Source organism: Abramis brama (genome assembly GCF_963993115.1).
Source record: "Abramis brama genome assembly, chromosome: 25".
NCBI lineage: Eukaryota > Metazoa > Chordata > Actinopteri > Cypriniformes > Leuciscidae > Abramis > Abramis brama.
The window spans coordinates 5,453,694-5,571,555 of NC_139987.1; the positions used below are offsets into that span (position 1 = coordinate 5,453,694).

Here is a 117,862-nt window from a genome sequence, read left to right on the forward strand (position 1 = left end):
TAAATATGACACTTAATCATGATTAACATAAGTGTTTTTATATGTAACTAACAATCAGAAACTGTATTTGAAACGAATTAATGAAGTTATATGCTTGCATGTTAAACTCCTGCATCTCCTCTAGTAAAGATCTATGTTGTTAAACGAATCTTTGCCTTGCCGCTCGTCACATACCTACCAACCTTGCAGTTTGGAAGACGACACACATGCATTATATAATTGCATTGCATATAATGTGTGCTGGTCAACTAGTCTAAAATTAAGAAACCCCTAGAACAAAGTAAAAAAAAAAAAAAAAAAGAAAAGATAAAAACATAGGAACATTGTGTACAATTAAGATTAGGAAAAGGGCTTCTATTTGTAACGTGCTGTCTTTGCATTTGAACATTGCACATTTTAAACAGGACACGCATTAGCAGGATAAATGTTAGCCAATACAAACATATTTATAGAAAACAGTTGACAATGAATAGACAGGAGTCCAATAATAGCATAACGAATCACTTATTCTAAAAATAATATAAAGTATAAGTTCCGAATCCGACATATAATGAAATGAGGGCTGTGTTAACAGTAAAACGTCCGTCATTTAACTAATTTTAAAAGCAGGGATGGATAATACAAAATGCTTTTTGACAAAAAAAACAAGCAAGAACAAAATTTAAACTTAGCCCGTCAATGTTCATTTTACAATTATCTTCTCTCTCTGTGTGCGCGCGTCCGTGTTTGTGAGAGAGCTCGCGCAGCACTGAGACAACGGTACTTTTTAATCCATAAGTAACTAAAGCAATAGTTTTCATACAAAATAAATATGTAACATAATTAGCTAATTAACACAATAACGTAACACATACGTTTCTCAACACTGAGAATGAATGAATAAATAAACGCCTGTTTCTCCAGACTCGCGCTTATCAGTTGAATGTTAAATAAGTTAATAATGATAAGACGACACGGCGATCATGGTTTTATCATGGTGATTTGTACAGAGGCTTCGTGGATTTGCACTTAAGCCTAAACAGACAGTGAATGAGAGAGATCGACTGAGCGCGTGCGATTATCTGCGTCTGTCTTTGAGGTCAAGTCATATTCGTGAAAAGGTTGCCGTGTCCAAGGAAAGTTAAATATTTGTCCTGTCATCCTTTTAACGTTTAAAATAAAGGGTATTTACCATGAATGGCATCAGCGACAGCGCTGGTCAGCATTCACAGCGCGAGGAACTAGCAGTCGCGGGAAACAAAACTCAGTGAGTCACGCATTGAATCAATGCCATTTGTCTCTATTAAGTGAAGCTTCAGCGTTACCCATGCGGCGCATTGCTGGTCAGCTGAGCCTTGAAAAGTGGAGCTCAAAGTTAAAAATAATTAACCTTGTTTCATTACTATCTTTTAATGAATCAATCAGCATTTTTGAACGTGTTGTTGAATGAATTTAATGACTCAGTCCGTTGCCGTAACAACTGCGTGCTGAGTGACAGGCTTTCAATGCGGAGAGACACTGTTTAGTTTCGGTTTATTGGTTACTGAAAATGTACTCGTTTTTGTGCATGCTGACCACATCGTGACACTTATTTATATAGCAACAAATAAATATAAATAAATCAAAATAAATTAATAAATGCGGTAAAACCGCATATCGCGCTATTGAGCCACTCAAAATTACTGCAAAGGAAAATCCTTCACCGCGACAGCCCTACCGCTTGCTATTTGGGGAATGAACCCAGCGCTATGATTGGTCGAACTCTTCTTCTTTTGCTGTAGCTTGATTTGAGGACAGCGCGTGAACAGAGGCGACACTAGGTTTTTGCGTAGTTTTAGAGTGACAAATCGTACCAGCGTACTTTGAAGTCAAAATGCGTATCCGCTACGCAAAATGCGTACAGGTTGGCAGGTCTGTCGTCATTCAACAGTTACAAATAAAAACACTTATGTTATTCATTATTAAGTGTCGCATTTAATGGAAACATATTTTTACTGTTAGTTAAGTGAGGCAAAAGAAGTTAGAATGAAGGATAAACTAAAATTCACAGCATTTAAACAACTTCTGCTCGCGTATTTGAAGGCTGCTATTGGATCATCGAGGCTAAACGTCATATTATGTGACTACGCTTTACTTTACAGAGAGCTTACGACCTACTAGCTAGGTTCGGCCTTAAAGGAACACTCCACTTTTTTTGGAAATAGGCTCATTTTACAACTCCCCCAGAGTTAAACAGTTGAGTTTTACCATTTTCAAATCCATTCAGCCGATCTCCGGGTCTGGCGGTACCACTTTTAGCATAGCTTAACATAGATCATTGAATCTGATTAGACCGTTAGCATCTCTCTCAAAAAATGACCAAAGAGTTTCGATATTTTTCCTATTTAAAACTTGACTCTTCTGTAGTTATTAATTAGTGTACTAAGACCTGCGGAAAATTAAAAGTTGCGGTTTTCTAGGCCGATATGGCTAGGAACTATACTCTCATTCCTGCGTAATAATCAAGGAACTTTGCTGCCGTACCATGGGTGCAGCAGGCGCAATGATATAACGCAGCGTCACGTTGGAAGTTACCTAGTTGGGGACTATTTTCAGGCGCAATATCATAATCTATTTGGGGAATGAACCCAGCGCTATGATTGGTCGAACTCTTCTTCTTTTGCTGTTGCTTGATTTGAGGACTGCGCGTGAACAGAGGCGTCACAAGGTTTTTGTGTAGTTTAGAGTGACAAATCGTACCAGCGTACTTTGAAGTCAAAATGCGTATCCGCTACGCAAAATGCGTACAGGTTGGCAGGTCTGCTGTATTTATAACTAGCATTATGTAGCTCCAGTCCCTGCATTGTAAAACGTAACACGATGTAACTACAGAAGAGTCAAGTTTTAAATAGGAAAAATATCGAAACTCTTTGGTCATTTTTTTGTTCTAACAGTCTAATCAGATTCAATGATCTATGCTAAGCTATGCTAAAAGTGCTACGCCAGACTCGGAGATCGGCTGAATGGAATCGAAAACGGTAAAAGTTTAACTCTAGGGCAGTTGGAAAATAAGCCTATTTCCAAAAAAAGTGGAGTGTTCCTTTAAGAACAAATTGTGCAACGGAATAAAGTACAGGGTTAGTTACAAACTAGCTAGTAGTTACTAAGCCTTTAGTGTGGACTTTACGTTCCAATTTAAGAAAGAAATTACGAACGGCTGGTGCAACCCTACCCAGGTCCCGAATCAGCGCCATGTTGGACTTTGGACTTCACTTTTCACCAATGGAAAACAGTGAAGGGACGTCATCCATCTTTTTTTACAGTCTAGACCAGGGGTCGGCAACCTAAGGCACTCTGGCACGCGGAGGGTTAATCGCTGGCACACAAGCAAATGCGAGAGAAGTGTATGTATTTCATTCAGATAAAGTAGTCTAGTTTTATGCCGGTCAAATGCACTCGGGCTCCCCATGATTAACATCGCACAACATCAGCATCACATGTGCACACGGAACGAACATGTAGGAAACCTCGTGAATTACGGCCGTTTCACGCATATTTTTTTCGCCGTGCATGTTAATCAATGAGTGCATTCACACCGGGAGCAGGAGCAGGAGCAACAGGAGCGTCGCGTGAGCAGCAGTGTAGCGGGGTTTTTTGCCGCCGAGTCTATTTTGTCTGCGCTGCTCACGCTCAATTTAAAGCCCCTTTCACACAGAGATTCCGGAAAATGCACGGATAAAGTGACCCGAGATTTGACCCGGGTTCGTTTGATTTTGGTTCATTCACACTGCCAGTGACTTTCCTGAATCAGAGAGTGCGTTCACACACAAGCCGTACAAATCCCGTAAAGACACGTGACATCGATGTAACTTAAAATGTCTCAGCACCGTCTTAAGTTTGCTTATGAGCTGCGATCTCTCTCTCAAGAAACCACGCTTGTGCATTTTTTTCTCTGATTCGATCATAAACTTGCGCATTACGTACCATTTCACTAGCTGGCCAACGATCCCGCGCTTCAGCGTCATCACTACTACACGGCATTATTACGGCTTTTGTTCACACAGCGCGCGTTCCGGTACTGAACACGGCAATGTAGGTCCCCAACCCGGCATCAATCCCAGGTCGTGTTTGCGTTCACACAGAAGGCACTCTGGCAATTTGCCGGCAATTTCCCGGGTTCAAAGCGCTGTGTGAAAGGGGCTAAAGTGAAAGCACACTTTTGATGGACAAAATAAATATGATTCCAAACAAAAGTGCTCAAAATGCACAGAATGTGCATGTCTAGTGTGTTTTAACAAGAACTGGATTAGGTTATGTCAGAAAAGAAAATTAAGACTCAAAAATATTTATATAAAATTTACCCATTTAAACTTGTTTTTATTATTCAGTTTGGGTAAAAGGATATGGTATTTTATATAAAAAAAAAATATATATATATATAATAAATATTTGTGTGTGTTGTAGAAAAAATGAAATCAGAATCGGCTAAAAAAATCGGTATCAGCAGGTCAAACTCAATGAAAAATCGGAAATCAAAATCGGCCTAGAAAATTGTAATCGGTGCATCTCTAGTTAGGAGTAATAAATACTATTAAATTGTCTATCTAAATCTAAAGCAAATTTCAAGAGAAATATTTAAATTTCTGTACTATTTCTGTGTAAGCCATTATGAAAATGTAAAATGTTTGTGTATTTATATGAGTGTGTGTGTGTGTATATATATATATATATATATATATATATATATATATATATATAGGCTATGTGTGTGTTGTGGCACAGTGATGAACTCAGAAACTTAAAAATGGCACTTTTATGACAAAAAGGTTGCCGACCCCTGGTCTAGACTATGATACATAATAATATGAGTGCACGGTCTTTGTATATTTAGGTTTTAGAACAGTCCTTAACGTTTTAGAAGTACTAAATCATTTAAAAGTAATTCAAGTGTAACGTTAATTAACCGGTCTCTGTTACCTGGCTTGTCCACCGTAACGTGCTGGTTCTCTTTCGGCGGGGGAACTGCTAACGTAACTTCGGCCGCTGCCCTTCGTTTCACAACCTGCCCATAAACAAACAATTCACATTTCTGACAACATATTTTAACATCCAATGTAATTATATTCAGTGTCTTTAGGAAAAGAAGTTATTTGTATGCAAGGGATTAGGCGTTTCCATCACGCGAAAAGGCCGATGCGACAGTCGTTTAGGTGACTGACGTTCCTAATGTTGCTTCGCATAAAATAAAACGATTAACAACACACTACCGATTTTATAGATTTAATAAAACATACACACACCAGTGTTTTACCGAAGAAATGGATCAATTCGGCGGAAATGAGAACTGCTCTCTGAGGAGGATGAAAAAAGCCCGTACGCAGAAACTGCAACCGTTGAGTTACGTCAGAAGATCGTGGGGGAGGGGCGCGCTTGTGGCCTTCACGCTAGTCGGAAATTTCCTACTTCCCACTTCTGAAGTCGTGATTACGAGTTCGTCGCATTCGAGTGCTTTGTTGTCGGAAAGAACAGGATTATGGAGGACCATTTTTTACAGTCTATGTGGAGGACACCAGGATTATTCTTGCCTATTTATTGAGAAAATCTTTTTAAAGCCTAAATTATATTTAGCGTCTCATTCATTGAAAACCATAAACATTCACTACGATCACTCACTATAGTCAGATTGCTAACGATTATTGAATTTCAGTCAAATACCCAGGGCTATTTTTGCTGAGTATAATACATACAATATTATATATTTATCATTGCAGTACTTTAAGGACAAGACAAGGTGATGTAGCTGTTGTGGAAAAAAATTGTAAAGAACAGCAGTCACAGCAGCAATCGTTCAACTTCTCCCCAATGATGTTTGCCCATCTCGGGAACATTGGGTATACCAGGGGTAAATACGACTTGAGAGGGCGTTCATGGCCAATTTTTAACTAGGAAACTCGTATTATTTATTATTGTGCTATTTACAAAGCCACTAAATTTTTGGTTTTGTTTTTTAGAGTAGAGCTCGCACCGCTGAGTGTCAATTCTTAAATTCTATCCACAATTGGTGATGTGAAATCCAAAGCTTTATTTCGCATATGCATAGTAGCCTACTAATTTCATATGATTAATAAACTATCATCGAATAAGCAGCACCGTAACAAAATTATAGGCCAATGGGGTGGAAAGAGCACATAATGCAGAATCATTCCTAATGAACCTTTCCCTTATTTATGATATAAAAACATGACAAATAAGTAAGAAAGAAACTTCAGTTTAGTTTAAAAATAAATTAGCCTATTAAAAACATTCTAAAAAAGGATATGTTGAAGGAAATTCAGATAGTTCTTCAGGTAAATGCAAGATTATTCTGTGAACTCCAAATAGTAACAACCATAAATGTATGCTTTTTTTTTCTGAGACTATAAATTCGTATTATTTGATATAATAGTTGTGTATTATTAGCCATAGACTATTAGCCCAGTAAATCATTGCACCGTCACATGGTCACCACGCGGCGTCGCTGCAAACTAAGCAACTATTCCCTATCAGCGTTCAAATATCCAACGGTGCTAGTAAATGCACATGAAACACCAGTCCTTTTCTTCCGAACACTAGACTTTATTTATTATATTATATTTGTTATATTATAGATATAGATAATGATAATAATATGCATGTATTTATTTTGGATTTAATGTCTCCGTGTGCCACTGTTGTATTAAAGGCTATGTCTGGAAAAAGAAGACACCTGCACTTCAGTTAATCATGATTTTGTTTTTATTGTCATTCATTGGGAATTAAACATCACGATTATAGCTACATAAAAACAACCTCGACGATCAAAAATGAACCAGGCTTGACTTTACAAAACTAACCCACATTAGAATAGGCTATAGTGTCAGTAACATTTGTGTGTGAATTTGAAATGTGGTTAATTGTAGGGCCTAATTTATTGTGAAAATAATGTCGTAATGCAAAATAAATAAATAAATGAATAACATATTACTCCGATTCGGAATTTGACTTAAATTTGTTATATTCCTCCGACGTGTTCTTGATAGGTTTGAATGTTAAGCATAATGATTAGAAAAGTTCTCGTGCACTATATTCACCTGACTATCCGAATGAGCGCGCGCGCACCGGGCAGGCACATCTGCAGTGACGTCAGTCGAACCTCCCAGTCTCCGTCCTCGCGCTGCCAGTGTGTGAGTTTGAGTTTGAGTTTGAGTGCTGGCTCAGATCCGCGCACAGTATTAAAGACTGCAAGTCTCCTGCATGCGCACCGGTCCAATGTGCATTACTGTTATTATTCATCTCTGGTGAATCAAAGATCACGAGACCAAACAATAAGCCATCACACACGCTGGAAACTTGAACAGCTAAACATTTGCTGAGTTACACAAACTTATTCAACAACTTTTTCATATTTTGGAGATGAGTGCATGGAGTTTTTTTTCATTGCATTGCTGATGCAGTGAGTTCATGAAGAGCTTTTTTTTGTGCTGTACAAGGACACAACTACATTTGTTGGCATGAGAGGTAGAGAATGGCTTGAAGCGAAACGAGAGATTTGCAGAAGAATGCACTGAAGTGGATTCAAGTGAAGATTTCTACTGTCTGCATGTGTTCAACAACACACACAAAAAGATGAAGACGGTAACTATCATTTCTTACGGTCTTTCAGACAGGAAGGATAGTCTGGGCATTCCCAGTGGAGTTTGCATAGAAAATGTCAATATAACGGAGTCTGTTTTTAATAGTAACCCTTTGTAACTGCTTTATCTCAAGCGACGACATTAATGACTACTTTATCAAGCAATAAAAAAGAAACCAAATAGAGTCCCTTGGTGCACATTTGTAGTCCTCTGACTGGGCTTGTGTGTTTTTATTTCAGCGGTCAGTGTAATAGTGTTGGGCAGTTGCCAGCTGTCTGGGTCAGACACGTTTTAGACTCGAGCTGCTGTCTGAAGGAAGCCGCTTTATTAAACTCATGAATGTTCGTCTGCACAGTAACTGCCGCTTCTGCTGCGATAGTAAGAAATACACGCAAAAGGAGGTGATATACAGGATATATCTGTTGGAACTGGACGACTCTTCTGCTGGATGTTCGAGAGAAAAGCCGGCATTTGATGTTCACCCGGTGAGTTACTTCTTGAGCTGCTTTACTATTATCACATAGAGCTATAAAACATTGAGTCTAGCAATGGTACTGTACTACAGTCATGCTTGTGCTTATTATGATAGATTGATAGATAGATAGACAGACAGACAGACAGACAGATAGACATAGATAGATAGATTGATAGACTGACAGACAGACTCATGTCGTTCCAAAACTGAATGAGTTTCTTTCTTCTGTGGAACATACATTTTTTTTTTGGAAATGTCTCATTCTTTGTTCTGTTGGTAAACTGTTTGGTTAACATTCTTCAATATATCTTATAAAAAATGCATACAGGTTTGGAACGACATGAGTGTTAGCAAATGTTGACAGAATATAATTTTTTTTGGGTGAACTATCCCTTTAAGTCACACTTTGAAAAAGTGTAATTTTGTGTCAGAAATAACAATTTAAGAAATAAAATAAATAATACAATAGAAATACGCTGTTCAAAATGAAAATATTTTGGCACTTTCTGGATGTCAGTAGTTAGCGGATCATGTTCCGCACCTGTGGTTTCTCTGATAGGATGCCTGTGTGAACTTGAGAACTGGCTTCATACATCCACTAAATCAGCTTGAGACCAGATGATAGTACTGCAACAAAAAAAAACAAAAAAAATAAAAAACCCTCAGAAAACTTAAATTAGTTCTGTTAAAAGCTCTAACAGCATTCGGGTATACAGATGACACTTTATTTCATACTTTGTACATTAAATAAATACTTGTGGGTCCCATTTACACATCAACAAATGTTGCAAAGTTCAAACCGGCTGGTGAAACTTCAGTCTGATCATCCAGTCATGTTATTTGTAACAGGTTTTCATGCCTTAAATCGGAAACAGGCAGGGTAGCTAATAGTCAAGTGCAGGTGTGAAAATGATAACCTGAAGTTACGGCATCCCACTCAACACCTATGAGCTCACCATTATGTGTGTGTGTGTGTGTGTGTGTGTGTGTGTGTGTGTGTGATCAAACCTGTTCAAGTCCAGATGTTACAGCTGCGGAATTGCAATCTGCTCTTGATGTTTGATGAGACACAGTTGAAACTTTTCTTCATTTTGTAAGATTAGAAACTGGCAATTTTCCACTGACAAGGTTTTTTCCACTCTCATTCATTTCCAGGCAAACAAATGGATCGTTCGGGACAAGCTCCTAATATAGATCTGCTGCTCTGGAATAACATGAAGAGAGTTCTTATGGACTCTTGCCCTGCTCATGGCTGACAAAAGTGCAGGCACAAGTCCTTCCTAGAGACTTCACCTTTAGGAAGACTTTTAAACCTGGGATTAAGTGTGAACTGAGATTCGAATGTGTCGAGGATGCTTGTCACGGATATGTTATGGTGCGAAGCTGGATTGATCATATCGCTTTAATCCACTTGTAGCCTGCCCTGACCCCCCTACCCCCACACCCATGTCAGATCTTCCCTAAATTATGGAACTTTTTTGGAAGACGCTGACTTGGATATTTAGCCTGGTCTTGGCCGCTGCTGAAGCTCAGATCCTTTCATACAACTCTCAAGGTAAGTTTAACAGAAAGTGATGACTGTAGCTGTAACAGCTGATATCATACCAGTTCTGAAAATTCACCAGACAAGCCATAACTCATTTCTGCTTACAATGATGTCATTAGGACACTTTAAGCTCTACCCAGAGGAAACTTTTATTGCTCACTTATGTTTCATGGAAAGTATCAAGCTTGTCTCAGGTGATTCTCCTAAACTTCCTGAAGAGAAATGAGACAATCATTGACATACAGCAAACGTGTGGGTAGAATAACTCAGATGATTTGATCTTTGAAGAAGTTCATGAGAAATATTTGAGTTCATTTTGAACACGGTGTGAGACATTTTTGAGATCTCCCCAAAAACTCTGCAGGAGAAAAATCAGAGAAGCCGAGATGCCTAGAAACACATAAGACATTAAAAAGATCTCATTTGTTTCTTTATTATATGAACAGATTAGTAAAATATCTCTTTAATATGTCATTTGTTTCTCTAGAGCAAATGGAGTAATCCATTTGGAGTAAACCCCTCAGTAATCTCACTGTTCTTCTTGAGTATCAAAAGAGATCTCAACAATGTCTCAGACTGTGCTCAGATTTGCCAGTCCAGAGGGAAATTGTATTGCTCTTGCATAGCATCAGGAGATGTAACTAGCACCTTAACACCTTTATCTCAGGTGTTGCTCCTGAAAAACATTTACTCCCGGTTTCACAGGCAAGGCTTAAGCCTAGTTTGAGACTAAAATGCATATTTGAGCTGTTTTAACTAAAAGCAACTTGCACTGATAGATCTTAAAATATGTCAATGCCATTGTTTTGTCTTAAGATGCACACCAGTAATGTTTTTAATTTTTATAAAAGCTACTTAAATGTCCTAATTATGTCCTAATTAAACTAAGGCTTAATCCTGACTTAATCTAAGCCCCATCTATGAAACCAGGTCTTAGAAAAATGTCATAAAAACGAGTTGAGACATCTGACTTTCAGCTAATCAAATCTTACCCTAGTTTGAGACAATGTTGTTCTACTCTTAAATGACAAGAGACGACATGTGAAACGAGACACATGTGAGATTACTGGGAGAGAAATCTAAACACAAAAGTCTCCATTTGGTCTCTTTGAATATCACTGCTGTGAACGAGAAACAACTGAGACATTAAAGAGATGTCTGCAATCAAATTTCAGAGATTCAGACATTTCTCATCAAATTCTTCAAAGACCAAATTACTTTAGCTATAATATACACATTCATTTATGTCTATTTTTATTTCTCTAAAGCAGTGGTTCTCAACTGGTTTGGCCTTGGGATCCACATTTTCCCATGGCCATTATGGCACGACCCAAATTTTTAGGAATTTGAACCAAGCTAATTTATTTCTCAGTAAATGGGTGACATACACACAAGTGCTGTCCCACTTTACTCAACATAGGCTATGTTTCACTAACACTGATGAATAAACAGTATTATAAGGTAAGGCAGCAGCCCCAAACCCCAAAGTTGGTATGAGCCACCACAGTCATCAAAAATATTGAATTTTGGGTTAAGGTTACAGAAACTGCAGTTACCATGGTAAAAACACAATTCTAACACATACTGTTAATAAAACATATGGACACTGATTCTAATGAATAGAATGAACACCATACCTGGAGACAAATCCTTCCCAGCTTACAAACGATGTACCACCCACCGTAATTAATTGGTACTTTTTGGTTATTTTGGTAGTTGACAGTTTAACTACGACACTGTATGCTCTTAATTTTGACCGCAAAAACTCATTCTGTGTGAACTGGCCCTGACAAGTTACAAAAATAACATTAGAATACAGACACTGACATATAGCCTGACATATTTCAGATAGTAAAACAGGACAATGCAAGAAGTCTGTCAGTGGAACGGAAAAGAACCTGCAAGGTCTAGAGACTTTTTTTGACTTTTTCAGACAATGACAGAATTTGCATTTAGGAGATATAAGCATTCAAAACTTACAGTCTCTCACTTCAGCTAAAATGGATCACAGATTTTTATGACATCATTGCAGACTTCAGCTTCTCGTCACATCTTCTGTCCAATCAAATGCTCTAGGTAAACTAAACGCTATTGGCTATTTTAAAAGGGGGAGGAGCCATTCAATATGTCCCGCCTTAGCTTCCTGTTTAAGTGGAAATTACGTCAACGCACTTCAGTGGGCCTTTAAGGTTGAACTTTTTTCTTAACTTGAGCACCTTGTTTTGAGTACACCGTGTCATGCACGAGACACTGCAAAAGACACAAGCACAACGGTCAAACGCCCCCGTCTAGTGCGGAACAATGGAACAGTAGCACAGTCAAATGGAAAACCGTGTTCAGTCTGACAGAAAATCAAAGCCTTTGCAGAAGAGTCAACAGCATTCACGCACACCTTTCAAAATAAAAGTACGGTTTGTTGTTGTTTCTTTGACTACACACTCGGCGACCCACCCAAAACGGTCTTGCGACCCACTTAGCAGTTGAGAAACACTGCTCTAGAAGATTTTTAGGAGAAACATCAAAAACAAATTTGTTACACTTAGAAACTCACAGAAGCTGTGAAAGATCAACCTCTGAGTAATTAAACCTTCCTCTGAACACACCTGCCACTTACAGTGCTGAAATTGCTTGTTGATTTTTGGTTTCCCATGATTACCCTCCTTTGTTTTGCTCACTGTTATCTGCTTCACTTTATTACCCAAAACCAAAAGCGGAATTTCTGTCTACGCTGGAGCACTATCAGCTGACAGTCCCAGTGCGGGTGGATGAGAGGGGCCAGTTCATGAGTTACACTGTGAAGCATTACAGGCCTGGTCGGCGGAGACGTGGACTGGACCAGGCTGAGCTGGACCACACTGAGACCAGGCTTTTTTACAAACTCTCCGCCTACGGCAAGCACTTTCACCTGAATCTGACTCTCAACCCCAATCTGGTTTCTAAACATTTCACAGTAGAGTACTGGGGCAAAGACGGAGTAGACTGGCAGCATTCAGTGGTCGATAACTGCCACTATGTTGGATATCTACTGGATCAATATAGCACTACAAAAGTGGCATTGAGCAACTGCAAAGGCTTGGTGAGTACAGCAGATTTTGAAAATCTTCATGCTTTTGGCTGTATGAGAAGGTAAGTATGCTGTTTTTCTCCAAAATACCTCAGGAAAAGGCACACTGTTTTCTGCATAAAAGAACAGATTGGAAATTGTACATTCACACAGGGATATGAAAGCATGCTGGCCAGTGACATGTGGAATATGCATTGCATTTTATTGCCCACATATCTAAAGATCTTCAGCTGAAGTGTTTACTTCCTCAAAGGGCCCCATATTTGCTGACTTAGCCTTTTTTTGATGTGACTGATATGCTGTCCTTACTGTGAATGGTTATTTCTAAACCCACGAGAATATGTGCTATTACTTTTAGTGATCGAACTTATGAGCTTCATCTGACAAATGCTTTATTTTGCACTCAGAACACCTAGAAAAAGTAACCGCATTGCAATGAATCAGAATACCTTAATAACTGCGTAGCATATAGTTATAGCCGAAGTGTGTAATTTCTGCAAAAGTAAAGGTTGTTGTCAACCAGGTTTCCTGAACACTCTGCTGTTTGTTGGACAAATCGATAATCCCGCCCAACCCTCACGGCATTGGTTCAGTTGATATACAGGGAAGCTGATTCCCCTTCTTGGGAATCAACCTACAAATGGCTTCTTTGTTGTCTATTAAGCCTATTAAGCTCAGATAGGAGACAGGATTTTAACATTGAAAAATGTAGTTCATTGTCCCTGTCAATGTCTTGCTCAGCAGTTTAACTCCAGAGCTTCAGGCCAGCGTCCAAAGTGAGTCAGCGTGTCTATATCACATTAATAAAGCTTAGGCAGCTTCAAGAAACTCATGCCTCATGTTTGACTAACACAAGAGAGAGAGAGAGAGCTTAAAGCACGTTGTCTGTGTTGCTGCCAGAGTTCTTATCTATGTCCCTGTCTCTGTGTACACGGCTGCTTCTGCTCACTGTTAAAGTGACTGCTGAGTGACAGCAAAATATTAGCTTAGCTGTCTCTCTGCATCGGGCTTGAATCTCTCTTGCACCTGCAAGCCTATTGCCAGCTGATTCCTATCTCACGCTGAGCATTTCATCTGGAGGGGACTTTGACGTCGCTTGACTAAACCACACTCTACACGGTTGCTGTGAAACGTGGCTTCCTGTGATGCAATGTGATTATTAAAATGTTAGATCATGGCTCTGACTAATATAAACTAGTGTGACATTTCAAATTGCCCCAACAACTAACTTCTGTAGGAAACTAAAATACTTGTAATGCTACACAGCTTAACAGCTTAGCATGTTATAATAATAAAAATAATAAAAAGACAGGCAATAAAAAAAAAAAAGAGGCGAAAAAAAAAAAATTGGGGATTCTGAATGGTCACTTCGAAAAGAAAATGATTAATTCATTGTGTCATTTATTGAGTCTTCATGAGTCTACAGTGAAATTAGCTGACTCTCATTTTCTCGAAGTAGAAATATTTCAACATTTTGAAAAAATATTGAACCCCATTGACCTCTATTGTATGGACAAATAAAAAAACATTCAGAGATTTTTCAAAAGATCATCTTTTTCCAAAGAAAGTCATGATATAGGTTTGGAACAACATGAGTAAAATGTGAACTTTAGCTTTAACACAGCTACCTTAAAGGACAAGTTCGGTATTTTACACTTAAAGCCCTGTTTACAGATCGTATCTGATGAAATAGAACGGTTAAGATTAAATTTTGGACAAATGCTGCTGTCCCGAGAATTTTAGGTTTATTTCACTTTCCCCCCCACCCCCACAATGGTTGTCTAGGTGCACTGGAACATTCCTTCCTAAAACACATTAAACTTTCGTTTACAAAGACGTGAAACTCACCGAGTGGTCAGGGGTGTTCACTGGTATGCTCACTCAAAAATCGCTGAAAAAGATGCATTCCAACAGGTTTTATCGTAGTTTTTGTCCAACTCCATTGAGTTGTATTGGATTCGCTGTGAGGTACGGTATTACTCCGCCGCTTCTTCTTCTGCTTCTTCTGTGTATTCAATGAAATGCCAGTGGTTTGCTTGCAATTGACAAAGGTGCATTATCGCCACCAACTGGGCTGGAGTGTCTATTATTCAAGCTCTCAACGGAAGAATCTACGGGTGTGACGCGTTTGGAAAAATAGGTCCACAGTTTTACAACTAATGGTAAAACACCTGTTGGAATGCATCTTTTTCAGCGATTTTTGAGTGAGCATACCAGTGAACACCCCTGACCACTCGGTGAGTTTCACGTCTTTGTAAACGAAAGTTTAATGTGTTTTAGTAAGGAATGTTCCAGTGCACCTAGACAACCATTGTGGGGGTGGGGGGGAAAGCGAAATAAACCTAAAATTGTCGGGACAGGAGCATGTGTCCAAATTTTAATCTTAACCGTTCTATTTCATCAGATACGATCTGTAAACAGGGCTTTAAGTGTAAAATACCGAACTTGTCCTTTAACGCAGTTACCTTTATCTACTTTTCCAAAATGGTAGCTTGACTGTAGTTTAAATACTTTAAATTCTGAGTAGCTTGTATCTTGGCAGGCTTCAGTTTTAAAGTAGCTTCCCCAACATTGGAACTTAGATATTTGTGCATGTTGTGTCTTAAACTTGACAAGAGACTGAGGGGAAAATTCCCAAGCGAGCCGGCCCTGTGCAATTACCTTAAACTGGTGTGTTCATGTGGGAGGACAGGCCTCGATATTGGATTCCACCCTGGTATCAGCAGCACCCTCGCATAAATCTATGAGAATTTAGAGTGGCTCTGCTGGTCCTGAGGCATTTCCTGCAGTCACTGTGTCTGCGTGCAAACACAAAACCTTCTCCCTAAACCACTCTGCAGACCTATAGTTTCAGGAGTTCAGTACATAGCCAAGCCTGTAGAGAGTTTTACCTGAACCCCTGAGTCACAAGAGATAAAAAAAAATGATGATTTAAACAAGTTTCAATTCACCTCAGGATCTCTCGGCAGCATTTGTGACGTAGGGTTGAGTACCACAGCAAATCATTTTCTGTTCCTTAGTTTGCTAAAAACATCTCAATGGCAGTGGTTTGGCTGCCACACGACCCCCGGGAAGCATCTGACCTGTTTGCTGCTCATGGGCATTCAGTTTTGGTCCAATTTTGTGGGCAAATCACTTATAGCTTTTGACTACTAAAGAACAAGCGGAGGCTTTCAGGAGTAACTGATCTGACCTAGAAATTGAAGTCGGTTTTACGCTTTAAAGGTAGGGTAGGCTATTTTTTATGAAGACTTTTCGTTATACTGGTTGAAACTCTTCACATCCTAAATATAAAAGAAATTACATACGTATTCTGTGGAAGTCTCAGGACCAAAAAATGTTGGTCCAATGTATTTCCATTCACACGTCATCAGCGCTTTCAGTAAGGCTGTGCAGAGTTGTAGACAAACGTCAGTCACAGAGCGCCGCAAACGTACAGCAGCCGTGTTTATAGTTCCTCCTGAACCAAAACGATGAGCTTATGCTGTGTTCACGCCATGTCATAACCGTAATTACAAGATGGCAACCCTTGACGTTTTACCCGGAGCTGTTCATGTCCTCGGACTCGGATTTATGTGTTTCTATGTCAACACTATCAATGCTGAAATTAATCTGCAGCAGTCAGATGGTACAAATCAGAGATCTAAGATGTTTACATTCATTATTGTAATGTTATGTGCTTTGAGACATGAGGTAATTTAACACCGTCTCTCGTCTCGTGAGGCTTTGCAGACGCTGATGTTTGTTCATGTGTTTTGAAGGAGGCGTGGCTTTGGAGACGCTCTGAAGGGAGGGTGTGATCTCATACATCTCATGCATCTTAAAGCTAGCTGGCTATTGCTAGCCTTTCCTACATTGCCTACCCTACCTTTAAGAGACCAAAAAAAGGGTACTGGTTAAACGTCTGCTAAATTGACTTGCAAAAGCAAAGCACATTTTGTCAAAAAGGAGTTATGACCAAAATCGGGCCTCTTAGATTATGATCTGTCCTGTGACCGACTGTTTTGGCTCATTTACACTTAGTTTGCGAGGAATCAAAAATATAAAAAAGCTATTTTTCTCATAATCAGTGTTGGTGTAGTTACTGCGTTTTGGCTCTATAGAATTTGCTCACAGAATGATGTAGTTTCAGCATCTACCAGCATTGGCTATCTGCTGACGCTAACAGGCTAACTAGTAAAAACAAGCAAAAAGTGTTCACAGTAATGCACTTACTATGAAAGCCTATGAGAAAAGACATTGCAGAGAGATGTGCTGTTAAACTTTGTTTTTCCTTTTTTCCTTTTTTATTGGTGGTCTGTTGGCTGAGTTCCCTGTGTTTGTAAAGGTTAAAACTTCTGCACTAGTCTTATGCTAACACTTTTGTTTTGTCTGTAGACAAACTTTCAAAATCGTGTATATTTTAACATTTATTCTGGTCTATTGTCTTGCCCCATAGACTTCCGTTGTAAGTCACTTGTAAACATGATGTTCATTCACATCTGCTGTCAATAGAGTTAAGAGATTGTTTTAAGACATACCAGCCATCCATCTTTCCATTTCACGTTTTTGGCCACATAAAAGAGTCCTATATGACCACAACCAGTTAATTAATCTAATATCATGCATCACATCTGATCTCATGTAAGTTTGATCTTTCCCAATGGCTGGGATCAAAACTCATTCTGAAAGTAAAAGCAAACTTAATGTTCCATTTCATTAAATCATCCACAAAAGTTTTAGCTTGTAGTCCTTGAGGAATTCCAATCATCTGTGCTTTATCAGGTTCATAATATTAGCTTTTTCCCCATAATTCCCCTTTAGTTAGAATGGAGAACGAGACAGTTGCAATGATGCTAAGATGTTAAATTATTATTGTTGCAGCCAAAAGTACTGGCTCACTTGACTTAATAAATCGAGATCTCTGCATTGCCTCAGTCATTTTATTGAAACCAAAAATGGAAAAACAATCCTTTGAATGCCTCAGCAGTTTTCGCCGTGCATCACACAGCATACGGCTTATATCAACTGTGCTTTTGTTTTGCGTGTGCAGCGTTTGCTATTTCTTTGTAAAGATTTAATTGGTCTCATTGTGGAGTTTTACAGACTTGGAGAACATGCCAGAGCTTTTTTTCTTCTTCTTTTTCTATAAACACATTTCTGAGGCACTTTTTGAATTTATGTTAAATTGGGGGTGATCAAGGGCGCAGATCTGTGTGCTTTGGTTCGAGTCCAGGTAATTACGGTGTTGTTCTTTATGTAATTGGTGGTTTTGAGTGATTTATCTCGTTGATTTGTATTGTGGCATGTTTTTGCATTTGCTTGCAATGCTGAATGATATGAAATCACTTGAAATAATACGAGTTGTAATTATCTACGTTCTGGTATAATCTAAAGAGACTATTTGTAGAGATGATAAGCATGTGATGCAGCCATTAAAATGTTTTTTTTTTTTTTTTTTTACAACCTTATCCTTGACATTGCAGATGGAATATTTCAAATCTTGTCAATGAACAGATTTCCCTGTGTGCTTTTGGTGTAACCTATCATTTTCTCTTTTCTTATCAAGCATGGTGTCATAACCACAGAGGACGAGCAATATTTAATAGAGCCATTAAAAAATATATCCAGAAATTTCAGTGATGTCAACCACGAAGGACAACCACATGTTATTTATAAAAAGACTTCCATTCCCTCTCCACAAGAGCCAAGCGAGGAGTTCAGCTGTGGTGTTTCAGGTTGGTAAACCTCCATTTGGCCACATTGTGACATAAACAGCTATTGATAGCAGTTTAGGAAATGATGGTCAGTGGTTCAGGTTTTGGCTGGAAGTCTCTGCAAACAGCCTCGTTGAGTGAAGATCTACTCTAAAGTTCAGCTGAACCTCATTTTTACTAACAACTGAACTGCTAATGAAACATTTTTTGATGAAAATGTGAGTCGTATTTGTTTTCTCCAGACCTCACAATAAGCAGGACACCCTGCTATGATACCAACCCTGAAGAAAACCCCCCGTACCCAGTCCCGGGCAGCGACAGCTCGACGGGTGGCCATCGCCAGCGCCGGTCCGTCAGTTCTGAACGCTTTGTGGAGACCCTAGTGGTGGCGGACAAAATGATGGTTGGCTACCACGGTCGCAAAGACATCGAGCACTACATCCTGTCCGTAATGAATATTGTAAGTTTGGTCCTGCTTTTCTCATGCGTGTTTGTCTCGAAAGCGTGTTCAAATGCCTTTTTAAGGGAACATCGGAAGAACTCGAACAGCATTTGGCTGACTTTGTGTCTTTTCTTCTTTTCTGGAGGTCAGGTTGCCAAACTTTACCGTGATGCCAGCCTTGGAAACGTTGTGAACATTATTGTAACCCGACTGATTGTTCTGACAGAAGATCAGGTCAGTGTTTTTAATGTGATGGAGCAGTTTTAATGCTAATGTGATTCAGAAGTCTTAAAGGGACAGTTCACCCAAAATGTCAGTTCTGTCAGTGTTTACTCAACCTCATTTTGTTCCAAACCTGTATGACTGTATTCTTTTTTGGAATACAAAAGATGATATTTTGAAGAACATTCATCTGTCTGAAAATCAATGGGGTCTAATGTTGTTTTGGACCCCATTGACTTTCATTGTATGGACAAAAAACGACAATACAATTTTCATTTTATTTTCAGAAAAACGAAAGTCATACAGGTTTGGAATAACATGAGGATGACCAAATTTTCATTTTTGGGGTGAAATATCCCTTTAACTTTTTTTGCATGGTTCTGCAAAAACAAACCATTTAAACAGTTTACAGCTGCATTTTGGTTTTGCAAAAGGTGATTGTTTTTCAGCAGCACTTCCCAAGACTAGGCTAGGTGATATTTTCTCCCTAGTCTCACGCACATGCATTACTATTCCTCGCTCTTGTCTTTTGTCTGCATTAGCATTAAATGAGTGTGAGCTCAGAGTATTTTTAGAAGCTTAGAAGCACACCTCACAGTAGTCTGCTGTTTTATTGGCCTGAACAAGACAGATGGAATCATGAATCGTCGGACCACTTTTAAACATAAAAGTTATTCGAACAGAGATGCCTAGACATTGTCCCACAGGGAAACTTTGTAAAAGATTTTGCATTAATATCTTTAATGAAAGAGCCAGGGCGTTTGACTATGTTTCCTTTTTTTGTTTTTTTTGTTCTCGGAAGAGTCAAATAACTCTTCTCAGACTGGGAAACCAACCAAAAGATCCAACTACCACAAAGATGATGTCATTAGAGCTATAATTCACATTGTACCAACCAAATAATATATATATAATATATTATATAAAATAACAACTCAACAAACTGAAGCATCCTTTGTTATATTGTGACTTCATTTCAAAATGCAGTGGGTCAGATTGTGTCGTCTTAAACAAAGTTTGATATGTTACATTGGTGTTCTATGTTGCAGCTCAACTTGGAGATAAACCACCATGCAGACAAATCTCTAGACAGCTTCTGTAAATGGCAGAAATCCATTCTTTCTCATCAGGGGGATGGAAACAGTATCCCAGAGAATGGGATCGCCCATCACGACAATGCTGTTCTCATTACAAGGTCGGTTACTATTATTTCCATCTGATTTTAGGGGTAGACTAGTTAATGATTGGGATTGGGAATATGGTTAGGCCTATGTTTGTTTGAAAGGAGTGTTCCTCCAGGGCCCAGATGGAAGACACCAACACTTCATCTGTTTAAAATCATGTTTGATGACAAACATTCATTTAGCCAATATTTGATAGATTAGGTTTGTATATCCTAAAGAATTTTACTACGTTATTTGTCTGATGAAAGTGCAAATACTTCACTTTCATACTTCACATGGTAAAATGATTACATTTGATATTCAGCCTGATTTTAGTATTTTGCTTAAGCAGAACTAGTTAAAGAAGACCTATTATGCTTTTTTACATTTTCAATGTCCATTGAATGTGTGTAATTTTGCCGTTTGAGCATGAAAAAGCTCTGCTAAGTTATAAAGCACAGTGTCTCCAAAGGCAGTTATTCTCTATATCAATGTCACTGTTTCTGAACTCCCTGAAACGCCTCATTGTAGTCTTGAGTTTTCTTCCAGAACACGTTACAATATTAACTCATTTAAATAATTACCGCCCACAGCATATGAAAAATTTAAGGGAGGAGGCCTGGTTGAGTTAGTAGTGTGTTGAAACTTGTGATGAGTAAGGGGTATGGATTTTCCCAAACATACTTGTAGCAGATGACCAATCACAACACACTGATCCAGCCGACCAATTAGAGCACATTGTGCTTTTCAGAGGAGGGGCTTCATAGAAACAGGAACTAAACTGAGCCTTTCTGACAGACTGGGAAGGGAGGTGCTGCAACAATGGAGACTATGTGAAAAATAAATGTTTTTTTGAACAGTCAAGCATGAAAATCTATTCTAGTAGAGCCCAAAAACAAAGACTTTGTAAAAGGGCATAATAGTAGGTCCCATTTAAGAACTAAATTGTCATTACAGTTGTTTCCACAAACCCCAGCCAACAAAACATGTTAACGTCTCATTGAAAATTGTTTTTACTGACTTTGTTGACTGGAGGTTGTCTTTTTTTACTTGCTCTACGGATTTTCCTTTGAGTCAGTCTATGTTGTTAAATTCATTATGTTTATCCAGAAGCCAAAAACGCCTTACAGTAGTTTGTTTCAGTGATTAGTTTGTGGGCGATCAATCTGTTAAAAGGCAGACAGCTCTGCGATTTTAACATTTTTTACTAACTTCCTCAATTTAGCTCAAATTAGAGAAGAAAGGCTTGTTTTAGGGCTAGCTGACATTTTGGCATTCAAGTTTGACAGTTTGTACTGGAAACATATATTGGGTGGGTCATTTACAACTGAGACTAAACTGGTTATTAATGTCATTGTTAATTGCTGTTCACTGGTGCATGACTGTGTGGTTTGGACAGGTGTGAGCCTTGACGCTGTCAGCTGATACTGTGGACGTCACTCCTTGAGCAGAGGTTATTGGATATTTCTATTTATACATATAATTTGTTTAACTTCGTAGTGTTTTGCTAAACACGTAGAGGCCAAACACGTTTTTGAATTGACTGAAACAGGCGGTGTGTCTGACGCTAGTCTACAGAAAGTTTCATTTTAGGTTTACTCTTCAGAACAGACAGAAATCTGCCAAAGTAAGCCGGGCGGTAAACAACTAGCCGTTGTCCTGATAATTTCTGGCAGACTGGTTTTGAGTCTGGCAAACAAATGCTACTGGTTTGCCGCTATAAATGGATTTCGTTCTGAATTAAGTGCAGCTTTAAACTTTAGTCAGATGTTTTCTTTTAGAAAAAAAGGCTTGTGTTGTCTTATACTACATGTGGTGGAGGAATTGACATTTCATACTTCAGTTAAATATAAATGACTCCAAAGTTCATATTGTATTCTTTGGATCTACAGCTATTGTTTTATGAGATCTGTTCTGATTATTTGAAGCTTTACTCAAGAAAATGAACAATAGTTGAAGTGAAACAGTGAATAGCTATTAAATCCAAAGCCGAGAATGTTCATTAGCCCATATATATAGACATGCAGATTTTTTGTTGTCTCCAACTCCAATCTATTTAGGTTTTTTTTCTAGTCTGAACAGAAAAACCACTTGTTTACAAACTCGATCCAGACCACATTGATATGTGGTTTGCAATCTGTCTGTCTGAATGTTCAAATTGGAGTTCTTTAAAGAAGAAAGAAATACATTTATTTATTTAAAATAAAGTATTTTTTCATCACTCTACATTCTTGCTGTTGTGGATTATGTGAGATTAACTTGTAGTTACATAGTGAATGAGCGACTGAGTCAGTGATTTTTGGACCCAGCTGCATACCGTTATATGCATAAATATGCATATGAGCGAAGAGTCATGATAGACATGAGAACATTTTCAGTGTCAGCTACTGTTATATTATAAAATCATTTGACATAACATCGTACATCAACTACACTGTATGAATGAACAGATCAGATTTCATCAGCTGTAAAATGACAGTGTAGTCAGTCCTAGAATGGATTTGAAAAACAAATCTGATTTCTGAGCCTTATTTACGCAAAGGCTAATGTGCTGATTCACTTGTGTGGTCAGTGTATTATTGAGTACCCCTGCAGCGATGTGATTTTATGACTATAGCAGAGCTTCATTTGGAGACATTTATATGGGGTGAATTCATATATGACTAATAATAGCCTGGAGGAGAGCTTAACAATCAGAGTGATGTTCCCTCGAAAGCCTGTTAAAGTAAACACAGGATACCATACAACGTAATGACTCTACTCATTAGCTCTCTAGCCAGTTGTGATTATTTGTTTATGTTTGGTGAAAGTCAGCATCACAACTTGTGTTCTTTGAACACTAATAGCTTACTGTAGTTCTAACTAGTCATGCAACAATAGTTTATGAATTTTACTAAAATGATTATAGTTGCAACTTACCGTACAATGTTTACTACAATTTCAAAATGTTACATGTTCTGTTTGTGTTTGTTTGGACTTCCTGTGTTCATTTGTTCTTTTCCTGCCACTCCTTAGTTGCCATGGAAACCTTAATCAGTCATTGTCTCATTAGTCTTGTCAGCTGTGTCTGGTTTCTTTGATTAGGTCCCTGTGTATTTAAGCCCTGTGTTTTGTGTTTTGTATTTTGTATTGGCCTGGTTGTTCTGTCCCGTGTGAGAGATTTCCTAGTATCTCGAGTATTTCTGTAAGTTTGAGTTTATGATTAATAAAGACTGCTGCATATAGATCCTGTTTCCTCATTGCTGCAACCAGAGCCGTAACAGAAATGTCGCAATAATTTATAAAGTTTACTAAAATTGTGGTAGTTTATGCTGCTGTAGTTTATGATTGTGATAGTAACAATAGTTTATGAAATTTACTATATTTAACTAAAATATCACTGTATGTAAACAACCACAATATCACATTTCAAGTAAACTTTGTAAACTGCTGCAACTATCAAATTGTTTTGTAACTTTGTAAGTTGTTAAAGTCCCCCTGTAGTCAATTTTATCCCTTAAACTCATCAAAATTACATATTTAAACGTTATTCCTTGGGAAAAAAAATGTCTTCATGCCTTAAAATAGCTTGAATGTAACTCTACACCCTTGCCTCATTTAGTATACGTGGTTCTATGAATATGCAAATGAGCCCCGCCTCCACTCACTCGCACCAGCTCAGAGATCCACTCGTTGACGATCACATGTTGACCAGGGGTGCGTTTCCCAAAAGCATCGTTGGCCAACTATGTTCGCAAGTTCCATCGTTATCAGCACAGTTCAACGAGTCCGTGTTTCCCGAAACCATCGTTCCAACAAACATTCGCAAACAGCATCGCAAGATTGTGTGGTTGGAACGACAGCTCTCGACCTGTGTTAGAAGCAGAGTTTCTAGTTTGCATGACATGTGGACTTATCTTGAATAAATCCTTATCTTGAGCAAAATAAGCAAGCTGATATTCAGTACAAACTGTGTCTTTAATTTAGAATACATAAAAATGTCAGACTTTTAGTTTGTCTAGAGATTTAAAGCACCGTTTTTTGAAGAGTGCGCATGTGTGAACGTGCTCGACTATGTAAGAATGAGCCTATGACTGAATCTGGAAATAAAACAAAATAACTGAGAAAAATGAGAAATAGTCCTCAAATGCCATGTCTGTAATTTATATCAAAACATCTAGCGTTAATTCGAACTCATTACACAAACATTCATTAAAATAAGTTATTACTCCACCACGTGCGTGACATCATTAACCAACGTGGTTGAACGATCAATTTGCAACAATATGGTTTCAGGAAACAGTCGTGACTAGCTAGTTGATTTCTTCAACGATGCATCACACTACGGTAGTTAAGCAGCAAGTTACGTCGTTGTTCGGGAAACACACCCCCAATTGGTTACAAGGTAGTTTGTGACGTCAGAAACACCAGCGATTTCAAACCGTGTTTGTGAGACTGTCTTTGGTTCACTGCAGTTTTAAGGAGAAAATACTCAGCAATGATGTTGACTTATGAATTTACACATGGTTTGTCTTAATTAAAATAAAATATTAAAAACATTACATAGACATATAAACAACATTAAAAGCTTTATTTTCACCACAGGGGGACTTTAAAATTATCTAAATTTTAGTATTACCGTAACTATCACACTTTTAAAAAGTTTGTTAATAAATGCAAGAATCCTATTTATAGTAAATCTCTAAAATATTGTAGCTATTACAATTTTAATAAATGTCGCAAACTATCACAATTTTAGTAAACGTTGTAAACTGTATGACTTTTGCAACAATTTTAGTTGCAACTTTCACAATTGCAGCAACAGTTTGTAGCTTGTATGAAGTTTACAAGAGAATTATAGTTTTATAGTTAATTACTAAACGTGTTCATTTCCATAGTTTACAAAGTTTCCTAAAGTTCCAGTAGTTTGTAATTTGCCACATTTGCTACAGCACCGCTGCGGGTGAACGACGAAGAAATATTAGCAGGACAAAGACCACATCATCCTGACGGACGGTCCATTCTGACCTCTCCGGCGATGTTTTTCCAGTCCTAGACTTTTGGCCGGAGCATGACGGCGAGATGCAATATTGCTTGTTTGGAACACGATCCACTGCGAGAGCTGAGGGAAATTAAAGTAACTAAATCAAAATAAATCGATGTCCAAATGAGGCCAGCTTCATGAGACAGTACCTAATGCTGGTGAGTTTGCTCTGCTCGGGGAGTCGTGGGATGAGGAGGGAGCCACTAAAATTGAATTTGCATTGTCCTCGGATTTCTAATACATTAAAAGCCTGTCTTCAAGGCAGAGACCTTGTTCATCATTCCTTGTGGATGCTGTGTATGACATTGCTTTTTTATTATTATTGAATTATCAGTACAGTATATACATCAATTAGACATCAAGCGAAACAGTGGGTCAGTCACACACACATTTAGTCTTCCATCTAATTTACTCTGATGTTTAGTATGCTGTTTTGTTTGAACTTACAGATAAGAGTTTAATAATTTAATAATGTATTGGTTATACATACAGCTTTAGCAATTTGATGTCATGCTAATGTTATGTAGTTTATTATCAGGCATGTACCACCATTACAACACTGTTATAGCGGGTTGAGTACAGGACTGAATATTCCGGGTTCAGTACAAGTTCAATCGACCATATTTGTGGCATAATGTTAGATTACCATAGAAATTTTGACTCATCTTTCATTTTCTTAAGTTTACAGTCATGCACTTACAATGGAAGTGAAAGGGGCCATTTTATGGAGGGTTTAAATGCAGAAATGTGAAGCTTATGATTGTATGAAGTCACTTACATTTAATTATTCTGTTAAAACTTGTGCATTTAAGCTTGCCAATTTAAACGGTCATTTTATAGGTTTAGATGTTAGATTGTAAGTTGTAAGATTGAATATAACTTTACACAGAAGAGGTTAATAAGAGATTTAATAAGAGATGCACATTATTGTGGCTCTACTATTGAAACACTAACAAATTGGCTCCATTCACTTCCATTGTGGTTTCCTCAAGAGGGACAAGTTGAAATTACACAGCATTATGACATAAATGATACTTCAAATCACAGAGCTTGTTGAGGAACTTACAATGATAAATGAAAAAAAACCCTATAAATTTACACTGAAGAAAGGTTCTTAGCAATATCTAGCGGCCAGACTTATCATAGAGACTTATGGGTGGGCTCTTTTGACTTGGCTAAGTAAGTTACCACCTAGCAACTGCACAGCATGGCAACTGCCACTCACAACGCCTTAGTAATTGCATAGCAACGCCCTGGCAACCACTCACAACACCTTAGTATTGTGCAAGAATGTTTTGCATGGGCAAGTACCACTCACATTTTCTTAAGAAATTGTGATCAAGTTTATATGAGCATGATCTCACAGTAAGTTTAATTTTTTTCACAATTTATAATTTGTTTAAGAAGCGTATTACTTGCTTATAAACTGTGCAAAGGAGCACAAAGAAACCTTTGTTTTGATTATTTATTTTTTTGGCTGCAATATTCCAGTATGATTTTCCAGATTCAAAGATCTTTTGGCTCCTCTGACCCTTTTCAGCTGCCACAGTAAACAGAGCACATGGATATCTTCAGATCGACACCAAAATAGAAGGCCGATAGGAACTTTCCAACTACCAGTCTGACTGAATACGTGCATAACGTCTGCGCCCCCAACCCAAGCCCCTGACGCAAAACACAAAGCTTCTAAGATAGTTTAATATGATTCAGATCAGGCACTGCGTCTTTCCTCTGCGCTGAGGACAATGTCAAACAAAGCCTGGCTGCCTGCCTTTGGCAAGACTCAGCAGCCCAAACTGCTTGTGATATTTTTCAGGAGGTGTTAAATGCCCCATTTGGGGAATAAGAAAATATTTGGCATTCTTTCATATAGGCCTGCCGTCGAAATCGTCAGCCGACTGATGACAAGTCCCATTGGGGAAAAGAAAGGGTTTGGGTTACAAAATAAACAACAACAACACACACAAAAAAGAAAACTAAGGCAAGAATCACAAACAGATGTTAAGTTATAATGGATGCTGTCAATAAAATGTGGGAAATAGATTTTGAATATTTGGCATTAAGGTGCGGTCACATTAGCGAAATTTCAACAAAAGTTTGCGGGCAAAAAATGTCCATTTTCTGTTGTCATTAGTGTAGTGATATATAAAGCACAGCACACACAGAAGACACTGTCAGATCGAGCTGCTTTCTGTTGACCAGTGTGGCATTGTGTGACCAAATTGAAATTGAGCGAAATCCTCAGGAGGACATTTTTTTTTATGCACGGATCCAATATACTGTTACACGACACGCGTTATCTTTCTCAACTATTTAGGTTCCAAAACTGACTGTGTTTAACTGAATACTGAGTGAGTGAGAGGAGGTGGGTGTGTGAGGAGAATGCTCAGCTAACGTTATTGCCTGTGCCGATGGCAACAAAACGGACCAGCTCGGAATCAGTAAGACGTGAGACTGACCGGCCGGTTATCGGGCCGATCATGTGGAAAATTGACCGATTCCGGTCCCTGGCCGTTCGATCGGTGCATCTCTAGTTACGGACATGAACCATATTCGCATAATGGGCAAATGCGTTGTGCTAATACTTATGATTTTCACAAGGCAGATGATAAAATGGGCGAAAAAATGCGTGGACTTTGTGGCATAGGAGTGTCCCGGGCCATATCTACGGGAACAGAATATCATAGAAGTCAAATCATATCACCCAGAACACCTTAGCAACCCCATTCGAACTCTCTGGCCAGCGAGTTTTGCACGGGCAAACACCATTCATGTTTTCTTCAAAAGTTACCGCATGGAGAACCAATGAATTTCTGTCATCTAAAGACCTCACTTTTGATTTCTTTTCTCTCTTAGGTATGACATCTGCACCTATAAGAACAAACCCTGCGGTACTCTCGGTAAGTACCCGAAATGAATCCTAAAACCAAATATTCTTCGATTCAAACATACGCCACTAAACGCCAAATGCTACATGCTTTGTTTTAATGGTGTAACAAATAATTCTGCGTGAGTTTTGAGAAAGACTTCACTGCCCTGTCTTTATTGAGCTGCTTGGCTCACGTTGAGCTCAAACATGGCTCAATGCCTGCCTGCCTCTACAGACACCGCTGTCTCTTGTTTCATTTCCTAACATTCCCACTTCTGTCTGCTACGGGACGGAGGTGTTTACCCCTCCCCTGTGCAAGCCAAAAAAGAAAAGGAGTGAAGAAAATTAGACTATACAATATATAACAGAGAACAACATGATAAAAGAAGAATTAACATGTTTAAAGAAGCCGGGATAACTGAGGAAAAAGCAAACACCCTAAATGGTCTGTCAAAGCCTTGTCTTATCTGAACCAGCCTCCTCCAGGGCTGAACCGTATATCTTAGAAGTAATATTGTGACTCCAGGGGTGGTTTGACAGATTGACCGCATTCGTCACATTCCCCGGGTCCCTTTAATTGCCCTGGCATCTGCTCTGCTTCCTTGCTGCCCCCCCTCCTCTTTCTCCACCTCCATCTCCACTTCAACACCCCCCACTCACCCAGAGGCATCACCATGATCTCGGGTCAACGTGTTGCCCTCTGGGGGTCATCGCAGAGTGGGGATAATACCAACGCGACCCTCGGCTTAGGAAAATAAGCCCCACCAGTGAGCTTTCGAGTCAGCCTGGGCCCACTAACCCTCTATATCCTGTATCGCTTTCCTTTTTTACCCTTCTTGCCTCCAGTCGGTGTCTTATTAGCCTTTGATTTGCATGTCCGCTCTTGTTTGGGCCTCTGGATAAGGAAGATAAAGAGGCCAGAAGTGCTTTGTTGGAGCGATGGCTCCCAAACAGTTACAAGCCTCCCTTGGTATCCCATATTAGGATTCAATATCTTTAATAATATTTTGCCCACCGGGAGGTCAGGTTTAGACCTTTTCAATACTCTTTTGTTATATAGTCAACTTTAAAGGAGTAGTTCAGCCTCATGCCATTCCAAATCTCTATTACTTTCTTTTGTTCACCTTTTCTCTGTGGAACATGGGTCAGACGTGCTTTCTTTCTTTCTTTCTTTCTTTCTTTCTTTCTTTCTTTCTTTCTTTCTTTCTTTCTTTCTTTCTTTCTTTCTTTCTTTCTTTCTTTCTTCAGTTAATACATCTTTAATATAGCATGATTTTAATTTCTGAATTAAAATTCTTTTTGATATTTACCGAGAAGCATAAAGTGAAACAAAACTGATTATTGATATTTAAACAGCCCACTTGATGCGAACAATAATGTCATGTGGTGCAACCAACTTGCAGGAAACACTATTATTAAAAAAAATACGCTAACACTTTATTTACATTTTCTTTGTTACGTTACATGTACTTACCATACTAATAACTGTAAATTATGCATAATTACATGCAACTAACCCTCAACCAAATCCTAATCCTATCCTGACCCTATATGAAGTACATGTATTTAATTAACATTACTCTGTACTTAAATGTATTATAACACTGTAACACTGACACCTTAAAATAAAGTGTAACCAAAAATAACCCTGAAGATTGTTAAATTATTACATAATTTTACCTTTTTTATGAACACTGTACAAAAAACTTGCTGTCTTAAATAAAGTACAATCAACTTGGATGTTTAAGCCATTTCATTATATTAATTATATTAAACTGACTTCAAAAATTAGTTCTGAAATCTGAAATTGTTGAATATTTTGAAATTGCAACTTATTTTGATGAGTTAAAGCAATGTAAAAACATATGTTGTTATAACGTATTGATCATATAATTTTTTACAGTGAATTATTATTTAAGGCACGGTTAGTTAAGGTTGTAAAATGTCATGTGGTTCAACTCCACAAAACCTAATGATGTTTATGAATTCATTATACTTGTAAAACATACTTTTTTGAATATCATGATTAAAATGTGTACACTTACATGTATTACAAGGTGTAAAGAATATGTTATTACTGTTTCCTCATTAAACTGAAGAAAATGGTAGAAACGTTTTTTTTATTTAAAACCATATGAAACCAACAGGATTACAAAGAATGCATGTCGAAGAACTTGGCATACATGTTTTAAACTTTTCCATATACAATGAAAACATTGTGTCAAGCCATAACACAAAAAGGACAAAAAAGCAGCACAAAAGTATCATAAGATGAGTCTATACAACTTGTGGTAAATATCCATAGTCATATATGAGGGACAGACCGGAATTTAAGTTATTCACAGATAATTTTCCAACATAGCTCTCAAATTTGAAATGAACCTATGCATTTTCAAACTTCAAGACATGTCAAGACGTGTTAAGACCCCAAACACCATTGGTTCTCTCATGTCTCGCAATGGATGTGACACAAAAATGAAAATTGACATTTACTTCTTGTTCTTTTAGTTCTTGCGCAGAACCTATTTAATATTATTAGCCCCCAAAAGTAGGCACTTTTACCTTTAAAGGATCAAGGTCTCCTTGTTGATTTCAGTTTGCAAAGATAAACTACTCGCCACATGTTTGATCCAGTCAGAGGCCAGAGCAGGCTACTTGGATCTTGGATGGTCCTCCATACATCTACCTTTAGGGTTTTTTTGTTTTTTTTTTCTCACCAATCACCAACAGATGTAATCTGGTGAGAATTGTTCTTCTCTCCCAGGCTGGGCAGAGGGGGAAAAAAGAACTAAGAGACACCTGGATTTTGCAAAAGCCCATTTCCCCACTTCATAGCTTCAAGGGAACCCCCTCCCCTTAACAGAAGCAGCTGGCTTTGAGACTTGAAGACTCAATCTTTGCTCCATCTTCTATGTCAGGAAGATCTGATGTGTTTTGTAAGACATGATGTTCAATTAAGATTTCTTTAGGACAATTAAAAGAATAATTAGTTAATTCTTATTGCTTAAAAAATATGGAATATAGTGCACAAGTCGTATGGCCTACTGTTATGATAATTTTCTGGTTGGATTCTTTTTGATGCTTGAAAGCCCCAATAATTGCACTTGCGTGGAAAAGAGCGACCAATATTTCTCAGAATTTCTACATTTTTCAATTTTGAGTGAACTAAAAGTATTTTTATTTTAAGTATTTGTAGTATTTTCATCACAATTAAGCTGCCAGATTTTTGTGGTGAAGTCAATCCCAGAACAAACACAGTGGAAAAAAATTATAGGAGAAAAAATAACTCATAAATATACTTTCAGCAAATTCATTCTTTAATATTAAATATCTAAAATTTATACAGATTAAAAATTGCTTAATCTAATTAAAATTAACTATGTTACCCAAAATTAGTTTTTGTGCATGTGTGCGTGTGCGTGTGTGTGTGTGTGTGTGTGTGTGTGTGTGTGTGTGTGCACGTGCGTGCGTGCATGTGCGTGTGTGTGTGTTTCTATGTTTACTAGAGTAATATGTTGTTTAGGTTATCAACATCTTAACCAAAACGTCTATTTAAATGAATTGTGAGTCGAGTCTCCAGTGTACTTCACATAATGTTGTTTGAATGACTTTACAGGTTGCTGTCTATGGAGAGCATTTTAAATCAGTCAATTATGATGTTACATTTCAGTTATCGTGTATGTAGTCAGTGGACAGAAAGACTTGAAAGTTTTATGAGATTAAGTGCCCTATGCCAGTGCTGCCACACAGAGGTGGCTTGCTACAAAAGTTACAACATAAAAACAGAGTAGATTTAATGTTTCCTTCATTCCATACACATTAAATAACAGGCCTGTTTATTTATGGCAAGGAAAATGACAGTGCAGCATAACATAACATAAGTACAAACCTCTTAGAAAGCCAAGTCCCTGTAGGCTGGGGACCAAAACACTGTCAGTAGTAAATTTCAGCTTATGTCAGTTTTGTGCTAATATCCAAAAATTGTCAACTAAATCTCATTTGGAACAAAACAAACTTAACAGGATTAAGAAAACAATGATTTCTTTGTCTCTTGAAACCTTGAATAATAAAAACATCTATATTTTTTGGGGGGCGCAAAGTGAAATGTTTTCTTGAATTCTGAGCTCTGGCTTGCATTACTAGGTGGTCCCTTGTTACCAGATGTAGAATTTATAAATCTAACCCCCTTGTCTAGACATTTTCCAGCTACAACATCAGTTGTTTTTTTATTTAATCGTCTAGCCGTCAGTGTTGACCCACCCCCTAGTGATTTAAAAAAACTTTCGCATAAACTTTTCGCCAGCTTCAGGTTCAGTGGTTTCGTGGTTAATGTGAAGAATCTCATTTTATGGTGGTGACTCAGTGTAGCACTTCTACACCTTGACCTGACCTCATCTCTGTGTGTTTGTGTTTGTGTGTGTGTGTGTGTGTGTGTGTGTGTGTGGCCAGGTTTGGCGTCCGTAGCCGGAATGTGTGAGCCAGAGAGGAGCTGTAGTATTAATGAAGATATAGGCCTTGGCTCTGCCTTCACTATTGCACATGAGATCGGACACAAGTAAGTATATTTTCTCTTTCTATTTGTCTCTGTGTTCTGGCTGACCATTTGTGACAGTAATATCAGCCAGACATACATTGTAATATGTTAATTGTTGTTAATTAGTGGTGTTTGCTAAGGCAAACATCCGTTTCTATTGTAAGTAATTGAACCTTAAATCGTCTTGTTTACAGTGAGTTTATACATTTGTGGACTTTTTTTGTTGTTGTTGCCGTTTTCATCCATAGAATCAAAAACCTAGGAGAGGAAATAATTGGGAGATAGAATGTTGCAAGCCAGATTGAAACTCATTTTTCCTGCATAAGCACCACGACTCAGTGTTTTAATTCAAATAATGACATTTTCTAAAAGAAAACCTAAAAAGTATTTTGATGTAATCTTCTGTTTTTATTCTTGGTAAAGAAAAGTATTCATTTAACAAAACTTTTATTTGCCAAATGAAGGTCATGTGGTGCAAACATGCAGATACATGGAGACCCTCATGACTGTGTCAAAGCCAACAAATCTCTTAAAATGTCAGATAATTTTACTTTCTATGACAAGGCACAGTTTATTCAGGCTGTAAAGGGTCATGTGGTGTGAAAAACTTTTCTTGATATTTATAAATGAATAAATGTAATGATATTTGTAAAAAAATATATACTTTTTATACTATGGATTGCAGGTTACAAGTGAATAAGCTGAGATAAAACTGTAATTGTTTAGTGAATTCAGCCCTGAATGTTTAAAGAGATGATCAGAACTCTATTAGAGTCCTTGTGGTTGAAAAATTACTCAATATTTTAAAAATGACGCTTTCAGTTCTCATAGGATATTTGTGTTTGGATTGGTTTTATTGTGGTCATTATTATGTATATTCCTCAAGCCAAAATGCAAAGCGTGTACTGCCTGCACACACATATTTATGCAAATGACAGTCTGAACAAATGAACCCTATCCTGAAAGCTTAGAAAAATAACCATGATCTATTGGTCTACGTAGCTTTTCGGCTAAGTTCAGCGAGATTGCAATTTCCTCTATTATGTCTTGCGTCTGCTTCTGTTGTGGATCAGTTGTAAAAATAGCCGCTACTTCTTGTGGGGAAGGTTTCTCCTGCGCTGATTTATATTGAGAGTAGAGTGAAATGTCATAAATGTGCGCCTTAAAAAAACACAGAGGAATTGTGTTAGAGGGGTTGTTATATGCATTAGAGACTGATTTTGGATTTTGGATAGACCCCGGCCGGCAACGAAAGCTTCGAGGTCTTGCTGTAAGGTGATCTAACTTTTTCATACAATATCCAGACAGATATGTAAGGGAACAAAATTTGCACGGCTCAAATGATGTATTTGTGGAGTTGCCGGCAAGGAATGTGGCTGAATGCTTCAGCAGTCTTGTACACCGATGGCCCGTGAGCAGATGAAAGCAGCTTGGAGGAAGGGAAATAGCAGGCCAGGTTCATTAAGAGATGACTGTCCAATTGAGGTCTGCTCAAACGTGTAATTATTGATTGACAGCCTGGGATCAGGGTGGTGATTACAACTTTCGCCCTCCTCCAGAGCTCCAGACAGCCCCTGGCCTTTGACCCATCTGTCCTCTTCTCACAGCTGTTACCGAGTCAGAAAAAGCCTCTCTTTACAGCTTAGCTGAAGGAGATGTCCTCTGCTCCTGATCTTTCAGAGCTGCCCAAGCTTGTTGCTTGTTTGCAGGGTGGGCCTTGTGATTGACATGATCCATCAAAGCTCATGATCCACTTGTCTCGCAGTTTCGGCATGAACCACGATGGGATCGGGAACTCCTGCGGGACCAAAGGTCACGAGACAGCCAAGCTGATGGCGGCCCATATCACAGCCAACACCAACCCCTTCTCCTGGTCAACCTGCAGCAAGGACTATATCACCAGCTTTTTGGAGTAAGTGAAAAGAGGATTTGAAGAATGCTTCTTTTGTCGGTAATGCTCAAGATTTTAAAATCTAAATTTTAGCGGTCTTCAAGGGTCCAATTTGAAATGGAAATTCAAAATCCTGGAAATCCTGAGAACTTGAGCGGGTTCAAAAACTTTTACAATAGGGAAGAAAAGACTATTGCAACTTCCGTTTCATTCCAACTTTAAATAAATGTGCTTTTACCGAATTGACCTGAGAAGACCCAAATTCCTTTAAAATATTCCAACTTTCCATTATTTTTTTCGTGCATTCAACAATGTTTTATTATTTCAAATAAATAAATATTACAAAATTCTATGACAATGTTATTATCCCCCTTCTTTGTTCCCTCTCAGTTTGTGCTTCTGTATGTAAATTACCAAACCCTCCTGGATAGTGGTGTATGCAGCAGCATTTCATTCAAACTGCAAATCTGCAATACCTGATGCATTTAAGAGAATGCGTGCTGGGATTTGCTTAATATTAACATCAAAGGGGACCTATTATGCCCCTTTTAACAAGATGCAATATAAGTCTCAGGTGTCCCCAGAATCTGTCTGTGAAGTTTCAGCTCAAAATACCCCACATATTAATTATTACGTCTCCTGTAAATGGCAATTTTTGAGTGGAAGGAAAAACATTCTGGTTTTCGTGCATGTATCTTTAAATGCAAATGAACTGCTGCTCCCCGCCCCACTTTCCAGAAGAGGACGAAGCCTTTACAGCTTGTGCCTCGGCTCGGACACTCTGCCAAAAACAAACCATCTGTTTAGTTTCGATTATCATCTCTATCGCTGTAATGGCCACGTGACATTGTAGTTCTTCATCTTAATGAAAGTTTATCAGTCTAAACTTCTGATATATGGTTTTCTGAGCGCACACATGCGAAGCTCATGCACAGAAACCTGGATGTCAGACGGTGCGTCCCATGAGTGTTAAACTAATTTGTCTTTCGCGTCTTATTGCACTTAAACTGTCAAATACACACAAGGTTATGTCAAAAACACACAAAGTTCACATGAACACAGTTGGTGATGTAACAGATAAACATGGCGGACTGTGTACAGATCAGTCAGGGGAGGAGCTAAGGTAATAGGGCAGATTCCGTCAGTCAATAATCGTTTTACCTTGATTATCTTTTCATAATCGTTGGGAGCCAAAATCAAAATCGAAAATCAATTATGACTAATCGCACATCCCTAGTTTAGAGTATGCAGATAGATTCTTTTGATGCTTTTACTCTTTATTTTCCCACTAATGCATTATGCCACTTTACAATTGGGAAAATTGTGAGTTTATTTTTTATAACCACATAAATGTGCTCGATTTGAAAGAGAGTCCGTTCAAGGCTAGACGAGAGCGTGGTTGATCTGTAGTAGGCAGTTATAGGCAGGACTCTGAATTGTTAGCCTAACGTAAGACGAAAGGAAAGAATAGTGGTTGCCATGGCTGTCAAAAAGTTTTCCTGGTGAATGACCTCATGGAAGAAGATTAACATCACAGCCATCAGAAGCTTTATCATCGTGTGCCAACTTCCCACACAAACACAAAGAAACGCTGCTCTGTTGGTTTGGGATGAACTCCCTGTTGTATAATCACACCGTGTCATCTGTGACCATTTCGGATTGAGGTTGAATACTTACCTTCCTTTTTTGGATTTGCTTAGCACCGAGCAATTCTATCAATAATGGGCCTTCTCTAAGATCTCAGGTTGATGTAATCTTTGGCAGTAAAACAGCTTTGCTATGATAATGCTAGTCTATTTCCGCAACATCCCCATCTAACAGATTGGGTCTTTTCTCGCCAGAAACCGGTGTGCTTGGCTGTAGATTCCGACTTGTTTCAGTGTACTTGTTTGTACATGTACAGTAGGAACTTTCAATAAAGAAAGAGGCTTTTGAAAAATGCCTACTCTTTGCAGTAGTCATTATTACTGTTAGACAGATCTATCAAACATGCTCATTTTGAGATCGGCATTGGCCAATAAACATGCTTTTTGGCCGATTGAAAATTAATCATGTCAGTTCCAAAGTATACAATAAACATAAATTTTCATTTCTCAAATATTTAAAATAATTGTAATGAAAAATGTTGATTAAAAATTGTGTCAAATAAGCATTTAATTGGATTTCTGTACTTTCTTAACCATCAGCCACCATGTTCTTGGACAAGTTAATATCGCTTATCTTAAATTAGAGGCCCCGTTTACACCTGGTATTAATGCGTTTTGGTTGATCGGATCACAAGTAGACGAGGGAGACACATTCCCATTTACACCTGGTATTTTAATCTGTCTCTCTTGTCCACTTTCAACCAATTCTGTCCTGGTTTCTTCTAGAGGAAGATCTATGGGCAGGTAAATGTATGGGCTTTTTCAGATCTTTCGATCTAATGGATGAAATAAGCTCGCACAATTTACTTATGAACGCACCTGGAGATGACAGGAAAACATACAGAGAGAAGCAGAGTGAGTGTGTGTTAGAAATCAGAAATTGTGAGAGAACATTGTGCTTGGTGTGTTTTTCATCTTCAAACCAAACTTGGGTCTCCAGCCGACAAATTTTAAATCCTGTCTGGCTAGCGCACTTCCCGTAATGTTTACTCATTAGGTCAGTAGGCGGAGAGTAGGCGTCTTTTGTGGCTGTTCGAACACATTCGACCACATGAGCTTCTACACTATGAAAGCAATCCAGTCAAATACGTTTTCAACTACCTCTGGAAGTGGCCGAAAGTGGACAAGCTCAAAACGTTTTAGACCCGTTTACACCTGTATTTAGTGTCATCCACTTGCGATCCGATCGACCAAAACGCATCTTAATACCAGGTGTAAACAGGGCCTTAGACACAACATGGCCAGTTATTTTGTCTATTTTTGCTTTGCCAAAGAAAATTATTCCAAATTAAGATAAAACAGGATCAACCATTGCGTGTCATCGAACAAGAAAAACGGACACAAACAGTCAAACTGAGCGATACAAACGGTAAAGTTTTTATACTAGATATCAGTGCTCTTGGAATGCTGCTTGTCCAATTAGATTAGAGGACCAGAACTAACTGTTATCTATCTTATCACTAGCTTAACATTTTTCGATATCGATCATACACTAGGTAAAACGATTGCCTTTTTTTTTGTGATTTCCTATTCAACTATTTGTTTTTGTGCTGAAATATTGTAAATAGATAGTCATTAAGTTTTCTTGCTGGCATATCTGCTCGCTGTAATGAGTTTACCCAAGGAAGTTTTGTTGACATGTCAAATAAACATGTCCATTTTTAAAGTGACCATTTTTGTCTTTCTCTAAAAAAAAATAAACAGTCTTTGTTTGTGTATTCCAATACAAGAGGACATATTCAGACTTGTCTTTCTCCCCAGCGAGGGGATTATTCTTCCAAAACACATGGGAAAAAATAGAAAACTAAGGGAATGAAACCAAATACAACATTGGTTACCCCCAGGCTAGAGCTCATGTGTTTCTTTCCTTTCCAATGTATTTGGTTTAGTTTTTAATTAGATTAGACTTCCAGTATTGTGGTGGGAAGCCAGATATCCCTGTTTCACCTAATGCTTCCTCTAAAAATGCACTTCAGAAACCAGATCCATGGATGTTTTTTTTAGACATCTAGATATATTTTTGACTGCCTTTTTGTCAATGTAATGTATGATTTTATTGACATTATTTAACTATTTTATTATATTAAGCTTACACTAAAGTAGGGGAAATCAGGGCTTCCATTAACCGATGTTATGCGACTAAAACATTTTTTTTTTCTCGCGCGGTAAGTCATTCCAAAAATCATGGCAATGGATGTTAGTAGGTTTACGTATATCTCAGCTACCGCACTAGCCATAAAGATGTAGGCGTGTTATCCAAGCATTAATGCCAAGGAAAGCCCCTTATACTTAGGAGCGGCACATATGAGGTGTTTCTCCCTCCTATCTGCTTCAAGGTCTTGATAAATTGTGGCATTTCTTTGTTGTTTAGAATCCAGTTTTACCATAATACTTTTGTCTGTTATGAGTTTAACGAAGAACTCTGTCTCATCTCCTGTCCAAACACACAGCACCATCTATGCCAGGTGACCTGTAAATGCACAAAAACCACCTCATGCGAGCGTAAAAACCTTTTTGCGATATATGGGAGTTTTTGCGAAATTGACGTGGTTTCATTGGCCGTATTTTCAATTTTTAATTTCAATTTGCGCAATTTGGTAATGGAAACGTGGCTAATGAAACCTGTCATTACACAACCATTAATTAAAAAATAGTTCACGAAAAAGTAAAAGTGTAAGGTATAAGGTAACAAAAATATCAAACTATTTTACCATCAAATTTAAAAAAATGACCAATACAGCATGTAAAACATGTAAATATATTTATGGTATAAATGATTAAAAAATATTTATGTTGTTGCAATTTTAGTTTAGAGAAAGCTAAATTCATAAATTATTCTGATTTAAGAACTAGGCGATTTTAATGAGCTTAAGCCCCAGTGCACACTTGCTCCGGCCCTCTATACATGAAAACAAATAGTTATAATTTAAGTTTTAAAGCCACTCCTTTCCATTTTTCCATTTTCAGACCAATAAAAGTGCGAGTTAGACACGTATTCCATGTAGAAAGTGTCTGAAAATGTAATGGCATACCGTCAGAGGGCGAGTGTGTCTTGGCTGATGCAATGTAAACTCGCTCTCCTTAGAGGCAATGTTGCTTTTAGCAGCGCACGGTGGGGTGGTTGGTTAACATGCTTTAGGTTGCGCGTTCAGTTGCAGCAATCATGCGAATGCCAGACAGGACCTAGAATAGAGCCGCCTGCTCTCCAGCATATGAAATGTTAGCGTTTATGTTGTTAGCGAGCCCACTGTTCCCTCAGAGAGAAGGAGAGCGTATTCCGCGGCATGCTGTTGGCAAAGCGAGCGGGATAATAATTGGCTGTTTTATTCCGGCGGACAGCAGCAGCGTGGGGCGGACACGTCTCTCAGCCGCTTGCACACGCCAGGGAGGGGGGAAAAGCGTCCGTAACAGGGACGCCGAGAATAAAACAAGATCCACTTCTGAACCCAGAATAAACACAGTCCAGCAAAACATGCACTGTCTGGCCTCTTCTTGGGCTTTATTTTTTTACTTTGTTCGCTGCAGACGGAGCAGTGGCCCTCTTTTTTTGAGGGTTTCTTGGGAGCGTTCATATTTCTAGCTGACTAAACAGACTAAACACAACTCTTGACTTGGACGCGTGACCTCTGGTACCTTCTGCGTTTTTTTTGCTCCTTCAGTCTCTTTCGTCATTTTATTGGCTCTTCAAAGGATTCCATAGGTGCACCGCAGTACCATATAAGTCCAAATCTCAGCCTTTTATGGCCACTGTTTGTCATTCATGTCCTCCCCTCATTTTGCTTTCTGCAGTTTCCAGGTTTCTCACTTGCTAATTCCCATTAACAATACACCTTCCCATTTCGTTTCATCTGAGTTTTTGGCATGAGACACTTTTTTTCCTCTTGTTGGTCACAAATGAAACCTCTGTAGAGGAGCCAATCCCATTGAAGGTTTGTTTTTTTGACAGCTCAGGTCGGGGAACGTGTCTGGACAATGAGCCTCTGAAACGAGACTTCCTGTACCCCACTGTGGCTCCAGGGCAGGTGTACGATGCAGATGAGCAGTGTCGTTTCCAGTACGGTGCCTCCTCCCGTCAGTGCAAATATGGGGTAAGAAGGCTGCAACACACTATCATTGAGACAATGTTGCTGTGTCGGACTGGTCTTTATACAGATGGAGCAACAAATACATTTTTTACAGACTTTTTTTCTAAACATCCGCACACATATCAACAACCAAAATTGAACTATCATCGCAGCAAGCACAATTGTTCTGTAGTTGCTTAACCCTCAAAACTATAAATGTTTCACCAATCATTATTACATATTCAGGTCTTTAACGACCCGGATCTATATGGATCTGTATAAAACTCTCCTAATATTAGAGTATCAATTACAGAACAGTGAAATAAAGTATAATTTTTTACCTTCTGAGCTTGGAAGGGTTCAGTTTGAGCAGATCCTTACCATCATCACTGTCCTCCTCAGAGCTCATTTCCCAGTACATTCAGCATCTGGCTAATATTCGCAATCTCAAACATATTCTCAAAACTATAATTTCCAACATCTTAAACATCAAAATTAATATATCACTGACAGCTTCTTCACCAGATCCACCATAAAGTGTCAGTGACACTAATATTGTTGAGCCATTTAAAGTTTTGCTGATGATCCTTCCTATTCTTTTGTTTTCTTCTAACTGTGAGTGAAACGTCACTTCATCATTGTGTATCAGACATTGCCAGCTTGTGGAGTAAAGATGAATTCCACTTATTCAGTCATCACAGATTCAATTATTGTTGTGCAGAAAAAATATACTTACACTGCTACACACCTCGGGTCGTTAGCGACCCTATACAGTTTTGTACAAAAAATGAATGGGAAAACGGGCATTCTTTTATAATTGTATTATTTTTTTCCTGTTATATTGTTTTTCCTGTTACATTGAGGAATACTAAGAAGGTTAATGTCTAACTTTAAAAAATGAATGAGGAGGAGGGTAGTGAATGACGTCCCGGGTTAAAATTCAGGAGAAAGTTGATGACATTTTTGAATTATGTACACAATGCGGTAGATGTTGGATTTTTTAAACACTGCAGAAATGTTGTTCTGACATTTTTAGAATTACTTAAAGCTGCATTCCGTAACTTTTTTGAGTTAAAAATTATCCAAAATAAATTACATAAAGTACATAACCAGCCAGTGTTCAAAACTATATGCTTGCCTTAGCTCGATTCAAAACGGTAAGCTTGTTATAATGTTTTTAATTCCAGTGGTACTGGTGGATTTCCGCGGGAAATTCGAGCATGTCTTTGCGTCATTACGTCACATCTGTACCCATAAAGAAGGTGTCCCGGCTAGTAGGCTATATTGCGTGTGAGGATGTTGGAGGTGGAGATTTATAGCCTTTTCTCACAGCACTTGATATAAACTTATCAATTTGATGGCAGATCCAGAAAGGTTCAAACGACAATCACCAGTGACAACTGGAGATTCACCCGTTGTAAAATGCAAAAGACTTCAGACTTCGGAGTGGCTACAGAAAAAAAGAGACTGCAACCGGGCCCATGCAAAAACAAGGATAAATATCGGAAGGGCATTAAATGTAGTCACGCAATGCTGATGTTGTTAACATTAACAATTTGAGAACAAAGTATAATTTGAATGGTTTGACGTGATAATGATAAGCGATCGTTATATTTAATCAGCGTGATTTACTTTTTTTTTTTCTTAGTTTGTCAGAACAAAAGTGGATGTTACTTCCAAAAAGTAGAATCTGTGATTCCGAATGACAGTATCCACACCGGCGCGTTGACTGACAGCCGCACATTCTCCTCAAAACACAACCCACGTAAAGTTGATAATTGCGTGAATAACTGCAATTGCAGATTTCTAACAGAGATGGTGACAAAGAGGAAAAACTACGGACTGCAGCTTTAAGTTAAATATTTGGTTGTTGTGGTAAATATCCCAAATCGATGCCAACAATGGGTGAAGCCTGTTTGTAAGCAGTTTATGGACTTGATGAATTTTGGTATTTTTACCGTCTTTGAAATGCTTCATTCAAATGTACAGATTGCTTTATTTTAAAAGCTGGTTTTGTTTTCATCATTAAAACACATTATATTGACATTTTGAGTCTATTTAAAGAAACTTACCAAGTAGGTGTTTTCAAAACATTCCAAAAGCATTTTGTTTGGATTACTTTTTTAGGTGCTGTTTCAAGAACATTTAAAATATGTTACTGAGACATCACCTAACTGCAACCAATGCAATGAAGCGAAAAGCACTAAATATTCAATGTAAATACGAATTTTTGTCCTAACCAAGTGTGCTTTGCTAGAAAATGCCAGGACACAGAGCAATATAATGTGAACACATCAGATATTTGCTACATTCTTGATGCTTTACCTGTGAGGTCAGAACCTGCTGCATATGTATTAAATCCAAGAGCTGATTCTAATAACACTGGACGATTCAGAAGGCGGTTTGGACATAGAGAGCAAGACAGCTACTTAAAGAGCTCTGAGGAGACATGAAGCCGGAGGTCAAGCAGTTATTTTTACCACTGACCCAGAGGAGACTAGCCAAAGGACATGATTTGTTCAGCAGGCAACATTACAAGAAGAGCTCTCTGATGTACAGAGCAGTGAGGGGGAAAACGTGCTGTGAGTGAGTGCTGTGGTGTCTCATTTGGACTTGTAAAGAATATATCGAGTTTAAGTTTTTGTAACACTTGCCCTGATTGTGGAGAACTTTTGGAAGCTTTAAGAAACACAGGTGATAGCAATCAGCTGAGATTATTTTCACTTCCTTTGAGGGCTAGAAGGGAGGCTGCCAAGTTGATACTCTCTTGTAGTATGTCACATGATGCCATTCATGTTGTCGAAATTAAAGATTGTTGTTTTATCAGCACCTGAAATGAGCTTTGCCGAGGACCGTTTGAAGTCGGGCCACATATCTTTCAGAGAAAGTCCATACTTGAGGTTTGTTTCTTTTCCTGCCGAATCCCCAGACTTTTGGAAATGATAATGATTTTACCCAAAGAATAACAAACTTAAGCAAATAAACTGACACAGGGGGGAAAAAAGAGCTTGAAGCAAGCCAGGAAAATTAATGATCAATAAGAGATGGCGCTCTGCTTAGTACAAATATGCGGCTTTGCTTTCTACACCAGAAAAGAATTAAATTACCCGAGATTACAGAGTTCTTTTGTTTCATTGAGAGATATATCCGACAGTGGATGAACGCATGCCAAAAAGAGAACCCTGTAATTTCTCTCTTAAGCTCATAACTGTGGTATAGATCAGCATGGAAGACGGTCATGTAAAGAAAAAAAGTCTTGCATTCCCTTGGCTCAAGTTTAATACAGCGTGTAGTGTTAGTGGATTCTGACAATCTTTTTTTTTCTGCCAACCATCTGTTTTATACATGCCTTTGGAGAATTATAACCACACCAGCGAACCAGAGGTTTGAATTTGGTTTGGAAAAACTGTTACGGAGAGATAAACACACACCCAGGGAGGTGGACGAAAAATTTGAAACCTAAAAATATATTAATATCAAAGACCTAATAAGGTGCACAACCACCTTTTGCCTTCAATCCTTCTTGGAATGCTGTCATACACACATCCTGAATGGTGTGAAAAAAAATAAAAAAAATAGCCTATTGTGTCTTTAGGACAAAGGCAGTGGAAATCTATTTCTTAATCAGATCAGTGGTGTTTGGATCTAGTGACTAGGGAGGATGTGGGAGGCATTAGACTTTATCCTTCTGTTTATTTAACCATCAATTAATTAGCATTGCATATGGGGAGATTATCACCATGGAATATGGGAACATCATAAAAAAATATTTAGTGGCAGTGGAGAGCACCTAGTATGGTAAAGTGGGTTCGGCAATTTTCAACGTTACTGGGTCATATTGACGCTGGAGGCTGGATATGGACAAGTAAACTTGTGACAACTTTTATGCTGATGTCACCAATGTTTTGCATATGATGTCATAACATTTCCTCACTTCAAGACATTAAATGATTGTATAGTTTTTGTGGTATGTTCACCTTCAGCTGGTTATTTGACTATTTGACCTCTTTGCATGGGTGGTTAATGAACTCAAACATCATACACCTATGTGATTAATCAGATATATGGACAACATATGCATAATATTACATTATATCTTGCACCTGACTCAGCTGTCACATACATTGATTTTAGTCAATTTTACTCTTTTAGTAGTTTTACTAGAATGCCATCTATGTCAAATTCATACCAAAAGTGGCTCTGAAAATTCTAAAAAAGTTTGATAGTAATTACTTTGGTCTTAGTGAAGTAGGCCAATTTTTATGCTACCCTGCACTCTTAGTTTAAGCCCGTCAGTGCCTGAGTCTTGCTGGTCAAGCCTACCCCTCTGACCCTCTCAGCATGAGCATCTTGAATGAGCCAGCAGGAAACCTTATTAAAACCAGCTGCAGAGGTGGAGCTTTTGCAACCTGAGAGTGGCAGTTTGCTGCTTTATTTAATCTGGATGGGCTGGCCAGCTGAGTCTTATTTACTGACCTGGGGTCAGTGGCGGTGCTCCCTATCATAAGTCTTTTTCATGGGGGCACTTCTCTGTCCTGTAAATCCTGTGAAGTTCAAGCTTTAAAGGGACTTTGTGCACTTTATTGGGAAATACAATGCAGGGTTCTACAAAGCTACACTTGTATACAGAGAGCATTATATCTTCCTATGTTCAAACTTCAGGCCCCAGCATAGTTCCTTCAGAGCACATGGAAGTTAGCTCTTTGGTACATTTGTCAGCTACTTATAAGGGAGTTCTCGCAATTCATCCTCACTATGCCAATACTTTTTTAACCCATTTCCAGCTGTGATGTGCAAAGTTCGTTATGTAAATTTTAGGGAGTCCTACTGATTTTGAAACTTAACTTGATGAGCAACAAAACGTCTTCTAAAAAAGCTTAGATACTTACATTAGCAAAACTTTGGCTAAATTTTGCATGCAAAAGAAGGTCCATTGTCCATGAAGCACCGCTTACTGATCACTTCCAAACCAAGCAGCTTTACATTGGTAAATGCTGTGAATTTGAGTCATATACAGTGAATTATGGGTAGGGCTGTCAACGTTAATGCATTAACGCATTCAATTAACTCAAAATTCTTAACGGGTTAAAAAAATGTATGCAAATAATGCATTTAACGTCAAAACATCCACCGCTGTATGGTTTTGATGGATGAGGATTGCAATCAAGGTAAAAATGATTGCGGTGACATACAGGAGTCGTACAGTAAGCATCCATGAGTCCATTATATGAATGCGCGCTCTCGATGCACTGATGGCACATTGTATTTACGCACAGACACATTTCACTACATGGTTGTTTCCATGCACATTCAGGTTAATGTTTTGATTTGTCATGTGTATGTTGCTGTGTTTAGTAATTCTGAATGCAATACATACTGTAGTAGGTATTGCAGTCAGGTTATTGGATTAGTGTTTTTGTTTTTTTTGCCATCTCCATGTGGTCCTGTTATTGACAGCTCTATTTATGGGTAAAAGCAAGTCTGTCAAGTGGTAATATTCCCTTGGCCATTATCCAAGCTTCTCTGCTCCGGGACAAGGAAAGTCCTGGCCTTTACAACCTTCCTCCCTTCCTTGCGGGCCAGGCATTAGCCACATGAGGTCTAAGAGCAGAGCACTAAGGTTAAGCTAGGTAAATTTCTTTTTATTTGACACAGCCCATAGGGAATACTTGCCTAGGGAGAACGTTTTAAGCTGCGACCTTGGCTTGGCCCACCACTACCTCCAGAGGGAGCATATACGTGAACTGCTAGAAATATTGTTTCTCACTATCCTTGACCCTAAATACTCAACCCCTTGGGAACCGCAGGGGAGCTTCAGCTCTACTATCCCAAAGCAATTGGGGAAAGTGCTCTCACCCTGCCTGGATCGTCCAGGATCCAAAGACTCCCAGTACTCGATAAGGTGCCCAGTAAAAAGAAGGGATGCTATATGGCACATGTTGGGGTGGAACGGTTCACAAAATCCTCGGTACGCTTTGTATCACGGCTCTGTGGTCACGGTTTTCGGTTAGATTCGATATACATTGTTAATGTTTTTTTTTCTTTTTACCACTTTAGAAATACCATACATCAGCATAAAATATATAGCCTTATAATCTACCATTTACAGTATTTATCATGTAATAAAAAAACTGAAAGAATGAGGCAGCTTGATTTCAGGAATAGACACATTGTTGTGACACTGACAATCATAAATTAAATCTGTGAGATTCTGATACAGCAAGGCTTTTCATTTATTTGTAAAAAAGTTTACAACTGTTGGCCTTAAACTAATTGTAGCTGAGAACAAAAACACTTAAAGAATAGGCTTTCTTGTCACTGTCAGTGCCTACATTTATTACAGTGTTGTTTAAATGCTTTGGGTAGTAGAAGTTGTTCTTTCCTACCCGACTTTCTCTTTCTTTCGCTGTCAGTTGACACACTGGGGTGATGTCTCCGCAGATGAGCTAACATATTGGAAGTGTTTCCATTAGCATAAGCAACACGTGTTGCACAGTGCTTGCAAACTGTCGCGGTTTTATCCACCATGTTCTAACCGTCGTCATATGTAGCACTAAATCCTAAATGATCCCACACAGTAGACCGAAACGACACTGTCGATGCCTCTGTGAAGTTGACCTGCTGAACTGCAGCACTCGACACTCCTAACATTGGCCTCCATGCCAAATGCTAAAAAACAAGTTACGCTGCGTGTGGCCGGACCCAAACAATACACACGTGTCTCGAATCGTGACAAGTGAATTGAACAATTCAGATTTTTTTCATGAACCATTCCACCCATAGCACATGCTTCAGACGCCATCACCAATCACGCTGATGGCGTTCCCCATAGTGTCAATCCAAGATTCAGTGTTGAGTTCCACTATGAAAGGGAACTGTTTTTGCTTGCTGTGTAACGCATAATTTGTCAAATGTCAAATCAGATTTTGTCCAATCAAATTCTTTTTAGAATAAGTATGTCTCCTCCACGAAAACCACCTGCCACTGACTAGCAAGTAGCATGTTCATGTAGCAGTGACGTAACTACAGCCTATTGGCTATTAAAAGGGGGAGTATCCTTTCAGTATGCCCCACCCAAACATTTTGTTTCAATAGGTGTGTCAACGCAAGAAAGAAGCGATTTCATTGGGTCTCTAAAAAGCCTGCTGGGGAAGCCAGCCCACTGCTCAATGCTAAACTTGTTTCCATTTTTTTCTGGTCTCTCTTGGAAATTGATATATTCTGACCAACTTGCTTTTGCCTTCTTTCCTAGGAAGTGTGTAGAGAGCTCTGGTGCCTTAGCAAAAGTAATCGCTGTGTCACCAACAGTATCCCCGCTGCAGAAGGAACCCTGTGCCAGACCAGCACCATTGAAAAGGGGGTAAGTCAGTGTGCCATAAGGGGGAAAACTTTATGCAATAGGAAAGGTTATGAAATGGCAGGTAATGGGAAACGGACTCCTCATAGCTCCAGGTATGGCGTCTGGCCATGCTCTCATTGTACCAGATATGGGAATAAGAAAGCCTATTCCCAGTGTTCACTCATGCAAGCAGCGTTTGGGTCATCAGTTTTCTGCCGGGCCAGGTTAGAGAGACAGTTTTAACAAAGATTAGGGTGGCCATTGTCCTCGCTCGTAGGATGGCTCAAGAGGAAGAATGGAAGAGGACCACGAGCTGTCGATCTTTGTTACCATTCGCTCAATGGATCTATTTACTGCCAAGCTCTTGTGCGTTGTCTTGGACAAGCAGCGAGCCCCAGGTTGAGCCGCTGTTTTTTTTTAGCGGGTGGCGTACTTATGTCTGCCCCTGGCTGGGTCAGCATCAAAGGAATACGAATGTCAGCCATTTCTCACCCAGCATGTAATGGAGTGGAGGCCCTGCCAGCTCCAGAAAGACGAGAAATGGAAAGGCAGAGAAAAAGGAGTGACCACACATGCTACTGAATGTGCTTTCCACCATCAGCACTGATAATGAATTTGTCACATCGTAAAGAATGGCTGTCGAACACTGCAGGAAGCACAATGCCAAAAAGCCACCCATTGTAAGGCAGAATTCATTCTTGATCTGTGATGTGACAACATGAAATAAAAATTTACTCTACTTGCTTTCTTAACAAATGCCCTCATTTATCAGTGCATAATATTATTATTTTTATAAAAAAATAAATAAATCACAATCTTTTAGTAATAAATAATATATGTAATAGTGATATATAATATACTTTTAGTGAGATACTAGCCAATTAGTCTCACATAGCGAGACCTACAGACTGACGACAGAAGGTCTGGACTCTATCGCAGCTTTCATTGGCCAAGGACAGCCTAAGATAATAAACCGGCGTGCATTTAATCAATTATTAATTCAGGAACATTGTGCAAGTTTACTGCAACACTGGAGCCACGAACTTCACATACTTTTGAAAATCCTGCATTTAGTTGATCCTAGTTAGCGCTCATTCTCACAGGTGTAAGCACTATAGTGTTCTTCTTCCATGAGGGGGTTTGGCATCACGGCATTAGTTTCCAGGCGGACCATTAAAGAACGTCACACATGTCTCAAAGACATTCATCCAACTAGATGACGAAAGTCTAAAAGTGTTTACAGTTAAAAGTACTATAGGCATCAGATGTTCAGCCAACTGTCTGAAGTTGTCTCTGAGTTGAGTCTAATGGAAGTTGAGTCTGCGGCTGAGACTACAAGCCAATAAACCAACCAATAACCATACATTTTGATTTTATCTTCATCAGCCAACAATCATGTCCACTGGGCAGATTATTAAAAAATGTGTGACTCTTGTATCAGTTCCATAATCTGCTTACTGGTATGTCAAATTATAATAAACAATTTCTGTATTCAAAATTTACCCCTTACTGCACACCCCCCATTTTGGCAAGTGTGGCATAAATTACATACCCAAAATAAAAAGGTTGCTGCTCACAAGTCATTCTGAATAGACACAAAATCAACATATATTTAGAAAGTCAACACTTGAGAGTTTACAGTTCAAGACTCAGAATTACTCATACTGTTATTAATATGGAGATATGTAAGCTCAAACATTAAAAACAAAAATAAAAATATTAAGAATATAATTTTTAAATGTATAAAAATATGTTGAACAACAATCTGGGGCCGTCTGTGATCTTTGCACGTGAAGGGGTTAAATTTAAATGAATACAATTTGAAATATGAATCAAAATTAATCATTTTATTTTGTACATCTATTTTTGTAATCTGCTGAAAGTCTTGTCAAATTATAACAATTTATATATTCAAAGTAAATATTTTTTACTTCAAAATACTTTACTTTCAAAGCATGCATATGATACAGTACCTTAAAATGATGCTGACGGAGGCAGCTCACTAGGCTTCAGAACAGAGCGTCTGTTAGATAAGACATTCTTTAAGAGGTTATTTTGGACCTGCCTGCTAGTGTCTTAGCGCACTACCCTGATTTCAGACACTGGTAGCTGAGGACACAGCCTTTCCCTTGCCAAGTTCTTCCTGTCTGTGAACGAAAGAAATAAATAGAGTCTGAGAACAAGAACAACCATCCAGACAGAGGGAGAGAGTGAGAAAGAGACAGAACTTAACCTACTGACACAGTTGCACAGTGACGACAGTTTCCAGCGTCTCCAATCCTTGTCCTCGTGTCCCCTGGGTTGGATGGATTATGAGGTCGAGTGTTGAGAAGATTTCACGTGGTCCTGAAGCATTACAATGCCTTGAGTCTGTTTTTATTCTGGAGTAGATTCAGATTAGGGACAGTAGGTGAATTCGCTGTTTACACAATACAAGATTTGGCCAAGAGATTTCTCTCAAATGACAGCTGCAGTTAACTTACTGGGCATACTAATTACAATCATAACTGTAATAATGAGCAAGGGAATGCTCATGGATTAATAATGTCAGAGGAAATGGACCAATAATAGGTACTAATAAAAATACCAGTTTTTTTTTAAATGTTTTAAAAAATGTTTTAAAAATGAAAAGAAAATTTCACTCAAAAATGTTGTCATTATTTACTACTTGTATTTCAAGATGCATTTCACCAGATGAACAATGGCAAATGGTATTGGAATTAATAACATAAGAGTGTCCACAATAAATAAATGGAAGAAATTATTTTAAAATCTATCTTAAAACTATTTAATCTATTTTTTTATTTTTTTAGAAATCTACTCTTGGTATTCATGGTGGTCTCTGATCTGATTTTTTTAATTTTTATTCTATTTTCAAAAAATAATAATATTTTATTACATTTTAAAATGTCATGTTGTGTAACCATCAAGTAAAAATAACATTTTCCATATATCTTTAGATAAATATCATTACAATTTTGAAAAAATAAATCATGTCATTGACCCATATGTCTTATCAATCATGATATACCAGTTTGAATATGCAGAAATGCCATTTCAGTAGATTTTGTATTGAAATTTGTAGAATTTGTACATTCGGCCCGCTCATTCGCACAACAACAGTGCCTGGTGGCTCGAGAACGCAAAACTTGAAATAGGTTCCAATGTGCAAGCCTTGAAGAAAAAAAGACGGAAAAAAAATTATAATATATATATATATAATATATAATATTTTTATTTTTTATTTTTTATCTCTGCGCAAACCTGTGAAAACACTGACGGCGTGCACATGCGTATTACGTGTTTAGTCCATAGGTATGCGCGTTTGAATATATATGTGCACAGGCTTGTAGTCTTTCTTTACAAATTGACCTAAACAAATTACTTGTCTGGCCTTAAAAATGTGTAATACAGAATTATCGCTTCCAAGTAGCCATGTGAACCGGAACTATTTTGACAAAGTTTTATCTGTACAGAGGTAAAGGGAAGGGAAGGAGGCCTTCACAGGGGAGAGACTAGTTGACACTTCAGGACTGTGTTGTCGTCGTGTCCAGGAGCAGGTCCTTCATCAGATCTGGATACGGCCTGGATCTGGCGGACTGTGGTAAACCTCGGGATAAACAGAGAGACTAATATTAGCGTAGACGGCATCCTTCTTATTATGTAACGAGTACATCAGGACTCTTTGAGCTCGCTCAAGTACTGCGGAGCTAAACCATTTAGTGCTTTGCAAGTAATCAGCAATATTTAAAAATGTATAAAATGTTTAATAGGGAGCCAATGCAGTGTTGATAGAACCGGGCTAATATGGTCATACTTCCTGGTTCTGGTAAGAACTCGAGCTGCTGCGTTTTGGACCAGCTGTAGTTTGTTTATTATGCGTGCAGGGCAACCACCCATGAGAGCATTACAATAATCTAGCCTTGATGTCATGAACGCATTAACTAATTGTTCCGTATTTGTCATTGAGAGCATATGACGTAATTTAGATGTATTTTTAAGATAGAAGTTATATGAAGATAATGCGGTTTTACAGATACTAGAAACGTGACTTTCAAATGAAAGATTGGTATCAAAGGTTCCTAACCGACGACGGAGATTTGACAGAGCAGCCATCAAGTGTTAGACAGTATTCTAGGTTATTACGTGAGGAGGTTTTTTGTCCAATAATTAGAATCTTTGTTTTTTCAGAGTTAAGTAGTAGGAAATTACTAGTCATCCATTTTTTATATCACCTATGCATTCCGTTAATTTTGTGAATTGGTAAGTTTCGTCAGGACGTGAAGAAATATAGAGCTGAGTATCATCAGCATAACAGTGAAAACTAATGCCATGCTTCCTAATGATATCTCCTAATGGTAGCATGTACAGAGTGAACAGCAACGGTCCTAGTACTGAGCCTTGTGGTACTCCATACTGAACCGATAAGACATCTCTTCATTTACTGCTACAAACTGATAACGGTCAGATAAGTATGATTTAAACCATGCTAATGCAATTCCACTAATGCCAACATAATTTTCGAGTCTATTTAAAAGAATGTTGTGGTCAATAGTATCAAATGCAGCACTAAGATCGAGTAACACTAATAGAGAGATACAACCACGATCGGATGATTAGAGCAAATCATTTGTGACTTTAACGAGAGCTGTCTCAGTACTATGGTACGGTCTAAATCCTGACTGGAAATCCTCGCAGATACCATTTCTTTCTAAAAAGGAACATAGTTGTGAGGATACTGCCTTTTCTAGTATCTTTGACAGAAAAGGTAGATTCGAGATCAGCCTGCAATTGACTAATTCTGTAGGATCAAGTTGCGTTTTTTTAACAAGCGGTTTAATCATAGCCAGCGCAAAAGTTTTTGGTACGTATCCTAATGACAAAGATGAATTAATGATATTAAGAAGAGGATCTATGACCTCTGGAAGCATCTCTTTCAGTAGGTTAGGGTCAGTAGCTATAGGGTCTAACATGCATGTTGTTGATTTAGATGATTTAACGAGTTTAGAAAATTCTTCCTCTCCTATAGCAATGAATGAATCAAATTTTCTTCAGGGAGACTACAATGCACTGCCTGATGCGATACTGTAGTAGACAATTGCATAGTTATAATTTTCTCCCTGATATTATCAATCTTGTAAGTAAAGAAGTTCATAAAGTCATTACAGCTGTGCTGCTTGGAAACGTCTGGGGTTGAAGCTTTATTTTTCGTTAATTCATCCACTGTTTCAAATAAATACCTAGAGTTTATTTTCTTCTAATAGGGTTGAAAAATAAGCAGATCTAGCAGTTTTTAAGGCCTCTCTGTACTCAGTCGTGCTCTCTTTCCATGAAATTCTTCCAGTTGCACTCCATTTTTCTGGCTGCTCTCTTAAGGGCCTGAGTGTGCTCGTTGTACCACGCCGTTGGACTATTTTCTTTAATCTTCTTTAAGCGCAAAGGAGCAACTGTGTCTAAAGTGCTGGAAAAGAGAGTCAAAAGTTTCTGTCGCAACAAGCTAGGATAGGAACCAGCTGAGAGTGAAAAATGAATAAAGATGTGTTTATTTTTGGTGTATGTGCACTTGTAAGTTTCAAATAAAAAAAAGAAAGAAAGATGGGGGTTGTGGGTGGTATGGGGTGTGGTCACTCACCGGCAGAAACATAAGTCGACGCCTGTGGTTTCAATAGTTTTGAGAGCTATGACAGAGGGGAAAATTTTAGAAGAACTAATTTTTCCATATCTGTTTGTTAGTGGTGTTTTCAGGGTGAATGTGTGGCGTTTGGGACATGGCCGCAGAGCGTGGATGGAAGCTGGGGACCTTGGACAACCTGGGGCGAGTGCAGTCGTACCTGCGGTGGTGGCGTCTCCTCGTCCATGCGACATTGTGACAGCCCAGCGTAAGTAGGCAAAGTAAGCCAGAACAAAGCTGAACAGGTCCCTATTTGGTCCATCTCACTACTGCTCACATTACTCTCATTACTGTCTCACCTTTCTGCACAAAGATGTGCGCAATTCAGTTCAATTCAAGCGAAATCCAGTCATTTTAATAGGAATCCACACAATTTAGAATTTTACTTAAGGGCGAAAGACTTCAATTTGCAAAGTTGGTTGTGTAAATTCGCTGTGTTGGCCAACAGAAAGCTGCTTGATTTGAAAGTGATGTCTGTGTGACTTGTGCTTCATATATCACTACACTATCTAATACCATTTCAGTCATATCCGACTCTTGGTGATTCTATGGCCATCTCTTGCCATACACGAGATACTGTCCATGCATTTTCTTGGCAATGATTTTTCCCAACCCTCCCCATTAAATGTCTTGGGACTCACACACACACACGCATTCACACCTATGGGCAATTTAGCATTTTCAATTCACCTATACTGCATGTTTTTGGATTGTGGGGGAAACCGCACTATTGACTATTGACAATAAACAATGGACCTTTTTTGCCTGAAAACTTTTGCTAATGTGACTGCACCTTTAGCGTTTACTGTTGCAGTTTCAGGTACACTACCAAGTTTGGAATAATTACTTACTCAATGTTAATTAATTGCTTAATGTAAATAGTTGCATTTATTTGATCAAAGTACTGTAAAATTAGTAATATTTTGAAATATTACAATTTAAAAGAACTGTTTTCTATTTTAATGTATTTAAAATGCAATTTATAAGAACCAGAATGATTTCTGAAGGATCATGTGACACTGAAGACTGGAGTAATGATGCTGAAAATTCAGCTTTGATCACAAAAATAAATTACATTTTAAAATGTATTCAAATAGAAAACAGTTATTTTAATTTGTAATGTTTCACAATATTACTCTATTTTTTACTCTATTACTCTATTCTAGTATTTTTGATCAAATAAATGCAGAGCATAAGCGACTTCTTTCAAAAACAATAAAACATTTTTAATTATAACTGGTAGTGTACTTAAACTGCAGAAAATGTGTAGCAATCCCAGGCACTCTATTAAAAAATGGTTTTAATATTTTACTAAAATATTAAATGTTGCAATGTTGAGAAAACCCTTACTCAATTTGTCAAGCAAATGTAATGATGATTGTTGGTCCAAAATTATTTTTTAGTTTCGAATTTTGCCAGGGGGTTTTCTTGCCAGTTTCTCCAAACTTTTCATAGGTAGCCACAGGAGCTCAAAATAGGTTTGTATGTAGATGGAGTTTAGGTTTCATTCCCGGCGGTTGCGGAAATGTCTATCCTCACACTCTCGCTGCAGACAGTGGCGGGAGTGTGGCCGGTGTAATATGTAACACCTGTGTAAGATGATCGGCCCTTAAAACCTGGCTACCCGAGAGAAAGGAAACCCAAGCACTTCAAGCCAAGCTGCCCTGGAAAGCATTCATTAAGAGTGGCCCTGAGAAAACAGCACAACCAGCTGCTCTTGGTGCCAGACGGCACGTAGGGAGGCAGAGGAAGATGGCCAGAATCACCTAAGGCTTGGCAAACCTCATTACGCTGCCCTCAAGGGTTAAAATAACCTGCTGAGAAATGGCCAAACAGCTTAGCTGTTCACTGAGAGAGACCTGGATACATATATCAAGTATTTATAAGGCAATGAGGAAAAAGTGCATGCTGCCCTGCTGGTCATAACAACCTGAACAGACACTGGAGATAGTACAAATGTCTTGAGCTCTCTGTCAAACAAACACAAATGGAAACTGCTTTTCATATTTGCTTGCAGAGTTTTCTGAATTTCCATTTATGGAACTGAAGTCAACCTTGATAGAATACGTGGATACTCGAGGGGCTTATTAGGGGCCCGGTTATTAATAATGGGGATTATTGTTTATAGAATTGGAAATCACTGGCCTGAGGGGCATCTTGCTCTTGAACAATGGAACTCCATGTAAGGCTGAAATTGTCACGGTTCTGCGAGAGAGAGAGAGAGAGAGAGAGAGAGAGAGAGAGAGAGAGAGAGAGAGAGAGGACCCAGACTGAGAATGAGCAGTGGTGATGTTTTATTGACAAGACTGTAGACAGGGCTCAGCAAGGAGAGTGAGGCAGCACCAGGTGGGATGATGGTGAGGAAGACAAGGCAGGAACACAAGGAACCAGAGACTTGATGATCTCTTCGATGTAGCACCAGTCTTGCTGCCAGGCAGAGGCTCACAGAGCCAGAGGCTTGACACTTGAGAAACAGACTGCTACCCCGGTCTAGAGAACACAAGACTCACAATGAACAAGACAAGACACAACAAGATAAAGCAAGACAAGAGAGAAGATAATAAATGAAACAAGGGGCAAACTAAAACCTGATGTAAATAACTATGGCTAGATAAAGAAAAGAAAAGAAAAGAAAAGAAAAGAAAAGAAAAGAAAAGAAAACTAGAAATAACAGATTTTTTCTGATTCTACTTTGTTACATGTAAGATCCAGTTAAACGATAGAGTCTGGATTGGATATATTTCAAGATGAAGTGCATACATAACTATATCAAAAATCTGTGGTAATATAGACCTAGTTTGGTGCAAATCACAATAAATCATGAATCCTATTTAAAAATTCATAGCCTGTGATAATTTTTTTTTTTTAAATCCACATTAAATCCAAAATGGCTAACGTCCTGTTGGGCGGAGCTAATGATTTTAATTTTGAAAGGTCCCCAGCTTGATGAAAACAACATGTATTGAGTTTCATAATTGTAGGTAAAATTGACCACACAACAACAGTCAAAAGGGGGCGCTACAGATGTGTATTGCAATATACAGGTCGATTAGTGATTATGGGTGACATCACAAAAATGTATTTTGTTGTAGGGGTCAAATAGTTTGACAAATGAAAATTATTTTGGTAAAATGTTATCAGATGGGTCTCTATATGATGTTTCACACCAAATTTCATATGAATTGATCAAACAGCCTCAGGGGAGTTAAAAAAAGGCATGATTGAAAAATTCGAAATGACGGTGCTGTTTCTAATTTAATTTTTTTTACATGATTGTTTTCAAACAGGTTTATCTGCTATTTCTACTGCCCTAGAAGTGTTTTCACTCTATGAGAAGTCAACCTATGAATGACTTACTTAAATTTGTCTTTGCACGTTGAATTTGGATAGAAGGAAGTATTTTAATGTTGAAAAAAATGACACACATTATCTTTAAACTGATCTGATCAGCACAAAAGAGCAAAGTCAACCCAGATCTGAAATATGGCTTTTGTGTGTGATCTGATGACCCAATCTGATCTTTAGGACACTAAACTTCAATCTGGAAAAATATGCTTGTGTGTGAGTGCTGCATGTAGAGATTGTGGTTACTGGACCATTTGCCTTCCTCTGTAAAAGCAAATGCAGTACAGATGCTGTCCGGTGTTGATTGGAATGGTGTGTGGATGCATTTTTTACATTGATTCCTTGTCTCTCATGATGGTACCTCATGAGTCTTTTTTTATTCAAACTCTTTCAGGCCGACAGGCGGAGGGAAGTACTGTCTCGGAGAAAGGAAGCGCTACAGATCGTGCAACACTGACGTGAGTTTTTGTAACACTGACGTGAGGCTGTAATCTGAATGATTTTGATTTATGCTTAGGATTTTTTAGTTTCAGTTTTTGGAATATTTAGAATTTCCCAGTATTAGCTGCACAATCCATATATTTTCATGTAAAAAAAAAAAAAAAAAGAATTTGTACTTTAAAAATGGATTATGGTGAGCAAAATTTTAAAATTAAAATCTTCCCCCCATCCCCTTAATCTATTTCAAGGTGGTGTTTTTCTTAAATAAAAATGGTTTTATTCATATTTTTTTATATAAATAGCTTTAGTGCTCATGTGTTTTAGCTTCAAGGTTTTCTAGATTCTAGTCTAAATCTAAAAATGCCATTCCATACACAGATATGTGACTTTTCTCTTCTGGTGACCTAATGTTGGACTTTTCATTTTCATTTCAAATGCTCTCTAGAATGAGCAGCTAATCATAGTTTTAGGACTGACTATTTTACAAAAATGGAAAAAAGTCCCGTCCAGACTTCCTGATTCATAGGAAACGTCATTACAGGACTTTATGGGGTTTTTAAGGTGAAAATTGAGCTTGTTAGGCATCCTTTCTACCACAAATCTTAAAAATAACAGTTAAGCACAAGCAACGAATGTGTACTTTGGAAAACAAACAGCACCCCCTTGCACTGAAAATGAAAGTGTCTTGTCCAACACAAACGTGTTGTGGATATGGACTATTGGTGACATTTGGTCAGATTTGGGGAGCTTTAGACAGCAGCCCGGCGCTGATTCAGCGCTTATAAAACAACAACCCCATCACAGATGTATTGTAATTGGTTCTTTGACCTCTGGAATCAAATGAATCTTTTTGAAGGAGACAACCAAGGGTTGAACACCACTCTCTGGCTGTTTATGTGGGGCATTCCAACGTCTGGATTTATTATGGCTGTGGCTTTGAAATTATTAAGTCATTGAGGATACGGCCCCCCTATGGCTCTGGTTCCAGCCACGGCCATTGTTCAGTACCAAGCAAAGGTCTGCTATCATTTGTTCTACTTTTCAAAACAATGAGCTAATCCTCATCCCTTCACTCACTGCTGACTCCATGATCCGCCAGTTTACATGGAGACTAGGGTTAATAACAATGCTGCGATGGAAAGAGGCCAAGTCGAGTCGCATATTAAAGTTTAATTGGCTTTAGGGCAATAATGTTTAAATAACAATGTGAGTTAATTACACAATGCACATACATTGTTTGTCTTTTAGAAAGGGGATTTTTTTGTAATTACAAGAGGCAAAGAGACATATTAGTTTGTTTTAAAAAAACAGTAAAACAGTAATATTTTATATAGTGAAATATTAAAACACTTTAAAATAATTCTATTTTAATATATTTTAAAATGTAATTTATTTCTGTGATCAAAGCTGAATATTCCACATCATTACTCAAGTCTTCAGTGTCACATGATCTTTCAGAAATCATTCTTATTTGATGAATTGATGCTCAAGAAACATTTATTATTGTTGTCTATGTTGAAAACAGTTGTGTAGCTTCACATTTTTGTGGAATCCGTGATACATTATTTTTACTCAATATACTTTGATGAATAGAAAGTTCAAAAGAACAGCATTTATTTGCAATAGAAATCTTTTGCACTCATATAAAAGTCTTTACTGTCACTTTTGATCTGTTTAATGCATCCTTACTGAATAAAAGTATTAATTTCTTTTAAAACAAATCTTACTGACCCCTACGTTTTAAATGGTAGTTTGTGCTATATTCCTGTGGCTACTGTCTTGGTTACTATTGTAACCTCAGTTCTCTGATGGAGGGAACAAGACGTGGTGTTGAATGCTGACACTATGGGTCACACTTGGGAGCCCTGTTACTTCAGAAAAGGCCAATAAGAATTGGCGAGAGGAATTTGCATGTGCCACTCCCCCGTACATACGGGTACAAAAGGAGCTGGCGTGCATCCACTTATTCAGGTTTGTGCTTAGGAGCCGAGAGTGTGTCCCGGCCATTCAGAGGGTAGTTCAGCATTGTGGCAAGAGGGACACCACGTCTCGTTCCCTCAATCAGGGAACGGAAGTTACAATAGTAACCAAGATGTTATAGAAAACGACACAACTGCTGATCTGAGTTACAAGGTGGTCAGAAAACCCCTGTGTGCTGGGTAACAAGTGCACTCGTGACATCATAACCTACCCTGCGCCCCACGTAAGCCGTGTAGTTTTTTGTACCCATTGGGGACTGAAGGACAGTACTTGCAATGAGAATAGGTCGCTTCAGCCAGACTTCCTTGACCTTTTCTGGGAAGCACACCAGTTAGAATAGGCCTGCCTCGTAGAGGGGGCTCTAGCCTGAGTGATGGTGTCTATCACTGTTGGTGATAGCCCACTCAAGTTTTCCACTTCCCGTCCAGGGGCCAGATGTGGAGGTTCCAGAGGTCTGGGCGCAGGTGCCCCATCCTTCCTCAGGGGGATTTGCCAGGGAGGGGCTGTCATCAGGAGCCTGAGCTCCAAGAACCATGTCCGGGTAGGCCAGTACGGCGCAACCAACAGGACCTGTTCTTTGTCCTCCCTGACTTTGCACGTCTGTGCAAGCAGGCTCACTTGGGGAAATGCATATTTGCACAGAACCTGGGGCCAGCTGTGTGCCAGTGCGTCCGTGCCAAGGGAGGCCTCAGTCAAGGAATACCTCAGAGGGCAATTGGAGCATTCCTGGGAAGCAAACAGATCTACCTGTGCTTCGCTGAATCAACTCTAGATCAGCTGTACCACCTGGGGCTCCACTCTCCTTGGAGCATCAATTGCCGTGACAGCATGTCTGCTGCACGATTGAGCTCACCTGGCGGCTTTGTATGAAACCGTCGGCGTGTTGTCTGTCCAGACCAACATGTGCTCGTCTTGGATCAATGGCTGAAACCTCCGCAGGGCCAGCAATACCACCAGCAACTTGAGGCAATTGATATGCCAGCATTGACAAGGTCCTGTCCAGGAACTTGAGGCTGCCCACCTGTTGCATTCAGCTGCCCAGCCCATCTTGGACACATCTGTTTCCATCCCGAGAAAAGAGATGCTCTGCACTGACTAGAGCTTACTCTTTTCTCAGTTGACCTGAAGTCCCAATCAGCTGAGGTGTTTGAGCACCAGATCCCTGTCTGTGCACAATAGATCTCAAGAGTGAACTAGAATTAGCCAGTCGTCGAGATAATTGAGAATGCCCACTTCCCTTAACGAGCCAAGGGCGGCCTCTGGGACTTTTGGGAAGACGCGAGGAGACAGGGACAGCCCAAAAGGTAGGACCTTGTACTGATATGCCTGATCCAAGAAGGCGAACTGAAGAAACGGTCTGTGCTGAGGAAAGGTTGAGACATGAGAGCATGCGTCCTTCAGGTCTATCGCCACAAAACCAATCATGTTGGTGAACGCATGTCAGAATGCGTTTCTGAGTCAATATCTTTAACCGGAGTCTGTGCAAGGCCCGATTCAAAACTCACAGGTCTAGGAATGGTCGTAACCCACCGCCTTTCTTCAGTACGATGAAGTAAGGGCTGTAGAAACCCTTCTCCATCTCAGCTGGAGGGACGATCTCTTTTGCGTCCTTCGCCAATAGGACTGCAATTTCCGCATGCAGGAAATGGGTGTCTTTTCCTGCCACTGAGGTAAAGAGGACGCCATTGAACCGGGGCAGGCATCTGGCAAACTGAATCGCATAGTCGAGTATGATTGTCCTGATAAGCCAGCGTGACAGGTTGGGAAAGTTTAGACAGGCTCCCAAACTCCGCACGAGTGGCACCAGAGGAGCAATCGTGTTTGACATATGGTGGGGTGGCGCAGCAGAGCATTGGCCTCCAAGCTGTGTGTCCCAATTCTGTGGCTGTAGGTGTACTGGAACACCTACCTTGCTCTGCAAACCCCAACTGGAACTGGCGGGTGAAGAAGCTTTGCGTCCTCTGAACACGCCACAGTGACCTGTGTGGGGTTTTGTGTGTGCTGCGACCAAACATTAGGAGGTGAGGGGCTCACCTACATCACGTCCGGTCTGCAGGCTTTGTGACCCAGGAAGTGCGGAGTCTGTTCTTTCTCTGAAAAGGTGGCAAAACAAAAACAAGAGGAAACCAAGGATTCTCCACCCAGCCCTCCTCCAGGCGAAGGAGCGTGGAGACCTCCTTAATCCAGGTCTTCAACCGGATTCAGACAAGTTTTTGGATGCCTCATTGAGCACAGTTGGTTGTGTTATAAGTTCAAACTGCATTAAAACACTCTGAAACTACTTAAGAAATATTGTCAATTAAAACTAAGAAGAATGAGACGTGAGAAAAAAGTCACACAGAGACTGAGTAGTTTGAAGGGGTTGAATAGTTGAGAATGGAGTAAAGGCACACTGGTCAACCATATCAAGAGCTCTGCACATCTGCCTGTGTGGGACATAAATAGCCATTACTCCAAATGAACCATGAACCTTTTTGTGCAACCATGTCTGGAGTTTACCAGAAAGGGTTAATATCAAAATTAAAGATAATATGGCTGGCTCTATTTCCCACATATCTCTGGCCACCTCAAAAAAATCATATACCTATGGTGATATAGTGGTGGTAGCACCATGCTATAGGACTTTTCATCACCAGTGACTGGTGGGAATCTCTGACACTATTTAATATTGCTCAGTGTATGATTTGTAATTTAATAAAATTAAAGTATTATAAATACTTTGTAAGATAATATAATATATATGAGAGTAAATGAGAGTATATCTGAATGCTTTTACAAGGCCTCAACGGATCATTCATTTGCAGGCTTGTCCAGCAGGATCACGTGACTTTAGGGAGAAGCAGTGTGCCGATTTTGACAACATGCCTTTCCGTGGGAAGTACTACAACTGGAAGCCATACACTGGAGGTAAGTTCCCAGCCCGCAACACAGAACGACGGGCTACAGAGGGAGCCGCTCTCTCCCACAGCCTTCCCAAAGTCTGGGCTCCAGTGACCGTATACATACTGGCTTGCTGTGTGTACCCTGCTAACACCAACACTGTGAAAGTCTCTTTGATGGTCTGAAAATTCTTTAGATTCCAGATAGAACACCATGTATCGCTAGTCTCTTTCTCTCTCTCTCTCTCTCTCTCTCTCTCTCTCTCTCTCTCTCTCTCTCTCTCTCTGTGTGTGTGTGTGTGTGTGTGTGTGTGTGTGTGTGTGTGTGTGTGTGTGTGTGTGTGTGTGTGTGTGTGTGTGTGTGTGTGTTTTTTTACGTGTGGGCGTGTTTTGGTATACTTGTAAGGACCAAATGTCCCCACAAGGATAGTTAAGCCTGAGATTACCTACATTGTGTTGACCGCTGGCTGGAAATTGATTAATCAACATAATAAATTGTGTTTTTTTTTTAAATGCAGAAAGTTTTGTGTGATGGGTACGTTTAGGGGTAGGTTTAGTGTAAGGGAATAGAATATACAGTTTCTACAGTATAAAAACCATTACATCTATGGAGGTCCTCACAAGTATACAGTAGCAAAACAAACATGAGTGCGTGTGTGTGTGTGTGTGTGTGTGTGTGTGTGTGTGTGTGTGTGTGTTCGTGTGTGTGTGTGTGTGTGTGTGTGTGTGTGTGTGTGTGTGTGTGTGTGTGTGTGTGCGTGTGTGTGTGTGTGTGTGTGTGTGTGTGTGTGTTTCTTGACTGTGAAACAAGTCTCTCAGAGAGGTCAAATCTGCAAAAGAATGAGTGACGGTTAGACCTATCAATTTAATTAGTTCACTCAAAAGGATGATTCTGTCATGTCATACCAAACCTTTATGACTTTCTTCTGTGGAACAATAAACATACAACAATTGTATGTTTTTTCCATACAATTAAAATCAGTGGGGTCTAATGTTGTTTTGGACCCCATTGACTTTTATTGTATGGGCAAATATTTGGTGTTCCATAGGTAAATCAAATCAAATCAAATCAAATCAAATCAAGTATATTTGTATAGCGCTTTTCACAATACAGATTGTATCAAAGCAGCTTCACAGTATTAAATTAAAATAAAATAATACAACAAGGTTTGTTTAGTGGAATTTATTGATTGATAAAATAAAATGAAATATCCCCAAAATATCCCCAACTGAGCAAGCCAAAGGCAACAGTGGCAAGGAACCGAAAAAACTCCATCAAGTGACCTAATGGTGTCCTAAAACTCCATCAGGTGACCTAATGGAGAAAAAAAAAAACCTTGGGAGAACCCAGGCTCAGTCGGGGCCAGTTCTCCTCTGGCATTTATGAACTAGAGGCCGGATTGTAGTTTGAACTGTAAGATTAAAAATATTATATGAATGCCTGGCCGAAAAGATGCGTCTTTAATCTAGTTTTAAACTGGGAGAGCGAGTCCGAGCAACGAACAGTATCAGGAAGACTATTCCAGAGTAAATATATTTTTATTTTATATATTTTATTTAAATATTTTTTTAAAATATTTTTTTTTATTTTTGGGTGAACTATCACATACATTAATTGCAAAATTTATTAGTAAAATAATAATAAAAATATATATAAATATGAATTTAAATACATATGATCACACAATCAGGAGTGCAATATATATATATATGTGTATATGTGTATATGTTTTTGTCTGCTCTATGTAATGTTTTTGAATGCTCTTCAAATGGGAGCTTTTTTCACAAAATAATTGTTATTTATTTGTTTAATTCACCAGCATGTAATACAATTACATTTTATAACAGTGAATATCAAACCTCAACCGACATCGCCCCAATCTTTTTTGTTTCATTGGGTTTTTCTCTGACACATTTTCTGACAGCTTTGAAAAAGTGCAGCCGGAAACCCAGTGGGAAGGGTGTATTTCTTGTTTACAACAAAATGGCCCGAACCCAATAAACAAAGAAAAACTGTGAGAGATCAAGAGGCATTTCCAAAACATTCTAACAGGAAGTTCACAGTCGACTCAATCATCTCCTTATCTCACTGCCCTGTAATAAGCATTATCATTACCAATTGTTTGGCTCTTAAAACTCATTTTGGAGGTGAACTTCACTTGTAAAGTCTGCGATAACCTTTGTCGATGTCTCCATGATTTTTGTTGGCAGCTGTGTTAATCTCTCCCTGTGTCTGTGCAGTAATGATGTCAGGCAGAACATTCAGATTCCACTATGAGTAATGCCTCTCGTGTGCTTGAGTGCTTTGACTGGATTGTTAATATCAACAAAGGCATAAAAGAAAACTGTGGGCCCCGTCTGAGAGCCCTGGGTCGAGACAGTTGCAAGAAAAGCAGTCTGCGAATTACTTATCAATGCACTGGTGAGGCGAGAGGCTCTGTTATTCCGTATAGATTTTTGGTTTATCGTATGACATAAATCGTGGCCACCTCTTAGACACTTCTGGGGGTGTAAAGGAGTTCTCGAGGACCTTGGGAACAATCAATAACCTGATAAAAAGTCCCATTGGTGTTCGAGAGCTGTTTGACAATAAACTCTGCGTGTTTTTCAGGTGGAGTGAAACCGTGTGCTCTGAACTGTCTGGCTGAGGGCTACAACTTCTACACCGAACGTTCCCCTGCTGTCATCGACGGCACGCGCTGCCAGGCTGACTCGCTGGACATATGCATCAATGGAGAGTGCAAGGTGAGTCTACAGCCCAAATCTCGCTCACAGTTTTTTTTTTTTTTTATGCTCTGAGAACTTAGTGTATGAGAAGTACCATATCATTTTATAGTATTCACTGGGAGTATTCACATACTTCTATTCACTTAAAGCATGAGTGAGAAACAGCAGTTTTGAGATGTAAATTGCATCTTGATACTTTACACAACCTTGTCATGATGGCAGAAGATCTGGTCTCTATAGCAGCTTTCCGTAGCCAAGTACTGTCTGACTGATATGTAAAACAACTAATCACAGTTAATTTTGTTTTGCGATGTCCATACAATAACTTAATCATTTACTGCATCAATGGTGCATCAGATTTCAAAAAGAACTGTTTGAAGTTACGGTAGGTGGACACATGTAGACTTTATTCTGAGAATTTCAGGCTTGGAAAATAATACACTTCTCATATCCCGTCGGCAAACAAGTTAAAATACCTCTTTTTGTTTCCACAAGTCAGCAACATAGTGTCGGCCCAGATCCGGCCCACATCTGGTGACACTATGTTGCTGTCTGGCCTCAAGCAAAAGACTTGGATGTCTTTTTAAAAAGTCTAAGCGGAATCTGGAATCTGGATCCGGAATCTGGAATGCAAGAATGCATACTTCTACAAAACCACTACAAACATTATATCATCCAGGCCTTTGGCATAATATTTTCAACACCCTATGGTTGTGTTCAGAATGGAGTACTAGCATACTTCATACTGAGCAGTACACACTAAATACTACTATTTAAGGAAATAATTACTATTTACAGGCAAAACCAATGTTCTTTCAGGCACTGGTCAATTTTGAGATTTTACAAATTAACTATTCTATTAGAATAGTGGACAAAAAACATCCAAAATACACATTTAAGTGTTTATTTTATTACACTTTGTTTTTGCATCTGTAGACTTCAACTATGAGTTAACAATTAGTTAACAGTAAGTTTCCTTACTATATGGTGAATAACTGTAATGGATCTTATCTTACATTTAATGTAATTTTACAGTAAAATACTGTTAAATTTAGTTTTTGGAAGTGCAGATGAACAACGGTGCATCTGAGTAGGTACTACATTTGAATTTGAACTTACTTCATGACCTTTAAAAAAGTATGTTCTATATAGTATGAGTGTGTGTAGTATGAATGTAATCCGGACGTACTACATCTGCCATGTTGTCATTATCATGTGACCTACCAGCGTCAGTTGCGTCGCTTCCAAGGGGGGTAATCCAGCATCCGGAAAGTGTACCTTCTATGGGTGCTTCCATTGGCTAATTAGCCATCACCTGCTGTTAGCATTCCATTGACTCCCATTCATTTTGGCGTCACTTTGACAGCGAATAACTTTACATCTGAGGTGTTTAAAGACTCTATTTGTCCATTGTTTATTTCTAAAGAAACACGACAATGTATAAAAAGCTCCATTACCTTGTATCTTACGTTATGGCCCCGTAGAAGCCGTTTTTGTAAAAATAGGCTAATGATTGCATCATAACCACGCGACTCTCTGTCACACAGTAGAGAAATTACCATATAGACAGGAGGAGAAGCTCGCGGGCAATCGGGGGGACGTGGAGTCATAAAGTCCGATAAAGTCAAGGGAGAAGCCTATAGATCAGGGGTGCCCAATCCTGCTCCTGGCGATCGACTGTCCTGCACAGTTCATCTCCAACCCTAATCAAACACACCTGAAGCAACCAATTAAGGTCTTCAGAGCACGTCAGGATCACTTGAAAATTAAAGGCAGGTGTGTTTGATTAGGGTTGGAGATGAACTGTGCAGGACAGTCGATCGCCAGGAGCTGGATTGGGCACCCCTGCCATAGATAGTCATAAAGTTGCTCCTGCTCCTACCTCATGGACTGCTCCTACTCACGCTCTCCGTCTCTGCAAGATTCGGACGGGAATGATTCAGATTTCTCTTGGCACAGCTACTAGAAGACTTACAACTGTCAGACAGGTTGCTCACGTCACATCTACGTCGTCAAGCTCAGTTTGAGGCTGCGCAGTATGGTCAGCCATCAGGAAGAGAGTGCTTCTAATTGACTTCACTGGTCTCAGTCGAAGTCTGTGGGGTCACTATGATGGGGTCGCTGTGTCCATTTCTTTTACTGTCTATGGTCGCTTCACTGCCATTCACAAATCCTGTCCCGTGCCCTCATGGGATAGTAAAGTGTCCATCGAATGCGCACTTCAGAATCCCGCCGGAAGAAGTAGGTCTTTTCCCCTACTGTTTTTTGAATACTATGTATTCTGACATTCTTGTCTTTTGGCGTCTTTTGGAGGAATTCTTTTGTCTTTTGGAGGAATCCTGGGAATGTCAATTTACTATATTGACTATATATATATATATATATATATTGACTATATATATATAGTAAATTGACATTCCCAGAATTCCTCAATCTTCAGAAACGTGCAGAGTGGCTTTTTCCTAGTATACAGTATTTCATAGATTTCTATTTTCATGCAGCTCCTGTGGCCTAAAATGTTGCATTATCTTTGTTTATCAGATACTAACGGTCTCAGACGAAAAGTCTACAGAACATAGCCAATCGCTAACACAGAACAATGAAGCCTAAATAAAGGCTGCTGTTGAAAGGGCTGGCCCTCTTATCAGGACAGTACAGTTTTGAATCTAATTGTGTTTTTAAAAAGGCGGGTAAACCGCTCGAGAATTATATTTAATTCGCTTACAATATCATTTGTATAACAAACCAAATTGACGTAATAGTGCGACGCTTTGTTTATTTTAGGGTTAAAATTTTGAACTCTGTGTAGAAAAGATTTTGTCTGCAGTTTGGTATTTGTTAGTCTCACACATTGTTGTCCACATCCTTGATTTATGTGGTTTAAGATACTATTTTAATTGATCCCCAAGGTTTCCTCTTTGATCTGATCTGGAGCGAAGAAATCCACACAATGTTCTTTTAAACTCTAAGGAATCAATCTGTGCTGCACCCAACAACCTCTCATTGCCCTTTGGACCATAATAATAATGCAAGTAAAGGCCTGCACAGGGGCTTTACAGGGAATGTCCAAAACAAAATAAAACAGCAATCGATCTTATGTCTAGTCCAGTGATTCGCAACTGCTGGGTTACAACATAGAAAAAATGGTCACATGTTAGTTTTGAGCAGGGAAAAACATGTTAAATTGAAATAGTGAAATGCAACACACCCTGTGCTTTCATTGAAAGAAATTTGGTATAGGATTTACTTTAAAACAATTTGAACTGGAATTGTTAATAAATTTCACAAATAATAAAGACATGGCAAATAACACATTGATTAAACATGACATTTTAAAGTAGAAAAACTGAAATAGTATTTCAGTAATCTGTTATATTGACAACATTTACTTAAAGTTAGCATTAGATGAAGGTAAAGGTAATCAAAATGTAAAAACAGGCAAAATGAGAATCTAATATCTATAAAATTGGCTGATGACCGATATAGTACCAATGTGTTTCATATTTCTATTTAAAGTTTGTGTGTCCAGTCAGACTATGTTTTTTTGGCACAAATTCACCTGTAATTTTGTAGAAGCCAGTCATGTTAGATAAATGCCAACATGGACAGGTTGCGTGACATGCCCTCATGAACAAAATGTAAGATGAAAGAAAATTTGACGCAACATGGATAAACATGGTTTGTGCCGACCACAGTGTGCTTTGTGTGGTGAATTATTGGCTGCTGAGAGCAGAAAACCAACAAAATCCAATTGACATTTAGACATTTAGAAACAAAACACTAGAACTATAAATACTGTAACTCATGCTTCTGCTATTGTTTATGCACTTACAAAATTGTCAATTTTCATAATCAGCCTGTCATATCAACGAATTTCACTGTTTGATTTAAAAGACATTTTTATTTAATTTCGTACAATGCTGTAAATCATTTTGGTACTGTATTGATGTCCAGTGTGAAATCATGGTCCCGAAGCAAAACCAGAACCATTCGTCTTTTCATGTCATATTCTGACTCAATACAGCTGTGCGAATGACATGTTATTCTTCGAATCAGACAGTCACGGTCTGAGAACGCGTCGACTGTGTTCCCCTGCACTGAAACCTGTGTGTCTTTCCAGCATGTTGGCTGTGATAACATCCTGGGCTCGGATGCCAAGGAGGACAGATGCCGTGTGTGCGGTGGGGACGGCAGCACGTGTGAGGTCACCGAAGGATTGTTCAATGATTCGCTACCCAGAGGAGGTCAGGAGGTCACTGATTATACACTCACAAATATCACATATTCAGTATGCATTGTCATGATAATGTGTTACCAGGTACTTACTAGGTCTATCGAGTTGGTAAGTAGGTTGGTGGTTGGTGTTACACAAATATTGGATGGTTTGACCCCAGGCAGCATCTAACCATGAACCCCTTACGTAGGTGTTTGCTTGAAGCTCCCCCAGAGATTTTAGTAGAATCTAATAGAAGTTAATGTTTCAATAATTTAATGACACATTTGCAATGTTCACAGTTCTCTGATGTCAGTTTACTCTTTTTCCCGCCATTGACGGAATTTTCCGAGATTCCGTGTTGTCACTGTTACGGCAGGGGGCGCTATTATGCATCTTCTGAAATAGTACAGAATCTCCTTATCAAAACACAGCCGAAATAGAAGCAGAAACAAGTCATAGTGTAAAATAACGCGATCATCAACATTAAACATCATATAAATCAAAACTGCAGAACGTTATTTTCGACCCAGAATGAGCTACAGGACTTTGACGCTTTGGGGGTGTTGATGGACTTGATCTACTCCATCTGTGTTTTGATCATCGTTCTGAATCCGATCTGGATTTAGTCTTTGACAAAAAAAACTATTTTCTCAGATTTTTGTTGAAACCTACCCACATTTAAGTCTGAAAAAAAGAATGGTTGAATCTAGAATAAATTTGTTTTTGGTTTGAAAGCAGAGGCTCTGTTCCTTCTTGTGATATATTGTATATTCATACAACAAAACATTCAGGGGGCCACGAAAGTTTTGTGAAATTGATAAAAAATGGTGGCTGGAAACTTTTTTCATAAACTCTGGCGTCGCAATAGTTAATGGTCACATGACATGTAAAGACAAGTAAATAAATAAAATATATAATAAAAAAAAATTAGGTACGCATTTATTTAGACTTTGTAGCTTGACTTTAAGTGGACTCAAAAGTGTTTTAGGAACCCAATTAAAATAAAATAATAATTATTAGTAGTATTATTATGTTTTACCTCTAATTACAAAAATTTTACTGTTGTACTGTAAAATACAAATTAATATTTGATAATAAATATAATTATTTTATTTTACACTTCAAGTTACAAAAATCTAATATTTATGTCTTAAATACTTCACTTGCAAAACTGTAAACTTCTGCCCACAAAAATACTGGAAATTTTGCAAATGTGTAAATAAAGTAAACCTAGCACAGGTTGAGTTCCCAAATGCATGCAGCGATGGAGTTCGATGCATTTACCGTCGCTCTAAAATGCTGAAAACAGTGGATCACAAGCTGCTCGTGCGCATGAACACAGTGCTGCGCTTAACTTTAAAATATGTGCCGCATCAGCATTTAAAGTTATTTCATTAAATCGCAGCCTTTGATTTCATAATCATACTAAGCTATGTCAGGATCATCATGCAGCTCCATTTAGTTATTTAAATTTTACATGGGATATTATTCATTATTAGCTTTTCATCAATTCATGAACTTGCCTGTAGTTCTCTCACAAACCGCTGTTTGGGAAACCCTGATCTAGGGGAACTGTCCCTGCCGTCAGTGTCCATGTTGTTTTGGATATTTGAAGTTTATAAAGCCTTTCAAACGCATAAAATAGTGTGGCGAAATCCACTGGAAATCACCACTGGAGCACGACGCAGACCGATCTCTCCCCTCAGAATCCCGTTCCACAGAGCGCGCCGCACGCCTGCCAAACGCGACAAGTTTTTAATCACTTTCCACTAGAGAAATCCCACTTGAAGAAAGCACAGCACAAGCGAGTGGAGGAACGCATTGTCTTTTTGGCAGTGGCTCCTGTCAGGGGGCCAACGGGGTGCTTTGGCCAAGATCGACATTTTTCATGGAAATGCAGTGGGGTTTTTTCATCAGACAACCATGATAAAGCTTTTGTTTTTGGGTCAAGAAACAAGTTGTCAAAATAGAAGCGGTAACACAATATACGAGTATTAATTGCATCATCCAGTGAGAGAATCAATAAAACTTCTAATATTGCACGCATCGCCGGGCCGCATCCAAAAGTATTCTCTGTAGTAAGGGACTGTTTTCTCCTTTTAAGGTATAGCTGGTAAATCATCTGAAACTTTAAGGGGGAGTGAAGGGTACGGTGTAGATTCTTCTCTTGTAATGAATTTGCTGTTGCTAAGTTAGTTAGGTTTTCTTTGAGCATGCTGGGATTCTATTCAAATACAACTGTGTGCTCCGGGTCTGTTTAGTTTACACGAAACACTAGATACAACTAAGAATTTGCCATAAAGCTTTAAACAAGGACAAAATGAATTCTTGAAAGTGAAAACACAGGAAAAAAGTGACTTTTCAACAATAACAAAATGTATTCCTTAATTACGGTTAAGGAATCTGCAAAACTACACAGCTTTCAGAAAATGTCTTCAAAAGTCTTGACACTTAAAAGAACAACAAGAGATGATACACAGGGCAAAGCCATCCACTGTAGCTATGGATAAATTCAAAGACAAAACTTCAGAGAGAGTTTTACAGTATGTCAGTGCTAATTAAAGCACAACATGCTAATTTAAGGACCGTTGCTATAAGTATGAACACAAAATACATACAGTATGTTGGGCAGACAAGTCGATTAGGTGACCGCCATGGCCTAAATATAATGTCATTGTGGTTTGTGGCAGCCATGATGCCAAAAAATGCTGCTAAAACAAGATGTACATGTATGTACATTCCCCATTCTATGAGTAAAATTCAGGTTTTGCTTCATTTTGTCATTTTTTAAAATTAAGATTTACATTTTGCAGGTTACATGGAGGTCGTCCAGATACCTAAAGGATCGGTTCATATTGAAATCAGGGAAGTGGCCGTGTCAAAGAACTACATTGGTGAGTGTGTGTATTTATCTTTTTGAAGCTTTGTTTATGATTGTTTAGAGCTGCACGATTAATCGTTAAAAGATTGCGATCTCGATTCAAACACCCACGCGATCTCATTCCTAAATGACAATGATTCGTCTCTATCTATTAAACCTTTGACAAAATCACACCGGCACATTAAAATCTGTGTTTGCGCTGCTGCTGATCCAGAAAGAGCAGTTGTCATGTGTAGGTATGAAACAGCTTCACAAACAATCTTTTGAACATGACAGTATGGTTGTGTGTTACAAATATTCAAATTATCACAGAAGTACTGGGATAAAAGTTCAGATATAAACACTGATGTCTACGGTAGTGGTCAAAATAGAGTAAATCACCTTTTGAAATTAACCTGATGCTACAAATAAAGACTGTATTAATTACATTGTTACACCAGTAGGTGGCGACAAGTGATTGTTAAAAAAATTATTTATCATTGAATCATTCATTCAAGAGATTCATTCAAAAAAAATGCTGATTCATCCAGTAATGAAACAAGTGAAGTCAAGTGAGTCATTGAATCATTTATTCAAGTGATTTTTAAAAAAATAATTCATTCAAATTAATCAAACATTTTTACTTTATACTGCATCAGTTAACATTTTGTCAGATTCTCTATTAAATGCTGTGTTATTTTGTTTCGTTTGTTTGTTCAGAATTGTGATCTCTGTTTGAAACAATTCTCAGTTTATCAATAATCGTGCAGCTCTACTGAGTACAAAAGTGGTGAAGTGGTTTGTGTTAAGCTTTGTTGTGAGTGTAAATCTGGTTCAATCTGACAGCCGTCTTCCCTCTCATGTTCATTCTCTTAAGATGAGTCTTTTGTCTTTTCCCAACCACAAGCTGAGTAAAACCATCATGGTTCCCAGCCATGTAACTAATTAAAACAATCAAACAAGAGGGTCCAATTAAGTTGTTTTGAGTGCAAACATAAATATAGCTAGTGTGTATGACAGCTTGTTGAGTTTTGTTGTCCATCATGTTGACGTGGAGGATTTTCTCGCCGTTTGAGAGGAATATAAGTTGTCTGATGTTCTGGCACAGAAGTGGCTGACGTTAGCAACACATTTAAGGAAATTGTAAAACACATTTTGTCACATGGCATGTTTGTGGAATACAAACACATAGCCCTGTTTAAAATGAGGATCTCAAATGTCTCACAAATATTTGGCTAATAATGAAAGCATGCTACAGAATTGGTTCATTGATGTTTAAAATCAGTCATTTCATTTCAATTGTACCTGAAACAACCGTCTTCTCATCTCTCTGGTTGGTTTTAGCCAACGTATCATATAACTGGCAGTTTGAGAGCATAACATTTTGTCATCATTTGCTCGCCCTTGTGTCTTTCCAAACCCATATGACTTTTATTCTTCCATGGAATACAAAAGGAAATGTTTTCAAGAATTTGTACGCAACTCTTTCCTATATAATGAATGCATATGCATTTATATGAAAACTTGCCATGTCACTTTCAGTTATGAGACCTGCAAGAACCAATTAGCATTTGGCATCATCGATCGATGTGTAACCTGTCACAACACATCTTGACACACTAAGTTTAAAAATGTAAATTCTTGAATTTTTAGGTAATAATAATTTGGATTTTAGTGTGTTTTCACACAAATCTATCATATTGCTTCTGAAGACTTGTGTACAAATCATGTGTACTACACATATATATGATGCTTTTTGGAGAAAGTCTATACTTTCATTTATGGAAAAGGGCAGTTCAAACATTCTGCTAAATTTCCTTTTTTTTCTTCCATGGCGGAAAAAAATAGAAAGTCAAATTTTCAGTTTTGTTTCAATTAATTCACAATTGATGGTGTGCTATTTTTGGCTATCTTAACCAAATATTACTACCAAGATAATATTTGGCTAAATTTTTGTACACCATGATGGAGTGACTTGCCCATCATGCCATTCTTATGTCTTCATCTTCAATGTGAGTGTTATCCGTTTAAAGATTTATCAAAAGTACTGTTCATTTCTTTGTTTAAATCTTCAACAAAAAAAGACGGTGTACCTTTAGGAAAAATAAATGGTGCAAAAGTCCTTTTGAGCTGGAGTGAGTAAAAAACACCTTGTTTTTCTACAATTTGGCCCAATCTCAATCAAGACGTTTTTCTACAATTATGCTTTGAGATGAGATCTTTGTTTTGACAACTGAGCAGTTATGGCATTTGTGAGGAAAGCAGACTTTCACCTGAACTTGGTAAGTTAGATCTACAAGCTGCACTGCGTCTGAAAGCGCGAGTGAAAATTGGCCATGACATCAGGAAGCCTGAGCCACTCTGTAAGACGATGCTCGTCATGTTGACGAATGACAGCGATGACATCACCCTCTCAGCTTGGCAGCATCTCGCTCGTGTCGGGTTATTAACTGGTGCTCTCACTTGTCACAGCTTTGAAATCGGAGGGGGATGACTATTACATCAACGGAGCCTGGACCATCGACTGGCCCCGCAAATTTGACATCGCAGGAACAGCCTTCCACTACAAGAGGCCGACCGATGAACCCGAGTCGCTAGAAGCTCTAGGGGCCACCACTGAAATTCTGGTGGTTATGGTGAGTAGATCTAGATCCTTATATATTCTCTATAAGGAACACAGAAGTCTCAGTAGTTCTAGTGTTTTAGAAGTATATGCCAGAGATGTGGCCTGGCAGGTCGTTCAGATGCTCAGAGACGCGCTGAAGCACTTATGTGATTTCAATCTCGCTTGTGTCATGTCCCTTTCCTCTCTGTTGGACCTGTAGTTTCCTGTTATCTCTCCACTTTACTTTCAGTAAAAGTGACAAAAATCATTTTAAAACATGGCTATTTTACAACAATTCAGGCCTTTCCTCTGAGTTATTTTCAGTCAATAAAAGCTCATGTAGTAAGGTCACATTAGTGATACTGTAGAGCAGGCTTGTGTTTTGAATGCGCAGTTTGAAATTGTTTGGCTCCCTCTAAATAAAGTCCACATCTGTGTACAAACCTCACATGAACTCTAGCTAGCGGTTTCAGAGTTAACTGTTATATATGTTTGCACTAAAAACCTCTGTCTGGCCAAATGCGAGTGCTCATGTGCACATGTTTTAGCACGCGTGTGTGTGTTCATTCTGAAAAGCCCCGTCTCGGCAACCACAATCGCTTTTGCCTGGACAAAAAGTGCTGGAAATACCAGGATCTGGTCGCAGCACCGCTGGAAAACATACAAGTGGCCAATGCACCACAAGCCATTCCATTGTGGCCCACACTGGTTAACAGGGCTTTCCAATTTATAACACACACACATGCATTTATAGCTCTCTGACTAAGTAATTCAGGAATAAAGCTGATGTGATATGCTAAATATGTGCTCGTTCAAGCTGAACTGAGGTTGGGCTCATCCAAAAAATCTCCTCTTCCTAATGATTTGATTGCTCTATTCGATAAATTTTTAAGACCTCAGTATTTGTCTTTTTGTCACTAATCCAAGATCAACTTCCTTTGCCAAAATCCTTGGTTAAGATCGTGGAGGTCTATAATACCTGGAGAATTCCCATTCATCTTAATGACAGTTGCTCGGCTGGCATATCCAGCCTTGGAAGGATGCAACCTGCATACAGGTGAATTGTTTTCTAGTCTGAGCCAGTCAGGAATGACGTAACGACAACACTGAGTGGCTGATGCAACCACAAGAATGTGAACAGTCCCACCATAAGATACTCTAACATCCCATCTACTATAAATAATTGCAATCCGGGAACAAAACTAACCAGGTTGACCCTGACCTCTTTGTTATGCCTGTATATTAGCAACAGAAAAGAAACCCCTATTCCATTTTAAATGTTACAGGTGCTGCTACAGGAACAGAACCTGGGCATCCACTACAAGTTCAATGTGCCCATCCAGCGTACAGGAAGTGGGGACAATGAAGTGGGCTTCTCCTGGCACCATCTGCCCTGGTCTGAGTGCTCAGCAACATGTGCAGGAGGTACGACAATCAATTCCGCACATCCTCATTGAGAAAGTTTGTTGTACCTGCTTATCTGTAATGAGAAAATGTGAAAAATAAATGGACAGACTGGATGAAAACATGTTCTTGATAGTGTCCCCAGCAGGCTTCTTAAGTAGTTTAAAGGATTTTCCTGATGACTCGGACATGAAAGAATACATTTTGAATAATCTATTAGTTGTCTGTTCAGTTACAGTGAACAAGAACTGAGCTTTCAAGCTTCAAAAATGAGAGTTCATGAGAGAAGTAGCAAAGTCTGATTCTTGAACAACAGATCTTTTGAAGGAATCAGTTAATCCAGTTCACAAAACTGGTTGGAATGATTCATTTGTGAATTGGACTGCTTTTCTTCATAATTATCAGCAAATGGGAACTTAAATATTGGTATTTTGGTACTAAAAATGTGATATTTATGGCCCTGTTTACACCTGGTATTAAGGTTTTGGTCTATCATATCACAAGTAGACGAGGGAGACACATTCCCGTTTACACCTGGTGTTTTAATCTGTCTCTTTTGTCCACTTTTGACCCACTTCTGTCCTAGTTTCTTCAAGGAGAGAGTCTATGGGCTGGTAAATGTGTGGGCTTTTTCAGATCTTTCAATCTAATGGACGAAATAAGCTTGTGCAATTTACATATGAACGCAAAACTTAGGTCCCGTCTGGCTAGTGGGCTTCCCATAATGTTTGCGCATTAGGTCAGTAGGCGGAGAGTAGGCGTCTTTTGTGGCTGTTCGAACTCATTCGACCACATGAGCGTTTACACTACAAAAGCAATCCGGTCGAATGTGTTTTCAACTACCTCTGGAAGTGGCCGAAAGTGGACAAGCTCAAAACGTTTTAGACCCGTTTACACCTGTATTTTGTCGTCCAGTTGTGATCAGATTGACGAAAACGATTCTTAATACTAGGTGTAAACAGGGCCTTTTATACATTTATGGCACTTTTATGTCTTTTTTGAAACTTGAAAGCTATTTTGCTTTGCTACATTTTTATTATGAACAGCATTGGATTGGAAATGCATGCTGGTGTTTTCAGAGTCATCATTTCTTTATTAAAAAAAAAAAAAAAATCCCACAGAATGATAAAAATTTGTATTTTTATCTGACATATGACTATGTTCACCAATTTGTGCCGCCAACAGACAAGTTGTGCAGGGAGCAGAAAGGCTGCCTCTTATTTCAACATCTGAATGTCGTAACCACATGTAAATGTGAGCCCTCACCTCAAATATGACCAGACTGTTCAGGCTCCTCCGAAATAAATGGCTTTCTTACAACAATAAATAGCTTTCCTCTCTCCTTTTTTCAGTTATGGCCATTGAAAACATTCAAAGCACTTGTTATATTTCACCAAAAAATGCAAACATTGCAGGCTAGTCCACTGAGGGTTTTCACAGAGCGCCGCGAACTCAACCTCATTCGTTGCTCAATTCATTTGAACACATTTTAGTTTATATGGAAATACCCCAGGGCAACACTTATGTCATTTGTGAAATTTTAGGTTATTAATACAACTCCCGGCTGTTCTGCTGGCAAGCCACACAGGGAGCATTTGAACACCAAGCGAACTGCCATAAAATTCAGCAATATTCTTTTAGAAATGATTTGTGATTTAGACACTTGGACTTGATTCCTGCTTTTTTTTTTTTTTTTTACAAACTCCTATTAAATTTCAATGTTGCCGTCTTATTGTTTTGATCGTTATATGCAACAAAGATAACGGTCTTACATTATGATGTCGGTTTCAGTGAATCAAATCGGTACTAGTGAAATCTCTTATCTTGAAAGGGTTCATCGAGCTCCCACCGGAGTAGTTTGTTATTTCGGTTACCCAGTCAAGAATGCCGTACTGGCAGCTATTAGATCCACCTCACAAGGTGGCCTTGCGCGCTAGCCAAGCTTGGCATAAACCGGCTTAACTGGAGGCTAATGTCTTTCCTTATGGGCCCCAAAGAGTCCAATGGCCTCTAGCGCTAAGCATAGCGCACTACTCTGCCATTACTGTGGTAATGCTCACTTTTCACAACCAAGAGCCAAAGAAAAGATTGGCTTCTCTGTAAAAATCATTCACTAAGACACTCACTTCAACCGAGGCATTTACACACCTAGATATAATACGGAGGGAAAATTGATATCACCTCCGTGCCTCTATCCACACAGAGTGCTCTGTCAGCAAGCGGACCCCTAGAGAAGAGACACAGAGCTAGTTTAACCTCAGGGACCGATGCCGACCACACAGTGCTTTGCGCACGAGCTGCTGAAGTGCCGAAAACGATCGTGCAGCTGAAAGCGTGAGGCAGATGAATGAACTGATGTTTTATTGTCTTTTTGCAGGTTCACAGAAGCAGGAGGTGGTGTGTAAAAGACTGGATGACAACTCCGTGGTCCAAAACAGCTACTGTGACTCGGACAGCAAACCGCCAGGGAACCAGCGGCCCTGTAACACCGAGCCTTGCCCTCCCGAGTGAGTATAGCAACTTTGAGGCGTACTGATTGGGGAAACAAAACAAAAGAGATGTATAATTATTAGGGATAATTATATGTAGGCCCCAGACCTACGTAGTCTAACATTTCATACAGTTGATTGGTGAGGAACATGAAGAAGGGCATTAACTCATGAATTTTAGGGGCATATAATTGCCTTCTATGGCTGCTCCAGCCTATATAATTATATGCCCCTAATTATATGCCTCTAAAATTCAAAAATGCCCTGTATGATTTCTCATATTTATATGATATGATATAGTTAAGCTATATCACAGTTATGAGTACAATATCACACAAGTGATGTTTTTGTCCCAAATAGCACAAGTGCAAATGTGATACTGATTTTATACAACAGTTCAACAAATAACTTAATATTGTTATATTTTAGACACAATATTCTGCTTTTGCTCAATTTTGCCAATGAAAATATTACCTATAAAGCCAGAGCAGAACTGTTGTGCGCCTCAGAGCAACTCACAGCGGTGTTTCATTTCTGAATGAATCCCTGTTTTGAGCGAATCAATCGGGTGAACCAATGATTCAATGACCCTTTCATAAAGAGAGCCATTTACTTCCTGAATGAATCAGCCGTTTGAACGAATCAAATGAATGAATGACTCAATGACTCACTCATTTAGACATTTACAGCCACTTACTGGCAGTTTTACTTTCTTATTTAGAGGATCATTTCATAAAAATAAAACAAAAAATCATATTTCCATATTAATTAAAAAAAAAACATTAAAGTTTCACCCAAAAATGAAAATTCTGTTATCATTTACTAATCTTATTTTTCTTCTAAACCTACTTTTTATAGTGTCTATTTGATGCTTTTCTCATTTAACACAATAATGACTTTAAATTATCTTTTTGGGGTAATTTCTCAGCCCAAACAGATGTGCGATTAATTTGTGATAAATTCTATTAATTAATCGCCACATCGGGTAATTAATTAGATAAATAATTGTAATGGCTTGACAGCCTATTTATTATAATTGCATAATTAAAGGATAACCTATTTATAACCATTACATCATGTACAACTGGAAAACAATTATTATTATTTTTATTATTATTATTATTTTGCAGTGGGACATTTTTTATGACAATTTGCACAATGTCCTTAAATAAATTAATAAAAAAATAAATTCTTAATATTGTAATGAAGTATGAAAAATCATTCTGCCAATTTTTTTTATTATTATTTTTTTATTATTATAACAGTATCAACTAAATTCAGTACAGTGAATACTATTATCGTATTACAAATGTACTTTACAATGCAGATAATATATAATTAATTATTGCATCATGGGAATGACAATGAGAGCAAACTTTTTGCATTACATCATGTCCTAACTTGGTAAGATGTGACAAGTTTCCTGTGATAAGCAATTATGTTCACATTGAAAGCCAAAACGCTGCACAATGTGACAGTTTCTGCCGTAAGTCAGAGCCAGTTTGACTTGACAGATTTCACAGAAAATCGTGTAGTGTATGATGGTCACAGACTTCGACTTCAAAGTTTGATTCCATTCATATGGAGGATATCAAACATGTTTAATATTTTGAGCTGATTTTAGAACACATAAGGTCTTCATTTGTCACGTTTCTGTGTGAGTTTGCTGTGATCATAATGATTTGAAAGTCTAGTAGTGTGTGATCCTCAGTCGTTTAGTGTATATGATGGCCAGTTTTTACTTTGTAACTATTTACAAAGTCGGCAAGTGTATGATGCCTTGTGTTTTAAAATGGGTTCAGATTTAAAAGTCGTGTAGTGTATTCCAGCCTTAACCCGAACCCAAACACCTAACCCTAACTTAACAGTCTACTAATACAATGAGAGCTAGTTGACATGTAGTTGCAAAGTTACTTGTTTCCCCGATTTCACAGACAAGACTTAAGCTAGTCCCAGATTAAAATGCATGTTTTAACCATAGACTGGTTTTAACTGACAGCAACTAGCACTGGCATATCTTAAAATAGATCAGTACCATGGTTTTGTGTCAACATGCAACCAGTAATGTTTTTGTTTTTTTCTAAGGCACGTTTATAAAAGCTACTTAAATGTCCTAATTGAACTAAGGCCTAATCCTGGCTTAATCTAAACCCTGTCTGTGAAACCGGGCCATAGTTAGTAGAATGTCTAAAGTGGACCATTGAAATAAAGTGTAACTAAAAATCTTAATTGTTATAAAAACAGGCTTCATTTATTTACATCATGCAAAAATCTAGTTTTTTTTCCCTTATATATAAATATATATAATTTTCCAAAAATGTGGTTTATAATGTAGTTTCGCTCTCTTTGTCAGCCTTGGATGAAAAAAAAATATAAAAAAAATACAGAAATTGTATTCTGTTTTGATGAGTCTTATCATAATAGTACATAGTTGCTTAGCAATAAAAGTGCAAAGGCCCACAACCCGTAATGTTTCATTTGTCTTCATAGCACCCCCGACCATAAAGAGCTTCTTTGAAGACAGCTTAAAAACTAAGCAACATGATTTATTTCTTCATATGTTGCCTATTTTCATTTGGATTTTGGTGCCAAAATCCTAAAGGCATCCAAAAAAAGTATGAGTGATCACCTGCGTTTAATTGTATTGGCTAGCAGAATCTATGAACCCTCAAGGGACAATATCCATAAACGTGTGTGGAGTATGCGTGTGTGCGGCGGCCAGACGCACTTAACACTCATTTTCAATGGGGCGAGCAGCTGAGCAAAGTTCACTTGTGTCTGCAAATTTTAAATTGGAAGGAGGAATTAAATGGTTTTGGCCTCTGCACTCCTGCATCTTGCCAGTGGAGGGTTTAGTGAACCTGAACCCCAAGATGGGCATCGCTAATAACATCATCTAAAATCTATTTCCATCTCCACCTGATGTCAGAGGAATGCAGTCTCTGGCCCAGAAAGGGTCGTAATGGTCATTTGAGAACACCCTGTTGTTTTTGGGGAGGTCATTTCTCTCTAATGATCTTGCAGATTATGACAGGTTTTATTTCATTATTAATTTATGTTCAGCTTTAATTTTATTTTACTTGTAGCGTTTCATAAGACACATAGTCCGTGGCTTTATCAGAGCATCGCCAAGAGAATGCAAACAAACCACACGGAACTTAATTCAGCCGTAACAAATGATAAAAAGACACGGTTATATAAAATGTCTGTATTCCACAGCCCAGCTAAAGTGTAGGAGTAGTTTTGCCAAAAACTAAGACAAATTGAATGCAAATTTGGAATTGTTGTTGCCATTGTGTGGAGTTCACAGGCGTTGAACCTTAACAAAGTGCATTTGCAGAGTCCAAAAACCAATTGAGAGTACTAATATGGTTTTGAGTAGTAAATACAATGGCGTTTCAGCCCATTTATGCCAAATGTTTCTCTTCTTGCTAATTTTAGGTCACTATGTGGCAAGGCATTATTTGCATTAAGCCCCTGAAACTAATATATCAAAATCAAGACCTTGATGGATTTTTCACTGAGAGATTGTAAACGGAGCTGTGAGTGACAGTCACTGCAAAGACATATCTATTGATTTTATTGTGAAAAGAAGTTTGGGGTTGGTAAGAAAACAGTAAAAACAGTAAAGTTGTGAAGAATTATTACAGTTTAAAATAAATGTTTTTGGTAACACTTTATTTTACAGTGTCCTTGTTACACGTTACATGTAGTTACTGTAATACCAAAAATTATGCATAATTACATGCAACTAAACTTAAACCACACCCCAACCCTAACCCTATAGTAATTACATGTAGTTATTTATTATTACACAAGTACTTAAATGCATTACACTGTAACAAAGACAGGGATTTCTATTTGAAAAAAATAGAAAAGTTTTTTAAAAACAGCATTTATTTGAAATAGAAATCTTTTGTAACATAACAATTGTCTTTACTGTCACTTCTGATCATGTTTTGGCATACTTGCTTAATCAAAGTTTTACTTTCTTTCAACAAAAAAAAAAAAAATCTAAAATTTTGAGGGGTAGCATAAATGCAATACATACTAAATATGTATTTTGAGGAAATCACACAAAATGCAGTTAGTAATAAATATTTATGGATGGAGAATTCCCATTTTGTGTGTTTTCAGGTGGTTTATTGGTGACTGGTCAGAATGTGGGAAAACCTGTGACGGAGGCATCCGAACACGCACTGTTTTGTGTATACGTAAAATCGACCCCACCGAGGAGGAGACCCTGCAGGACAGCCACTGTCTGACCCATCGACCAATAGAGCAAGAGTCCTGCAACAATCAGTCCTGCCCACCCCAGTGGGTGACGCTGGATTGGTCTGAGGTGACCTGATGTGTTCTTCATCTATAAAGTCTTCGATAATCTTCTTGCGTAGTTGTTTTCATATTGTTGTGTTGTGTTTTTGTCTGTAGTGTACCCCAAAGTGTGGCCCTGGCTTCAAGCATCGCATTGTTCTGTGTAAAAGTAGCGACCTGACCAAAACCTTCCCACCAGCCCTCTGTTCGGACCATAACAAACCTCCGGTCCGGATTCGCTGCAGCCTTGGTCGCTGTCCGCCGCCACGCTGGATCCCTGGAGAATGGGGACAGGTATGAGGATTTATTTCAGGATTCTTCGATGAATAGAAAGTTCAAAAGAACAGCCTTTATTTTAAATTTGTAACATTATTAATGTCTTAACGGTCACTTCTGATCAACTTAATGCATCCTTGTTGAATAAAAGAACCAAATCTTACTGAGCCCAAACTTTTGAACAGTAGTGTATATGCTATACATCTGAATCTGAAAAATAATTATTTTTCAACTCCTCCCCTCCAATCATATAGCCTCATTCTGGTATGTAATGCCCAGTTTTTTCGATCCAATCAAGTACCATCCTACTTGGAATATTGTTTCACTCCAATATGCATCTCATATTATGGAAGTAAAATCAATGCGGTTTCATGTTGACTGTAAACTACAAGCAAATGCAGCCTTGTGTAAGTATTTCACGTGTCGTTAAGATTTAGAACAACTAAAGAAAGAGTATTGCTGTGCAATACATGCGTAAAGTGTTTTAATACAGCATGAAAAAGACCATGTGTTTAGTTGACGTCAACAGAAGTTACACTCGAATGATAAACTAGAACCTCTGGAAAGCCAGTGACGTGTGTTTCCGTGAGTGACAGCGAGTATAACAGCCCAAGAGTGTGTAAGTGGAGGTAATATCATCCAGATTGTTTGAAGTTTATCTCTGCGGTTGACAAGGTTTTCTGTCAGTGCCAAGAATATGTTTTTAAAAAGACAAAACATATCACTCTCAGACGGCCCTGTGGTTTCTCTCTTGAAAATAAGGATACGATCAAGATAACTGTGGTGTCTTGTCATAAATCTTTTTAAAAATGCTGTATAAATAAAATAATAATAATAATAATAATATCTTCCTCTTTACAGGTAGTATTCCAAAAGGGGAGAAAAAAATGTAGGGCAGTTGAAAAGGAGAGATTGAAAAACAGAAGTTCGCATCACCCTGGTTCCCTCAGCAAAAGCCCAATAGGTTTTTGGATTATTGCAGAACATAAGCTCTGTGACCAACAAAACTTTATGACTGTTACACATTTTGTTCATTGTTTTAATCTTCACAAATGAACAAAACTTTTGAAGCCTAAATACAAACACCAGAAATAAAAAGCTAAACGTAGGTGATAAACAAACTACACCACAGTCACATGACTTCAACATCACCATCAAGGTTCCAACAACTCTTTCAGTCTTTATTTAAAATCTACAAGTTGGAATGTTTAAGTAAGAATAATTTGCAAGGGCGTGATTATAAACAAGTGGACTAGTGAGTAGATGAGTTTACCTGTTCCAGTCCCAGACAACCTCTGTAGTCCCATTTAGCCACTTGTTAGCAACCGGCTTTTAAAAGACAGGTAAAAGCTTTTAAAAAAATCATGAGGAGGAATAATTGATGTATCTTATATCGTAGAATAAAATGTGAAAATATCCTTAGCTTGTGTTCACCATAGACCTTATTTCTAGCATTTTTATCAAAGAACCATTGACTTCAGGACTATGGAACCGGAAGTGTTAAAATGCAAACTTGTCTCCGGGTTTTGGCCTGCAAAAATAGGTCATCCCTAGTCCCTACAGAGCACTAAATGAGGGCATAGACATAGAGAGTCATTTCAAAGGTGGAGCAAGCTGATAAAAGATGAAAAATACACATATATATATATATATATATATATATAAATGCACCAATTGTTTACAGTAAGACAAGGAATGTATATATAAAAAAAACGGAAATATAATATAAGTAAGGAATAATTGACTACGGGCCGTTGAATTATTAGAAAATATCGCACATTATAGAACATTATTTTCTAATAATTCAACGGACTGGAGTTGATTATTCTGGTTATACTACGGTAACCACATCTCAAGACATTGTTCTGATGTTGTATTTCAAGACATTTGCCAGGTTTTTGTCCTTAAAATGCTCTTATGTGTAGGACTAATTTCTTACGCATCTAATCCCACATCTCCCACAACTGTAGTCTAATGCAGTTATAGAGAGAGAGAGAGAGAGAGAGAGAGACAGAGAGAGAGCCCAGACAGCAAGATAGTGTCGGCCCAGATCCGGCAGTGTGGAATCCATGTGTACTAGATGCGGGCCGGATCTGGGCCGACACTATCTTGCTGTCTGGGAGAGAAAGAGAGAGAGATATGAAGCTTGTGTGAATTACCTGAGTCTGTGCGTCTCTGAACTTAACTAATAGAGAAACTAAGTTTATCTGCTTCAAGAACACTGTAAAAAGTGTAACTGTTATTTACTCAATTTTTTTGGTGAAACATTTTTACACTCAAAAAAATTTAGTAAATTTTAAAGCTGTGAAATCAATGAAATATACTGTATGAATTGAGTAAATGCAAGTAATAAAATTAAGTAAATCTGAGTAACTGCATCAGGTACAATAACAAATAAAATTGAGTAGAAATAATTGAACATTTAAACATTTAAAAAAACAATATTTATGAGTAATATTAAGTGTTTTTATTAATGAGTAATATTAACTTTTTTATTTTCTCTAAACATTTGTAAAATAGTATTCCATACAACTACCAGTATACGTTACATGACATTGGCCTTTATTGTCATTGAGTAGGCTACAGCTATACAGCACATTTTACACTGTTTTTAACATGTGTACAATATTGCATACATTTAAACTCATTTAACAAACATGTTATAAGTAAAAATAAAATATTTAAACATTCAGGTAGCCTAATTCAAGTGTAATCAACCAGTCTGTTATCCAATATCCACCGTCTCGGTGCTGGTTCTCGTGCTGAAGACGGACTTGCGCTCTGTGGATGAACTTTGAACTCCATACCGCAGTTCTGCATTTCACTCATAGCCGAAAGATACTGCAAGCGACTGACATAACCTGCCAATAAACAAAAAGTGACAGTTCTGAGGACATTTTATCATCCAAATTAATTATATTCATTATCATTAGGAACAAAGTCGTGTGTTTAAACTTACTCAATTTCTTAAGAGTGTTAAATATATTAATAATATTGATTTGAATTAAGTAGCCTAATATTTTTGTTTCTTGAAACAGATCAGTTTAATTAAACATTCTCAAATATTTTGATAGAAATTAAACAAATATATTAAGTGTATTATAAAGAAATAATTGGTTAGTCAAATACTAAATCATTTTATTGAAAAAAGCTTAAATATATCTGTAAATTTTAGATAAAATTAACTGTTGGATTTTTACTCAATTATTTTGGTATGTTTAACTCAAACAATCAAGTAAACGATATTCAGAGATTTTATTAAGTTAATAAAGTTAAAAATTTCTGTAATATTTACTAAACCACAGAATTATTTTTTACAGTGAACAACGGCGTCACCTCGCCAGTGAGAAATGTCATGTAGCTTTTATGTTACTAAACTATTTTACTGATAAAATCGTCAGAGCAGCGCTGACAACACCTTTCTGTGCAAGTGTGTGTCCATACTGTGTGTGTGCATTTTGAGCGGGAGAAAGAGAGTATGTGCTTTCCATACATAATAAAACGTAATTTTGTGGCAAAAAAAAACAAAAAACATGGAAATAATTGGTCGTTTTTACCCTACTAGAAAAAAGGTACAAAAGCTGTCACTGGGACAGTACCTTTCAAAAGGGTTCTAATATGTACCATTTAGGTACTAATATGTACACTTTTGGTACCAATATGTACCTTTGAGGGACTAATATGCACTCTTTAGGTACAAAGGTGTACCTTTTGAAAAGGTACCGCCACAGTGACAGCTTTTGTACCTTTTTTTCTGAGAGTGTATTGTTTACTATATTTATTTGCTTGGTCAGTGTCGTTGTGGGTTTTGGTTCTTCTGCTGCTGTAATCTGTAAAGACCTTTGAAATGACTGAAATCATTTGGCGAAGTGATATGGAACTGTAATGCGGTCAAGACCTGCCTGGAACTACTTTAGCCGTTCGTTTAAATAATTGCACACCTTAGAATGTCCGTCAGCCAATCAGATTCAAACATCCAACAGCCCTAGAATAGAATAGAATAGAATAGAATAGAATAGAATAGAATAGAATAGAATAGAATAGAATAGAATAGAATAGAATAGAGATTTTTTTTCTCACATCACCTACAGTATAAGCAACCAGCAGGTTACAAGAACAACAATAATTGAATGATCTGAAAAATATAACAAAAGTCTAGCTTTAACCATCTTCCCGTATAAAGTGACAAATACTATAGTACGAGTTTCCCGCCATCCCATGATTCCTGCAATGAACTGAGACTCTCATAATGGAGTGGCTGCTGAAGGGAGCCATGGGCCAAAAGGTCACTGGTTCAAATCCCACTTAAGGCCTTCACTGACATATCCCGTCTGTCAGGGACTCGTGCTCTAATAAAGTCTGTTTAATACAGAGGGGATGAAATGGGAAGGCTGCTGGAAACTCATCTGAGATGTCTGCACTCAAGTCCCGTGAGGTGTCCTTCACTGTTGGTCTTACACGTGTTTATGACTAAATCCACATCAGATCCTGTCTTGGCATGCGTCGTCAGCGTTTCTGTGGCATTCGCACTAGGCGCTGCAGCACAGTGACTAATGAGCTAAATTTGTGTATTGGATTGGATTGCTAGGCAACTCTTTAGTTTTTCCATTGAATCACTGTGCTACATCATGGTAGGAGACTACTGGAATACATCTCAGTTTCACTTCAGACAGTCGCAAATTACTCCCTCCAGCAACGTGGAGAGCTCTAATGTAGAACAGCTGACAGTAGTCAGAGATTCAATTAAACTATTACAATGACATTCCACAAGTAGCTCTCGGTCCTTCGTTTTGGAGCACTGAGTTTGGGCCCGAATTCACAAGCGTGCCACGGACCGCCTGACAGACACCACACACAAAAATGCCTTAAAATCACTCACACCAGTCTAATTGGTTGGCTTCTTCTATATGCACACTAAAAACTCAGCACTACAGAAGCTTCTGGTATAGTATTCTCCCATAGCAAACTGCCGATTACACCTAACTATATTAAAATATAGAATATTATATATATATATTAGTAAATATGTTAATCATAATATTTTAGTATATTACAATGTTAGTAATGATTTCCAAAAGCTTTAAATATCTTTAGTGTAAAGGTGGATCGTATCAATATTGCTTTGTTCTGTTGTGAGACACTTCCTCAAGATTATTATTATTATTATTATTTTCTTATTTTTTCTTTTTCTTTAGTATTTTTCTCACAATTTCCATACACTTCACTGCACCGGAAGTTGTGTTGGCCATTGAGGCTAAATGCGGAAGTGATCGTGCATATAGTTAATTTACAGAAGTCAGTGGGTTTTTATGATTTCAAGGAAATAGTAGATACATTTCTTGAGAGTTTGAGGGAAATCAGAGTAAAAGAAAGTAAAAGAGCGCCCTTGAGCGCTTCAGAATTACATCTGATTTCAGATTTGCTACCTCGAAACGCTACGTAAATAAAAAACCAACCAACGTTGGTTGTGTTAAACATCATTCAGATATCCCTTTTCCTGTTTAACTCAATGGTTCTTGGCTGGAAAGTGGACAAGACTTAATGTCTGTTGACAAATGGGTTGAAAATACTGTTCTATTTACAATTTTGGGCCAGTTCCTGAAGTCTAACTTAACTGACTCGTTGTGGCAAAGTGGCTTAAATGATATTAATCTTAATTTTGCTTGTTATTTATACATCACACCTTATATTTTATCTCAAATATACTCTTCACTGTTGCTGCTGTCTTTAAAGTAATCAAGTACACTAACTTTTTGTTTTTTACAGTTGTGGTGAAGTGTATATCAATTTCATTATAATGTAATCAAATATAATAAAATTCAGTTGTACTGTACCATTTAAAACATTAGATTTAATTTTTTTAATTATTTTAGACAAAATACAGAATTTTTATATAATCCATTTATCTGTTATCAGCCATAACATGAAAATAAATGATCAGTTCATGGTTCTGAGATATGGATTACAGGCTGAATTTACGTTTTTTTTTACAGTGCTCTGCTCAGTGTGGACTAGGGCAGCAGATGCGGACGGTTCAGTGTCTGTCGTATACGGGACAGCCCTCCACCGACTGTCCAGACTCACTACGGCCCAACACCATGCAGCAGTGTGAAAGCAAGTGTGATGCTACACCCATCTCCAGTGGCGACGGTAAGTCAGTCACCCTTCTGCTAATCCCATGAAAGAGCGGCGATGACGACTTTCGTATCAGCTGCATCTGGCTTTGATCATAGTGTTGACATTTATAAAGTTTGTGGCCTCTGTTTTCAATTTTGAATTAACAAAGGATTATATTGTTCTATTCTTTGCCGTTATTAACTACCTCTGTTTGGAATCGAGGCAGGACACTATTTAGACAATCCTGGATTAAATAAAAACTCCATGACCCTCGCGAGATGGATCCCTATTGAGATTCCTTCACTGGGGAAGCAGCGTTAGATTATCTCTCCTAATGGACTCTAATGGGATTAGTTGTATCCTAATCAACAGCAGTGACGGAATGTCTACTTTCATTATCATCAGCCATGGCAGTTTAAAGACTCTAATAAGAGTCACAATAATTGCGATAGGGCCAGTTAGTGCGCTGCCACACTAATGCAGATGGCCGTCTGCCTGGGCTGTGAATCAGGTCGCTCTCTTTTACGCTGTAATTACTTTAAGAGGCTTGTGTCCAGGCCCTGAGTCATGGCCTCTTTTAAGGGAGAGTTTTGGTCTTGATGCAAAGGAAGTCTATTAGTTTTCCAGTGCTACAGGGTCATGCAAGATCCTGTCCCCCTCCAGAGATGGTCTTATTATTGGGAGATACCAACCTCCACTGCTCTTCCAGAAGGAAAAATCATAACGGTCAACTTGGATCATGTATGCCTTGATGACCAATTACATTACAACCTTGACATCATTGAATTTCCGTCAGAGTTGTGCGACATTCAGTCACTGTTTGAGGATTCCATAGAAATGAATGAGAAGTGCCTAAACTAAATCCTACCTGTTGCAATATTGACAGTTACTAAAAACAGCAATTTTTTCAGGTATAAACTCTAAAAATAGGTCAATCCAAAATTTATGTTTAATTGGAAACATGTTGAAGATTACACAGAAGCTGTTTTCCAACAAAAGCAGTTTATTCAGCATAGTGAAGCCTCTCCTCCATTGAGATCCATTCAAAATACGGCCACTTATTCTTAACCACTTATTTTTATTTCATTTTATTGCTAAACTTGGAGCCTTTGCCCCGCCTCCCGCAGAATAACCAGCTGTCCTTCATATTCACACAAATAATGTTCTCAAGCATGTTTATTTTATGTTACAGACACAACCTCAGGTACTATGATAAAATGCACACACACTTATATGTTGAATAACTTATCAGTTATTCACTGTGCATAACCATGTCCTTTTATAATAAGTTATGTGCTATAAAAACTTGCACTGGTTAATATTCAGGGTAAGTAGAATGTATATAATCAAAACTCCAAACTTATTAAGCATTTGTCAGTTTTTTTTCTGTCAGTCTGCAAGCTGACCAATTAGCCTACTCTTAGGCCCTGTTTACACCTGGTCTTAAGATGCGTTTTGTTCGATCAGATCACAATTGGACGACTAAATACAGGTGTAAACGGGGTCTAAAACGTTTTGAGTTTGTCCACTTTCGGCCACTTCCAGAGGTAGTTGAAAACGCATTGGGTTCGAACAGCCACAAAAGACCATCTTCTCTCCGCCTACTGACCTAATGCATAAACATTATGGGAAGCGTATTAGCCAGACGGGATTTAAACTTAAACAAGTTTGGTTTGAAGATGAAAAACGTATTCACCATTCCTGATTTCTAACACACACTCACAGCGTTCGGCTGGCCTTGCGTCTGTCAGAGCAGAAACTAAAGCTGCTCTCTGTGTGTTTTCCGGCGTCTCCGGGCGCATTTGATCGAAAAATCTGAAAAAGCTCTTACATTTACCTGTCCATAGACCTTCCCCTAGAAGAAATCAGGACAGAAGGGGAAGTGTATAAGAGAGACAGATTAAAACATCAGGTGTAAACAGGAATGCGTCTCCCTCGTCTACTTGTGATCCGATCAACCAAAACACATCTTAATACCAGGTGTAAACGGGGCCAGAGTCTGCTAGCTTAGTATGCTGTTAACAGATTAGCCTGCAACCTTAGCATACCATTATCATTCTAGCTTAGTATATATGGAATTTGCTACACTACCACTACTTATTTGTACTATTTACTATTCGTAGCTACCTCTGCTACAAGATGATATCTGGAAAGGCTAATTGGATTAGATAGTTATAACTTGATACATTTTGAGACTACTTATTGGGGTACTAGAGGGATAGAATCTTGCACAACAAAAATTACTTACTGGAAATTGATCATGCTGCATCTGATTAGGACTCAATGTAACAAGAGGTTGGAATAGACAGGAAATGAACATTAGCACAGGTGAGATTTATATAGACCGCTAAATATCATCCCTGTGATGAAGACGACAAATTCTGAGTCTTTCCATTTGCGCTCCCTTTTAACAAGTGTATTAAAACCCTGGACCGATTACCACCTGGATTCACACAGACATCTAAAATATGACTTGCATTCTAAGAACCCAAAAGGTTGTCCTCAGAGGAAATGCAAACATGCTTTTCATTAAATGATAGGCAGGTCCATATTCCTTGGCGTTTTGAAAGCTATAGGTAATCCAAAATGAATAGTCTGTCATTATTAACTTGCCTCCATGTCGTTCTAAACCCATTTGTCTTTTTTCTTCCGTGGAACTCAAATGGTGAATGCTTGAAGTATATCCTGGCTACTTTGAAAAGATTTTGAGTGAATAGCAACTTCAATTGTAGTGTGTTTCTCACACAAATCCAATATATCATGGCTTTGTAAGTCTTGGGATACAGCACTGGAATACAGCGCACAAAAGTATGTCCTTGTATGGAGTACTTTTAAGACACCTTTATTCTGATTTTGGAGCTTGACAGTCCCAAATCAATTTCATCTTTTATGTTCCACTAAGTTTGGAACGAGTAAATAATGACAGACTTTTAATTTTGGGGTGAATCATCCCTTTAACACAAGCCTAAAAGTTTCCCCTTTGTGGTTCCCCAGCATCGACCACTTTACTCACTCCTTCTCGGATCCTTTCTTATTCCACCTTTTTCTCTTCCCCTAGAGTGCAAAGACGTAAATAAGGTGGCATATTGCCCATTGGTGCTGAAGTTCAAGTTCTGCAGCCGTGCGTACTTCAGGCAGATGTGCTGCAAGACGTGCCAAGGACACTGACCCTGCGGAGAGAAGCAGAGACAGATTCTGCAACAAGGAAAGAGAGAGAAAACTGGCAGTGAGAAAAGCAGACCAGTGTTGGACGAGTCAACACTGGGCATGGAGAAGGAAGCCTCTCTCTCTTGCTCATCAACACACACATAACTGCTTTTAGCCCTGTGGAACCCAAACCACTGCTCAGCACTGCGCTGACACCTGTTTTATTTTCACTTCTGTGAAGTGGGAATGTATAAAATGATCATTATTGTTGTTATTTTTATAATAATAATAATAATAATTGCTAAAGGTTATTATTATTATCAATGTCTTTCTGTTGTTATAATCCAAAGTGCTGGACACAACGCTCACAGAAGTAGCACGGCAGAGGTTTACTTCAAGGCGCCCATCTACAGGAGTTTGGGATGTTGGTATATCCCCTTGTCTCACATAAACACTCCTCCCACGGTTCTGTTGGCAACTCCGTTGGCAATTCAGAGGCATTTGAAACGATGACGATTGCTCACGCTGGCAGCATCAGAGCAATTGGAAGTCATTTGTTTTAAATAAGAGTTGGCGATTTGAAGCAACATGAGCATCAGAGACTGACCACAACCAACAATGGGAGTACGAACACTGCCACTCACGTGATCTGCCACATGATAGGAACGTTTCCAAACAATGGACAGGACAGCGACTTGGTGACATGAACGCCTCTTTAGGGTATAAATGTGTTCACATTTTCCACTCAAATGATACTTTCCACCCCTAAAAACAAATAGGTATAGATCAGGGGTAGCCAACCCTGCTCTTGGAGTGCTACCTTTCAGCAGACTTAGTTTCAACACACCTGCCTGTAATTGTATCTAAACTCTGCAGGATGGTAGCCCTCAACAAGCAAGGTTGGCTACCCCTGGTAGAGATTGAATTGACCTTTGATTTAAAAAATATAGACTAGGAGTGTCCAATCCTGCTCCCTCCTGGAGGGCTACTGTCCTACAGAGTTTAACTCCAACCTGCCCAATAAACTTGTCTGGAAGTTTCTAGTAATCCTGAATTCTTCAAATACTTGGTTCAGGAATGTTTAATTGTGGTAGGAGCTAAACTCTGCAGGACAGTGGCCCTCTATGAATAGGATTGGACACCCCTGGTATAGATGGTTAGAGCCTGTGTTGGTCAGCTCAACTGTGGTTAAATTGAGTTACCCAATACTAGATATGCATGTGGTTTTTATTGAAATCAATAACTTGGAACTTCTATGTACATTTACTCACTTGGCAGACACTTTTATCCAGAATGACTTGCATTGAATTCAAGGACTACAACCCTTGACCTCGGAGTTGTTAGCGGCAGGCTATATTAGTTGAGGAGCTTCTAAACTTGACAGCCCTTGTTGTTACACTTTTGACAATAACTTTCTAAAATAACATTGAGACCCAAGGGCCAAAGACAAACAGGGTAGTGTGATTGGGTGCTGAATTTGTGCAGGAGAAATCTCAATTAGAGCTTCAGAGTCCAGATGTTCAGTTGTGCTAGTCACCTGTTTTACTGAGCTGAATCACATGACCACAGGCCAAAGAATTCCACCATTGTCTGACACTCGAACAAGGCCTGAAAATCAGATTAGTTCCAAAGGGACGTTTCTTCTGTTGTGTCTCTAGAATTATTGTGGATACCAGAGAGACATTAATTGCGATTCTGACGTGATTCTGCTTTATGGATCCGTATTTAGCTTTAAATTCTAGGGTTCTGACATCTATGCATCTGTTCCGGGGCCCGCCATATTCCAGATGCAATAATTCTCACATAAAATGCGTGCTGCAGCCACAATCCGCCACATTATCAGCAGTATACACAGACAATTCATCAGCACGGGATGACTTGCTTGGATATCTCCTGGTCTGTGATGCTGATGCATTAGTAGAGTTAAGCGAAGGGCCAGTGCCTGGGTAACCTGCCAGATCCGGTTTGCCATCGACTACCTCCAAAACACCTCCTCTTCCTCCTTCCCTGAGATCGCAGAGCTTCCAGCCCACACTCTTAAACCATCCACACTCAATGGTGCTTTTCTTCCCTCAGTGGAGCACGGCTTGTTCCACTGCCCTTCTTCCGTTCATCTTTTGAGTGGGCGGCTCTTCTGGCCCCATGGTGCTGTAAGACCTTGATGCATTCTGGGTATGCGGTCTAAGCAGATGACAGAAAACCAAGAATACTTTAGCTCTGTTCCAAATTCTAGTGAACTTCCTACCTAGACCAGCTTTTTAAGGCATCATAGGTGCATTCCTGATGTGAAGACTGTTCCAAAAAGTAAGCAGTTCCTTTTTATGACACTTTTAGGCGGAATAGCATATTTCCTTTGCAAAGGCAATACCAGAATGCATTGTGTTGATCTCAATGTAAAACATTCTAGATTGCAGACCAAGTGAGAAATATAAATATTTGACTTAATACTGAAGAGTATGAAAAATATATAAAAATACAATTGAACCCAGTACTCATGTGCTGTGCATTTTTATGCTTGTTGGACTATTACGCATTAACTTAGCAACATGCTAACATTAAACTCTACTGGAATCAATTGTGAATCAAGTTTCCTGTGCACTTTACGAATGCTATTTATGTGGCACAGTAGCAAACCGTGACGCTTGAACCTTGGCCCTCTCACCAGCTTCCCTCATCGGGAAAAGAGTAAACTCGGCCTAAAATCATCCTAGCTTACTGTGTCCTCTTCTATAATACTGCATGTTACCTTTGACAAGAAATGCCACAAGCAAACATCAGAGTATAGCGAATAGCGCCAGCTATTTTATTAGTGGGGGGGGGTTTCGATCGTGTTCCTCACAGCAGACGGAACGCATCATACACTCAGTGATAACAAGCCCCACCCATTAAAAGGGACTATATGATTGGTCGATTTTCCTGTCAATTGAAATTCGTCTCTCTAAGACGTAGACAGAAAAGCAGCTCGCTGAGTTTTGGAACAGAGCTTAAGCATATTTTTTCTGTCTTTCCTTCATTTCTGTTTTTTTACCTCACACTGGTTTAAGATCGTAAGTTAACATTCCACCAACTACATGTTGCAGTTTTCCACCATCCATGACTGAGTGACTTTACCCTGCTCTCTTAGCCAAGGGAACATCAAATTATAGAGCATTGGGGACCTCAATCGTAGATCTCACCTTTGTTATGGGACACAATTGATTATTGAAGTTATGGGACAGTTTTATGTTTTTAATCATACAACCATTTTACTTTTGCTGCTGCTACTCTTTTGTAGCCACAAACAACATTAATTGGATATGTACTGTTATGAAATGTTTAAACTGGGATTATTCAAGAGTGAACCTTGAACAGCGGAACTGTAGGCCACACATGCCGAGCATCCAGATATTGTGCTTGGTAAAATCCTAAGGCTTGAAGTACAAGTTTACTGGCTTTGGGACACGGACTCTCAATAAGACACTCAATGAAACTGGTACTGATCGCTGTGAACTTGTGTCTTTGTTTAACCTGTACCTATAGAAGAAAGTTTTGCATTTTTGTGAATAGTTGCTTACATTTTATATTCAGTATTATAAATGTTGGTACACTGTTACTAATTTTTTTTTCATTTGTAAATTATATGCTAATTTATTGCCATGTGTCACTTGTCTTATGTATGTTTCACTGCATGCAAACCAAACTCTAGTCTAGTGAAAACGATGCAGTGGAATAACACCCTTCACGATCTTGTTTTAGTAAAATGTGAGTTTGAATGTGTATTTTTTGCTACTAGGGCGCTCTTAAAATACGTCAGAATGCTTTTGTGTGAGTCAGTGAGTTTGAGTGTGCGTATGTCGGTATGGTATTACTGCACTGTTTCTCAAGGGCCAGTGCTCACAAAAATAATAATTATAATAAATAATGGTAAATGGTGTCAAAGGGTCAGCAAAAAAATATATTAACTTTAACATTCTCAGTCCTTTGGTTTGTACCCTTGGTGAATCCTACAACATGTAATGGATCCTGAATAAAATGACTTTAAAAGGGTTGTGTTTGCTTAGATGTTCTTTCCTGTGGTCTCCCACAAATGCCTAGTAATTCTAAATGAGTTTACTGCCGGAGAACAACAGGCTCATTCATTAAAGGGATAATTCTCCCAAAAAGGAAAATTCTGCCATCATTTACTCACCCTCATGTTGTTCCAAACCCTAATTGCTTTCTTTATGCCGTCGAACACACAAGAAGATATTGCTGAATGTCCAGAGTGTTCGGAATCTTTACTGACTTTTTTCTTTAAACCTTTCTTTAAAGTCGTCTACTTCTGAGTAACTATCTGTGGATAAAGTTGCTATTGTTAGCATAGCATGTAGTTACGGCAACTACCTGCTAACAAGCCAAACCTTGACCACCTGAGGGAGACGGACTGGATTATTTTCTTTGCATTGCTTTATGGGATTGTATGCTTGCTGCTGAGTAATTTGCTGCGATTTCCACGTCCAGCGACTTCGCTGATTGGAAAATCTCTCTTGTTAGGATCATGGGTAGTGTAGTTCTTCACTGGGAATTCAAATATGACAATACAGAACAAATCAAACATGACACTCAACAGGAACATTTATCATCACTTATTAAAAACCTTTTTGAATACTTGATTCTGATTGGTCAGACTGACCATCCAGGTAACTAAGGGGCTGTTTACTTAACACCGTATTCAACTAAAACCTTTTATGCCTTTTAACAGCATTTTGGGTGCCTGAAAATGCTAACTTTTGAAAAAGGGTTTCAAAGTGCAAGTTTTTGAAAACAGTTTCATTGTAAACAACAAAAATGTGAATCTCTGAAGACGATGATGTCATGCACATGCGTCGTATGTGTTCAGTCTATAGTGTGTCATCGCCATCTAATGGCCTGGCAGCAGAATGCAGCGTTTTTAGTCGTTTTCACGTGTGAATGGGGATTGTTTTGACAATGGTGTCGCCTGTACGCAGAAAGCTCAAAGGAAAAACTTAGTTTTAAGCATATCGTTGTCGTGTAAACGTACCCTAAACTGGCACAACTTTTATGTCTCTCTCGTATCATTCCGCTGACTCGTACTTGTTTCATACAGTACAAACACAATGTCTCCATCTTGCATCTCAGTGAAAATTGTAGTGAAAATGACCTCAGAGGACAGCATTAAAATTACTTCTAATATTGTTAGTGTTCATCATGTTGCTCAGATGATTGTTTTGTACATTGTAATGGACATTTAAAAAAATTTTTGCTTGGCAGAAGCTTTAATATAATATAAAAGTAAAATTATAAAACATCTTAATTCAACATTTTATATCAGTGTATTTATCCATTTATTTGGTGGGTAGGCATGTAACAAGGGAGGTAATACTTCATGAACAATATTGCAAGAATTACCATCTTATTGCACGTTATTCCTTAATCTCGTATTTCAAAAAGGTTTAGGAAAGTATACGTTAAGGTAAAACGTTTCACTATGGACAAAATGAATGAATTTTTACTTCTGAAACCCAACTATTGCGCTATTTGAACACTTATGCCCTACTTACCGTAATGCAATGAATTACTAGCAGCTCTGTTTTGTCTAAATCAACTACTTTTGAATTCCTGAAAAACTGCTTGGGCTTCTGTCTCGTTTACTTGGAAAAAGAGAGCGATCGAAACAGAGACTGAGAGAAGATTAAGAACGTCTTAGCAGCTGGCTGCAACTGTCAGCTACAATTCGGCTGTTTACATGTCGACTCTCAGCATAGCCACAACAAAGATGAAGCAAGACAGCAGAGACACTTGCCAAGAAACAATTCCATTCTTTATCTCTTTGTAAACTAAAGGGACAGGCTGAGATGTCAAAAGAAATAATGATATAGCATAACAGGGCAGCCCTATGTATGCATGGAAGCCAAAAACGGTTAAGTTGAAGCCTTTATGTTACAACTGCATACATGGATGTCAACACATTTCAGTCGATGGCAACATGTTGTGAACAGAATTTGGTTTTGCGCCCCCAAGAGCCGAGCGTTCTCATTGTTAGCGTAAGGGGGATGTGCATAAGGCAATGGTGATCAAAGACATGCTGATGGCAAGATTGCATTCGCGTTTTTTACTTACCCAAAACAGATGTTTATCTTTGAAGGTTCTCAGAGAGGAACAAAGGCTTTGTTTACTCTGGAGTGGTTGAGCGTTTGCCTGAAAGTGCCTGACCTCGGGGGGTATGGTTTAATGCTGTTCCTATGTGGTCTTAATGTAGATTAGCCAGTGATTCATGATCACTGATCACTTCTTCATGATAGAGTGTTGAGGACGACAGACAAAACCAGCCTTCTGTATCACACTTATAATATTTGTACATCGGGATTATAACAGATTAGGCAGACTAAACAAGCTTTCAGTTCTGGCACATGGCTGAAGACTACAACAGTGACAAATAACAATAGCTGTGTTCAAAAACCTAGTGAGCTGCCTACCTAAATTTAAGGTAGGGGATCTTAACTCTAGCCCTCGAGATCCACTGTCCGGAAGAGTTTTGCTCCGACTCTAATCAAACACACCTGAACAAGCTAATCGACTCCTTCAGGATCATTAGAAAGCTATAGGCAGGTGAGTTCCATCAGGATTGGAGCTAAAAAGAAAAGTGGATCTCGAGGGCCAGAGTTCAGAACCTCTGATTTAAGGTGTGTACCTGGCTGTCCGAAATTGCATAGTCTCCTGAGTAGGTACTTATTTTAAATAAGTAACTACTTCACGACTGCTAAAAAAGTATGTTCTATATAGTATGAGTGTGTGTAGTGTGAATGTAATCCGAATTGTACTACATTCGCCATGTTGTCATTATCATGTGACCTACCAGCGTCAGTTGCGTCACTTCACTGCCATTCATAAATCCTGTCCCATGGCCTCATGGGATAGTAAAGTGTCCTCGTATCCACAATTCAGAATCTCACCGGAAATAGCAGGTCATCCGAGGACTTTTTGTTGACTCTTTTATGAGTACTGTGAATTCGGACATACTACTTTTGTCACATACTGTTTTTTCGCCTACTATTTAGTAGGGAAGTATGCGATTTCGGATGCAGCCAATAGACTACCTTGTTTTGGCTAAATATAAGAAAATCCCAGAATGCACTGCAATGAGCTAAGTTGAAATTGACATATTGCTTTCAAATACTGTAGCATTGATAGACAAATAAACAAATAAACAATAGCATTGATAAAAATAGCCCAATTTAAGAATATTTTATCCAATTTGTGTGTGGTAAGTATTTTTGTGCATATTAGTATATTGTGTCGTTAGCTTAGCAACTTGTTAATTGTATTGGAATCACTCCTGTGCACTTCACATGGAAAAACTTAATTTACGTAACGCCCGGAGTCACAGCCTTTGAAGAGTTCCAATTCAGTCATTTATGAGGTTTTCATTTTATGTAGGTTGCTCAGCACGCTTAATTAAAAGTCAGTTTTAAGGTGTGACACATCAAGCCAACAAAGAACTAGCATTGACAAAAGTAGACTGTGTTGTCGCCTCGCATCGTCTGCATCCAAGTCAAAAAGTTACGCTTGAACCCACCGCAAAAACTACAGCCAACGGCCAATCAACACGTACATTATATTCCTGCATGAGAGGAAATAACAGCAGGTGCCAGGAGTCTGTCTCTGTCATTCAAAAAGGGAATCAGAACCAGTGCCAAAGGTGCAACACACACCATCAATTCTGTGATTCTACTGATCCAGCTTTGTAGCCCATTACAGGCAGAGAGAAAATACCAGCACAAGTGCTTTCCAAGAACAGGGGCTTCACTGAGGTGGGAACTCATTAGCACATCATAGGCAGTTTTGATAAAAAGGTGTGAATGAGAACCAGAAAGTACCAACCCAATGAGGATTCTTCTTTAAATAGATGGTTAATTATAGAGACTGATAACATATGTTAGCATTATTCATAATGGGATATAAAATGTATGAGTTCACCCAAAAATGGACACTGTCATTATTTACTCACCCTCATATATAACTCACCCTTATATATATATTATATAACATGAATTTCTTTCTTCTGTGGGACACAAAAGCAGATTTTTTGTGTCCAGACCATTAATAAAAAGTCAATAGGTTTGAAATGCTTTGCTTTGGACCCCATTGACTTTTTTTTACTGTATAGACAACAATAGTTAAAACAAATCATGTTGTGTTCTGCAGTGCATAAAAGGAAGTCATACAACAGGAATGCCATGAGGGTAAATGATGTAAATGATGACAGAATTTTTATTTTTGGGTGAACTATTGCTTGAAGTTCTCCTGTCTTATTTTCCTTCAGCTCGACGGACGCTATCGGCATCATGCTGGTGTCCCGATGATATCAATCAAGTCAAGTCACCTTCATTTATATAGCGCTTTTAACAATATAGATTGTTTCAAAGCAGCTTTACAGTGATAATAGGAATTACAGTAACAGAGATTGTTTTGGCTTTACAGCAGCTCTAGAATAAAGATATTGTTCAGCTAAAGTCAGTTTTGATCGATTCACTTCCGTTGTAAAGATCATTAGTTATTAACTTAGGGGGCGCTAACACGACACTGTTCTAACAGAAAACCCTTAACGCGCTCCGGCCCGCCCATCTGCACAAAACTGTGCCTGGTGGCTCGAGAACGCAAACCTTGAAATAGATTCCAATGTGCAAGTCTTGAACATTTTTGAAAAAAAGGTTATCTCTGCACAAACCTCAGAAACGCAAACCCGTGAAAACGCAGACGGCGTGCATATGAGCATCACGTGTTTAGTCTATAGGTGCGCGTTTGAATATATATGTGCACAGACGTGTAGTCCTTCTTTACAAACCAACCCTCAACAAACTACTTGTCTGGCCTTAAGAATTATTTATCGCTTCCGCGAAGCCACACGAACCGGAATTATCCCACAACGTTTTATCTGTACAGAGGTAAAGGGAAGGGAAGGGAGGGAGGCCTTCACAGGGGAGAGACTAGTTGACACTTCAGGACTGCGTTGTCGTCGTGTCCAGTCCTTCATCAGATCTGGATCCGGCGGACTGCGGTAAACCTTGGAATAAACAGAGAGACTAATATTAGCGTAGACGCCATCCTTCTTATGATGTAACAAGTACATCAGGATTTATGGGGAGTGTTCCCGGTTCCGGCTGACCTAATCTATGCAGCCTAACATTGAATTATAGAAGTTTATAATGTGTTACAGTATGTGTATGCTAGGCCAAAGAGATGTGTTTTTAGTCTAGATTTGAACTGACAGAGTGTGTCTGCTACCCGGACACTGTTATTCAAGAAAGATACACAGTGCTATAACTTCCACATTCCAGATCCACATGGGGTCACGTGCACTTGTAAGCACTAAATGGCACACGGGAACATGTCTGGGACCCTTTTAGAGAATTACGGTAGACGTGCTTCAAAGAACTTTGGCTCTACTTGAACAACAGTTTTCCAGATAAATCACACAGGGCTGGTTTTGATCTGTGGCACCAAAAAGCCCCGAGCTCATGTAGTCTGCTTCTGTAAAGAGATACAGGGGCAGATATGACGTGGGGGGAATAAAACCCAGACTATACTGTAGCTTCATGATCTACAAGGCTTCAGCTGTTAATGAATCAGATGAACTAGAAGCTGATATGATGAGGTGTGGGAAATAACAGCCAAATGAAAAACAGCTCTTCGCCAGGAACAAGAATCGCCAGCCAGGTTTCCCAGACCCATTAAGAGCATCTCAAGTGTTCTGACAGAACTTGGTTTGAACAAACAAGCTTCCACCAACACCCCAGATGGTGTTGCTGGAGACACAGCACCCATGCTGGAGGCATGTCATGGAGGAATTCTGCCCTGAGGTTGGAGGGTCATATCATCAGCAACTGCTATCTGCTGAGCTCCTTCCAGAGGCTCTCCCAGGTTCCCATCCCAGCTCTTTTCCCACAGCTGACTGCCATATTGCAGCACTTTAGAGAAGATCAAAGCCAAATGGCTACTGAGCCGACAAGCTGGACAGCATCAGTCTTGCTTCACATTAACAGAGCATGCTCTTACCTTGCTTTCTCAACATACACTGGGAAACTACATTTCAAGTGGGACAAAAGAGTTCAGAACTCTAGTTAAAGGGATATAGTTCACCTAAAATAAAAAATTCAGACCATTTTACTCCTTTCATGCGGTTTCAAACTAATACTGAACACAAAAAGTAGAATTCAAAGTTATGTCTGTTAAGCTCTAACAAAACAAAATTAGACCATATGACTATATTCCAATTTACAAACCATGTAATTATTCAATGATAGGCCCTTTCACTCCAAGAACAATAACTATAACGTTAACTATAATACTATGAGAATAGGGAAGTCTACACAACAAATATAACAGTATATCAAATCAAATCAAATCAAGTATATTTGTATAGCGCTTTTCACAATACAGATTGTATCAAAGCAGCTTCACAGTATTAAATTAAAATAAAATAATACAACAAGGTTTGTTTCTAGTGGAATTTATTGATTGATAAAATAAAATTAAATATCCCCAAAATATCCCCAACTGAGCAAGCCAAAGGCAACAGTGGCAAGGAACCGAAAAAAACTCCATCAAGTGACCTAATGGTGTCCTAAAACTCCATCAGGTGACCTAATGGAGAAAAAAAAAAAACCTTGGGAGAACCCAGGCTCAGTCGGGGCCAGTTCTCCTCTGGCATTTATGAACTAGAGGCCGGATTGTAGTTTGAACTGTAAGATATTAAAAATATTATATGAATGCCTGGCCGAAAAGATGCGTCTTTAATCTAGTTTTAAACTGGGAGAGCGAGTCCGAGCAACGAACAGTATCAGGAAGACTATTCCAGAGTTTCGGAGCCAAATGTGAAAATGCTCTCCCTCCTTTGGTTGATCTGGATATCCTAGGTATGACCAAAAGCCTCGAATTTATTGATCTTAAAGAGCGCGATGGATTATAGGGCGATAGAAGATCCGTTAAATAGACTGGAGCTAAGCCGTTTAGGGCTTTATAAGTCAGTAGCAATACCTTGTAATTAATACGGAACTTTATAGGTAACCAATGCAGTGATGATAAAATCGGTGTTATATGATCATATTTTCTTGATCTAGTAAGAACTCTAGCGGCTGCATTTTGGACTAACTGTAGCTTGTTTATTGAGGATGCAGGACAACCGGCTAATAAAGCATTACAGTAATCTAGTCTCGAGGTCATGAATGCATGAACTAACTTTTCTGCATCAGAAACTGATAGCATATTACGTAGCTTAGCAATGTTTCTAAGGTGGAAAAAGGCTGTTTTTGTAACATATGAAATATGATTTTCAAAAGACAGGTTACAATCGAGTATAACACCCAGGTCTTTTACTGTAGAGGATAAAGTAACAGGACATCCTACGATGTCAAAGTTGTATTGTGAGAGGTTCTGTGGTCGGTTTTTTGAACCGATAAGTATTACCTCTGTCTTGTCTGGATTTAATAAAAGAAAATTACGCGTCATCCAATCTTTTATATCTTTAACACACTCTGTCAATTTGGATAATTTAGCGTTTTCATCCGGCCGTGATGAAATATATATTTGAGTGTCATCAGCATAACAATGGAAACTAATTCCATGTTTCCTTATAATATTTCCAAGTGGCATCATATATATTGAGAATAATAGAGGGCCCAACACAGATCCCTGCGGCACTCCATAGTTTACTGAAGTTATGATCGATTTTTCTCCATTCAAATAGACAAAATGGTAGCGGTCAGATAAGTATGATCTAAACCAGCTTAATGCTTGTCCTTGAACACCAGTATAATTTTGTAGTCGATCTAAGAGTATTGTGTGATCTATAGTATCGAACGCAGCACTTAGATCAAGTAAAACTAGTATTGAGATACAGCCTTGGTCAGAAGCTAAAAGTAAATCATTTGTGATTTTAACGAGCGCAGTTTCAGTGATATGATGCTGCCTGAATCCTGATTGAAACTTTTCATAGATATCATTTTCTTGCAAGAAAGAGCCCAGTTGAGCGGACACAACTTTTTCTAGTATTTTAGACATAAATGGAAGATTTGAAATGGGTCTATAATTTGCTAGATTATTATGATCTAATTGTGGTTTCTTAATGTGAGGTTTTATAACTGCCAGTTTAAATGTTCTTGGAACATGACCTAAAGATAAAGATGAGTTAATAATATTGAGGAGAGGCTCTTCCACTACAGGTAACACTTCTTTCAGTAGTTTAGTTGGTATAGGATCTAATAAACATGTTGTTGTTTTAGATGAAGTGATAAGTTTATTTAACTCTTTTTGTTCTATAGTTGTAAAGCACTGTAATTGTTCTTGCAGGGGGATAATTGAGGCTGAATTATAAGGCGCGATTGAGGATTGAACGTTTACAATTGTGGTTCTGATGTTTTCTATTTTTTCAGTGAAGAAGTTCATGAAATCATTACTACTAAACTGTAACGGGATATTTTGTTCGGGTGACGTCTGTTTATTTGTTAGTCTAGCCACGGTGTTAAATAAAAACCTTGGATTGTTTTGGTTATTTTCTATTAGTTTGCGGAGGTGCTCAGCCCTGGCCGCTTTTAGGGCCTTTTTATAACATGACATACTGTCTTTCCACGCGATTCTAAAGACCTCTAAATTAGTTTGTTTCCATTTACGCTCTAAATTACGGGTTTCTCTCTTTAGAACATGCGTAGTATTATTGTACCATGGTGCTTTGATTTTCTCTCTGACCTTTTTTAATTTAATGGGTGCAACAACATCCAATGTTCTAGAGAGAATGGTGCTCATAGTGCTAGTTAGTTCTTCTAGTTCATAGCAATTTGAGAAATTATCTATGGTGGATGGAAGGATTGATCTGCCTGGTCGATAACGCGGCGCAGCATGACATATTACAGCAGTACGTAATATGCAAGTTACCAAGTAATGGTCAGTGACATCATCACTTTGTGGAATGATATCTATATCGGTTGGATCGGTTCCATATGATATAATTAAATCGAGTGTATGATTAAGACGATGAGTTGGTCCGGTGACGTTTTGCTTGACCCCAAAGGAATTTAATAAATCTATAAACGCAGCCCCTAACGCATCATTTGAATTATCTACGTGTATGTTAAAATCTACATTGACCAATAGATCTGAGAGAAAATCTGCAAACTCTTTTAGGAAATCAGCGTAAGGCCCAGGCGGTCTATATACGGTAGCCAAGGCTAGAGATAATATGTATTTTTTTCTAACATCTAAGAGCGTAACATTTAGTACAAGTACTTCAAACGAAATAAACTTATAACCTGTTTTCTGAGTAACATTGAGAATATCTCTATAGATTGTTGCAACACCGCCGCCACGACCAATCAGACGGGGCTCATGCTTATAGGAGTATCCAGATGGAGTAGACTCATTTAGACCGAAATAATCATTTGGTTTAAGCCAGGTTTCAGTAAGGCAAAGTACATCGAAGCTATTATCTGTGACTATTTCATTTACAATAACTGCCTTAGGTGTGAGTGATCTAATGTTTAGAAGACCTAGCTTTAAAAATTGTTTTTGTTTACTAATAGCAACATTTTCTGTTTTAATAACAATTAGATTTTTCCTAGATCCTTATTATTTGATCTCACTAAACGAGGAATAGACACAGTTTCTATGCAATGTTCTACACTAGTATTTATATAATTTAAATTGGTGCAGGAGAGACTATGATTTGGACTTTTGGTTACTAGTCATCTAATGGTATTTAACATTTTGGAGATGTTATCCGACAGAAGATCCACTCCGAATCTGCTTGGGTGTAAGCCATCGGCACGGAAAAGCCTAGGACACTCCCAAAACAGATTCCAATTATTTACAAAGAGCAGTTTCTGCTCATTGCACCATGATATTAACCATTCATTTAGCGCGAATAGTCTACTAAACTTTTAATGTCCTAGTCGGTACGTGGGAAGCGGTCCTGATACAATGATCGATGTTTCAGGCGATGTGCTGCATACTGTATCGATCAGATTCCTGAAGTCTTTCTTCAGAACCTCCGTCTAGCGCAGCCTGATGTCGTTCACTCCCGCGTGCAGGACCACAGTTCCGATGCGCTCGTCACCGTTCAGAATCTCGGGAGCGCGAGCAGCGATTTCAGAAACACGAGCACCAGGAAAGCAGTGACTGTGCACCTTACTTTTACCTAACGTAGCGTGTACGTGCCGAACGATGGAATCGCCGATGATCACAGCATCGCGTTCGGTTTCCCGAAGAGGGGAGAAGCGGTTTTGTGTGGATAACTCGAAAACCGGGAGGGTCGGAGAGAGTCTTGGTCTAGACCTGACTCGCGTCTTCCGCTGGGGAACCATCCAGGCTTCGTGGTGGCGTGTTGGAGCTGGAGTGAACGAGACCATGGCTGATCGCGACCTCGGCGCTCGGGACCGATGCTGAGTAACGCACGGAGTAGACGAGGTCGGAGTCAGCGGGTTAGTAACGTTAATCACTGATTTGTGTGCATCGGCGCGTGATGAAGAGCTAACCGCCGGTCTATCAGCTCGGTCTGTCTCACTAAAAGGTCGTGGATCTGTTTCTCAACAGCTTCCAGCTCAAACTGCAATGCGTGCAGCTCAAATGTGTCCTCACCTGCACCAAGAGGTAGACTACTTACATCTGATATATTCGCCATGTTTGTTTGTAAGTGAGTGTGTAGAAGACGCGTTCAGCCGTGATCTACGGACGTAACCTATAAGAGTATCCGGCGTTGGATCACTAATAGGCTAGAGACGCGTCTGCTCAACAGTCCGCGTTGTAACTATGAAGTTTGAGCAGTAGTGCTTCTCAGTGAGGAAAAGTAGAAAATGTTCGTTGTAAGTGAGTTTAAAGGGAAAAATCAAGAATTATAACTCAAATCGATAGAGCTCCAAAGACAACAACGCGTTCAGACGCGGCGCATTCGAATTCGAACAGGCGTCAGTATAGAAACAGAGAAACAATATTGTTGGAATTACTTTCATAAAAAAAAATTCTAACTGATAAATGATCAAAACATTGACAACCAGAATCCATCCAACAGCAAGACCTCAAGCATTTAAAGTGGTATATATAATTGCAGAATGCGCATATAATAAACAGAATGTTATTGTCTGTTGGTGTGGATGCTAATACAGTTGTGAGTTAAGTTATATTTGTACTTATCGCTCTTTGTGTCAATGACCTCAACAGTCCCCTCTGCCAGAGATCTCAAATTAAATTTGCTGCTTAAATGGCACAAGTATGGTTGATTTGTAGGGTTGGAAATTATTTTGTAGGTTTGTAGGCTTGGGGTAAAAATGCAACGAAAACGAACAAAAATTTAAACAAAAATCTATTGAATCACCTCTAATTGGAAAGGTTAGTTTCCGTCACTGCTGGATTGACTCTAATGCATCTTGTGACCATTTATGTCAAATCTGACACGGCACAAGCAAAGGAGCCTAAGTTGATTTGAGAGCTGCAAGTGGAATCAGATAGAGGAAGGTCTAGACTGCTCTTGTCCATTCAATGAAAGTAAATGGTGACTATGACTGTTTGAATCCCAAACGACTTGTGGACTTTATTTCAAGCCTTAGTTTAGTCATCTTTATTTATATAGTGCTTTATACAATACAGATACAGTTTAGATTGTTTTGTGTGAAGAACACACCAAAATATTTGTCATTATTAACAGAAAATCTTGCCTTTAGGTCCAAGAACGATTACTATAAAGATAACAACATTATATTAACGTTCTCAGCAGTGGAAAATATTGTTCTGTTGATACTAAGAGCGCTGCAGTTTTGTTGTCTGCCACTTTAAATTCTCAAGGTATTTAAAGCAGGATGGATTCTGATTGGCTGTCAGTTTTTATTGTTCATCAAGCTGGGTAAAAATCATTCTGAAAGTATGATATTGTTTCTCTGTTCCGTTATCATTCTACTTGTGGTGTGGACTCTGCTATTCTTTTATATTTAGAGCAATGTTTAGAACTATATCTTTATTGTTATCATTACAGTTATCGTCCTTGGTGTGAACAGCACTTTCCACTAAACAATTTCTTTGTTTATGTACAGTTTGAAGTGCAGCATATTCCAGAATTAGAAAATCAGACATATAGACTATTTTCATAATATATTTTTTGTATTCACCACTCACTTTCATTGTATGGAAAAGTTCAGCCTACACATTCTGCTTGCTAACTCCTCTTAACATGGCGAGATCCAAAAAAGTACACATGTGCATTGGAACCATCAGCTGTACTAGCAGGTCACCTTGATGTCTCTCATTTTTGATGATATGTTTTACTGACTTTGAGAAGAGTGCAGGTAAGTAGATTAACTGTACTGCAAATCAATAACCAATCACTTAGCCTGAAAGACACACGGTAAAAAAGGCCCGGAGAGGGTGAAGGACCCTAATGTCCTCCACTCTAAGCACATGCTGCTAATGGAACAGACGGGGACAGTATGAGATGAAGACGACCTGTCGTCCTGCGCCCTCCTTACGCCTTTGCACTACTACTCGAACTCTTCAAAAGTAGACTGGGGATTTCTGAGAAACATTTAGACTACACTATGCCATTCTGTACGTGTTATCACATAAAAAGTTTTCCGTTTTAAATTGAAAATGGTGTTGTGTAAACAGCCCCAAAAGTCAGACCATTCAGTTTTTGCTTTGAATCTTGAAATTACACAATCTAATTTAAATGATTCATGTGTGTAGCATCTTTGTTTGGATTGTGATTAAAATGCAGTGGTTGTCTCTAATTTCAAATGGCTACAGATATTTTTAGTTTAAGGCCAGTTTGCCTGTTATAGAGCAAATAAACAACAAATAAATTTGCTTAAACAAAAGGGTTGAAAGCGGCAATCAGGATCGGCCAATTTGCTTGTAAAAAAATCTGAATCCGACATGTAAAATCATGATCGGTGCATCTCTAAAAAAGGAGAAAGTAAAACACATCTGGCATTAACAAATAAAAAAGCATTGAAAGCAGCTGACTGAAATCGATAAACTGCTATGTGGGAGTAAATATGGTTGGGTTTGATGTTAAAATGCCAATGTAAACGCTAAGCGGACCAGGCCTATTTTTGAACCAAGCGAACCGAACTACAAGTGTGGACAGACCCTGAATCTATTGTGAAGTCCGTTTCCAAAACAAATGACTCAGCTCTTTTTTTGTGAATAAGATTTGAATCAGTGTCATTAGCTACCTCAAGTCTGAACAAAAGGCTGTATCTGACCCAACATTTAACAAACCATACATGTTGCATTACTAAAATATAGTGTGTTAGTTTGCAAAACAAACTGATCTTCCATTGTGAAAAAAAAGTCACTGAGGAACCAAAGTGCTGTTGAGCGGTGGTGCCTATCCCTAGACTAAACAATGAACTGGAGAAGACAGTTGAGAAGCACTGCAGGGGGCTGGATGTGCCTGAGTGAACATGAACAAAAATGTGTGGAGAGAAGCTGGCAGTGTACAAATTAAGGTGTTTCTTTCACAACCAATAGCAGATAAGCAACCAGTTGTTTCCTGACCATCAGCCTTTGACCCGGGGGTCGGTCCACTGCACGCAGGCTTACATACCGCTGAGGCTTTTCTGCCCCAGAGAACTGTGGGCCAAATGGTTCAAATGAGGGCTTGAAACCCTTTGACGAAGATCCTTGCATGATAGTTTCAGAAGTTAAATCCCATAACATTTCTGGTATTGTGATTTCAAATTTATTTAAAATATGTATACTTAATAGCCCAATTCCAAGTACTCATAATCTTGAAGAGACAACCACCAATCACAGAAGTTCCCTTTACCATGGAAATGTGTATAGCTGCAACAGAGCTCAATTTTGACTTCCCACTCAAGTACTGTATATATTGATATATTTATATCACATTTTATACTTCATCAGTGACTAATATCCAATACTTTGCAAAATAGTTTATCATTCACAATGCTTCATGAGATCAGTGTTGTTATTGTTAATTACTTAAACTTGAGAAATGTTGCCTTGGCAGCTTAACTGAAAAAAAAAATAGCTTATATATAATATACCTAAAAAGAAATATATATTTTTTTTAAACTAATAAAAAAGCACAAAATTACTAAAAATGGAATTCAAATGAAAACTAAAAATATAAAATAACAGCTAATTCAAAAAATGAATGAATACTATAATAGTGAAATTAATACTGAAATAACACTGCATGGGATACAAAAACTTACATACAGTCACATACCTTTGTCTTTCTTTCAGATTTTCAATTCTTTACTTCAAAATAAATGTAATGTTGTGGTTCATCTCCGAGCTTCTTAGTTTTGTTCAAGTCTTAATTGAAGCAATTTTTAAAATCCCTATGAAGAAAATTTATTTGGAAAATACTTTTATTCTAATACACTGCTGCGCTCTATATATAAATCTACAAAAGTGGCTTTCATAAAGTGTTCAAATTAATTGTGCCATTTCCAGCTGCCATGTCGTGAGAAAGGAAAACAATGATAGTCATTAAGATAAACAATGTGAGAGAAGATAAAGGATCCACACCTTTCACCAGCCTCCAATTCAGACACAGCATTACCAGCTTTGAGTTTGTGTCCATGGTATCCCAGTCAAACATTTGTGTTGACCTCATCTCTACCTAATGACAATAACACAGCAAGAGAACAGCTGAAAAATAGCTCATGCATAAAATAACAAAGGCATTTCTCAATAAGCAAGCAATGTTCCATTGCAACCAAACTGCAGTCCTGTGCTTGTTGATAACAAACAAAAACAAAGACCTCTAAGAAGTCTAGTTGTTTTTAATGATTGACCCCTAGAGCTCAATGGAAAGATGGCTTATGGAGACATCTAGAGTCCAGTACTTATACAAGCACCAGTCAGGGTGCAGTTGTCCATCTGGAGCAATCTGGGCAACATTGTCAAGACAATATCAGTGTATGACTTTCTGTCTTCAGCAGAACACAAAACAAATTATTTTGAAGAACCGTTTCTGTGCAATGAAAGACAATGGGGTCCAAAAGAACAGTGGGTCACACTATGTACTTACATCAAAGAAAAAAATGAACAATGTACTTACAGTATTGTGTTCATGTTGTTTTGCAAAACACCTGTGCTGCTATTGAGCTGAAGTGTTAAGGGTAGGTTAAGGTGTAAAGGCCTTGGCACACCAAGTCGACGGTCGGCCTACGATGGTCGTTGACCATCGGTTGGCCTAGTTTTAGCTGTGTTACGCACCGTTGGCTCTATTTTTGGCTGATCGAGCATGTTGAATCAGCGTCCGTTGGGGGTAGAGAGAACTCTGATTGGATGTTCAGTTTAGCGTACGAGTCAGTGCATGAGAATAAAAGGAAAAGTGATGAAAGCGAGCAAAGAAGTCAAGATAGTACAGCCAAAAGGCTGTTCTAATTTTACATTATCTTACTTGAGTTTTCCAATGTGCAAATATTTTCATAACATGAGCCGACTGGAATGAAGAAAGAGATTAGCATGATTAATATTGAAAATGGTAAGCAAGCTCTGCTTTATTTATGGTTTGTATATCTGGAGTCCTAGTTTCGGTTTCTCTTTCTGAATGACAAACATAAACTACTGATACCACTAAGGCACAGAACACACAAGCTAGTTGACAGTCGCCTAAAGGCTTTTGGTGTTCAAGCACAGCTTTTTGGCCGAGACGCAGCCGACGAGAGGCGACACAGTCAGCATTCGACGCCGCTAGTTCTTTTTTACATTGGCTTGGTCACTGCCTTAAGGGATGGGTCAACAGTGTAATTTATAGATGTAATTATAAAATAAATACAGGTGTAATTAGATGCAGATATTTTTTTTAAATATAAGTACACTGTAAAAACATGTATGCATATAATAAGTGCACTATTAAATGATTCATGTAAATGTTGGTACATAATAGTTAAAGACACTCAATATAAAGTGGGATTGAACATTGATTGAACTCTGGATTTCATTGTATGGACAATGAAAAACTTTTCAAAATATCTTCTTTTGGAACAAAAGAAAGAAAGATTTGGAACAACTTGAGGGTGAGCAAATTATGACAGAATTTAGATCTAGAACTATTTAGAACTATCCATTTAAACTAATATATCCAAAAGTCCTCATCAGGAACTGGACAGTCACACTAATGGTCTGCTGGGTTTGGGTGAGAATGGTGACTGATGACACCTTTTCCCCCACGCAACACTCTATCTCTGTCTTTGGCGAAGCTATGAAGAAAACGTCAGCGTTCAATATGTGAATCACTGTTGTACTTCAAACATCTCCTCTGAGGCAGCACACTGATATATTTTTCAAAAAGGTATGAAAATAAGAAGCAGACTATCCCGTTTCCTCCCAGGCAGTCTTGGTTATAAAATTGAGGCCTGCCTGAACGTGGCCTCTTGAATTGTCTCCGACGTTAAAGGGATAGTTCACCCAAAAATGAAAATTCTGTCATTAAATACTCACCCTCATGTCGTTCCAAATCCATAAATCTTCAGAACACAAATGAAGATCTTTTTGATTAAATCTGAGAGATTTCTGTCCCTCCATTGACAGCTACGCGCACTGACACTTTGATGCTTAAAAGTAGTTCATAAAGAGATCGTAAAACGAATCCATATGAATCAAATGATTTATTCCAAATTTTCTGAAGAGACTCGATCACTTTATATGATGAACAGATTTAATTTAGGCTTTTATTCACATATAAACATTACTCAACTCACACATCAGTTGTGGTAAACAAAAGCTAAAGCATGTTCACTCGATGTGCCAGAGCCAATAAGGTTCATTCTTGTGTTACGCAGCACGTTTGAGCTTCCTCAAGAACCAATGAGGTTCATTCTCGTGTTACGCAGCACGTTTGAGCTTCAGCAAGAGGTTTGTTCTTGCGGGTCAAGCCGGTTTGGTTAAGCTTCTGTTTATGTTCGCTGATCAATGATTACAGTATATGTGAATAAAAGCCTACATTCAATCTGTTCATCATATAAAGTGTTCGTGTCTCTTCAGAAAATTTTAACTAAACCACTGAATTCATATGGATTAATTTTACGATCGCTTTATGAACTTCTTGAAGCGTCAGTGTCAGTTGCGTAGCTGTCAATTGAGGGACAGAAAGCTCTCAGATTTCTTTAAAAGATCTTCATTTGCATTCCAAGGTGAACCAAAGGGTTTGGAACGTCATGAGGGTGAGTAATTAATGACAGAATATTAATTTTTGGGTGAACTAACCCTTTAAGAGCTTCATCATAACTTCAGAATTACCAACATTTGAGAGATTTTCTAATAGAAACTAATGAATAATACATGAAAGAGACCCTGATGTTTACAATTGTGGTTCAAGTCATTTGATCACAATGTTCAACCCATGTTGAAGAATTAAGATTGCTTCATTGGTTAATAATTTGTCCAGGGTTTTTCCTTACCCCCAAGTTTCGCTGGTCTCCCACAGTATACATTCAGGCAGGCCTTAAATGGAAATATTATTCCAGTCGCAGACTGCAAGGTTAGATAACAACCATCCAGGGTGTAATTCAATGCAAAATGTCGTTCAGTCCGAGGTAAAATATTTTTGAGGTTTCCTTTTTAGAGTTTAACCTTGGTCTTGGTTGAAGACTTGGGCTTAATTTATTGTTTTGACTGGTTCCTTTCTATGCTTTAAAATTTTTGGGAAATAATATTCATTCCAGATCGGTCTCGTCAAATTCCTCCAGTACCAAGGTCTTCACGCAGTGCACCATGGATCCAAAAGTCGGGCAAATATAGGAGGGAAAATGAATGTGTTTTTGTTGATGGTTCAGTCATTACACACTATCAGATTTCACTCACTGACGCTGTGGTTGGCATCACCACTGCTGCTACTGATAGATTTCATTCCAGTGACAGATTCTTAATGAGATGCCCACTGAATGTCTTTACCAGTGGCCATCTGAGTGTTTTTGTCCATTCAATGAAAGTAAATGGAATATATATATATATATATATATATATGTATGGAATGGGGTACATAACTTAAGTCAGGTGGTTGGAGGGAAATTAGAGGGCTCAGTGATGACAGCCAAAAAAGGAAAAAAGTCGCTTCATAATAAAAGATATTACTTTCTGATAAAAGATTAGGAACACAAAATCAAATAACCATGCACAACACCACCGGGAACATATATTAAGAAAGTAAACAGGGTCTGACTTCAAACACTAAACAACAGTTAATTTTGAAATTGTACATTGTTTTATGCAAAAGACACTTAATCTAAAAGGAACAACTAAAAGTGAATTCAACTAGAAACAGCATAAATTTAATTATGTTAAATGTTAATGTGAATTACGGACTGCAAACACGGCGGATTTGCCAAGCTAGTGCTAAATAGTACATGACAGTTTTCTTCACACACTGTCTGAGGTTTGCTCAGAAACGTAGGCCTCCTGACATCCACCTCTTGTGCTTGACAGATGAAATCATCTCTCTGAAGCCTCAGTCATGCTTTTTAACACAATTAGCAGCCCCTCAGTTGATTGTTATCATACTGTGTTGGATGAAAGACACAGACTAGACTGTAGTCCTGTTTAGATTAACATAATTACCATCAGGAGCAAATGATTCATGGGTAATATCACTCATGCTTCCACAAGTGAATCCCTTCATGTCTCTGTTTTTCTTAGCACACTTTATGCTTTGCAATTCACAGAATAAAATCATTAGATTACCAATAACACAATGGATACATTATACACAATGGATACATACATAACACATTATATAAAGGTTGTAAATTGATTAGCATTTGATCGAGTGAAATAAGTATTTGATCCCCTACCAACCAGCAAGAATTCTGCCTCCCACAGATTGGTTATGTGCCCATGTGGAACACAGATTAGTCCTGTCACTTTCAGAAAGTACTCCTGATGTCCTAATGTTAAACAGGATCTGCATCTTCCATTCCAACCTCTCCACCATCATGAGCAATACCAAAGAGCTGTCAAACTTCAAGGACCAGATTGGAGACCTGCTCAAGGCTGGAATGGGCTACAAGACCATCAGCAAGAAACTTGGTGAGGAGACTTTTGTTGATCATTTCATAAATGGAAGAAATACAAAATGAAAAATCAATCGCCCTCTGACTGGAGCTCCATGCAAGATCTCGCCTCATGAGGTAAGGATGATCATGAGAAAGGTGAAGGATCAGCCCAGAACTACACGGGAGGAGCTTGTTAATGATCTCAAGGCAGTTGGGACCACAGTCACCAAGCAAACCATTGGTAACACACTTACGCCGCAATGGATTGTGATATAGTACAACAGACTACTTGCATAAAATGCATATGAATAATGTATCAGTTGTCACTCTATATTTATAGATTATCATGATAGAATATGCTAATCAATGACTAGAAGATAACTACGCATAAGCTACATCAATTAATTAATTAATCAACTAACCATTCAGAAATGTCCTGTTGCATTCTACATGTTGTCACTTCTTCTTGAGTCTCTCCATCATTGTCTGACTCCGGTTTGAACATAAAAGGCTAAAAGTTTTTGAAATTTTCAGTGCATGTCTGTGTGAGTGCAAGCTGTTGAAGCTCCGTCCTCTGTGCCGGGAGTAGCAGCTCATTTGCATTTAAAGGGACTGACACAAAAACTGCGCGTTTTTGCTCACCCTCAAAAAGTGACAACTAACATGCTATATAAAAATATCTGTGGGGTATTTTGAGCTAAAACTTCACATACACACTCTGGGGATATCAAAGACTTATTTTACATCTTGTGAAAAGGGCATTATACCACCCCTTTAAATGCTAAATAGTTGGTCACCAGGTTTGCACACATCTCAGGAGGGATTTTGGTCCACTCCTCTTTACAGATACTCTCAAAATCCTTAAGATTTCTTGGCTGTCGCTTGGCAACTCATAGTTTCAGCTCCCTCCACAGATTTTCTATAGGATTATATTGGCTAGGCCAGTGGTTCCCAAACCTGTCCTGAAGGCACCCCAACACTGCACGTTTTCTTTTTCTCCCTAATCAAACACACCTGATTCAACTCATCAGCTCATTATCACATGGGTTAATGAGCTGATCAGTTTAATCAGGTGTGTTTGATTAGGGAGACAAAGAAAATGTGCAGTGTTGGGGTGCCTTCAGGACAGGTTTGGGAACCACTGGGCTAGGCCACTCCAAGACCTTAATGTGCTTCATCTTGAGCCAGTCCTTTGTTGCCTTGGCGGTATGTTTTGGGTCATTGTCATGCTGGAAGACCCATCCACGACCCATCTTCAGTGTTCTGGCTGAAGGAAGGAGGTTCTCGTCCAGGATTTGACGGTACATGGCCCCATCCATCCGCCCCTCAATGCGGTGAAGTCGTCCTGTACCCTTAGCAGAGAAACAGCCCCAGAGCATGATGTTTCCACCTCCATGCTTGACTGTAGGGATGGTGTTCATGGGGTTATAGTCTGCATTTCTCTTCCTCCAAACACGGCGAGTTGAGTTGATGCCAAAGAGCTAAATTTTGGTCTTATCTGACCACAGCATTTTCTCCCAAGCCTTCTCTGAATCATTAGATGTTCATTGGCAAACTTCAGATGGGCTTGTATATGTGCCTTCTTGAGCAGAGGTCTGTTAAGTAGTCTGTTATACTATATCACAATTTCATCTTATGTTTTGGCCATATACATATCAGCAACTGCACTAAATGGCACATGTTTGCTAAGTTTGGGCCTGTGAATAAAACTGTCCCATGTTTTTTCCTCCTCGAATATGAGCTCCAAATTCTCCTATATCATACTATTTGAGCCATAAAATGACAACTCAGATATGATGCATTGTGATGCATATATATATATTTATAAAGCAGAGAAGCCAAAGAGAAGCCAAAGAAAAAGGGGAAAGTGGGAACAGAACGATCTTGGCTTAAAGGCAGAGAGGATTTCATCTTGTTCTCGTACAGGGGAAAAAGGATTAAGTGATCTATTTATAGTACTCATTCACAAGGGCACAGGCAGATAGTGAACAAGATAATGACATTACTGGTCCATTTAATCTCCCACAGTCATGTGACCAGCAGTAATGATGGGTATTTTGTATCTTGGCCAGCAAGAATGTTAAGTGTTGCTATGCTAGAGTGACTGTCTTGTCTTCTCTCACTGTAAGAGCCAATATTCATGTTTCTTGCCAGAGTCTTTCACACCAAAAACTCAAAAAGGGTCCGCATTACATTATAATTCCTACCAAAATCTCGCATTTTGAAAGCCTCTGGTTAAACATCAAGATACCTACTTGTTAATGCTTCTTACAGGACTTTGTTCTTACCCAATGTCAATGAAATGCATTCAAGGAGCCAATAAAATCTAAGTGTTTCACTTTTAGCCCATGTTAGCTATGAGGCTAGCATTTATATGCTATTTACAATTTTAAACTTAAGTAAATGTACTGTATGTGTAAAAACTGTACTATAGATGGAATTACTCTAGAAATGCTCAGTGGTGACACTTCTGGGTTCTCCAGGCACCCGTAAAAGTGCTTATGTGAATTAACACATTGAAATAGAGCTCAGAATGATGATAAATATAAAATGCTTGATCATGGTCCAAACAGGTCCAAGGCAGTCTCAGCACCAACGTGTGACACCCTGGTTCTTTGTGAAAGGATATGGAAGTCAAAATCATGAAATGCTGATTTGGTGGAAAATTGGTGGAACAATTCAATTTAATGAATTGAGTCATGGGAACAAATTCTTAAAAAGCTCTTCAGTGTGTATTCCCTGTACCAATAGTAGTAATAAATTGTTACTAACATATATTTAATATTTTCACAAATAAATTATGTTGTTTAGTCTAA

At 38.5% G+C, this 117,862-nt stretch overlaps 1 protein-coding gene across 1 annotated transcript; it reads left to right on the forward strand.

Annotated features, from left to right (window-relative positions):
- Positions 1-9,552: 9,552 nt before the first annotated feature.
- Positions 9,553-92,231, forward strand: adamts6 (ADAM metallopeptidase with thrombospondin type 1 motif, 6; the record flags this gene model as incomplete). The annotated part of the gene is made up of 24 exons (XM_084103638.1): positions 9,553-9,640; positions 12,343-12,707; positions 18,244-18,412; positions 18,634-18,851; positions 18,984-19,067; positions 20,105-20,250; positions 28,098-28,141; positions 32,560-32,665; positions 34,410-34,556; positions 40,128-40,269; positions 47,498-47,605; positions 53,318-53,463; positions 56,995-57,058; positions 61,826-61,928; positions 64,512-64,645; positions 68,748-68,871; positions 71,657-71,737; positions 74,176-74,339; positions 75,595-75,733; positions 78,090-78,219; positions 82,339-82,543; positions 82,633-82,809; positions 88,785-88,941; positions 91,967-92,231. 24 exons carry the CDS (start codon positions 9,553-9,555, stop codon positions 92,074-92,076), a joined length of 3,351 nt encoding a protein of 1,116 aa, XP_083959764.1. The 3' UTR covers positions 92,077-92,231.
- Positions 92,232-117,862: the final 25,631 nt, after the last annotated feature.